This window comes from Ammospiza nelsoni, chromosome 10 (assembly GCF_027579445.1).
Source record: "Ammospiza nelsoni isolate bAmmNel1 chromosome 10, bAmmNel1.pri, whole genome shotgun sequence".
Classification (NCBI taxonomy): Eukaryota; Metazoa; Chordata; class Aves; order Passeriformes; family Passerellidae; genus Ammospiza; species Ammospiza nelsoni.
Genome location: NC_080642.1, coordinates 12,647,941 through 12,792,119, shown reverse-complemented (window position 1 = coordinate 12,792,119; position 144,179 = coordinate 12,647,941). Strand labels below are relative to the sequence as shown.

Here is a 144,179-nt window from a genome sequence, read left to right as displayed (position 1 = left end):
TGCCGACATTGTCCAGTTCTTTGTCTTTGAAGCTCTTAACCCCAGGAAGAGATACAGCATCCCAGTAATTGTTACTTGAATCCATCTTCTCGAAAGTAGCTTTCTATTTGCACCAAAATAAGAGTAAAGGCAACACAACCATTTGTACCCCACCAATCTTTTCCTATGAAGTTTACTTCAATAATTATGAGTCTTAATTGCTTACTCTGTCAGCCAAGCCTTTTGTAGAAAAGTATCGATTCATAATTCACTCTGCCTTCTAACTCAATTTAAACACAGGGTGTTTATTCTTCCCTTTTGTCACATGAAAACTTCATTTAAGCTGGATATAATTGTCTACGGCACTACAGGATCCAGTTCTGTTGTACAGAGCTACAGGCTATAGCAACCATCTATTATCACAGTGCAATTAAATAAACACTTCATCTACATCCAAATAACACAGCACGTTCCGTTCCTCTAGCACAGCAGAGTCCAGCAATCCCTGACACGTCTGAGTGTACTTTATTAAAAAAAAGAAACCTAAGTAACATTAATAATTACAACTATTTTCTTCATTCCACTTGCTCACAGAGGCAAAACATTACATTTGAAGAGCTAAATAAAGAAAAATATTGAAATATTTCCATACTTCCATAATTCAGGCACTAAAAGCTTCAATCTTGTTAGCATTAAGCATAGAATTTTTTGGAAACACTGTTCTTGAAATGTGTATTGAAATATGACCCTTATTTTTTCCTGCATTACTCTTTTCACTTGCCTTGCATAATTCATATAAATTTTGGAGAGGTCTGAATTACAGTCTTGGCACAAAGATGATATCTTCCCAGAATATGAGTGATGACCACATAAATTTTGAAACAATGACTATTTAACATCAATAAGACCAACAAGGGCTATTTAAATACCAAACATGAACAACTTATGCAGTCAGTCCTGCCCTAATTTCCACTTGACTTTCTAAATAACAATGATAATGAATAAAAATGCAGATTGTTTGTTAATGGTTATATCTGACTACATACATTATTTATTCAGGCCTTTTGTTAATATTTAAGTGATGGAAATTACTTTAAATTATACCTGTTACTGATGGGAACTTTTAAAGCAATACCCCATCTGAGCTGCACATTGTGAGGCAAAAGTTTCATTGCTTGGTTGGATAATGAGGCAAACAAACCAGCTGGCAGTCACCACACACTAACTATGTTCACACCTCCTGCTCTGCCAAAACCTCCTCTCCTGGCCACAGAGGCAGCCCTTCAGCACCTGGCAGACAGTGAATGGTCCTGTATGGCCACTTTTAAGCACTTACAAAATTAGATGCATCAAGTCATAAATGCTCACATTTCACACTGACATTGTAATACTGAGCTGCTATGGTAACATTTGGAAATGTGAAATAGATAGGCATATGGAATTAATTATTTTGTTTTTCAAATCATAGATATTCAAAAGCAAGCAATTTATGAGATTAGTGACAGGCAATCACAGTGACTTATTTAAGAGGACAACACTGAAATATACGTCTCCTTTGCATTCAGGGAGGAGTAGGTGTGGATAAATCACATAACTCTCAGATATCCTTGTTTCAAGAAGACAAGTCATGTTCATTTTTACCTAATCCAAATACAAAATTACAATACAATCTATCTTACTACTTCCCCTGTATCAAGTACTCATTTGAAAAATGCTCAGTTATGTCTGCTACACAGCTAACTTCAGGCGGAACAAATCAGAGTGTATCCCTTCCAGGAAAAGGGTAAGTTTAGACTCTATGAAATCTGCATCCTTGTTCATCCAAGAGGGTGCTGTCTGCAGTGTAATGCTAAGAAACTACAATTTGTTAGCATTAAATGGAAGGTTGTTACCTAACAGAAACCACAGCTAGAGTACAGAGAGAAGACATTTACCTCCCTGTGATCCCTTTCAGTGTCTGGTAATATCTAGGTTTTTCAAAGTTATTAAAAATAAATTATTTTTTCAGTCAATACATAAAAGTATTACTGTATGTGATGAACTCAGCTCTAGACTTAAAGTGATGAAAATAGAATAACTGAATTATAACATTTATGACATGCTTTTAACAAGAAAGAACTTGTTCAAGACCAAAGTTGTTCTTTGTATTATAAATAACTTTATAGAAGGCTATGGGTACATCATGCTACAGAATAAAAATCCAATATGTGCAGACATGCAATCTCAAAATGGTCCTCAAGACCAGAACAGGGCATTCACATAAAGAAACAAAGTCCCATAAATTTACCAGCCCTTGCCTGGTACCCTAGAGGCACAGCAGATTCCACAACTCAAAGGATAAATAGCAGACAACTGTGAGCAACATTCAGCTTTAGTGATGATCACAGGCTAAGAATAACAAAGAACATTGCATCTCTCAACAGTAATAAAATCTGCCCACCCAAGTGTCTGGCTTTAAAACCCCTTGTTCTTGGCTGGGACCAGCACTGCCCCATAAGTCAGGGCTCATATCTTGTCATTTATATGATCAGTCAAAGCAAGGAATGGATAGACAGAATAAAAATATAGTCAAATATTTACAAAAAGCAAACCTCTTTACTAATAATCAATTTCAGACGGATCAAAAAAGTATCAGGAACTATTTTGAGAACTCATTTCAAAAAGTCTAACGTCATGAAGGTATCAGAATTAGGGGTTTTGTTGAAATAACACAACTTAGTGTTCAGACAAAACTTAAATTTTATTCATAAGAAAAAAAAATTAAAACTGGAAACAAAAAGATTTTTAAAATTGGTCTTTCCTTCCAGACCTAATCTCCCCACTACTTTCAAATCTCTAGAGTTTGGGCCTAGTGTGAGAAAAACAGAGCCATCTTTCACTCTTCCAAGACATAGTACAAAACTTTATGCACAAAACATGGTTAAAGCCTTCTAAGCTAGTACAGATCTTTGTAGAGACCTTGTTTTTTTCATTCAAGATCAGCTCAGAGCATGCCAGCCCAGAGACAGGCCATTCTCCAACTACCAGCATTTGTGTCAAGTCATGGCTGGGCTGCATCCCCAGTTGTGCAGAGACCTGGGTGTCTGATGTGCTCCATCATTTGGCCTTCCCAGCAGCAAATCAAATAAAGATGCAATTTTGCTTCTTTTCAGAGCTGACATTTTAATTAATCTTCAGTCAGAAGTGTTAATCGAGCTATGAAGTGAGGCAATAATTCACAGCTAGTAAAATCCCCCACAACGGTTTTACAAGCATCAGTACACAGTTTATCTCATTAGTTGTTCTTTGGATAATTTTAATAAAAAAAAATAAATGCATCCAGAGTAGTATAAATCTTTTTTCAAAGAAAACCAACATCCAGGAACCCATTCCTAACAGAGGATTCTTCTTTTCATCTATAAGATTATCTAAATCCCTCGTGAGTTATTACAAAGGATTCAAATACAATAACAACTTTATTTACTACTTTCATTTTGATACATTCATAAAGATATAGCCCTAATATCCCTCCTCCCATGGAGCTTCACCCCACTGATAATATTATAGAAAAAAGTTTTGCCCTTCTATTTTTAAAATATTCTACAGATTCAAAGACTCTCACTCCAAAGATTTTCAGAAACAAAAGCTGGGCTTCTCTCAAACACAGAGCAAAAAACATGTTGAATGTGGTATGTATGTGCATCACTATTTCTTTTTTTAAGAATGGAAATCCTTCACAACAAATATTTTTAAATTAATAATTCATTTGTTTATTTATTTAGTGCATGCATTTTTGAAGGATTATTTATCTTTTACAAAGCTCAACAATCTGGCTATTGTGAAAGACTTAAAAAAATTATAGAAAAAAATGGCTAAGAAAATCCCTTGCTCTTCTAAGTATTATGGGTGTGGTGGGGCTGTTTTGGCAGTGTGTATGTGCATGGCTCCAGCAAAGGATGGCTGTACCATAGCATCATACTCTTGATTGACAAAGTTTTCCATTTCAGTAATTGTATACAATAATCCTAAAATATCCTCAACACTTACATCCAATGTTTTCAGAGAACAGGGGTAGAAAATTAATTTGAGAGGTATTTGAGAAGTTGAAAGTATTCCTGTACACAGATGCATCTCCAATTAGGAGAAGCATATTTAATAAAAATTCACCTATCAGAGGCAGACATTAGGATGACCTTCATCCTGTCACCATAGAAGTGCACAAAGAGCTCCCTAAGGTACCTTACACTTACCAGACACTAGAAACCCTCATATAGTGTTTTCTTGCAAAAAGTTTTGATTTGCAAGCCTAAATGAAGAATATGAGTGCCAGCATTTTTTCCTTTCCTTTCAGTGCTTTACAGGGCTCAACAAGTTCCTACATCAGTCAGCAGTAGCTGAAGATCAGCTCAGTGCAAGGGTAACACACCACCATCTGCAGCTCTGCAGAATTTTCCATCTTCAAGATTAATTTCTGACTCTGGAGATGAACTGAGCCACCATAGAAAGGTATCCTTACCCACTCACTAGTGTGGGTTGAGAGAGAAATTAGCCAAGTCATTTGAAAATATATACAAACAAGACACAGACAATTTCTTGCATTTTTTTCACATATAATTTTCAACTCTGGTTTTATAATAAAGGCTAGTTTTAGATGCAGCAGAATGAAACCAACTCAATACACAAATAATCTTTTCCATATCAAGTACCATTTTCTTGAAACTAGCACCTTCATCTTCATTTACAAAAGAATATAGTTGGCCATTTTGCCAATTTCCGACCATTATAACTTCTATTACTGCTTCAAGATATCATGTTAGGGGTTTTTACTAGATCATACTTCCCTTTTATACCCCAAGGTTACTGAACTTTTCACAGTTGACTGAGATTTACAAGGCAAGTGAGAAAGCTGCTTGCACGAGCAAGGCTTTGTAACTAAGCAAGAAGGAGGCAGCTCTAACCATGGAAATAAAGTACATTATTCCAAGAACTCCACTAGATAAGCCATGATGGGGCAGCAACAGTACAAGGGCAAAATACCAGGGAAAAAACAAGTCATAGGATCAACAGACTGATAAACTAACAAATAATGCAGCTGCATCTGAGGCAGCTTAGATTGTCCTTGTTTTAAAATTATTTGTCATCTATTTGTCATCTCAAAATAACAGACATTAATATAACACATAGTGTCTGTTAGTACACAGCCAGTGTTTATTTACTTCACCAAATTAATGAGAAAAAAAAGCATTGCAGTTATTCTTTGTAAGCTGACCCTGTAGGAGGATATTTTTACTATAAGTAAATCTAAAAGGATGCTTCACAATTCTTTTCCCTAGATGCATTTTCTCTTATTCAAAACAGCCCATAGGCATGTAGTAGAATTCTAATAACTAAGGTGAAAAATTTAAAAAAATATACATTTTTAATAGTTCTAATAGCTCATTTCATATATCTATATATATGTATACACATATAAACTGGAGCAATATATAAATATATATATAAATATATTATATAAAGTAATATATAAAAATAATATATAGTACTTTCTCTTATTGGCAAATTCAATGCATTTACCTTCTCCAATTCAATGACTTCTGTAAGTACTACAAGGAAAATCCTGTATCCTGATTTTTACATAAAGTATACACAAACAGAAGAAGACTTTCTGCTAATGAAATAATTTATAGATAGAAAATTCAAATACCTGTAAATTAACAAACAGAACAAGCTGAGAAAACCAACAGAGCTGCCACAGCCCTGACAAGCTTTTAATATTTCTTTCACATTTTCCTTGGAATTAATTTTCTGTCTGGATCAGACAGAATCAGTTCTCCAATCAGGTTTGCCCTTACCAGTGAGGTCTGACTGCATCTCCACAGTCTATCACACACAGATCAGTCCCAAACACAGAGACCCTGCAGAGCTGGAAGGGAACACAGACTGTGTGGGAACAGTGCTCTCCCAACATTGCAAAGGCAATCACCTCACTCTAGCAAAGAAAAGAACGGGGGCATGCTGTTAATGTGGTCACTCTAATGCCAAACAAGCCAGTGACATCAAGAAAGAGACATGCATGTAACTGCATCAAGTAAAGGGAGCTGCAGCACCATGGGACCCATCCTGTGCTCCTGCTTGCTTTTCCCAAGAGAAATTGAAAGACCTGGATTTTATCTCAGCACAAGTGTCCATACACTGAACACACCTGTCTTCCTTCACATCTATTACAGTTCTCAAAATCTCTGTTAACTTCTACTACATGCAACTCCCAGAAATGCTATTCAAGAACACAAAGTTTGAGTTTTTGTCATACCTCAACCATCCAGAGGGCTGAAACCTAACCTCCAGCCCAAGAGCAATCACAGCTCCTTCATAAGCAGGGGAAATCACTCAGAGCTGATACCCAAAGTAACAGCACCAAGTAGAGTTTACATTGCTGCAACCAACAGTGGAGCCCTTTAGGCAAGCAGACAAGGGCTGAGCTCAGTGCTGTAAGGTTAGAGAGCTCACACTGTGCTGCTCTCAGCACAGCATGAAAGATGCATAGAGTTGATTTTTCTTGCTCTCCTGTCACAAGCAGAAAAAGCAACACTTCCCCAGATCCCACGCCATGGGACAGATCTTCAACAGCTCAGAGTACACAGAATTACAAACTATCCCAGTTTTAAACCAGCTGAAAATCTTGACTACTCTGGAAATAGGATTTTTTCAAGAAAATATGAAAAAATCCTATCTTTGGTGGTTCAAATGTTCCTTGAAAGTAGTTATGAAGATATTATAGGATGCACTTTTAACAAAAAAGGCAGAAAGCTGTGTCTCATAGCACAGAACTCCTTTTCATTCACAGAACTCTCAACATTACGAGTGCTATGAAGAATATTTTCCCTCTAAGTCAAAAACAAGTTTGCCTTTTTTCCTTTCTCCACAAATGTCAACACTTGTTCCCTTTGGGAAAGTTTGCAACTCAAACAGCTTTTCACCAAAAAAGAGGCTTACAAAAGCGGTCTTGAACTATGCTTTGAAAAATATTATCCCATTTTTCCATTAATTTGCCCCTTGTGTATAACTAAATGAATGTTTTTTCTTGCAGTTATATGGTTGGCTTTTTTTTCCTTCAGTGTCTTTCCCCTATTGAATGTTTAAAACAGACTTCCCTTTACCCCCCAGATTTTATATAGGACTGTGTTCAGGAGTGTACAGAAGGCAGTGGCACATCTCTCAACACATGGTGTTCCACATGTAAGACTTTACACGTGTCCATATACTGGATGTACTAAAAGTCCTCTGACAGCAACAAATTAAATTGCTGCCAGTCACTACAGCATGGCTAAAAGAAGTCTTTTACCTTCTTCCAACAACCACTTTAAAATGTATTTGGTGTTCCTGAAGTACTGCAAATAAAGAAGAAAAAAACCTGCTCAGAAAAATAAATATTATACTTTTAAAATATGAAAATAAACAGCTGAAAGACCCAAATATGCTTTAAAGTTTTTTTTCTCCACAGAATCTGGTTAATTCACAGTTATTATTTTTCATGGCAGTATCTCGAGAGGGAAAGAAAGAAAAAGAATGAAAACTCTAAGTACAAAACTGGTGACACATACAGTAATCAGAGGTACACTACATGCCCTTCCTGATGGGATTACTGCTCCAGATTTGCTCATTAAATTGGGAAGAGCTGGCTGTTCATGCTCTGCTGTCAGGTGCTATCTGATGATAGGAAGATCATCCCAGCACATTACAGCAACCAAGTGTCTTGACAAATGTCCTGAAAAATTGGGATGCTGTATTTCAGCAGTATGCTATGGAGTTTTGACAAGTGTCTAACAGCCCTATTATTTCTCCCTGACAGGCTGTTTTACAGAGGTTATTATTTTCTGATTACAGCAAATTAAAGTATGGGTTGCTGGACAGAACAGAAGGATATTTACATTGGATCTCTGGCATCATTATAATGAGATAAAGGGCAAATATACACCAGAAATGCTTCACTTACAGTGACACTGCAACTTGTTGTACTGTATAGTTACAAATTTAATCCTTATTTTCAATACAGTCTTAGCAAAACAAGTCTATTGCAGTCACAGTGATTAACCCTCAAGAGGAAATAGCATATACCCCTTAATTGTGAAACAAATGTATGTCTCAAGTACAGAAAATACATTGATAACAAGACCCTCATTGATTTTCAATAAAATTCAGACTGAATTCTTTCTACAAGTGTTTTATGTTGAGGAGAATTATCTCCTACTCTTGCCATTTCTCTCACTTGGTAGGTACACAGCAGTAATTTGGGAGTATTGAAGTCCTAGGTAAAATAGCACCTTGATATACAAGCTATACAATTTTGTCTAACAACTCCCTTTCCTTTGGACTATGTGTGGAAAATGGCATGGAGTGGGCAGAGTCAGCCCTGCAGTCCCACAGGTGTATCATGCAACAAAGATAAGGATGCATCTAAGAGGGAATAATAGTAGAGCAAATGGAATTATTTCTCTTCCACAACAAAATAGCAGGAGCTTGTTTTTCTGCTTTGCATTCCTCCTGTAGGACCCACAAGTTCCACGTGTTCAGTACACAGCACTCTCTCCTCATATGTTGCTGTGCATAGCAAACAAGTATATATTGTTTTCTAATTTCAAAGAGAGCAGCCTAACGGTAAATGGTAATTAAGACATAATTTTTCTGGCCCCATATCTATTTGCATAAAAATTAAATCTTCATGACATTTGTAGTTTGCAACAATACAGTAAAATAATGCTGCATAGGAGAGAAACAGAGCATACATCTGTTGTATTAACCATGGGAAAAGAAGAATGGCACATATGTTAAAGATTATTACTGATCAAATTACATAGAAATCTAGGCTCATAGTAATAATAAAGAGCAAACTGAATAACCTATCAAGGGTCAGATCTAAAATCTAAGTCAAAATATAATAGCCTTTCCATGCTAGTCTGCAATTCATTGCTTCTGGCAGAGAACAGCACTGTGGACCAGAAACAGAACATAATGTTGTTGGTTCTGAGGCTGAACTTCCTGTTTAGGTGTTAATGGTTATAAAATTTATTTTATCTTGGCAAAGATATTTCTGATCTGCCCTAGAATAACACCTTTACTAATGCTTATAAAATTTATTTTATCTTGGCAAAGATATTTCTGATCTGCCCTACTTTTATGTAAGTTGCTGGTATTGTCCTTTCTCATAGGCAGATGTTACTACTCACAGCACAGAGAACAAGACTGAACATTCTTACCTGCAAGTTGATTTTTTTTCCTCTGTGCAATCCCCAACAACATATTTTTATTTCTAAATGTGTGCCTTTCCAGCTACATGCTTGCAGTATCTTGCAGAAAAGGATTTCAGTGTTGGATATAGTATTTCTGTACTATTTTAGTATAAATACTGGTGCAAAAATGTAACAAAAATAGTTTAAGCACTTAATAAATAAAGTAATGCAAGTGAAATGACTGCTTGTATATCCCCTGGGATCCCAGCCACAAATACCAGGAAAACAGTTTGAGAGGCAACCACAGAAATAGAAAGTTGGATATCAGATTTAAAATAACCCAGGACAAATGAACAGCAATCTTATTTAAAATCACATTTAAGAATAAGATTGTTTTATTCTGTAGTGTTAACCACATAAGTCAGATCTCACCATGAAAAGAGAACTGGCACCAGTAGCACATAAAAGCCATCAGAAGAAACACCAGTGGTAAGATTTCCATGAAAACTGAAAAAGAAAATAAAAGGTGCAAAAGCACAGACTTCTGTAGAGAAAGAAACTCATGGCAGTGTAATAAAATGGATGTTACTTTGAATATTGGTCACTGTAATATTGTGGGATTTTGTCACCACAATCTTTCTGTAAACTGAAAAGCAGACGCTTGACAGGGCCGCTAGCTATACTGAAAGTTGAAACTTTATTGAAAACAAAAATATGCGAAGGTGAGCAGCAGAAAAAGGAATAAATTAATAGTAAATTTTATCCACAAAAATACTGCAAAGTAACTCTAATAATAGACTGGCAAGGATGAGATCTAGTTACCATAAAAGTAACATTATTACATAAAACTGGACCTGCCATATTGGGCTGCAGCTGTAATTCAACATCACAAATGTTCTGCCTCTGACAGTGATTTCAAGCAGTTCTCTAGAGGCAGCCATAATCCCCAAATTTACAAGTACAGATTACTATGCCCATAGGTATTTTCACTTAGATCCCAATGCCTGTATTTTCACCACAAATTAAGATGTGCCCAACAACATTTTCAGCACTGGACACATTCTCCATGCATGTGGTTAACACAGAAGAGAAGAGAGCCATGAGAGGAGCCTTGGCCCCTCTTTCACACAGGGATTGTTTGCTCCAACCACATCATTTGTGTATCATAGGTGCAGCAATGAAATAGCTCTCAAGCAGGTGCCTCAGAAGACCTATGGAGCAGGACATCACCTCAGTAAGGAGCTCAAAGAAGGTTCATACTCATATCTGGACCAGCCAAGCACCTAAACCCTTTGTCCAGTCCCCAGTCCATCCTTTAACACAATGACAAATATTTAAGTACATCATATACAATCTATGTAAATTATCTTCACTTCTCAACAATGCTCAAGTAATGCTGTTGGAAAAGTGACCCAGGTAAACAATTTCAGCCATCCAACTGCACTGACAGGGTCAGATTCAACTTTTTTTCTTTTTTTCAAGTGCAAAGAGCTTCTGAGAAGGCAGAAAAAACTGATTAAGGCCAATCCCAGTAAAACTGGTGCCCAAAATATTTCTATCCATTCCATAAAAGCCTGTACACACTTCAAAACTCTTTCCTTAAAACCAGAACTGTGTATGTCTTGGGGGAAAGGGCTAAATCTCAATCTAAACAAACATGGCAGCACAGCAGGCAATCTACAGCAAAGTGGGAGCTAAAGACATTAGGGCTCATCCTAAGTCAGACCCTCAGTTAGTACAAACCAGCACTATCTTCATTAATTTCTTTGGCTCAGAATCATCTTCCAGGCTTACAGCACGCAGAGCACATGTGACTTCCTCCATCAAACTTTTCACAAGCCAAATCTCAGCCTCACCCACCTCCTTGTCCCACAACCCCTCAGCTGCATCCTGTTCCAGCACAACTGGGCTTCATTACTGCACCCTCCTCAGCTGTGAAAGCACGTCCTGCACATGGCTCAGCCCTCCTTTGCTCCTTTCTTCATGCTAGAGAAGCTTGAAAGCACCACCTAATGGCACAAGTAACATTCTGAATATTAACTTTTTACACAGTTTCTAGAAGTGTTCCATCACAGGGAGACACAGCTTCACATAAGTAATTTTAGTGGCCACTGCCCAGAGAATGCAAGGTAGAAAAATAGGAAACATTCTTTTATCCCACATCAAGGAAAAGGCCTTGAACTTTACCAAGACATATTTATGCAAAGACATATCTTTCTATATTGTATGTCAGAGTTCACAGATACCCTCAATTTGGCTCACATATGGAGTTCATTAGTGCAGTGACCACAATTCCACATCTGGATTTAGAAGGAACTGAGTGAACTGTATTGTAGAGAAATTAACAAGAACATTTCTACTGTCAACTGCATATGAAAAAAAAAAAATTGCTGAACAAAACATTTTAAGAGCTCAGCTGTGTGGTGCCTTATATCATTAATAATGACTAAACAGAAACTGGAACAACAGGAAGCTGTGTGATTGCTTACTTTACCCAGAGTTTACCACTTGGCTACTGTAATGTTCTCAGCTACTTTCAATAGAACAAACTAAATGAAAAACTGTGATTTCATTCACGTTTGGAGAGGATTTTGGCAGGACACTGCAGATTGCTGTGGTCAGCCTCTGACTGAAGCAATCTGCCTGTTACTCTATTCAATCCTGAGCAGAAGACAAACACCCTCCTGCACCCATCCACTCCATAAACAGCCAGAACAGGAGTCAGTGGCCTGTGCATGCCTATTTACATCCTTTAGATTTTATTATCCAAACATGCCTACACGTGGCACATCAGAATAGAACTGATATTGCTCCAGTACCATCCAATATCTTCATCTTTGTAAAAAGAAATTACACAAGAGGAACAGATGATATTCTATTGCTAGTTAGTAAGAACTATATCTTCCCATCTAGAGAGGTTTTTTTAATGCAAAAGACATCATATTATAATAATATAATTCTTCTGCAGGTAGAGAAATCAAGAAAAAAAGAAATTAAAGCATATAATCACATTCCACAGCAAGTCAGTAGCAGATCTAGAACAATTCAGTATCCCAGCACTGTTCCAAACCCTGGAGTTTACAATGAAATCTATTTCTGTTTGACTCCTCCATACTAACTATTTCTTAGTTTCATATTTGCTTTGTTTGACATTTTTATCCTGGTTGCACAGAAGAAACAGTAACTAAATTATTAGAGAAGCAATGTGAGCCTGGTATAATTCATGATCAATCAACAGGGAAGGAGGAGTCCAATCCCTTTGTTACAGATTGTAACATTTTTAAACATTTTTAAACATGTTTTGACTTTTCTATAGGATTTTCTGTTTATATGCACTAAACCACAACAATATTAATCGTACTGAGTACTGTTTATCTATCTTGTATTTAAGAAGAGAAAGTTTGTATTTAAGAAGAAAGCTTGCTGTGTTTATGTTTAAATCAGATAACACAGATGGCTTCCCCTCCACAGCTCTTCAATAAATCTAAATAGTAACTCCCCATTTATTTTTACTGTTTTGACAAGAATCCTTTGAAATTATCATGTATTTTATTTAAAGGATTTTTTTCCTGCTTTCCCATGTTTAAAGAAATCTCCTGGGAGGGGAAAAAAGGCACTTTCAAAATGAAGAAATTCCATTAATAGAAAAATATTTTAAAATGATAAAAAGGGAGTGGATTCAGAACTTACTATTTTTTGCATACAGATTGAGCATAAAGGTTTGTTCATTTTTTCTTGATTTTTATTATTTTAACTAATATAAATTGGGCTAGTAGGAACGAATTTTTTGCTCAGATTTTATAGAATGCATTTTAACTGAAGAATGAGCCTCCATTGAATGTTAAAGCCTGTTTTCGTTCCAGCTTTACCAGTTCTATGGTATGATTATCCATGACTTAGTAGACAGAGGACTGGAAACTGGAAAATCCATGCTCTACTTTGCTTCTGTCCCTGTCTGTTGCTTCATGCCAGTTTCTGTAAAATTCATTGACATTATAAAAGAAACACATTCATTTTTGCCTGTCCAAATTTCACGATAAAACACAAATACACAAGTTATTCAAACAAGTAAGACAAAGTCCTCAGCTCCATCATGGCACAGATCATGTCTCCATACAAGACAATTTCCACCCCGCGTGCCCCTAAAGCCACAAATTTCATGTGCAGCAGCCAAGAGCCAGGGCTTCCCAAGGCTTTGTAGGCCACCAAAAGAAGCAGCAGGCCTGAGAGAAACCAGCAGGTCAGATTGTTGTACTTTGGACCTGATTAACATAAAAGGTTTGATAATCGGGGTGCCTCGGTAAGAACAGAGCTTTGAAGATTGCAAGAATGTTGAATCAAGAAAGAAGATTGAGTCAACTTCTACAAGCAAGAGATGTTGCAAGTTTGTTTATGTGATGATTAACCCAATCATTGTAGTAAAACATTACTAGCCTTCCCAGGATAGTATGTAGGCACATGTGGCCCACAATAAATTGGGGTTCTGAGCAGCCCCACTCAGCCTCCCTGCTTCTCTCCATCACCAGTATCTCACCTCACAGGACAGCTCTGGTGTGGCCTCCTGTCCAGAGGCAGAAATGCAGCACCACATGAGGTAATGGAGGGAGGCCAAGCTTCATCAGGTTTATTGCTCAGAAAGCGCTCAGGTGCAGAAGAGAATCCACGAAAGAGATATCACACACATTGCAGACTTTTTATTGTTTGTATAGGTGCAGGGCAGGATGGCTGGTGGTAAGCAATTTCTTATCCTTTAAAGTATTTACTCAGCTCTTGCTACAATGAAAATGGGCATTACACTGGAAAGTGACCCAAGAACAGAAAATTTACAAAGCATATAGAGAGTATATAGAGCTCAGTGTCTGCGTGGGCATACGTGCCTGCCACCATTCATATTTCCATGTTGCCAGGAGCCAGAAAGACTGCCGGCAGGCCTGATTCCTTTTCCATAATACATTTTCCCCTCGTGAATCAATGCTTATGATTTCATTTTAGCCAGCTTTGAGGGGGTTAGAAGCAGCAACTGGTCTATAAAGTCTCCATTATTCTAAACATATAAAGGAACTAAATATCAATTTTTTTCTTCCCTGGTCTAAAAGGGTATTTTATTTAATAGTAAAGTAGTGTACCTGAGAGTCCATCCTTTCATATCACTCCATCTGATCAAATATATCCCGATTTTCCTGATTTAAACCAATATGAGAATTGAATCAAATTAATCTTGGCAAAACATACTTAAAGCTCCTCGGAGCTGAACAGATTACATATGGTGTGTAAGAAACAAAAATTATGACATCACGTCTAAAAAAGAGACAGAACAACTCCCAGGTTCTATCTCAGTTGAAATCTGCATGTTTGCTAAATGAGCAGAGTTCAGAGCATTGGCACAGACATCACAGTCTCCTAACGCTTTTACTTCTGAAGCCACCAGCATACATTTGCCCCAACCAGTGAGGGTAGTGAAGCTTCCCAGTGCAAGAAATAAAGTTTATTTCATTTTGCTAAAGATATTTTAAAAAAAAATTCAAAAACCAACAAAACTGTACAGGAATGCTAAAGCATTCTGACAATTCAAATAAGGAGCTAAATTATTAACTCTTTATATTCCTCCAGTTCTTGAAGGGAGAAGGGAGACTTTCTACTACCTCAAAGGAAAGCAGCCTTAACTCTCACAGAGTTTGGGTGAAGACCGGGCACTATAACCTCCAAATGGACATAGAAGTGAACAAATCCTTTGTGCTCAGACCAAATGCACTCCACAGAAACCACTGTGATGGCAAATTATAACACTAGACCCTTCACACATATATACAAAAACAACAACAACAAAACCCACACATTTTCATGGGAACTGAAACAAAATCATTAATTTGGTTCTAGTTTGCTAAATTTTCTCCAACAATAAGTTTTAATAATGTCATAAGATAGAAGAGTTCATGAGCCCATTGACTACACTTCAATGCATTGACAAATGCATTTTGGTTTGCACCCAATGTCTTAGAAGAAAACAATGCCTTAAAACAAGTGATAGCAGCTGTACCCATGCAAGGATTTGTACCTCGCTCTGGGAGCTCCAGCTCCCAGTTGAGTCTTTCATTCTGGGGTTCAAGATTGTCCTAACTACTGCCCTGCAATATTCCTGGATGGACACAATGAAAACAGATCTACGATTTCATGAAAACAGATCATCTAAATGGCACAAAATCTGTAGAAATTGGATATAGAGAAAAAAGAAATTACCTGGAAAAAACAGTGGTCACAGAAAGCTACCATTAACTCATGATAAAAAGAAAAACACTGGCTATAGTTATTCAGAGAATGTACCTCACCAAGAATAACTTTTCTAAATAGCTGAGATATCTTGTGCCAAGAAGTAAAGCTCATTATTTTCAAGTTGGCCAAGTCAGTGGAATACACGTTTGGAAAGATATCAGCTGTGTAGAAATAATTAAATCTTTCCATCCTCTTTAAAGGGGGATGGATATTTAATATCAGTATCTTTAATTCAGATAAATTTTGCAATGGAAAAACCTTCTCAGGTATTTTCTGGGTTGTTTCTATTGGTTGCCTCCTTTTTCTTTTATAATGTTTATGTCTCTCCCTTTCTCTGAGTGTTACAAATTCACTATAAAGATCAGGTATTGCTTAACAGTTAAATGATCCTATTCCAAATATTTTGACAAACTTCTGGAAGAAGCACTTGAAGACGTCCATGCAATTCAGTGCCAAACCCCCTCCTACTTCCATGCTCAGCAGAGTAGCTGGCAGGACACACCAAAATTACAGCCATGCCACAAAACTTCAAAAGAACTCCATCTTGAAGCCCCTTTTAGAATTATTGTGCATTGCTCCATCAGCCTGCAAAGCAAGCTGCTCTTAAATGAAAGATTGGGGTGGTGGTGGTGACAGTCTCCTTATAGATGTCATAAACTCTTTATGACACCTCCATGGATACCTCCTAGGTTATTTTATAGTTCTGCCACTAAAAGCAAAACTTGCACAAATAGACTTCAGTTGGTAATACAAGATAGTAAAGCACAAAGCCTAAGAGAACCAGATGCAATTTCATCTTTAAAGCATTCAGTTGACTTTATGGATTTTAGAATTTACTATTTGATTTTATTGCACAGCAACAAGGACTACATGTGAAGCAAGAACCCTTTAATAAAAGGCCACATACATCATACACATCCTTTTATACCATTTCTACAATGTCTTAATTTAGAACAGTTTAGTAAAAAAGGCAGATCACTACATGAAGATATGCATCATGGCAAATAGCTCTAATGATTCAGCACTGATAATGTCAGATTGTATGTTCAAAGGCCTCTCCAAAATTAAGCTCTGTTTTAAGCCTTGTAGAAGCTATTTTAGCACATGCAAACACCTCTTAAGAGGCCTCTTAGCCAGGAAACTACATTGGCTGTTCACTATTGAGTACAGCTCATGAGAACACAGGACTGCAGAACAGAGAGCACCTTCTTGTACCCTGAGTAGGGGTCTCATGTTTCCAGGGCTGGAATACATTTCACATGTGTGAACCACTTTGCCTTCCAAATAGAAGTACACTTAGGGCTCTCCTTTAGTTACATGGATTTTGGCCAATGGGATGCTTACAGAACCAAGCATTTGAGAAGTTTTAGTTTTCTGCAAATTCCCAGAAAGAGGGGAAACTTTAAACCATCTCTTATGCTAGTTGAAATGAAGGTAAAACACCGAAGTGCCTCTTTGCTTCCAGATATTTATTAGGCTGACTTTACAAAACCAGGCAAAATAACAGATGAAAGTGGTTGGACCCATTTTTAAACAACATTTGTTAGCAACAAGTTTCCACAACTTTTCCCCAGAAAATCTATCAATTTTTTTTTAATCATCACCACCAGCTTGCAGATGCATGCATAAGTAGGAGAAAAATAATTTCCTGCATCATACAACAAAGAACACAAAATTCACAGAGACAAGACTTGGGATTTGCAGATCTACACTGAAATCCCCATCACTCACAGCTGGCTGATGGTATCTGTGGCCTCCCTGCTCTCCTCACAAGGCATCAGAGCACACAGTCCCTGCCTTCAGCCCTAACAGAAGGGCCAGGTGTCAGCCATAAAGAGTTAGGAAAGTAGAAGTGGCTTTTTCTTTTTTCCTCAAAACAGCACATGCAGAAATTGACCAAGACTATGTTTCACACAGGAAGCTCCTGCTCTCCAAAGCATAGGGCCTCTAACATAAAAGTTCCCTGAAATACATCATCCTTTCTTAAAAAAAATTTATGAAAACAGATTCTCTCAGAATTTAATGCAAAGTTCTAATTAAAATCTTCCATGATTTTTTGGTTTCAGACAGGCAACCATCATGGAATACATCAGCACACTAGAGCACACCAAAATATGACAACATGGCAACCATCTGAATAGAGCCACAGGAATCAAACATCCAGCTCCGGATCCTGAGAGCAGCCCACAGCTCCAGCTCTCTAATCATCCATTTGGTACCTACAGTTAACTGGACCAAAACCTTGATCTTGTTCAAGTCAGTGGCATAGGTCCCAAGCCTCTGCTCTTCTGTAGCTCTCTGGGCCCAGTGTAGCTTGGGGATATTTCACTAAAAGCTCTGAATGTTCCAAATGTGCCTATCACTATCCATCAGCAGGACAAATTTATATTTCTCCTAAATGCCTGGTATTAATCACATGAAGAACAATTCACCCCATAAAGCTGTTCAGGAGCTAAGTGGTTTTCCCTGGAAACACCAGCTTTATTGTGTTTGGGGTGTGGGAGAAAGCCTTAAAACATCAGCTTCTGGATTGAATTTGGACACTTTGTGAAATAAAATCTCATCTCCCTCACTGAATTTAATAATTGATCCAAATGCTTTTCTGGAAAGCTATTTTTCTTCTGCCCCAGCCAAAAGTACCAAGAGTTCTGAATCACCCATTCACTTCTCCATTTTTCACACATTTAAACTTAAATCTCATAACAGTTTAGGTCTGACGCCAAGGGGAAATGACCACACAACTCTGATGAATTGTCAAAGAAAAAAGCATCAGTTTAAACTGTATAGTGCTTTCTGAGAATAAAGTCTTTCTTTTAAAGGTTTTAATAAAGGTTCCACTTAGAAAAAAGTATTTTTTTTAAATTTAAATTCTTAATTAAATGCTGTCAGTGTTCCTAGTAACAATGCAAGAAAAAAAATCCTATCATGCTGTCTTCAGTGGATGAATTAACAGCTCTCCCTCAATGAATCAAAGTTCCCTGATACCAACCAAGAAAAAAATCAGAAAACACACTGTTTTTTGCGTGATCAATGCCAAAAAAAATGTACTTTGCTTTACTATACAAGCACAAAATAGATGAGTTCTTTATCCAAATTAAAATGTCCACCCATACTGTAGCTGAAGTAAGTAATACTACTGGAAACAAGAATGTGGAATATGAGGAAGGTTAACAATTCTGTATTCCATTAACACACTATGTGTGTAAGGCAGTGCACAGACAGCTGCAGGGTCTTGCCAGCCACAGCACAGATGGGACATTCACAAGGACTTTAAATTGACTAAATTTCTGTGACTCTCAAATAACAAGAAAATTGCTAAAGGTTTTCTTTCCTCCTTAACATCTTGTGTGTGATATGCCACTGTTCTGCTCAGTTACACAGCACATGCAGAATTCCACTAACACATTCCCATACATGGGTAGAAGCTCTGCCATGCTTAGAGTACTGTAGGTACAACAAGAAATCCAAAGAATTTTAATTTCTTGCTCCGCTCCTAAAAATAAACATGCTTTGTACCTCTTTTAAAAGCAGACAATTTACATTACTCTTTTAATGCCACTGGTCCCATGACTCTAAATCTTTATCTGCATCACTACTCTCAAACATATTACTGACATTTAATACTTATGGGAAAGAGAAAAGCCTTGACCTCTTCCATGAGGAAGTTGTTCATCACTGGATTTTATCCAAGGAGAATGTTAACAATGATACAGAAAAGTGGTTAACCATTTTTCTTAAATATAGAAAGCATCTCCTCTTAAGGATATGCTTCCGTCTTTCTGTGGGAAATACACTAAAAGGCAACATATTAACCTTGGTTTGTTTGCATGAACTCTTATCTTCAAATGTGGACATACAGCTCTGAAATTATTCTACCTGACAGCTGAGGGATTGCTCCAATATGTCCACTCAAGAAAAAAGTAAGATTTAAACTGATTATGTGAGGAATGGAACCAGGCCCCCGTGCATAGGCTGCAAGCCTAGTGCACATGGCAGCACTGAGAGAAGCTCTTGGGAAGAGCACACAAACACTCTCTAGAGCCCCTCCATTAGGAATGCCAGAGGACACATCTCTGCCTATTCCCTCTAACATCCCAGCAGATACAGGCAGTAGCCTCTGTCTCCCTTCCAACAGCATTCCTGACGCTGTCTAGCATTTGGTTGGCTTTTTTGACCACCACACACTGACACGGCAATTTTAGGGAACAGTAAATTATGGTTTAATTACCTCTTTCCTGAGTTTTAACTGCCAGCCCCAAGTCCAAAATCATGCAGGTATGTGTGATTTACCTGTGCTGCTCTCCCTGAAGCTTTATTTCCTGCCTTTTTGCCCACTCACACAGTCATGAAGAGTTCCCTCCCCATGTGCTCTAAGAGTCAGCCAAGGCACTGTGGTCACAACACAGATGGGTTAAGAAATATCTGGTAACTGAGTGGAAAAATGGATAAAGGGAAATCCACAGGGTTGTTCTTGCTATAACTGAGAATTTAGTTCAGAGTGATAATAGGAAATTATTATTTCATTTTTAGATTGGTAAATTATGAATTTAATAAAGTAGTCATTCCTTTCATGCACTGACTGGGACTCACAGGTGAAGGAATTAATCAGGTTTGCTACATCTAGAAGACTTAGAAAAAATAAAAATCACTTATTTCTTTTTGTCTATGAAATCTCAGGAACGAGATGGTGGCATTAGTCTAGAAAAGGTGACGTAAGCCACCTGTAACTATTATCATACTCCTTCTTTGGCTAGTGTTGGGGAGAGAACAGGTCACTTTTGCAAACCTCATGGGCCTCTGTTAAAAAAAAGAACTCCAGCTCTGTCTCCACAGCTGCTCACACAGTGAGTACCTACCACAGGCAGGTTAACTTGGACAGCAGCTCATACACAGCACAACAGTGTCAAATACAGGTCCCATGATAGCGCCCCACAGAAACAATAAATAAAGCAGGAAAACGTGAGCCACAGTGTGAGGTTTGGCAGCCTTTTGCAGCTCCATCCCTGCAGTGCCCTGGCAAAGGCAGAGCCAGGCTGCCCGTGCAGAGCTGCAGGGGGGTCCCTCGGGAGGGAAGGTTCCTCTCCTCTGCTGCTCTCTCAGGACAGTAACCCTGCTCTCTCTCACACCCACGGTGCTGTAAAACACAGCAGAGCCACAGAAGACTCCCACTAGAATTTCAAAAGTTCATTTAATCCATTTTGGAATCTCTTTGTCTCTCTCCGTTACTTTGCCTTTACTATCCAACTCTGATTAAGAGGAAGGTGCTCTTTAAGAACTTTATAATAGGAAAAAAGAGCCAAAAGACAATTTCCTCTTTTACCATACTAGAAAGGAATTAATTTGCTCAGCTTCGAAACAAGTAATTGTATGTGTGTTAAATGAAGTTAAGTCCTTATTTACCAATAGAGATGTTTACACAAAAGAAGGCAGGTTACACAATAAAAATGTCCAGTTATACCCCTAAATAATGTCCAATTACAAGATTTTGCTCTTTGGGACCTATTTTGCAATATGTTTAATAACTGCTGTACTACAATATATTTAAAATCTTTTGCTTTCTAAAGCATTACTGGTACAATGTCTCCCATATTTTAGAATTGAATTATTCAACAATTCATTAAATAAATCAGACAAATCAGATTCTAGCACAGCATGTAGTAGAATAGACTCCAGTCCCTGGTATTTATGATGCTTTGCAATTGAAAGCAAACAGGCTTTTCCCAATTATATTTATGATCTTTTATTATTTTTAATCTCATTTATATACATAGCAGCTGTTTATACAAACAGTAGCTGTCAGGTCATGTTAGAAATCAATGTGTCAAAAGTATATAAAAAGGTTTTTATATAGGGCTGTATAAAATTACATATATACACAACTCACTTAAACATTTGCATTAGCAGTTGTTTTTCAACAGATTGTCAAGAGGAGTGAATCTATTAATTTAGGATTAAGTCTGTTAGTATAGCATGAAATCACTTCATCAGCCTCCTCAAATACACCAAATTATTTTATAGCTAATGTAAACCATTCACACTGAGATGTTCCGCAAATCTCCTTTGCCTGTAAATGAAAATATGATTAGACACAGCACCATGTAATACTTGGGAGGCGAGGACAAATATAAATGTGTGAAGTGTGAAATAAATGTAGCAGAACATGAATCTCCCATTCCCAGCAGCTGTTTGGTGGCAGCATTGTGTGTGTGACAGCAGGGACAGCACAGTGTCCTCAGAGGCAATGAGACATTTCCCAAAGCGCGGAAATGCGTCACAGCTCCCAGCCCCAGGACAGACACCGTGGGCACAGGATGCATCACTGGCTCAGGGAAACCAGGGAGCAGGGATTCCAACCAGCAACAGCCACTTCCACACCCAGGTGGAGAAGCAGTATTGGTCTGCATCACTACCAGAATTGTGTGATTCATCATTGGAGCTGATGTAGCAATGTATTATTTCTTGCTGTTTCTAGGTACTGAAATGGAGCACTGAAGCCCTTTCTTGTCTCCTTTAGAGCAATCTATAATTGACTATATTTTAGCAAGTAAAAATCCAAAAAAATTTAAAATAGAACTTCTTTTTTTTATCAGCCAGAAGCCACTCATTGCTGACAAGGGAATAAAGCAACACAACAAAAGCTGGGATGACTACAGCAGAGAATCCACCAAGAGCTTCTAGGGGAGCCTGAGAGAACAAGGCATACACATAAAACCTACTGCCAGAAAGCCCAAAAGACACACCCAGCACAGAAGGGGAGCAAATGTCAAGAAGCTTTTGTGAGAAGGGAAATGATGTGCAAGGTGCACCAAAACACATGTGATTCACACTGCCTAGAAAGATCACTGGGGAGTGACCTGACTCATCAAGCAGAGAGGAGCTGGTTCAGCTGCATCATCACCTGTTATTTAATGTACCATAGTACATAACTGGAAGGAAAACATCAATAATAACAGGGTTTGTGTTTGAAAGAGAAAATGGCATTTGTCCTGCATAACGGAGGGTATTTGTCAGCTCACCAGGTTTTACTTTTTGTTGGAAGCACAGGGAACAAAAAATAAAAACAGAATAATGCATACTTATCAGAAGACAAGCAACCTGGAAATCTCTGAAGGGTCAGCATTGGCAAGATACTTTCCTTATTAGCCATACACACATTCTGAATTTCATGCAAATGCAATCTTTGACTACATAGACCAGTCCCATATTTTCACTCATCAAAATAATGAATTAAAGCCCAGAATTATTCTAATAATAAAAATGTTATGCACTCTTCAACAGTAAAGTTAATAAAAGATGCAGAAAAAGCAACTGCGCATTTAACCAGGCCATGATCAAATGGCAGACAAAAGTAATTAGTATATTGTTTAAACACTTGTTCTGCTTTCCAAGAACAGTTTTAATGGGGCACCACGATGATTTTTGACACTTTGGGATATCATAAGCCTATATGGTATTCAGACATTTCAACTATTCTTATGGTCATGAGAATTTAGATAAGAGTTGTTCTTGGAAAATTTGGACCTCCTATTCTGTAGCTAGGAAATGTCAGCTTTTTTCTTCATTAATTCTCCAACAGCAGGCAAAAATAATAATAAATAATAAACTGCCGGTCAGCTGTGTTATTTCAGAGAGACTGAATGGATTCTTAAGAAAGGAACAGATATTGGTGAGAATAGATGCAAATTATCTCCAGTATACACACTCTTGAGGGTGTGAATGGGAAGAAGGAAAAAGTTACAGAGAATGCTGAAAGGATTGTTTTATGAGGGTTTTTTTAAAATATTTTTTTAAGGAGATGGAATCTTATAAACACTTTGCTCACGATCAGCCTGTTTCACTTTGAAGCCAAGTGACATACTTTAACCATTTTTAAAAATAATACCCTTAAAACTGGTATTTATTGACAGTAGTTATATGTGCATTGTGTTGTATTTGCATCATTCAGGACAACCATCCCTCAAGTCAGTGCAGAAAAATGTGTATAGGCTAACAAAAACAAACAAAATATATAGCTCACAGGATGTGGTGAGATTCAGTCAGGAGGGCATTTTTTATTTTTCTAGAAACTCACATAACACACTGATTTTCTGCAAGCTAATTCCTGACAGCAAGCACAGCCAAAGAAATGTCTTTTCAGGTCAGGATCTTCTCCATGTAGAACAGTAAACACTGCACTGCTCTAGCCTAGAGATACAACAGTATTTAATGATGCAAATAGAAACACTAAGAAATAGAAAAACAGGACAAAAGCATCACAAGAGAAAGAATGAAATGTAGACAAATTCTATTTAATGTATATTTCTATGATTCCTGTATATAAAAGAACCTAACTCCCTGAGTAAAACTAATTGAAAGGCCAAAGTCAAAGAGGTCTGCAGAGGGAACATCTATGTCAGGCAGTTCTTTGAGAAACCAAGCCCATACATTTTCCTACAGCCACCTTAATGCTAAACTTAATGGGAAATTCTGATTCCAAGGACTGTAAGGCTGCCTGGGCCATGTTAGCCTGGGCAAAGCCAGGACTCACAATGGTCAGGTTGTGCTTTGTGTGTCTATTTTTAAACCACACAAGCTGAAGGTCCACTGGCATAAGGATGGGATTGCATTGGCACTGAAGGAGGAAAACCATGGTTCAGTGTAAAGTTACAATGAGACAAGGTAGGACAGACAGACAATTAACCAAGGGAGTCACATCACAGACTGCAGCTGGAGTGCAGAAGGGAGCCCAGAGAGAGGGAAGGACCCTCAACTACACACTGAAAGTAACTGTGAGGCTCAGATGAACTCAGGTGACCTGGAGTGAAATTTTCACTGTTTAGAAGGCAACAAAACACTTGGCTGTTTGCTAACATGATGTACTCAGCCCTATATTTTAAAAACATTTTGTCTTTTATTTGCAGAAAAATTATTATCAAAACCAGCAAGCCATCAGCTAAGAGTGAGTCATCACAGCAGCTACAAAAAGGACAGATTAAAAAAATACATATGTATGTATCCACAGTTAACACCCAGGCATGGTAACTAACACAAAAGAACATTCACACATTGCAAGATGTTGCCTGTGCACTGGGCTGCAGAATAATGAAATATTAAGAAATTCCATGTGGAACAGATTTTCAAGAGAACATTGTGAAAGGTGCATCTTCCAAAAATTTGTTCCGTAAGTGAGAAGAGCTTTTGCCTAAAACTGATTTCACCATTCCACAGGACTCATTAGCAAAAGATTTAGCAATAGCCTGTGAGATGCCCCCTTACACAGAAGTGATTCAGTTTCACAGTGCATTCACACCCACATTCTGCATAGGAAATAGATTCACTGTAAAGAACCACATCCATTCTGTTACTGAGGTCAAGTATGAATTTTCTGAAGCTGAAGAACAGAGTACAGCAACCACTTTCTGTGCATTTCTAATCTTTAGTCAAGCTCTTACTTATCAGTGTTACTCCATCTGAATTTGGTAGTATTTGTAGAAGTGGATTATTTCGTTTGCCCTTGGCTCTTGCTGGTGCTGCCACTGACCACCTTGGCAAACCCATCTGACACTGTGGCTGTGACCACTGCACTGAATTAACTCAGTAAGAGAACAATGCAAAACACATGTCTTGACAAAACACTTGTGAATAAGAGGAATTTGCTACGTATTATCCAATAACACCACAATTAAAACCAGATATCTCCGTGCTCTTTACTCTTTTTAATTAGCAAACTGACAAATGCATACACTTTCTTGTAGAAACAAGAAAGATACAGACAAGGAATTTTTCCACTTGCTGTAAAATACACAAGTGTGCACTTTGCCATATTTGAGAATTTTTTCACATACAAAGCAAGACATGGCAAGACCATACCCCAGCCGGCCTCAAATCTCTTCAAAGTGTTAAGTAAAGCAGATGAACATTTTCTTAATCCTGAGCTAGGATATGAAGTTTACTTTGACCAAAACGCTGAAAACTGATCACTAGACAACTGAGGACAAGATTTTCTTTAAACATCCTGCATTTGTAATACTTCAGAATTTACCAAATTAGTTATTGGGTTTGTGCTTCCAGCCCTGCAGTAAATTCTGTCTCTTCCTCTCCTGCATGATAGAATATCGTGCTCAATTTCACAGTTATAACAAAAAGTGACAGAAAATACCAGACATTGTGCTTTATTCTGATCAGAGGCCATTTACACACATGCTTTGGGAGAGATGGCCACATGGGCATCTGCAGTCCTGTTTTCAATTTTACAGCCCTCACTGATGAGCAACATCAGATAAAACGCTGCTCACCCAAAGTCAACTGTGTGCCAGCAACTGAAAAACAACTTGAAGGTGTTAGATAAGTGACATTTCAATTAGAAATATCACCTTCTATTAATGGAAGGTGTGTTTTTGCATTATCTAATCTGAAACTTTAATTTTGGGAGGAACAGTCAAAGCCAGTAACTTCAGTACCTGGCTGTTCATATAAAGTCATTAATACAATATAGATTTTACACCGAACAATGACAAAAAGCCCCAGCTTTAACTGGGTTTCCCTAATAACATTTAGAAGTGTTGGGGAGAAAAAAGCATCATTTCTCTATTAGCCATATACAGGCTCCAAAGTGTTGTTCATCTTCCAGACAGCTGACTCATATCTGACACTGCTAACTACTTTGGAATTTTAGATCAAAAACTTTCACATTTTGCTTTAGAATACAAGAAAAAGCAATTTCACTTCATATCTTTTCATGGATGCAAATAAGTGTGCAACAATAAGAAATTAATTGCTTCACTTCAGGTCGAAGTGTAGAATCAGCACTGCCTACTGCAGGAGGCACCAGTGAGGTGAGGTCCTCAAGTAAAACATCAGAAATTCTGCAGCTTGCTACCACGTGGCTCTCAACTCCTAAGCATACAAAAGAGAAAAATCTCCCCAAATTGCCAGAATACTTAGCCGAGTCTGACATCAAAGTTACAAACCAACCCCTTCCCTTTGAACTCTCATTTAGCTTTTGCAGATTTTCCTCCTGGGTAATAATCTGATTTTGTACACATCATTAATTGCACATAGATTTTGAGTTCAGCTGGTCTAGGTAAAGGGGAATAGGATTTTCCAGTAAAATTGCTCTCTCTAAGAATGAAAAAAAAGAAACAAAAAGGTCAATAAATTAAAACAAGGCTAAAATATCTGCAATCCCAAATAAATACTCCAGTTCTTACTCAGTTTAAGTTTCATAAAGAGTAAAGGTGTAACAAAGTACAGAGATCTCAGAGAGAGATCTCAATTTCCCCATCCACTCTTGGACAAAGAACAATTTAGAATGGATCTCATCTTTACAGATGAGCCAAATCAAACTACAGAAATAGTTTTTAAATGTCACAATGCCTATTTTCTTACTAAAAAGCAGACAAGCAGTACACAACTCTCTGATAGAAACTGCATTTAAGAAAAATATGTATGTGCCCAACATTATCTCCTTCAAATCCGTTTCTATGAATGGTTAAAATGTTATTTCTCATTTTATTTCTGCTCCCTTGTTTTGCTGCACTTCTTGCCAGTGTCAGACAATGTTTTTTTCTCCTACTTGCCAGCACTGAGCTCAGTGTGAGCTCCCCAAGCAAGGCTAATCACAGTGGGCCTCGTTGCCTTTCTAAGGGCAGAGCCTCTTTCTTGCTGTTTAAAGGTCTTGGACAAGAGATTGTCAGTCAGGGATTTCTGGCTGGATGGACCAAGGGCTGTGAAGCCATCTCAACAAAACAGTTGGTCAGTACCAACATTTCTGCAAGCTGCTTTAATTTTATCATTCTCAGCCTACCAGCAGGCTGAAAGGGGCTCAGTACTGAGTCAATATCCATTCATTACCTACTGTCACTGGAATCCAAATGACACTAAAACCAAGTGAACCACCATACCAGGAAAAAGAAGTCACCACCACCAGTGGTGCTTGGCGTTTTCCACAAATGCAGGGCAGGCAGAAGCTGCCAGCATTCATAGCACCTCCCTAGTCCCCAGAGGGCTGTCATTATTTGAAAGCTGTTTCCAATATTCAAGTAGTTTTAATCATCTGCTCCCCCCATCAATCACAATCACTGGGAGTGCCTTGAAGTCCTTTCCAAACTGATGATGCCTTTCCAAGACCAACTTCTAACCCGTGCTAGAGCAAATGTGAAAAATCAGCCAAATGTGGCACCAGAAATCCCAGCTCAGGGAAAGAAGATAGTCATGCACATGTGCCAGCCAACTTGATACAAAATTAGTCCAATTCTGTATTCCTACATGCTTTAGGGAACTCTTAGGTTTCTTTTTACCTGGGAACACATTAGCCTTGAATAACTCTGTATGCTCAGATCCCCCTAAGGCAGATAATGCTTATAAATCTATGAAAAGACTGATTAGAATAACAGAATATACTTAAGTATCAGTTTCCACCCTTGTGGGCTCTACAATAAGACAACTGGCGGAAGCAACTTACACATGTTAAGCTGCAGGCATCAAAATTAATTATTTTACACCAAAGCTTGCCTCAAAAGGGACCACTGTAATTAGTATAATAAGCATTAGTGCAGATCATGAAATTTATGCGGGTTGGGCTTTTTTTAAAGTTTATAAATCCCCTTTGTATGCAATTGTTATGTTATTGCTATTTGAAATAAAAACACAAATTAGACATTTAAAATCTTATTAAAATGTATGCCATTAAACACTGACTAAAGTGCATATAACCCTCCCACAATTTCAGACTTTATGGACAATATCTATCATTCTAAGTCCATAAGTATATTAATTGCATGGATTTTAAGTGCCATTAACACTCAACCAATAGTGTTATTCCAGAAAGCTTCCAGCAAGGATTAGCACCTTTTGGAAATAAAATTTAATTTGCAGGGAAGGTAATAACATTTTAATCTATCTCAATGTATTAAAAATGAAAGGAAAAAAAATCAGCTAATATTGGCTTTGAACGCCGGAGGCCTGTCCCATGGCTGCCAGGAACTGAAACAAACCCATCGATTGGGGAGAGCAGAGGGGCTGAGTGACCTGGGCTGCTCTGTGCTGCTCTGGAGCTGGGAGCCCCTGCACCTTCTCCAGCTCTCAGCACCTCTGCTGCAGCCCAGAGACAGGAAACAGATGCTGAGGTGACAGCAGAAGGGGCATTGATTGCTTCTTTTAGGATTAGCATTAAAGTGTGTGCGATGTGTAACGCTTAGCGCCCAGCTCCTGCACCTCCCCACCAGCCACCAGCCCTGCACACGACAGAAAAGAAGGATTTTGCCTTGAGCCAACAAAGCATTTGACTTTGTAGGAGCAGCAAAGATCAATCTTGCTCCTGTTTTTTGAATGTGGCAGTTGTTTGCTTTCAAAAGTGCTACGAGGCAACATTAAGTTGCTGTTGCTGGATACCAGATTTATAATTACATCTCAGACTCAATTTATAAAGCAATTTTTTAGCATATCAAAATTGGTACTGGTACAAGGAAAAACTTTGAAGGGTAGTTCTGCATATAATCATTATGAAATTTGCGGTTCTTTCTCTGAAATTTAGATTTGTTACCTCCAGGCTCCCAGCAATTTTTGTCCAATTAATTAATTACTGCTTTCCTTTCTAATTTTCTCAAACATTTTGGCTGTCACTCTATGTGTGATATCCTCCCTCAGATTATTTCATAGCACCACAATTAGCATTAAAACAGGTATTGCTTTTCCACTCAGAACCTAATGTTTTTTATGTGAACCTAATAATTTTTCCTACTTTCTGTTCTATTGTGAAGCCTAAATAACACCTGTAAAGTGCTGCAATATATGGACAAAGTAAGACTAGGAAAGGAGTATTTATGGGAGGGATATTCTTGTACTGTTTTCCTTCCACATTTCCTTCTAATAGAAAGGGAGGCTTATTCTTATACTAATTTCCTTCTAATAAAAATATTACATAAAATTTGACAAAAGATCACTGTTTTGTTGCCAAGAACTCTAACATATTAATTGAAATAAACCCTTTAAAAGGGGGCCAAACATGCTTCAAGTGCTGCCTGAAAGAAGAAAGGAAAATTCCACTGAGATTTTAATCTGCCATTTACTATTGCTGAAATAATGGCTGATAACACAGATCCCAGTAGCTAATCACACTGTTAACATCCCTTTCACATTGGTTTACATGATTTCTGTGAGTCATTGCTCTATCCATCATAATTGTTTATGTTTCCTTTCAGGACACAAGGATTTATGTAATCCAAAGCTAAAGGAAACTTTTTTGTTAATGTCAGTGAATAAGACCTCAAACAAAATCTGCACCTTGGCTGTCTTGAGCCAGCAGTTACCAAACCCCCATGTATAAATTTAAACTCACAAAGTTTTCTGGACCAATATCATAATCATGTCATCTTGGGATGCTAAACCAAGCTCAAGTTTATGTGAAGATGATCTAGAAAATTTTAATTAAAGAAATGTTAAGCTTTTGGGGTTTTTTGGGTTTGTTTTGGGGATTTTTTGTTGTTATTGTTTTGGGTTTTTTAATAAAGTAGAAAAGACAGCAGTCTGAAGGCCAGAAGAGACTCATCCCGTGTGTGTGAGGGGAAACGGGGAGGCAAGCAAGCAAAGCAGGGTGATTACATAACAGTTATTGATGGGAGAGAATACAAGATAAACTTTGACTGCGTAAATGTTAGTCAGAAAAACAAGTGTGTTTAAAATGAAGGCACTGTTTGCAGGAGTTTCTGGCTTATAGCAAGCTTCACATCATTACTGTTTTGGAAATATTTCTATAGACCAAACCCTGACTTGTTCAGGGTTTTCCAGTAATTACTATAGATCAGACTTGCTTAGAAAGAAAGTGTAATGTATCAGCTCTGGTTTACTTTGGGATCTGTTTGTAGCAAATAAGGGATCCTGACAAACCAAAGACCAGTTGAACATTGTGATCCATGCCCACACCCACCTGAATGTGGATGACTGCCATTACCACACTGAGAAAAGCAGGCTCTAAAACAGGTGGGAAGCTTAAAAACATGAGGAGGCAACTCCTGGACCTGTCCAAGTTGTTGATAAATTTTAGGAAGCAGAATGGGACAGCAATTGAAGGAATAGTGACACTGCTATAGCAACAATGCCTATATTTTGTTCCAAGCAAGGAACAAATTGGGTGTGGGTAGGGTGAACTAGATGATCTTTAAGGTTCCTTCCAAACTAAGCTATTCTATGAAAACATTTTACAAATCATCAGTATGGCAACTCCTCCAGGCCCTTACAAATGAGTACAATTAGTTTGCATTAAAAACACACAACTCTGCTGCCTCTGATAGCAGGGTCTGGACTGGATATCAAGTTGTACTTTCTACATTCCCACATCTCAATACCTGACCCAGCTAACACTACACAAGTAGAGTGCAAGCTGTCTACAAAGGCTGATGGAAAATGTTTTTCCCTGTCACCTACCTAGTGCATTCTCAGGGCTCCTGACTAGTTATCAGTCCTTTTCCTGACATCACTGTCTTTCAGATGCATATCAATTTGTAAATCACCACAGCAAATTGGCTTTTTTCACTCTTTTTATGCCACTTTTTCTAAATACAACTGCAATTTACATCCTTAATCACTAGCTACATGTTAAGTTTCCAGGCACATAAAATTATTACAGCAACTACTTCTTAAATAAGCCACTGGGGTGACCACAATAGATTTCATTAATTTCCACATTTCTTAGCTGGATCACCATGATTTTTTTTCTACAAGTGCTTGTGCACCATATGAGAACTTCTCTTGTATTGACTGCATTTAAGAAAAGTGTTTCATTACATTTCTGCAGGTCAGCTACTAAACTTAATGACTGTATTCCTTGCTGAGGGAATGGTTTTTCACACATCCTACAAGCAGTATCAAAATTCTTCAAAGTCTATGTTTATATTTCCATCAGCCACCTACCTGTTTAACTTATTTATTCCCCCACTCTTGAACAGGCATTTCACCCTCACCTCTTATAAAGCCTGTTTCTTTTCAACAGATTGACCTCTAAGTCTCTGCTCCTCTCTATACCCAAGTTCTGCAGCTGTAGCTCCTGATCATCCAGCTGCAGCTCCACTCATTCAAGCCTCTCCTGAGAATTTAACCCTGAAGTGGTCTTTCCATTTTTCTGCAGCTGACAACAGTTACTCTCTTTAATGATTCCTAGTTATGACTAATTTCTGCTTCCTTGTATTTTCACTAGCAGAACTGGTGCCCACCAAGTTCTCTCTTGTTTTCCTTTCTGTCTTTCTCCTAAAGCAAGGCCCGTGGGTGCACCTTGGTGAGCTCATTGCAGCTCAGCTCCCTCCCCACCTATCCACAGCTATATGAGCTGCTTCACTGGGTCTCATCATTTCCATTCCCTATTCAACAAAACAACATGAACCAGTTTGCTCTGCTGCATTTTCATTTTCCAGAACACTCTTCTATCACTTGCAAAAGAAAATCATCCATCCAGAAGTTCCGCCAGCTGGGGCCATGTCATAAGAAAAAGAAACATGGAATAACAGTGTTCATATAAACCTTTGCATTTAAAGGCATGAGAATTACACACTGACAGAATTTGGGTGTCTGAACATGCAGTTATTCTTTCGAGAAATGTTCTGGGTTTATGATAAATTCTTTTTTCATTTATATTTTATTCCTGACCAATTCCACCACTTTTTAATAAAATAATGTTTTAAATAAAATACTGTTGCTATTTGTTTCTGCCAATTTTGTTCTCCTGAATTCAGTTTTGCCTGCAGCAGCACTTCAATTCTGACTTATAACTTTCACTAGTAAGGCCAATTAACTCTCATCATATCACTTTCCCTTAACTTAAACAGAATTAAGGGCTTCCCTCAAAGCAGATTGTTTTCTAAGCCATATTTTAGATGATAAAGGAATGTAATAAAAAAAAAAAAACAAAACAACACAACAACTCCACCAAAATAAAGCCAAACAAAACAAAAATCAAATAAACAAATCACAAGCATTTGCAAGAAAGACTCAAAGTGAATCTTGGAGATAATGGGGCTAGAAAACTGTAAGCATTGAGGCTCCAGCAAAGCTAAAAGAAAAAAATGGTTAAGGAGAGAAAAAATAAATCATAATAATTTCTGATTTGCTGAACCTCTGGATCAGGACTTTCTGGTCTGACTCAACAAGCAAAAAGACCTCCTAAACTCTTGAGTTCTTATTATAACATCCTCTCTGCTGTGGTGAACTCTTGCCTTTCCTATGAGCTTCCCTGCTACAAACAAGCTATAGACACCTATCCCTAATCCCAGGTATGATCAATAATCCCTCTGTCACTTAATTTTACAGACATCACCTCTTTGATCTCTTTAGAGCAAAGTCTGTATCTCCAAGAAAGGACATTGCCACCAAGCTAAAACTCTCCAAGCCATTTTCTTTTCATTGGTCTTGACTTAATACATCTGGAAACAAATACCTGACACAGGTAATTGCTACCAATTTTCAGCCTGACCCACCCTATAGTGGGCTTGAGGATTCAGCTATGCTCATTTCTGAGAAATAAGGCGAAGAAAATGCTGAGCACGTAATAAAGTAATTTAAGAGTCAACCTTAATGGTGCTTTAGGATACTGGTGCACTAAAATAAAAGAAATGAATAAAAAATAAATACATAAAAATTAAATTAATTAAAATAGAAAAATAAAAAATTAAAAAAGAAATAAAATATAAAAAATAAAAAATAAAAAGGCATCTTAAATTGAGAATGCAAAGAATCAGGCAAAATATCTGCTTCTAAATTGCTGTTCTTCCTTCTTCATTTCCTGATTATTGTGGGCTTTTCTACAATGCTAATGATTTTTCCAAATAGCTCTTAAAATAAACAAATAAACAAACTATGCTTTTACTTCATCCAGAGCACACAAGCAGGAGGGATACCAAAACAACACACAGAGATGGACAAATCCTGTAAGATCTCCCTCAGCAAAGAAAGGGTCACAGGTGCAAAGGCAGCAACATCATGAACTAAAAGCAGACAAACACAGATCACAGGAGAGAAAATGCAACACAAGAGATGTGATCACTGCTACAAAGTGGAATGTCCTTTTGAAAAGAGGCAAGCTGGTTGCACAAGGCCTCCTAATCAAGATGCTTAGGGATCAAAGTTCAAGGAATGCGCAACCAGGTCCTGCTTTGCCCTGGAGTGATGTTATCCTAACATCCAGAGGCTGACCACAGAGACTCCTGGGCCAACCTGCAGCCAGCACTACCATTCCTGTCCCACCCCTCCCTCAGACACAGCATAATGAACACAGAGAAGGTGGCAAGAGTCTTTCCCCAGCTATGAAAATCTCTCCTTGGGTGCTACTGGCACTCTGGTACACACACGCAGACAGACTGCCGCCCTGGATTGCAAAGTTTGAAACCCATTGTACACAATCCACGCAGTAAGGCAACAAATGTTCCTCTCATCTCTGTGACTTTCTTATATTCTGGATATTTTTATATCCAGAATATCTTATAATATTTCTAATATTCTGGATCCTGTGAACCATCCAAGCTTGCAGTGAGACCTGCCAGATGTGTCAGATAACTCTTGCCCTGCCAGCTTCTCCATGTGCAGCTCTGGAGAGCTCACTACAGTTGAAACTTCCAGGTAAACAAAACCCTAGTTTTTCCTCCTAGTACCACTTCACTCCAAATTAGAACTGCTTTTTTTTTTTTTTCAACAGCCTATAGAAATAAATAGGAAAACTAGAAAACAATGTATGTTCTGTGAGAGAAAGAATGCTGTGTTTTAGCTCTAAAATAAAGAATAAGAACAAAGTATAGTCTGCCATCTCACGTTGCTCAGATACAAGGCAAATTACCAAGAATGTTGCTGATTCTGCGACTTGATAAAGAGTTATTATGTCACACAGCTACATTTTCCTGTATGGATTCTCTTTTTTTGGCTTAATGTAATTAAGCCAGAACAGACATGGTTTCCAGTCGACTTTCCCTAACGCTGAAGTAAATCTTTCATGGTTATAGCCCTGTGCACAAAGACTCAAACACTGAAAACACAAAAGAAGCAGTTCTTGAAAAGCATGTGGAATCTTGATGCCTATAAACAGTTTGCTGAAATATGAACAAAGACATGTACCTGGCACTTCCAGAGAGAGGTTTATAAAGCAGTGTCTTCTCCCTATGATTTATATGTGCTTATGTTTTAGAGTTAACATGCCACAACAGGGAGGTAATAAGTATGTTCTTCACCAATTATTCAAAGCACTCTACATTCCTTCAGTGCTACAGCACTGCTCCAGCTGGGCTGTGTCAGCTCTTCCTTCAGAAAATGCATCCAAATACTTGCAGATAGGTCAGGAGAACATATTGTGGAATGAATATAAACTGGGAATGGCAGCAACAATACTCTGTTTCCCAGACTCTTCCAAAAATTGAGTTTACTGATTAAATATGTTCATAAATATAGCCTCACTTGCTGGTTACCTGTAAGAAACTCATGTATTTCAATCAGTACTTTTTTTGAAAAGATTTATATGTCCCTGCTAGTATTTTGATTTTAATAATGTTTCAGCACACTGAGATTGTGCATTAGATGACTCCAATATCAAATGACTGCTGACTACACCATCTGACTGGGTGATCCTGGCCCTTTTTGAGGAGAAAATGAAGAACATCAGTCATTATGACCAGCATTCCCCTCATAAGCCTAGTAGTCCAAGCTCCTGCTAATTAAGGATCACCACAAAAATGCAAAACTAGAGAATTTTTTTTAGAGAAAATAAAAATTTGAATGGCAGTTATAATACACAGCATGCTTTTTAACTTATATTTATGTAAGTGTACAGAGAATACAGGTAAGTTTATTATGGATATGCTTACATATCTATACATTTTTCTGTTTCTTTGTAGATACACTAAGAAAGGCTTTAGGAAACTGATTCACCTTATGTAGTTCATGCTTTCAAAAAAGCAAAGCATTCTAAATGTTACTCTGCTGCTAAAAGCTTCACTGTATAAACCTATCCAACAAAAAAACCTTAAATGATAAAAAAAACCCCTAATAACAATTCTGTGATCCTCTGGGGGTTTGTTGTTCTCATCCTCATATTTACACAGTTCACTGTCAATAAGCTAAACCAGACCCTTGCAATAAACCAAACATCCCAGTAAACAAGCTAAAGTCATCTCAATTATGAACAAACTAACATGTTCTTACTGTTCATTAAGGTTGCCTAGGAACTACTTTTACTTTTTTGAAAAACAGCCAGAGTCTGGATAAACAATTCAGCCCCCAAAATGAGCAGTGAAAACAGATAACATCCGAAAGCCATGAAATCTGAGTGCCAAAGGCACACCCTGGCCTGGCCAGGCTGTTTGAGAACACTGAGATAATGGCTTACAAGTAGGGATGACAGCATGGGCTGGCCAAGATAGAGACAAAAAAAACAGCCATTGAAATTAGACTGCTAAATGATATGTAATCATAGAGAGATGTCCTTAGCACCATTAAAACCAAAATTAGCATAAATAAGTAGGTTTTCAAGACATTCATTAATTGTGAAAGACAACAGCTCCAACCAGGCAGTTGGCATTACTAATTAGTGTCATTCCCGCACCGTGCCCCAGCAGCTTTCCCAGGTTTCTTATGCAGTCCCAACGTTCCTCTGTGACATGGAGTGAGACAAAGGACAGCCAGCAGTGTCACTTCACGCAGTGACAGCACCCAGAGCTGTGGCAGGGAGAGGGGAGCTCCTGTGTGTGCCAGTGCAGAGCTGGCAGCTCCTGCACAGCCTCATCACCCAGCTCCACACTGGAGGCGCTTCCAGAGGCACAATCCATGTGTGAAACTGAGAACCTCTGCGAGAACTCATGCTGTGAAATCTGGAGCAAAACCAGAGTTCTGGTTCCAATGCAAACACTCCAAACTGGTGGAGTGCCTGAAAATTGCAAACTGATCTAGATTCACAGGTTTGGAAAAAATTGTAAACACCAGTCTTACACACTGGGAATTTGGCTTTTGTGTTTCAGACAGAGCATGGATACTTTTGAGCTATCCAAAGGAGGCAGTAAAGGAGAAAATCCCTTTCAAAAACAGTGTTATAGATCCAAGGTGATTATTAAAAGTTCATATTTTTATGCCAGTCCTCTTCTATTTAAACAAGTATTTCACATGCACAGAAACACTGAAAGATAAATTCTCATTAATTTTGTTTGTACAACAATAGAATCATTCTGATCAGTTGCTTCCATCATGCAATGATGTCTTTATAACATATTCCTTAGTTTTCATGGTGTCCTGGTGACATAGCATGCATAAACACATAGCCACATACTACATTTACCACAACACGTACAAGATTTAAACTATCACCTTTCAAATCAACCCAGTATTCTAGGCATGTCTTTTCCAAACTTTTCCCTTCACAAGAGGGGCCAACTATTTGCTCCAGTTCAGAACAAACGTATGTTGAAATGTGAGGAATTCCTGAAAAATAGTAGCTCCCATTTTCCAGCTATTTATACATGTTTGCATTAGGTATTAATTGCCTCCCATTTTTCCTCTGCCAGGATCTTGTACTTTGTCCATCTAGAGGTGTGAACAGTGACATAAGACAATGAACAGTCAAGCTCTATGGTTCTGCAGCTCACACACACCCTTTCAGCAGCACACTGGCCACTTTGATTAGCTTTTGATGGAAGTGACAGATTTTCAAGGAAGAGTTATGTCTCCAGTAGATCAGATACTGCTCCTTATTGGAAACTTGCACCTGTTTTTAACATTATCAGCCTGGTGAGTACTGGCTTTTAGCTGCTTTTTCTCTTACTCTATAAAATGCTTGCTCTATTTATAATAATTTGACTAGAAAGTGCTGATTCTCAGAGCCCAGTGCTTCACAGACAGCACTGCTCTGGGGCTGAGGGAATGAGGAGACTGAATTTTCACTCTGCCATGAGCCCATGAGCATTCAGAGGATCTCCATCAAGTTACTGTGTGATTAAACAGCCTAATTCCCCTGTGAGGTGATAACAACACTTCTGCACTGTCTGTTCATCCCCCAGCACTGGGCAGGGCTAGGTTGATGAACAAAATGTGCCTGGAACCACTGGGTGCTCAACCATAGCTCCAACAATTATCATCCCACTCTGAACTGCTCTGATGAGAAGGGGTAGAAATTCTGGTTTTGTGTATCTCTGTGTAAAGAATATCATAATTTACTCTTCTGTTGGTTACATTTCTTTTTCAGAAAGAGCAAAACTCCCTGCCAACTAGAAAATAGTGTTTTCTCCAAACAATCTGCAGAGAGAAGAAAACTCATTTATTTATACTTCTGTTTAGCTCAAAGAACACAGTAAATAGTGTCAGGAGGGTCTTCTAGCAATAATTCTTGGTAAATTTAAAGAACTCCAGATGTAAGAACTGACCTCTAAATCTTTTCACAGTTAGGCTGGAGAAGAGAGTTTTTCCAATAGTAATTATTACTGACAGCACAATACACTCTCCATCAAATTTTAATTACAATTATTAGGGTCAACTAGAAATAGAGACCAGCTCAAACACCAATTTCTGTGTCTCTTCTGGTTCCAAAGTATAAATATGGGTTTATGAATACATACTGTATTTAAGTTTACCACAATGGGAAGTCTTGTTTGTCGTTTTGAGAAATGACTTTTCAAAAATTACTAATTACACATTAGTCCACACCCATCTTCAGAGGTGACTAATGCAAACATCTTGCTTTTCCATAACTGCAGCCTTTCCCAGAAACTGATAATTTTATGATCAGTTAAAAATCAAATGGATAATTCTTTTGACCTACAAGAGCCTTGCATCATTAACATGTCTAGAGGAAGTGCCTAAACTATCTTTTCCTGCTGCACAACAGAAGAACCACATAAAAACCAGTCTCCAATCTCATAACTTCAATTCTCTACTTCAGTATTTAATATGTTCCTTTCAAATTTTAATCCCATTCTACTCTGAACATAGTTTTTACGTAAAGGTTGCTTCAACTGAGCTGGATTTACTCAAAGGAAGGGTAAATGAAGGGCTACAATGTGTTCCCCACTAACAGCATCACCTATTGAGAACAAATCACATAGCCCATCCCAATGTACTTCACTGTCATCATCACTGCTTCCAGCTCTAAGGAATTTAAACATTATTCCTTTCTCAGGAGTAATTTGTTGGTTTAAATTCTGCTTTCATAAAACCTGACACATAAATTAAAAAATTTGTTTGGCATTGTGTGGTGATCAGAGCTGAATCTCAATCAGACAGGACTGCCAGTGCTAGAAATGGGAGCCAAACTTCACAGACTTTGGATCATGACCACACTCAGTGTTCACTGAATTTCATAAAAATAATCTTCTGAATGGCACAATCTGTGTAATATTATATTTAATGGCATGCATAATTTTAGAAAACACATTTTAAATGTGCCATTTTGCTGCCATTTCCCAGAAAGAACATGGCCATGATCATGCAGCAGGGGTGAAGATTCACAGGCCAGATTTAAGTGGCAAATACAAGTTAATTGGTATCTGTTTCTGGAATAAAACAAAACTATTAAAAACTAAAGCATATAAGTCTGAGGGAAAAGGGCTGATTTTCAAAACCACAGCAATATGTTTGATGAATAAAAGACCTCAAATACCTGCCTGCTTGTAAGTGGTTGACTTTTACTCCAGCCTGACATTTCTTGGAGGTATTGAAAAGATGGCTCTTCTTGGCTCTCCCTGCTCAAGCCAGGTGAAAGGCATCATGAGCAGAGGAAAATGTTCTTTATCAAGAAAACCTTTCATTCCCTTAAAAAACAGCAGGGTTTTGACAGAATAGAGAAATGAGCACGGTAAAGTCCAACCCACCTGTTGTTAAATAACATGTTGTTAATGATCAAGCACAATCAAGTCTACATATAAAAATAAGTACATAATTGCCCTGTTTTATAAACTTCGGAAAATTACGTCACAGACTTTTCATTCAGTTCAGCTTCCTACACAGTAGAAGCCAAACAGAAAAAGTCTACTATTTATCTATCAAAATCAAACCAGTTAAACTTTAAAGTGTTATGGAAAATGCTGAGATTTGAAACATTGGCTTCCTTAGAATCTTCATATTTTCCAGCCTCCCCTTTTGCTGTGTGCTATGATGATTATGAGGGATTCAATTAAGCATAGCAGCTGAGGAAGACTAGAAGTTAAAGCATATAGCTTCCTGGAAAGAGATTAAATACCTTAATTGTTCACAGACCTCATCGGAAAAAAATAATAATGTAAATTTCCATCACACTGGAGAGGCAGACCTTGTGGATATTAGCACCACTGCTGCTCCAAAGTCTGCAAATGACTTTGCTCACTTGTCCCAAACAGCATTTCACCCTCCCCTGCTCTCTTCTCCTCTCACACACACAAACACAGATCACTCTGCTGGCCCAGACAGAACGCACTGGACTCACACAGCAAGTGGATGACAACAGTAATACTTTCCTGTTCCTACAGCAGAAGCTAACATTTTTCCTGCAGCTAAAAAAGGTTTGAGAGAAGAATTAAAATGTGCCTTTTTTCAAAGTTTTCTTTCCTCAATGCTTCCCAGTAACTTTCATTTTACAGACCTGTTTGAAGGGAACACACAAAGAAAACAGTTCATCATAGAAAAAGTGGATAAAAATTTCTAAACCACAGATGCATTGGCCTGGGATCAATTCTAGGTCCCTTTTCTCAGAAAAAGTTTAGGGATATATAAACAGGATAGAACTAAAATACTCCTTATGGTAGCAAGAGAGTATTTTGACAAGAAGTGTTTTTAAAAAATAACTTTGGAAGTTGTCTTCAGGAAAATCATCAGCTTTACTCACACCAGATTGCTACCAGGACATATCCAGGTTTCCAGTAATTCTACATCTGAATTATTCATTCGCTTCTAAGCAAATGCACAGATATATTCTATGTGCAACAGTCCAGTCTATTTCCTGAAAGAATCAACAGTGGGAAAATGCATCAGAAATGAACATAAAAGGGTACAATGAAGAGAACCAGAATGCCACAATTCTCACAACCTGTGGTACTTTCCTCAAGCCTGGCTCTTGAGATGCAGAAGCAGGGGGATATATGTAAGAAGCAGTTTTCAACAAAGAAAATAACTTTGTTCTTCTTGTTTCAACAAAAAGAAATAAAATATCTTAAAAATGTAAAAAAAACAACAGCTAAAATGTTCAGATGTGGATCATTGCAAACATTTTACTAAAGTATAAAGACTTTTAAAGGCAATATAATTTTGAGTTCCCAATAAAGAATTTGTTTTGAACTATTTATTCTCACTAGACCACTAGTGACTTTAATAAATATTGCTATTAGAAGAGCTATTTATTTGATTTTATAGCAATCGAATTTCCCAGTCCAGTCACCTTCCTAACGACAGCTCTTTGCTCTAACACAAGCAATAGAATGAAACCTGCTCCCTGAAACCCTTTCCACATTACAGACACCTCAATCAATTCTGGTGGGAAGAAGCCTCTTTATTTACAGCAGCTCAATGAAAACAGAATTCTAGTCATCAAGTCTATTATTCACTGGATGTTCCTGTAAATTACATTTCTATAGTGAGTACATGTTGCAGTGCTCATCATGTTACAATTCTGTTATTGGAATTCCAGACACAAATTCACTGGAAGTGAAGAGATTTTCCCAAAATTACATTAAATTACATCTCTCTCTTAGATATCCCAGAGATGGACTGAACTCAGCAGAGAGATGCAGACCCAAATTCAATTCCACATGCACCTTTTCAGAAAGAACCCAATTGAAAAAGAAGTTACTGCGGTGTTTTTCATTCTATTCTGGTTAAAAATACAGTTATCATCTACTTTCTTCATCCTTTCCTGAAGAGAAGAGATGATGGAATGCATTAAAGGGCACAACTGCTCCTAGGCAGTGATTCACACATCCAGAGGCATTGTAAGCAGCCAGCATTGCGATTTGGTTACAGCTCCTTCAGCTCTGTGAGAACTGAAAGCCTGCAGATGTCACCTCATGGAGGTGTCCTGCCCAGCAGCTCCACCCAGCAGGTTCTGCCATAGAACAAACTGAGGCAGAGGTGGGCAACAGCTGCCAAGTCCATTGTCACTCAGCAGAGTTTGGGAACCAGGCACACGTGTATAAAAAATGGTTTGGATAGGAAAAATACGTCTCATATGTCAAGAGCTCCGTGTAATAAAACCAACAACATAAATGGGGATAGCACAGCCCAGTGCTGTAGCCAGCTTTAGGTGTTGTACAGGCTGAACAGCACTTACAGCAAGTGGTTTTTAGTCCCTGTCATGATAAACCTGTGAACATGCACATGGTTCATCACCAAAGATCTCAGCACCAACTCCTTAGAGAGGAAGCCAATTACAAAGTCCCCAAGTGGCAGGAGGGCAGCGTGCTGCCAACACAGACTGCTTCAGTCCTGGCTGCTGTTCTGGTGAAAATGCAGATGATTTTTCTTGTCACGACATAAATAAGATCAGGGTAAAAGATTATGTCACAGGTCAATTAGTGCTTCCATGTGACACACTCGTGGCCCATCAGACACAGCTGGGACAATTGAATTTGTGCAATGTGCTGCAGTTCATTTCTATCTGAACCTCTGATTAAGCTAACAGATTTTCATAAACAAATTATAACCAGGCAAGACCTTACTGATTGTGCATGTGCAGATATTGAAAAACTAGTTGTTATCACTGCAGAATCCAAATGTTTCCTCTTGATTTACCTCTCCTACCACTATGACCAAATAGACTGTAATTATTCTTAGCCACAATAAAGTTATACTGCCAACCCTTGGAGGGTGCTGCCATCCTAGATCACATCTTTCTTAAGAGGTCCTTCAAAAACACACTAGGTGTATAAAAAGATTAGGAAGCAATCCACAGTTGTGCAGCTCCCATTGGAATCTTTAGCTCTGTCCATAACTGAGGTGTGATAGCCCTAATATGAAAAATAACTTCTGAAATCTTGTTCTTGATGGGCACAACAGCATCACAAATTCTGCCTGAAAAGTTGTTCCCAGTCCTGTTTAGCAGAATATGAGAGAGACACAAATTAGCAAAATCCCTTCTTTAAATTATGGTATCAGTGACATGAAAAGCCCTCCTAGAACATGTATTCCCAGGGGGTTGCCTCTGTGTCTGCTCCCCTCCACTCCCAGAGAATGAAGTTTGCCAGATTTATCACGGCAAGTACACATTTAACGCCATTAGTGACGATCAGAACACTTCAGTTGTGCTCACTGGCGGTGCGGGGGAGTCCAGAGAACCTGGCAATGTTTATACACCACTCTCGACCCTTCCCCTGACAGCTGGAGGCAAGGGCGAGCGAGGGGCCCCTCAGAGCATCCCTCGCCCCATCCCCGCATCCGCAACTCCCCGCGCTGGCTCTGCCCCGTCCTGCCCGGCCCCTCCGGCTGCCGGGGAAGGAGGGAAGTGGGCGGGAGCGGGGTCAGCGGGATCCGTCCCGGGAGATGGGTGGGGAGAGGCAGGGGCGAGCCGGGCTGTGCCGCAACGCCCCTCGCTATAAACGGAGCGGCCGCGCTCGGAGCGGGAGGAGCGGCGCGGCCGGCACGGAGCGCGCCCGGGGCTCAGCCCAGCCCGACTGAGCCCAGGCCAGCCCAGCCCGACTGAGCCCAGGCCAGCCCGGGGCGCTCCCGGTGCCGCCGGCGCTCAGCCCGCCCGCCTGGAGCCAGGTAAGCGCGGCCCGGCCGGGGACAGCCCGAGCGTTTGCGGGCGCGGCACCGCCCCGCACGGAATTTCTGCTTGGCTTAGATAGAACTGGCCCTGGAAGGCTCAGCCCCGGACGAAGAGCAGCCGCTTAATCCTCCGTGCTCTGGCTCGCCCTGCGAGGCCCTTTCCACAGGATTATTTAGAGAGGACTAAGTGTCCCCCGGGCTCCCAGCCCTGAGAGCTCTGGAGTCTCGGCAGCAGTTTGGAGAAAGCAGGGCACCCTTGGCAGGAGGCACAGCCCTCGGAGCCCTCCATCGAGGCTCATCCCAGCATCCTGCAGGATGCAGCCCTGGCACCTCGGCTCAGGATCAGATGAGCAATTAAATTTTTAGCGCTGTGCTAAGCTCAAGATAGAAATTAATCAAACACCAAAAGTGATGCTCATGTCTCCTGGGAGTTGTGCAAACAGTTCAGTTTCTCAGTCTGGCAGGCAATGCCACTTCCAGCAGTTAGCAGCAAGTATTTGTTTAATCAGAATTTTGTATCATATGCTCTCCATAACCAGATCTATCCTTTTTCTACAGAGAAAAAATTGGAGTGCTCTACAACCGGAGATTAATTTTAATTAGTAAAGTTAAAATGCCTCTCTGCCTTTTTTTCCCCAGCCAGTTTCTAAACTTCTCCTAGACTCACACTGGACTAGAGTTCTTCAACAAGTTCAGATGAAATCCCTTAGTATATTTACTGTTCTTCCCCTCTCCATGCAACAAAACACTGTTACCAGTTACTTACAAGTTCAAGCCCTATGTTCTTCTAAGCCAACTGGGGTATCAGTAACTCAGTCAGGCACAAGCAGTAAAATTGCAGTATTCACCTACACCTATTTCTATATTTCTGCAAAACTCCTTGAATTAATGAGATGTATGGCAATAAGGGACAGCAGGATTCTGCCCAGAGCATGCTACAGATCAGAGTAAATTTCCATCACTTCCAAAAGTAGCAGCACTCATTGGATTGTGTTTTGCAGCATAGCAAGGGAGAAGGTAGTAAATTGGCTCAGTAAAATCACAGGTTGAGTGTATAAAGAGGGAATATTTTTTTACAGGGAAGCCTCTTCTCTTGTCACTTGCACAACCCACAGCACTAATATGATTAGATTTTTGTCTGAATAGGAGGATTAAGTATGGCCTGAAGCAGGTAATTACCATGATGATGTAGAAAGGCTTTTTTAGGTCTATTTTAGTGTCAGAAAAATGTTCCATACTCCTGACTATGGCAGTTCATTTTGCCTGTTGCCACCATAATCTTTAAATTACAGCCTCTTTCAAAATATTAAGTGCCTACAAATTCAGCTTTTGCTCATGTATTAAGAGTTTAAAATACATACCTTTCCAGCAGGAATGTGGTATTTCTGTTCCTCTCTTCAACTTGAGCTACATAGCAGAGAAAAATCATTTGTGATTATTGTGTGCTTCCTAGTTTATCTTGTTGAACTGACAAAGCAAAGTGGCCCTGTCCAATTAAGAAGTCACATTTATCATTAAATTTGAATATAGCTGGTTTCATTCTCCTCTTTCTTTTGTCTTAGTAATAGATGGAAACAGAGATAATTTTTGCACTGGGGGAGAGCAGAAGTGTGCTCATTTTCTATGGGGTAAGGTGTCTGCCTTCCTGCTTTGAAACAGCATCTTCTGGGCTGGCCAGCATGTGCAAACTGCAATTAGAAGTTACTGATTTAAAATACCAGCCTGAAGTGTCAGTACCCACAGCAGGGCAGAAGTGAAGAGAGTGCTGCTTTTAACTTGCAAATATCACAACTCAACAACCTGCATTTTACAGTCCTCTTAGAACAGGAAAGTGAATGATGGTATTTGTGTTTCCTGAATAATATTAATTGTATTAAATATTGGAAAACATATTTAATTTCACTCTGTGTCATACTATAAAAACAGAGGCAGATGCAGAACATAAACATGGTGATTTATTTACACTTTCTAGAAATGTATGGACTGACATGGAAGTAAGTGTCAGAGTTAATGCCCTTTTTAAAAACTTCTATTTTGGATTATGGGCACTGACTACATTTTTCTACTCCTAAGTTTTCTTCTCTGTGGTAATTTTATCCTCCATGTTTGTTAAAGGAGCATATTTAAGTAGTTCTTTTCTCTGGCACTGCCTATTGTTGAACACAGTAATTAATGTGGTAATTTAAAGTTACATAAACTACAAACTCTCATTCCACTGTCCTAGTTAAAATCTTGTTTATACAAAGGCATTACTTTAAACCCTTTTAAGCAGTCACAAATTACTCCTATTTGCTCATTATCTCTCTTTTTTCTCTGGATCTTCCTGTGTTCCAGAAGTTATTATAGTGTCACCAGTAGTATTCATAAGCTCACCTGTGCTTTAACTGCACAATTTTAGGGGTCTTAATCACAGTCTAAGAACCATGCAATTGTTTGAGTTGTTGACATGTTCTCTGCACCTTAAGTATCCTATTCTGCCTTGGTGACTTCATAAAAGGTCATATTTGTCTTGATGTGGATACAGAACATGGATATTTATGCATTGCTTTAATCAAATACTGTATCTGACTTACATGGTTAGTATTGTGCATTTTTTAAACTGAATTTAGTGGTTTTCTGCTAGGAGACTACCTCAATGAGAGGAAATATCAACTAAAATTGAATTTGGATATGTTGTGTCTAAAGTTGAGCAGGAGAGATGGATTATCAGGATTCATTGGCCTGCAGATAGATCTGCCTGGGCTTTACATTGGACTCATGAAAAAAAGAGGAAAATGACCAGCTGGGAAGGGTGGTGGACAGCAGAGCAAAGTATTGCCCTCAGCTGTTTCTGACAGTAGTGCTGGCAGCACAGCAACATCTCTGCAGAAGGAGAAGCATAAACTGAGAATCTTTTCAGAGCTGCCAGCGTGGTGAGATGGGAGCTCACAGCTGGGAGGGTTGGGTGAAGCTGCAGCCTGGCCACCACAGACCCACAGCAGCCTGCTTGTCCTGGAGGCTCTGTGGCATGTTTAGCTCAGTCTCCAGCCTCTGGGTAATCTTGGCTCAGTTTTCAAGCCTTATCTAGTTAATTGCTGCTGTTTGTTCCTCCTGCTCTCAGCTGCACAACAATTCCACCAGAAATGCAGTGACACAGATGTTGTGTTTTACCCTGTGTTCCTCTCAAAAAATAATTAGGAATTTTTCAGTATTATTGGATAGAAGTTCACATTTTTGGACAGCTAGTCCTAAAGGTGACTGTGGTGTTTTTAAGTCAGCCTCTGCATTTTAGGATCAGGTTTGAGAAGATAAAATGGCAGAATGTTACAAAGAAACATACTTCGAAGTCTCATGGAATTCTGAAAACAGAGTAAAAAACATGGATCACTTTTGAAGAGAGAGAGAAAGAGAGAAGTGGAGGAAAACATTACATCATTCTTTTCACAATTGTAGGGTCAGTTTCCACAACACCAACAGGAATAAAGACATTGCTATGGCTGAGTATTTAACCTCACCTACTTACATGGAATTAACTTTTCATAAAAGATAAAATTTTTGCATGTGAGCACAAGGTGAGTTCAAATGCATTTGAGAGTTTGAGTAGGTGGCAGCCTCATGTATGCTTTGAGTCTCAAGATGCACAGAGCACATTCATGAAGCTGAAACACTGCAGCCTGAAAACAGAGAACAGAAAGGCTCCAGGAGAACTATTTCAGTGCAATTGTGGCTGTATGTAGGAAAGTTACCAATCACAGTATCATTTTCTGTCTCTTCTTGCTGATCCCAAACACCCTAGCAGTGAAGAGCAAGCCAGCAATCTCTTGCTAATGACAGTATTTCTTTCCATTCCCTTTCCATTAACAAATTTGTCTCTTAAGATCACTTTCACCAATAGACAGTCTACTCAGAACACTCATTCCATGTTCTGTACCATTTTCTAAAATTCATCCTTTGCCAACATAAGAAAACAAAATAACCCTAAAATTGCCAGATGTACCCTGGAAGGATCTTTGTCACTTTGGAACATTTTGGGGAATTTAACAAATTTGACCAACAAGGGGAGTTGGGATATTCATACTTAACATTTTTTTACCACAGCTGTAACAAAAGAAAGGAGGTTATCTTGGCTGTAAGTCCTGTAACAGCTGATTGTTTGTGACAAAGTACATATGAAATAAAATTGCTGGTCTAATAATTTTTGGTCTTATGTTCAGATAAATGACGGATTATACTAAAATTACTCTGAGCTTTCAAGTGAATTGCAACAAAGAACAGGAAACTATCATGTTCCAAATGACATGCTGTTAGTATTCTCTGCTGCACCATCATGTGAAAGAGCTATGCATTTTGGCCTTTGCTCAGGTGTCTTTTAAAATTTTTATTCCATTTGCGTTCTGTTTGATAGCAAAAGTGTCCAGGTATTCAGTACATAACAAGGCCAGCTAGAAGGGTTGGTTACTGTGTGTGGTGTTTATCTCCTTTCATTGCAGCTGAGCAGCATTTCTCTTGCAGGCACAGGGAACGGGTAATAACCGAAGACACCTCACAGCAGGAAAGCGAGATCAGATTGGCAGTGCAGCAGTGAGTGGCATGATTGAAGACAAGGTAAAAAGCAGGCTACAGCAAAAGGTAACTGGCAATATCTGAAGAAACTTGTGCTGAATTTGGGCAAGGTCAATATTTAGACAGTATTTCACTGCTTGAGGTGAAAGCTATAATTAGGGTTAGAACCAGAACAAAGAATGATTTAGCTAAACTCCTAATTTCAGCTAATTCACCTATTCCTTTCTTTACTTCTAGACCATTCAACTTTGTGAGTTACTGATAGATCCTTGGCTAGTACAATCTAATAATCAGTAGATGAAGTATAGGAACAGAAATAGAAATTAAAATTCAGTGGGTTCTTGAATCCACTCAGTTTTCAGAAAACAGAGAGGCGAACACTGAAGAGGAGTGGTGTGCCTCAGCATTTCTAGCTGAGAGGGACACATGCAAATAAGTGAAAAATTCCAGAAAACCACTGAACAGCTGTACTTTCATGATGGGGGGCTTACGCAAGGAGAAAAATGCACAAGTTGACTTCTCTAAAAAATGTTCTGTTGGCAGCCTGCCTCCATTTAACTCTGCTTTAGCACCAGCACAGCCTGGCCAGAGCCTTTCCTTGAAGCAGGCAGCACATGATGTACAAAGATGCAGCCTGGGCTTGTTTACTGAGAAACCATTGGTTTGTTGAGAAACCACACATGCCCTTCCCAGTCTACATTTATAAGAGGTACATTGCCCTTTCATCTTTTTCTTTATAAACTCCTATTGGTTTTCATCTTTTCTCCTTTCTCCACTCATTTGTGTTGCCCAAGCCTATGTATTTATATAGTTTTAATTTCTTCCCCTGCCAAGGGGTAAGTCTGCTACTACTGGAGTGGCTCAGGGTTTGTTTTCTTCATCCTCAGGCTATTTGATGTGGAGAAATGGAAGGCATGGGACAAGAATCAACATGTGTTGTCAAACTGGGACTCTAGTTGTGCTGCCTTTATTGTTTTCCTCTTGGTTTTGTTATTAGCATATTAGATTAGATAATTACAGTTTTTCTCAAATCAGGTAAAACAATTTTTCACATGATCTTCCTAAAAAGCACTTTAAAGAAAAAGGGTTCAAAATCATTTTACCTTCAAATAAATTTTATGATGCCATTCCATGTTCTTAAACATAACATTAAAAAAAAAAAGCCATGTCAGTGAGGGACAGCCAAACACCCAAGGAATTGCACAGTAATTTCCTAGCACTAAAGTGAAGCTCATTCAGCATCTCTGGGAGGGCACAGAACTACCCCTTCTGGGCTTCTCTGCACTTTTGTTTGCTTGAGAACTGAGACTGCACCTGCTTGAGGATGCAGTGATTCACAGCATCATGGATTAGCTCACTCCAGCTGTAACAGCTGTCTTTGTTTTGCTGTCTCTGGCTGGTCCTCAGTACCCACAAGGAACATCTCAGGACAGCAAAGAGTTCACCAATTAATTTTATTTTCAAAATACAGCAATAAATTTTACTTTGGGGGGGAAAAAACAGGAAACAAGCTGTACAAATTTGTCAGAACATCTATTTTGGGATCATTCTATTAAGTGCGCTGCCTCCAAACAAAGCACTAAGGATCATAGTAACTTGTTTTTCCATGGGTGATAATACCTTTCACACTGACATGGATTAAGGTGTCTATGTTTGACCTTTCTTTCTCTTTGATTAACCCCTTAGAAACTCACTAGTTCAATTGACTCATATATTCTCAAATTTTCTTCTAGTCCTCATAATGATCTGCCCTTAACAGGAGTTTTGTGCAACTGAAAGCACAATTGGGCCTCTATGCTTTCAGTGTTATACCTACCAACAGTTACAATGATACTAACTTCTCTTGGGCTTAGCTACATTACCATTTTAAAAGATTTTTTTTGTCTGAATAAACTCTTGTACTTTGCCAGTTACTCATACTGTTTTCTTTCCTTTCTGCCTTTGGTTCCCTTTTTCTGACCCTAATGAGCGATTCATTAAGAAGCCTCCATGCTGATCTTTTGCTTTTAATCTTTTAACTTTTCCCTCCAGGCTGTTCCTAACATTCTCATTTAGGGAAGAAAAGTCTTTTCTGAGGGGTATTGCCGTTGTGTGATATTTTCCCACTGTAAGGATGTCTAAATTAATTATATAATAAGAAAAGTAATCAAGTGTCTCAGTCAGACACAGTGAACCAAATTCTATTACGGATGGCTGAATTACAAGACAAAGCTTCCTCTGAACTAAGGTGTTGAAACCTAACATCCATTTCCTTGCCCAGAAATCCACAATACATTGCCTTTGCTGCTTCAGTAAGACAAACACTGTTTTTCAAAATCAAAAAAGAAAAAAGTGTTCAATGCAAGGTTTGCTTTCCTCAGAGCTGTAGCACTGACTGGTGGGAAGTTACATGGAAATCACTAGCCATGACACTGGAAATTTAGTGATAAAGCTTTCACATTAGCTAGTTTAGTTACCATGACAGACACTTAAGTGATTCTGGTTTGTCTGTGCCCACATAGAAATGCTGCATCTGCACACATGTTTGTATGGCAATTCGTGTCTTCATTACTCAAGCAAAAGATTCTGTTTCTAACTTTAACCACGTTGGTGAAAGGTAACAGGAATGGGATTTGTTAGAGGGAAACTCTTTTTAGGTAGCAATATGCAACATGAGTTACTCTCAGTCAACTCATCTAATTTCCATTAGATTAGAAAGTGGAACACCTCTGTATGGAGGGGATCTCTCCATTTCTGGAGTAGAAGCAGAGAATTTTCAGTGTTTCTTTTCCCTCCTGCTTTTTGATTAACCATCCTTAGAGATGAAGGTAATTGCTCTGCACAAAGCATTTCTAAAGCCTGTCATTCATTAATTTACATTTGTCTTCTGTAGCTGGGGGGGAAGCAGGGGGTTGGATGGGGAGTGGGATGTAAAAATAAAAAGCCCATCCTGCATATTGAGCCTGTAAAGCTCATAGGTGCATCATAACCCAACCTGGTGATTTAGCTCAGTGGCGGAAAATGTTCTTTTGAGGATTAACATACCAGGTAAGGCTTCAACACACATCAGAATGTTGCCATGCACATCAAAATGTTACTGGTCTGCTTTACAGCTTGAAGCAAATCTATGTAAGCTCTCTGGTGGCACCTTTCTTGCTAGTTTACAGGAAGGTACAGAAAAGCAGTTCCTTGTACCAGAAAAGTAGAAGTTATTTTCAGAGTTTGTTGCCGATGGCATTAGTATCTCACCTTTAGCTAAGACATGTTGTTCAGGAGTGCAAATAAACTGCATACATGGTCATTTTTGCCTCTATCTTCTTGCTCAGCAGCAGAGCTACATGACTCAGAGAGGGGCAAATGACACTGTGGTCTCTGAATAAAATAAACTACTGGAAAAAACAAGGAAGCCTCCATTTGGACTTACTATAAATTCCACAAAGTCCTATAACCTCCCAACTCTGTCTACAAAACTATTAGCTGTGTCCCCTACCCTTCTTCCTAGAAATATGCTTGCCTAGAGGGAGCAACAGAAACCTAATTAAAACATTACTTTTGGTACATTTATACTAGTAACACCACTGATTGAGTTGTGTCTTTCACAGTAAAGCTGTAAGGCAAAAAGAACAAAGATCAAGAAAAATCCTTTTCTCCCAGAAGCAGGGAATTTGGTTGTTGAGGAAATAGTTGAAGTTTTGGCCTTTCCATTCCATTTCCTGTTGTAATCTCTGCCAGGAACAGAAAAGGTTCTGACAGTGATTGCATATTGCTGTGGGCACGTAACTCATGCAGTAACCATTTTATGATTTAGATGCATAATTTATGATTTATATGCATGAAACACCTTTCTCTGCTTAATTATTAACAACCACTAATACAAGCCAGAGTTTAAGCTTATGTAAATCTTGGTTGTTTTTACCTAGAGGCTGGTAAGCAAGCTCTGTCTGGCAGTTATAGCAGTTTAAGAAAGTAACCTTTTCCCCCCCATAAGGCCACTCTCGCCCTGACAGCTCCCTTCTGCTGGACAAGTGCAACCACTAAGACTGAGATCCGGACAATGAAACTTCAACTCTTCCAGTGCTGGATGCATTCCAGCCAACATTCCTTCCAGCAAGAAGAGGATCAGAGACCAGTGGTACTCAAAACAGCACATAAAATGTATTATTAAGCTCTACTTGCTTGAAATGACACTAATATAATAACATTTCTCCCACAAGCTGGGCAGGAGGAATAGTTGTTACTGCTATTTTTTGCACATTGAAGAAGGAACCCTCAAGCTTCAGGGAAGAAGACAATGTAACTTAGGGCAGACTCAGAGCTGTAGGGAATGTCCTGTAAGCTAATTGTGATTTATATAGGATCTGAAAGGAGGTGAGATACCCCACTCCTTGTACCTGACCTCTGCCCTTAGAACTGGCCATGATAAGCTGTGCTCACAGCAGTGCTTTTTATTTCTGTATGGTTCTTTCTTTCTTGACTCTCCACAGCATTTTTAATATCAGACAAATACAGATCTGGATCAAGGCCAAAATTAATGTAAATTCCCTTACTTCTCAGATTGGAGGCATTCACAATAGAATCTTATGGTGCATTGCATATGGAAGCAATGGAGATATTTCAGATGTGAGGTTAGGTATCCATTTGTGTAGGATGTGCCATGCAATGTAATGCAAAAACTAAGAAAAAAAGCCCATACAAAAACTTTAAAACTTCTTAGTCATGGAACTAAGCTATGAAAAAAGAAACTTAAAATTCATCAAACTATTTCACTTGCACTTAATAAACCTGAATTTGATTTCTGTCTTTTATTAAAAACAATCACATGGGACTCACTGTATTTTATATAGGCAATTCCAACTGCAATAAAGGAAATGTGTTAATGCATTCATTTACTATCACTCATAGAAAGCAACCATGCAGCATGTAACCTTTCACAGCTCAAACTCATCTCTTTTTTATTCATTCTGGGATTGATGGCTTAATTCTGGTTAATTATTGATTTTTACAGGTACTTCCAAATACCCTTAAGATACTTCATAACCCAGCATCAAATTTGAAGTTATAAACCTGCAGTAAAATGTGTATTAATACTAAAATATTACATTGTTCTGCTATTCAAAAAACTTCTCATGTCAGTGCAGAAAACCTTAGAAATTCCAGTCCTACATTGTTCTGAAATATCTTTATCTTTCATTTACTTGCATCTAATGTGCAGCAAATGACATTGTGAGCAGTATGAGGCAACAACATGGTCCTGAGGAGCAGACCTTCGGTTAGCCTGCTGATTATTGATCATTTTTATCTCCTAGAAGGGTACCAATCTTCCTTTTTGGTAAAGCTAATGGCCAGAGCAGAGGTGCAAAATCCTATGCTGGATGGTAGCTGATGCACTCATTTCAAAGTGTTAATATGCTGCCTACATGTCTTCAGCCTCTTCTGCAGAAAGAGACAATTCTTTCCCTTGTGTTACAAGCAAGAGCAGTGACTGCTTGCTGCTATAACAACTAATTCTCATATTTAAAAACTAATTGGGCTATAGGTTTAATAAACCAGATGAGGAAAAGATGATATTCATTTCTGTCAAGACAGACCAACCAAGGTGACAGGACACCATGGGAATCCCCTCTCAAACACCATCTTTTCTGAAGCGTAGCATTGTGATGTTTAGTTTCAGAAATACTGAAATAGAACTATTAATCTAGAAATCTATTTTACTTTGTTTATTTAATTATCTTTTCAATTCTAACTTACTGCTCTGAGGAGAAATTTATATTCATATCCTTAAGGTTGTATGATACCTAAAACATATTAGACACCAGAGCGTTTGCAACACATTCATGCAGCCTTGATCAAAGAAAGAAAACAGAGATTGTTCTGATGATTAAAGGAGAAAAAAGAGACCAGAAAATTAAGCAGAAAAGTCTAAAATATCTGGCATACACTGTCAATCCGGGGCCAGCAGTGTCTAAAACCACCACCCCAGTGATCCTCCACAAGAGATTAAACACACTGCATGCTGACAGTGCTTAATCTTTCAGTGTTTTGGAGTCCAGTTCTACATGGATTGAACCCAAGAATGTTTTCCTTACCCTTTAACAGCAGAGAAAACAAATATGTGCATATAAGAGGAAATCAATGTTTACTTTGAAACTAAAATCTAGAGAATCCTAATAATGAAACCTATAAACTAAAAGAATTCTATTTACTATCTGCTTTGTCTGGCACTAACGAGTGCCCTGTTGATCTTTCAGTCCACAAATTTTGTAAAAAAAAAAAATCCCCATAATCATTGCTATGGTTTGTATATGCATTATATATGCATTAATGCATTAGCAATCACTAAGTTCTGGTGAGGTTGAGAAACCCTAGCAAAGTTGAGCAATCCTTTCTTGGCATTAACTTCTACAAGTAAAATTTTATAGAGGTATGTACATCAGGGCTTCCCAGATTCTGGGGAAAAAAAAAAAAAAAAAAAAAAACAACAAACACATTCACAATCTGGGGATTGATAGTTAGCTTTGTCCAAAGAGCTAAGTAGTAGGAAGAGATTTCCAGTGTTCCTGGACTCTGCCTGTACAGGGAGAGTATATGGAAACAACAGTCCAAACTTCCCCTGCTACTGCAGCTGCTCTCATTACAGCTGTGACATCGTTACACTGTGGATTGCTAAAAAGAGCAGGAAAATGTCATATCTTACATTGTAGTATTTTAGCATTTAATGTCCAAAAAACATGTTTCAAAGATTTTGTTCATCACTCCACAGCCCCGTAAATTAGTGTTTCAAAATGACCTTTCACTTATGCCAATTTTTGCCACATAGATTTCTAACACAAAGTGTAAGTGTGCAAATAATAATTAGATTTCTTTATTCCTCATTTTAAATCTAGCCAACTGCTTGCTAGTTTTCTATCTCTAGATATCACTTCCATTCTCTCTAAATGCTCCTATTTTTAGCAACCTAAAGATATACACACTGTATGCTTGTACCCAAACATCCCTTAAGTGCACAGAGATAGACTGACACTGAATGACCCATTGGACATAAATACAGGACAAGATACTCATTAGTCCAACTCATCTGGCACAGGACACTAGAGTTTGTAATTTTTTTGGTCCTAGTTTGCTTGCTTACTATTTTCAATGAAATAAATCTCATTGTGACACTAACAGCCCTTCTGCTCCATCTGAATTAAAAGCTCTTTGCCCTTTCCAGCATTAGGGAACTATTTAGGTAAACACATAATTTGAAAGAGAATAGCAGTATCATGCACTGACATTGTCCAAAGAGGTAATGACAAATCCAAGTATATTAGTAAAAGTGGGGTATGTTGGTAGTATAAAAACTATTAAATGTTTCTATTTTCAAAGTATTAAATTGCTTAAAATTCATAAAATGTACACACCATTTGGATAACACTGTGTAGGCTTGTGTTACCTTTCAATTTCTAAAACTCCCTTAATTGCTTTAAAAAAGAGTAATTATAAAGAGTCATTTTCAGCAGTAAAAAGATCTTCATTCAAAATTGGCAGATATTTGGATTAATAACATGCCTAGTTAGATCTAAAATAATCTTAGGTGAATAAGTAGGTGTCACTAATTTTTCATCTGCATTGCTAAAGTGAAGTTTCTTTAAAATATTCTTCTTAATTTGTGTAACAGAGACAATAAACTGCATATATCTTTGAAAACATAAAATATCATAATCTTATTCTAAGTCTTAAAAGTGCAAGAACTGAACTGAAGGTTAGCAAAACCAGGAACGTGCCAGAATATAGGAAATTAGATAGAAGCTGCTAGATGCTAAAATAAAGTAGTTACCTCTGATACATTAAATTTAAATAAGTACGGGTACAATGGTATATATTTTGCCTTATGTTTTCATCTTAAATAATCTTGAACGAAGGGGATGTTTTGAAAAGTGATAGTACTTGATAGGAAATACAGACCTCTAGTGGTCAAAGTCTACATTATAGGAGTTAAACTTGAAAGCGATTTAAATGTCACTCTGCTTAACTGTGTTACTTTCTTTTGCATTTTTCTCCCCTATAATCATGCAAAATCATACACACCCCCAATTTCACTGTTCAGACATTCCACAAGCATTGATTTTTCCCAGAGGAAAAAGTCCCTTCATCTGTCCTTTTTCACATAAATTTTATGACTGAAACTGAGTAGTTGAAAGATACTTGTGAAGTGAAGAGAAAATTAATGAGAGTAGTCCACGAGAACAAACAGAAGATTGATGTTAATGCTTCTCAGAATAAGCTATAAAGCCATCCTACAGAAGGACAGGCTCTTTTGAAGTATGGCAGAGGAAATAAATACAGAGAAATTCTTACAGAGAAGGTCAGAGTACATAAACAGTTCACATTTGCAAGGTAACAGGAACTTTGGTAACAGGAACTTTTGTTCTGCTAGCACAGAAAAAGTAATAACCAATTTAGATTTTGAAGTTATAGAGAACCAGATCCTGAGAGGACCACAGGCAAATTATTTTCTAGCTATGTGAAGCCAGCACAAGTAAAGCAGACCAGCTTGAACTCTTGCAAGGGAAAGGCACAAAGAATTCAAAAATAGGTTAGAGCATTAAAAAGACACATACTTTTAAATAAATAAAGCAAACATCAAAAAATTAACAGCAATTTCAACAGACTGACAGCTGCCCCAGCTGCACAGTTGTTAAAAGAAAATGCTACAGTACAAGGTCCTGCAAGTTCTGTTTGTTCTTATGTCAGACCACCTCCTGATCCAAAACTGCAGAGCAGCTTGACAGCTGCTGACAAAGGTCTGCTGAGGTTTGCTTTGTGCTCTTGGTGTTTGTGAGCTGATGTACAGCCACTGTCTGGTGCTGTACTGCCTATCACAGCTCCTTTCCAGTAGTATTTTGATTTATTGGCATTTGTCACAAAGTCAGATGCTGTCCTCAGGGGAAGGTACAAGCAGTGATGACAAGAACCCACTGTAATGGCCCCACAGTTGGAATCATGTACCCTTGTTTGTATTTCTCTTTCCCTTCACAATTCAGCTATCAAGTCTGGATTAAAGATATTTAAGGAAAGCCATCAGTGGGAAATACAGACTGTTAGAACTAGCTGAAGAAATAAGAGCCGGGAGAAAGGTAAATCTATGCCTTCACAATGGTACTGCTCAGGAACTCCAGGAAAGCACAGAAGGTGCTGAAGTGTGGGTGTAAAATAGAAGTTGCTCTATTCATTAAGAACATGAGGAGAGAAAGGGTTACTCTATGGGATAGAAAAAGACCCCAAAAGCCTTTGCAATAAAGCATGTGTAAGTGTCATTACTTTCTCAGCAGTTAGAATAAATTAGGAAAGGGGGGCACTGAATTCTTAAGATAAAGAAAAGTTTATGCCACCAGAAAGAAATAAATATAGCTAATAAACTGAACATATTGCGCCAAACATTTTACATTCTCTTTTCTTCTCATGCAAAAATTTTGCATAAAAACAAAACACAGTATCCTCCTAAATAAGGAACTATCTTCTCATTTGTAAGAAAAGCAAATAACCCACCCACTGTCAGAAGGAAAGTGCACATTATCTAGTGATAAGGTGGATGAGCTGTAGCAGGATTGGTCAGCCTGTATTTATTTAGTCTTTGTCAAAGCAAATATTAAATACATTTTTGTTCAAAATCTGACTTGTGACACCTGCTTACCTGTTTTTAGCTGACAAAGTTCTCACAGAAAGCCACAGCCACTGCTATCTTATCTTTCAGTGCTGTTTACCTTGCATGAGCCCAGCATTCCTTGTTTCCACAGGCAGTTTAATTAGGATGCATGTTCTCCCAACAGAAGCAATAAATGGAATGGTAAATAATAGTTGGTTGAGCAGTCTGAAGAATTTCATTATCAGTGACTTATGTAATCATTGTAATTTAAAAAGATAAAAGGTCAAGCAGGACAGTACCTCAGAACAGGTACTTACTGCTCACCAGATAATTTGTTGGAAGTTGATGCCCACCGCACCATTCACAGTCACAATTCAATCCTGTTAGAAAAAGCACCTTGTGTCAGCCTTAAAGTGATCCAATTATCATTATGTTAACACAGGTCATTTGAGATGCTTTACATGGAATGATCAATGTGCACAACCTAATGTACACATTTAACTGGCCAGCATCTGCTTTGCATGTGTGCAACCCTGATCCTGGAACAAGCAGATGAACTGTGGCAAGTGAGAACAGGAGAAACTGAAGGTGGTATGAGAATGAAATCACTGCCTGTGAGTTCTTGCACTCTGTGAGTTCACTGCTGCAGTGGCCCTCACACTACTCATGTCTTCCAAAAAAAAAATTACCTTCTCCAACTTTGAAGTTCCCCTAATGCTCTGTAGTTACAGTTGTGCTCAAGGAAGAAGATCCACCTGAGGCTAGCTCTGAAAGTTTAGAATTTCCAGGAAATTTAAAAATTCCATTTGGGATTAGCAGTGCCTTCCTTAGTGTGCTTCATTTGTACAGCTCCTATAAGGTTCATTCTCACAGTTCAATTCATTCAGACAGTTTTCAGATACCCAGATGGCAATCCATATGTGTTTACCCAAAAGCAACCACATTACATATTTCTGATTCCTTGTCATTTACTGAAAATATTGATAGATTTATTTTAATTATTGATTGTAATTCCTTAGTATAATTTAAAAGTGGTAGCACATCAGACACATCATTTGCACAATTTCACTGATGTCAGTGTTACATCAAAACCTTTTACCTCCAGAAGGATTATACAGTCTCACAAAGGAAGATTGAGTATAATACTATTTCTTGACAAAATTCCTGATTCTTCATGGGAATTGTTCTTTTTTTTTTATTTCCCAAGCACTCCATAATATGCTCAGAGTGCCAGACAATCATTCCCAAGTGAATTATTTTTTATTTTAACACATTTCTAAAACTGTAATAGAATTACTGTTACTTTTTCTCGAAAGAACATATGCTATTAATTAGTATCAGCTAAAGCTGCTACAGACATGAAACAGTACAGGTCACCATATGGGTAGAAAAGGGAAATAAGAAGCAAAACAACACAATGCAGTACACTGAAGGGGTGTGTGAGGAGACCATGGGAAAATTGCCTTGGCATCTACCACTGCCCAGAATCAAGCCCACCAAAAGGGAATATTCACTACAGCTGTATTTGCCTTAAAGACTGAATCTGTCACTCAGTTCACACAGAGCTAAATTGTACCAAATGGTACCAGGGACTGGTGACTCTTGTCTCTGGGAAAGGTCTTGCCCAGGGCCTGACCCATATTATTGCCAGTCAACTTGCACAGGTGATCTCCTGAGCAGAAACTTCACTCCAGATTCCTACTGCAAAGTTCTGGGCTGTAATTTTAGTGGGTATATAAAGGAGCAAAGACTAAGTGACCATGCTGCACCAGCCTGTAGCTGGGACAGGGCAAATGTTGCCAGACCTTGATGTTGCAGAACACATCAGTTACTGTCAAAGTTACTTTCATAACCATAGATGAGATAAAAGGATTTATCTTGAAATCTTTCTATTGTGGTTTCCCTGTCCCAGGGATAGGCTGACCTTCCACAGAGCCAACACCTTGTATTTGAGATTTGGCACAGCTTAAAAGCCAGGTTTTGCTCAGGGTGTACTAGAGTGCCACGTGTGATCAGAATAGCAAATTTTTCTTTCTGGTAGCTGTTTGCTTGGCTTGTTAATTTCTCAAACATGGCAAAAGTAGTTGATGTCACTTTGAGACATGTATACCAACTGAAGCAACAAGACTAATACACAGAATGAATTGAAGGGACTGCGAAGCGTTGCATGGCACATCTTGACAAAGTGTCTATTAGTTGCATTTTACTAGATGCTCTCAACTTCATAGAATTATTACCTATCAAAAACCTAAATCTTGACATCACCCTGCTAGCTTTGCAGAAATGAATCAGGTTATGAATGCAAACATATGCTACAACATAAGCTAAGATAGAGAAATAACAAGTCTTCAAAAGGCTAAGAGCCAAAGGGTGACCTTGCTCACAAGATGCTTCCTGCAACCCATATTCTGGGTTCAGTTCCTGGCTCCTTCAGACTTCCTGTGTGGGTTTTGATGAAACAAATCTGTGCCTCACTTCCCTATTATAAATACAGTCATTTGTAAAAAGATTCGGCTTCCAACAAGAGCCAGTCCAACACTAAGAGCCAGTCAAACTCAGCGGCATTTTGAACTTAAAAGGAACATCAGTGCAGAAGCACTCAAATAAGGAGCAGCTGCATCTGTGACATCACTGCTATGTCTGTAAGGATGGCACCTTTGCTTTCTGAGTGCATCTGTACTGCCCAGGGACTTAGGGTGGGTCTTCCATTTATAAAGGGTTTCTTTGCTGTTTGAGGTTTGCTTTGTTTTGGTTTAGAAGCCAAAGTATTTCAGTTAATCTTTGTTTTAAGCAGCACAAGTTAGGTTTGGCTTATAGCTGGATCCTGCAAGCAGCAATAAATAAATACTCTGCCATAATAACTATAATTTTTTTTTAAACATCCATTATTATTCAGGGAAGACTATTTGTTTTTAGACTCTGGAAAGTAATGAATATTAGAGTCACACTTACTTTCTAAAGTAATCAGTCATTAATAAAGAAATGATTCTTACAAAACACACAGGCCTTGGCAAACCTAGCAGGTGCCCTTTAAAGGAGATTTCATACCCTTGCTGAACACTAATGTGATCCAGAAATACACCTTCAACTCGGTTACATAAATTTTGTCAGCAACTGAAAAAGTAATATGCTCCCCCTTGCACCCTTCTTAAACTCTTTGTACAGTAAATTAATGTACAACAGATCTGGACATGTCTGGATTTTCAGATTCTTTTTTCCCCTCACTAGTAGTTAAATGCCATCTTTCCAAGCCAGATGGGGAGCTAAGTAACCTCTGAATATTTAAGGTATTTTTGGTACAACAGAATACTAGACTGTGTGTTTTGATCTTTCTCCATGATGTAAAATTTTTCTCAAAGAATTAAGTTCAATGTATAAATAAATTTCTAGTGATTAATCTCAGAGATACAAATGAGTACCTAATCTAAAGTCGCTTATTTTCTTAATTCATTGCAGTTTGTATTTACATACTTAATTAGTATTCAGAGTGCTTAAGTTTAGTTTCTGAGATAGCTGAATAACTTACGTCTTTAAATGTGTCACCTATTTATGGAAAGAAAATAATCTAAATACTCTGCTGAATTTATAGTTATCTGCTATTTTCATTCTCTCTTATGATTTTTGACATATGCTCACTATCAGTATTATTTTAATTTGGAAGAGGTTTATGTTAAAAATAATCTAAAAATGTTCAGCCTACTCCTAACATTCTTACCTCTGTTTTACTCTGCAAAGTCTGTATTAAAATAGAAATTGGTTGTTAAAACACTTGAAGATGTCTTATTTTCAAATTCAAAAACATTGATACATTGTGTTAGACTTGAAAAAAACTTGACATTTAGTTGAGAATTGGTAAAAATTAAATTCCTGTCACAAATACTGTTTTCTTTCTCTTTTCCCCTCCTAGGTGTGAGCTTCATCTTTTCTTCCTGAAGCTAGGTTACAGCTGAGGAGTTCAAGATGATTCCAAATTACTCTACTGAAGAAACTGTTAAAAGAATCCACGTGGACTGCCCTGTTTCAGGACGGCACAGCTACATCTACATTATGGTTCCAACTGTTTACAGCATCATCTTTATCATAGGCATATTCGGGAACAGCCTGGTCGTCATTGTCATTTACTGCTACATGAAATTAAAAACCGTAGCCAGCATCTTTCTGCTCAACCTGGCCCTGGCTGACTTGTGCTTTCTGATAACTCTGCCCCTCTGGGCAGCCTACACAGCCATGGAGTACCAGTGGCCTTTTGGCAACTGTTTGTGCAAGCTGGCCTCGGCGGGAATCAGCTTCAACCTGTACGCCAGCGTGTTCCTGCTGACGTGCCTGAGCATCGACCGCTACCTGGCCATCGTGCACCCGGTGCAGTCGCGCATCCGCCGCACGGTGTCCGTGGCCCGCGGCACCTGCGTGGCCATCTGGCTGCTGGCCGGCGTGGCCAGCCTGCCCGTCATCATCCACCGCAACATCTTCTTCGCCGAGAACCTCAACATGACGGTCTGCGGCTTCCGCTACGAGAGCAACAGCACCACGCTCCGCGTCGGGCTGGGCTTATCCAAAAATCTGCTGGGCTTTTTAGTTCCTTTTCTGATCATCTTAACGAGCTACACCTTAATTTGGAAGACGCTGAAGAAGGCATATCAAATTCAAAAAAATAAGACTAGAAATGATGATATCTTCAAGATGATTGTAGCAATTGTGTTTTTCTTTTTCTTTTCCTGGATTCCTCATCAAGTGTTCACTTTTCTGGATGTGTTGATTCAATTACATGTAATAACAGATTGCAAAATCACTGATATAGTGGATACAGCTATGCCCTTCACCATTTGTATCGCTTACTTTAACAACTGTCTGAATCCCTTTTTTTATGTGTTTTTTGGAAAAAACTTTAAAAAATACTTCCTTCAGCTAATTAAATACATCCCACCAAATGTCAGCACACATCCAAGCCTCACAACCAAAATGAGCTCCCTCTCCTATCGGCCACCAGAAAATATCCGCTTGCACACCAAAAAGACTGCTGGGCCTTTCGACACCAATTGAGGCATTGCACAAAGTTCTCCTTTGGAACAGCCTTGTGTGTGAAGCACCAAGAACAACGAGATTCATCTGCGGTCCTGAACATCACAGCTCATTACAGCAACACTGGATCACCTCAGAGAAATCATACTGTAAAGAGTCAGCAGTGGCCTTACAGCTTTCGTTGTAAAGAGGACTGCTTCGTTTTCATTTCACTTTACTGAAAGCAGCCTAAGTGTTGGACAGGTGTGTCACAGCTCCTGCCACATCCCACCGTTTGCTTGGAACTACGAAAGAAGGGGAGGGAAAACTCCTAAGTGAAGTTCACAGGTGTTTCAAAAGGAAGCACTTGTATAAATAACATTAAATCCAAAGAACCTGACTTGCATATATGTGAGCTGTTCTGTTGAAGAAGTGGAGCTTTTTTTTTGTTTTGTTGGTTTATTTTTAATTACATAAATGTCCTATAATCATATTTATAATATATTTTCAAATATATGATATATATAGAGGCCCAATTTTAAACTCAAATGGAAATTTAAGGTTCTTGAAATTGGTCTTATTCTGATTTATGCTACTATTTTTTTAATGGCAATTTTTTCATAATAATATATGCAATAAAATGCAGATTTATTTATTAAATATAGAATAAATATATTTTTAGATTTATATTCCTACTCATACATTTCAAACATTGCTTCATAAATGTACATTTATATGTCAGTGGGTATTTTTGTAGTAGTTAACAAAATAACTGTGTATGTGCACAGAATTGGGGCTCACTCAGCCTTTCTTCATAATAAGCCACCCTGACTTTGAAGAACTTTATATACAGAGGGAGTTGACTCCATACTCTGTATGACTAAAATTTAAAAATTTCAAATTCCTGCACATTTAGTAAACTCATATACTGATAAGCAAAAATATGACAATGCTTATGCATCAGTTTATCTAATAAAACTTTTAGTCCCATCGCGAAACATCCGAGATCAAACTTTACTCTTGGCTTTTATGGAATTTCTCTCCATTTATTTAAAATTACGCCCAGAGTATTTTCTCCCTGTAAAACATTATTTATTTGTATGGAACAAATTCAGATTTATACTAGCATAAATCAGAACTAAAGTCTGGCTCAAATTCTCAGTACAAATCAAGAGGAAGGAAGACAAGCACTGTGGGAAGTTTCCACCAATGATATCCTCATATGTGTCCTTTTTACCTCAAATAATGAGCTTCAGATAATATTTATGCTTGATTCACACCCATTTATTGTCTTCAAAGATAAAGGAGATCATAAGTACTTTTTGAGATTACAGAACTTTAAAAAATCCAAAACTTTACATATATCATCTAGAAAATTATATGCCCCTTGAGGATTTACAGTATTTATTATCTTCAAAATCATACATATAATGTGGCTTTGTCTCAAGTAGCAAGTGGTTGGATAATCCATATTTTCTGATTATCAAAATCAAAACAGTTATTCCTGTAGTTTAATACTTTTTAAGGAAAAAATGGGACTACAGCCAGGTCTAGAAATCTTCCTACTCTTTCATTCACCTATACTAAGGGACTTGTTTTCAGTTTTGCCTTTGTTCATCCAGCTGCAAAAATGGGAACAATGCATCTACTCATACATTGCAAGGCACTCTGAGGAGTCACAACTTCTAAAGCTGTTTGATAAAAAAATTCACCTTCATTAAAACTTTAAGTTAATTTAATTGCAAGCCAGCATCTTGACATTTGAAGCCTGAACGTCATTTAACTATGGCATTTAAAGACATTTAAATTGTTATACTGAATACTTTGTGTTTATCTCATATGCTTACATGTGAGACAGCCATTTGCTTAAATTGGCAATAACCTCATGCATTATCAATAACACCCAGAAGAGGACTGGTGCCCCAGCCCACTCTGAGCTGACAAAAGGCTGGCAGAGATTGCCATTTATCTGTATTTTGTTCATGGACACACATGCACATGCTGAGCAGCATCAGGAGCTTCCCTTGGCAGAAGCATCTCTGTCCAGCCATAATTCTGCACACTGTGTTTGCCACCTGCTGGATGCAGCCACAAATTTGCTTTACATTTCAAATTTGTTACAGGAAGAAACAGCAACACTTCCCTGCCACCTGAAGGATCTGAAGATCCTCGTTTGTGGCAAAACTCCTCTATAAATAAAACACAAACTTGTCCATCTGGGAGGCCAGTAATCTCCTTCTCAGAGTCTAAGCAAGCATTTTCTCATCACCTGCTCATCCCTTTGGTCACTGAAACCCAGTGTCCCCAGTGACCACAACAGGGAGCTCATTTCAGAACATTGATTGCGTTACTACAAGAGCCGTCTCAAAGAGAAGACGTAAAAATCAAAGCCATTGGTTACTCATCTTGATCATTTCATGCCAGATCCTGCAGTTTTAAGAGGCTGTGTATCCTAAGCTACTGGTGCCACCTGCATCTGTCTGTGCCATGTGAAAGAGCAGGAGCATGCACATTCAGCTGTGCTACTGGAGGAAAGGTAGGAAGGGATTGCACCTGGTGTGCTCTGAGGGCAGCACAGACCTTGAATCGATAGGCAAAGAAAGTGGAGGGGAAAGCTTTCCTAAATAAAGCAGGGAAATTTTTGTTCTCCTAAGCAGTAAGGAAACAATCATCAGCTGCCAAATATGCTAGCTCCTTAAAAGAAAAAAAAAAAAAAAAAAACAACAAATCAGCAGATACTGAAAAGAGCCCAGAGATAAAACTTTCCAGCAAGTCTAACTGGGTAGCAGCAGAAAGTAAACTCCTTGGAGCACAGAGTTATTGTGTACAACCAGATGCTGCTGTTTCACAACACCCCAAACTGACAGCTAAGGGAAGAGCCCACAGGATGGACATCCACACCACTTCCATCATGTATCTGCAACCGAGGCAGGTGCTGGGAAATGTGTTATTGCTGAGCCTTACACTCCCCTGCCCACCTGTGCATGGGGCAGGCACAGGAGACAGTCTGGCCTTTGCTGGGGACCCTTGGCTCTGTGCTCCCTACTGAGGGGCAGAAAATTCTTTGGTGCAAGGACCTACCCAATGCCAGCAAAGAAGGGGGTAAGATTTGGCTCTGTATGACTTCGCCATCTTTGGTGAACTTTGCATTGAGTCTTCTTAATATCAAAAGAAAAACTGGCTGTAGATGTTTAAGAGCAAACTCCCATTAGCTTAAAAAACACAAGGTTAAAACTATTAATATGCAATAGTATGCAGTTAGTTTTAAAAGGAATATCCACAGTGCTTTTCATTCCTGTGATGACCAAAGTAAAATACTACAAACTCTGAGTCCGTCCTTGTACCCTGCTGTTGTGAGGAACCCAAGTCAGTTCTAATGGGAACAGCATATAACCCTAAATGCAGGCATTACAGCCCTCATTCCACCACAATTTGATTTATTTGAACGAACACCTTTTATTTCTGCTGAATAATTACTAAATTACATATTTGACATGTACATGCATAACATCTATTTTTATTTATTGTGCAATAGTACTTTCTATGACTCATGTTTTGTGCTCTACTCCCTGCTTGCTTGCTCATTGTACACCCATCCTAAATCATACTGTATAATCTACACTTGTTAGCCCAAATTCCAACAAAACCATTACAGATAGAGCAGGAATTCATCTGGCTTCTTGGCCTAACAATTTCCTCATGTTTACATTGTTAATCAAGAGTTTGCAGAGTAAGCACAAGACTAAAAGTCCTTTACTTTGCCAGCATTACTATTTCTATTGTCTACGTGAAACTGTGACAGCAGCAGAGAATAGAGTAAGTTTTCTAGTTTTGCTTGAATAGCTTCAGCAAAGGTTTCTTTTGATAAACCTGACCTCCTTTTAAGTATACTAAAGTGCAGGTATTCCCAGGGAAATATTTGCCACTGAAAGAAGAAACAAATCCTTGGGAGAGGGTGATTGAAGGCCTAAAACAGGGACTTGCTGAATTTGTAAATATTAAGTGTTAAGTGTAAATATTTATTTTTGGTTTTGCAACAGACTGGGGGGAAAAACACACACAGACAAAAAGAATAAATCTTTCAGCTTAGTGCAAAGTGAGGGCTGTTCCATCAATCACTGAGTGCACCTCCACAGCAACCTCCCAGCCAAGGCTGAACTAACAAGCCCTCAATGCTACAGCCCAGCTCAAGCTCAGTGTCACCAGCGAGCTCGGCAGATGTGGCAGGACACTCAAGGGATGGGGACAGAGCAGATCATGTCTGAAAACAGCATTGTGTGATTTTTTTGCTGAACTAGTGCCATGGGCACCAGCTTTGTAGTTGGCAAGTTAGATAACAAAATCTAGGTATTATTTTTTTTTCAATATTTTCGTGCAATTGTAATGTGTAACTCGTGGATGTTAAATGTTTTCTATTTCAATAGCCATAGTTTTATATCATAGAAGCTTACCTTGATTATATAAAAATGTTCACTGTCTGAAGTATTACTAAAACCACACAGGTCATCAATAAATGCCTTTGTGAAAGTCATCTCCACTTCTGTGTTAAGCACCCAAAGCAAAGAGATCTGTTTCTGTGTTGTTGTAAGTACTATACTGTTATCTGTGTAACTACTGCTATATATATGTATATATAAATATTTTTTAGGCAATATCATCCTCAAAGTATTTCTGTGTAATGCTGTAACATTTTATACCACTATTCCTCATTACTTTTACCCCTGATCCTAACCCAGCTCTCCCTCAAATCTTTGAGATGAACAGGTTGTGTCTGCAATTCTTATTGGAGAAGATACCCAGCCAGCTCCAAAATCACTTGTAGAACAGCAGTTCAGTAATTCATGTCTGTACCCCAGAACACACTAAGCTAATGAAGTTTACTGAGAGGAGACTTAGCAAATTGCTAATTTTCCTACATACAAGTTGGAGTTTGAAGCCAACTTTAGGCTAAACCTTTTAGAAACTGAATTTAATTGTACGGACAGATTTATTTAGAACACTGTGTTAAATACAGGATCACATTACATTATGAATGATGGCCTTGAACAGCCTGACTCAGGCTGCCTGCAGCTGAGTACTCAATGTAAATAGATCCACTTAGAATATAAGCAGTGCCAGATTGTACTGTGGCTGCAGTGGAAACAGCATCAGGTTCCAGAAGGGAACCTGGTGATAATAAGATATGACAATATGATGATAAGAAGGGATTGGGAAGGGGAGGAGGGGTTGACAGTGAAAAGAATGGTAGATTGGATTTTGCCATTTCCAATTTGTATGAAAATAAAATAGGACTTAGTATTTAGCACATCCCTAGTAAACCCCACTTTGTACTGTGGGGTTTACAGTGTCACATACTGGAAAAAAGTGAAAAACAGTTAAAGGTTGGGCCTGTGACATTGTTATGGAGTATCTACTGTATACCTTATTTTCCATGTATCTAAGTTATTCCTCAGCTTTGTGTATTGGCAGCTTTGTGTACTGGTAGTGTTATTAGGCTACAATTAAGCAAAGGCAGGACAGACAGAACCATATCTTGGAGCTTTATCATGAGTGATGAGAGGTGAAGAATTGTTAGAACAGGATGGAAAGCAAGGACAGTTGCTGAACAAATACAAAACTGTAAAGATAATTAACCCCATTAAGTAGCATATTCAAAAAAATTTTTTTGAACCAAAGTCAGCCAAATAACTTAAAATAATAAAGCAAAAAAGAATAGAAAATGCTGAAAGAATTTCAATTCCACTTAGAATTACAAAGAATTTCAAACATCTCCAACTCGTATGCTCAAGCAAATACAAACCTGACCATTTTTGTGAAATTGAATGAATAAACAGAAAAGTTGTAGTTAACAGATATGTGTAAGATACAAGCAGCCACTTTGCTACTATTGGCTTTTCTTTCAGAAAAAAAGTTGAATTATGTACTTGAAATCCATCAGATAAATATATTCCCAGGAAAGGGAAACAACATACTGCCTATGGGCTTAGATGAGCTTTGCATACCTATCCTGAATCCTCCTCATGCTTAGTTTATCACATGGTACACAACTACACCAAAAAAAGGAAAAAAAAACGAAAAGAAATTAAAAAAATAAAGAAACCCAAAACAGCTAAACCAGAAAACAAAATGGAAATAAATTAGTGAAAATATGTATTACAGTAGTGCTATTTAACTTTTAAATCACCTATGAAACACTAAAGGATCTAAAATTACAACAAGTTTATAGTAATTTAAGTAATTTTTAAGCTTCTATAATGATTATGTTTTGCACTGTAAAAAAATCTCCAGGCATGAGAAGCGAGATTGCAGACCCAAAGCCCTCTCTCTGCACAGCAGCACCTATAAAGTGAGGCCACATGTATGATTTGCAGGATGCCTTTCAAAGGCAGGACATAAATAAGTGCACCTGAGATGGAATGTCACCTGCCAGAGCATTGTTAGTGTTGAACCTGATTTTTGTGATGTGATTATCCTAGATACAAATGGAAAGAAGCAGAAGAAAGGCCCACTCTGTATACTAGACTGTACAATACAGTGCCATTTTTTGCATGTTAAATTCTGAATAATTATATTTGTTATTTTTTTATTTTCTCTGCTCATCTATGATGGCTCTCTATACTGTGATCTGTCATTTTTACATGAGAGTACACAGCAGATATGGACTGTTCTGTTTAAAAAGAAACTAACACATTCTCAACAGCTCTTTGTCTAACACAGCTGCAAAACCAGTAGCCTTTTTCACAGAGCCATCTACACCAGACTGGTTGTATTTTGAAATACTGAAAATATTAAAACAGTACAAAATAACATTAAATAAGTGTCAGTTTAACTTATTCTTCATACTGTATGTTTAGACTGTTTCTCTCAAGTTTTGCCTCTCCTTAACCCTACAAGGAGAACCATGAGAGTCTGACATGAACACTCAATTCTAGAAAATGTACATTGTCTCTACAGCTTATATCCTAGAAATTCTATAGATGCGCATAATTTTTTTCTTTAATCAGCAATGTTTGTGATTTAATATCCTGTTAATTAAAGAAGACTTTAAACATTTATTGGAAAAAATACACTGTACTTACTGCTTTCTACCAAGGGGTGTGTTCCTACAATTCTTTTCACGAGGGATTCATCACTAATGTGTACATCAAATATGTTTTAAATGCTTGACAGATCAGTACTAAAATGTCAACATTCATTACCTATGACCCAGAAATATGCATTTGATTTAAATGTGGAACTGAACCACAATACTGTCAAGACACTAGAAAGTATATGCTACATTAAAAAAAACTAAAGGCATATTCCAATTTTTATCTCAGTTCCAGCCCAAAAGTCAAGTGCAAACTTTTCATGCAAGATAAAGTTTTCCTTACGCTTCACTGCTTATCTTGGAGCTGTTTAAAGGCTAAATTTTCTGCCAAGTTAGTTCAATTATTTTGACAAGGTTATCCCACGACAGAACATGCCTTTATCTCTCCTGACATAGCATTTGATTGGAGAAGCTGATCAACACTGCAAAGCTCCAGAACTCCCAGCTCCAAGGAGATCATCCAAACCTGCACAGGAGATCAGTGTGCACAGAGCACAGCAGTGCAATCCAGTTTCACTTATTGCAAAATAAAACTTTCTCCCCTGTCCCCACACAGCCACGGAGGCAATGACATCCTGAACAAAAATTATTGTGGGTAGAGATATCCCTGAAATCCAACTCCTATGCAAGACCTACAATATTTCACTTACTGATAACTGACTGTCAGCCAGCACATACCAACACACCACTGCTGCACTGGAAGTATGGACTAGAACAAACACCAGGGCTTGTTTTTGTTTGGCAAAGCCTTGCATTTAATTTATCATCTCTACACCTAAATTTTGGGCTTTCCACCCTATGTTTTTCTCCTAACAGCTATGCATGAAATACTCTCTAGGGGTTAAGTTCATTATAACAAAGGAGAAAAACTCATGGGCAATACTAACAATTTGCTCCAACACACACTGTGTTAATCCCACATTGTTTTTAAATATGTGTTTTCACAGAAAAACAAAGGAATCTAAGACTTTCCCTATATGTTTTTAATTTGGGAAATGTTTGATTTCCCAAAAGCACAGAGCAACTCTCAGGAGGTCTCTAACAAATTTGAAAGCAAACAAACATTCTTTTGCACAAGCTTTGAATCATAATGTAGACAGTATTTTAGATGCAAACTGCTGACTGCACATTTGACAGGATTTCGCTGGCAGTCATTCCAGTATTTCTTTCTCCTTCAGAGGGCTTCTGAGTAACAGGACATAAAATGTTCTTTTAACAGAGGGTAAAAATTAAAATACACGCTGAACAATAAATACTGGAAGACAGGTCAAAGCAGCTGTGGCTCCTAGAGCTGTGTTACCCACTATTAATTTCCTTATGTTGAAATTGGTACAATTTCAAACTAAGAGCCTCTCTAACAGGCAGAAGTGGTCTGAAGGCTCATTATTATTTCAGACTCTTGTAAAGATATAAATCTTCAGGAATTATAGGACTTGAAGTTACAAACATGCATTTAAGTGTACTTTAAATCCCTTGGTATTCTACATTTCAACTTTCAAATACAGCTTGCAATAGCAAGCATTGACACTGATGTAGAGAAGCAAAGCAGGTCTGTAAACATTGGCCATAAACCTGTCACAGCTGTTCCTGTGTGCAGACTGTGCAAGCCTTGGGAGGTTTCCGTTGGGCAGAGCCAAAATCTGTTTCTTTCCCATCTAAAATGGTATTGCTCAGTGGACAAGATTACAATTGCTAGTTTGGTAAATGAGACTGCATTTTTAAGATTATGAAAAAAAGGAGAAAACTATGCAATCACCTAAGTGCACAATATTGAAGAGTTTTAAGAATATGCTGAGTGGTACTGGTGTGAAAAAGAAGTTTGTCAAAACCACAAAACACATCCTGAATCCTGTTGACACTGATATCAGCTGGTATTTTGTTACTGCCTTCAATGAAGAGAAAACACTAGGTTGAAAAACATATCCTGTACTACTGCTCACTTTAGAAATGGAAAAAAAATAGCATCTGAAAAATTATTTTATCTTCTGCAAGACAGATATGAAAATATAACATGTGTTGTGCCATCATCTGAGAGGATGAATACAGAACAGATCAAGGCAAAATGATGGAGCCAAGCATTTGATCCAGCTGCTTATAAAGGTTGCTTTAAACATAGCCAAGCCAATCTAGAAAACACTAAAAAATCAACAATCTATTTCTATATGCTGTGAAGCATCTTCCTAGCCATCTTCTTTGGTTTGTGCAGGACCCAGCATTTTTTGTAGCACATACTAATCAGGCTATTAACCTGATGTGGTTCTGCCTCACTAGCAGAGAGTTTGAAGTAATTTGCATTAAAACTATGTAAAGTGTCACTTAATAACAGAGACAGTTGAATAAAACCTTAAGTTGAGAGGAGGAAGGCAGGAGGAAACCCTAGCAGCATAAAAACTTTTATTAGCACTTATGAGTATTTTTCTCTGATTAAAGCAGAATTCATACAACAACTAATCCCATAACAAAGATCTGTAACTAGCCCTTAAGAACTATTGTTATTTTCTGACCATTCAAAAACTTCTTTTGTTTATTTTGGGAAATGAAACACCAAATTTAGTTTAGACTAGCCAAAACTAAACACCTTGGTTAGCATCAGCTAATCTCCCAGTGCCTGTATTTTGCTGAAGGTTCCACTGTCAGATAGGAGACTTATACGCTAATTTATAATTGTAATTAATTCTTGCCACCCAATCAGGGTTTTTAAGGTAGCAATACACACTTCAGTACCCGATATTTAGATCATGCTAGGCAACAATAGAAAATATACAATCAAATATGGTGAAGGAATTATTGGAAATAAGTGGAGATAAATTACTATTAAATAATTTTAACAAATTCAATCTGAATTATTGTCAGTGAGATGTATGCTATAAAAAGAAAAATCAGTATTGCAATAAAGTCACATCTACACACATCACAGCATAGGACACAACATAGGTCACAGTCAATAGGGCCGTGACACAGAGAGTGCCACCACACAATATCAGAAAGCTCCAACCCATACACAGTAACACCTTACCTCATCAGAAGGCTTCAGGTGTCTGCCCACACAGAGTAACACCAGATCACCTCAGAAGGCTGCAAGCAACTGCTCTGCTTGTGCTGTAGCCCAGCCTTTTACCCCCTCCTGTTGATGCCCTGCACCTGTGTGCCCTCTGCTCCCTTGGGTGGTTGCTCAGTGCCCCTGGGCACTCCATGGCTCGTTCCCTTCAGTGCTGCTCACCTGCTGCTCACAGCTGAAACCAACTGGGGATGGGGCTCAGCCCAGCCCCATCCCAATCACCACAAACTGGGCGCCTACCTACACAAAGACATCCAGGCACTTCAACAATATTTGTATCGTGATACACCTTTGTCTTAGTAGCTAAAAAATTACTTCTATGATGTCATGAAATGTAAAATGTTTTTCTTTATCAAGTTCACACAACAAGGCTTGGATGGAACGGAGAACTTCTACAATTCTTCATTGCAGGGACCATATTCAGACCCATCATCACATTCTTTTCTGGTCACTTATTCAAAAATCAGAAAATATCCCTGCAGCAAGTGTATTACAATATTGCCTTAGCTGATTGATGCAGAACAGCAATACTGAGAAATTGTCAGTGAAATGGTAGCGGGGGAATGTGTATGCCTGTGTGTCCTGTTGATTTTTCCACATCTGTTTGGTTTGGGGGCAGGAGTTATGCATGTGAGGGTGCATTTACTAAAATTTACTCATTTAGAAAAAGGACATATCTCAGGGCTTGTTTGTCTTTGTTTCACATACTCTTCTCTTTATATAGGTATCGCCCTTTTTATTTTGTTTTCTTTTGTTTCCCAAACAAGGTTCTCTGTCTTGGTATTCTCTAATGTTATTTGAATCTTGTCTTTCACCTAATCACATTATTTCAATAAACTTGGAAAGGTCCAATCCTAACCCTATAACCCCAAAAGAGGCTCAAAACTTGAGACACACAACAGGTCACTCCAAACACCACTGCAGAGCTCACCATCAGCTTGGAACCATAAAGGAAGGTAAAAATACAGCAGTCCCCATCCCAACCAAGCAAGCAGATGTATCTGTCAAACACATAATTGTTACAGACCAATTCCTCTCTCCAGAAGAGGTGAACACCTTCCTGTGCTTATGCCACCAGCTTTTAGAAGAAGTGGGATTTTCCTGTTCTGATTTTCCAAGTGAGAGCACAGGGCTGACAGAGAGGGAGCCCCTCCATAGCAGAGAGCTCAGACTTCCCACTTCCATTTCACATGTATGCTGTTTCCCCTGCTTTGTTGTTGACCTCCTCATTATATTGAACCTTAAAATTAAAATTATACAGACAAGAAAGACAAAAAAGCATTAGAGAAATAGTAAAACTAGATTTTAGGCTAGCCCTGCTTCTGTTCATACATGTAGTCTGCCATTTGCTAGAACACATTTCCTCTCAGAAAGCCATTTAGGAATGAAAAATATATAATATAATCTTTTGAACATGTCCCTTTAAAATATCTACTTGGTTTACCACATCACACTCGTTATATGTATCCACAAAGTTGCAACAAATTTCATTTAAAGTTTCATTGTCAAATTATTAAATACTCCACAGTTTGCCAAATTTTCCAAGGAATACAAATCTTCATGTAAAAATGCTGCTGTGAAAGACAATTCTGTGCAAACTTAGACATACAAATAAAAATAAATCACACTAAGACATCACCCCATGTGATTTCCTGAGGGAGAAAACCCCGTAAGATTTACTGAGTTAGGAAAAACATAATAAGAAACAATCTGTGAATTAATACTCAAATCAAAGCATAAGGACTTTATATACTAGAAGATTTACTTTTATCTCCACTAAATTTTTTTTCTACATGTAAGCACTGTTATTTATCAACTCCCTAGTGAAAAATATTTGTGGTCTTCTTCTAAAAAATGATGAAGCAAAACAGATGCTGCAGAGCAGAGCACAGCGACACGGGGAACTGTTGTTTGCTCGCTCTCCAGTGTGCCACGCACATTATTGGCAATCATGCAAGCCCTCATTAGGCCAAGTGCTGAGCCACAATGAAGCCTTGCTGCCTTGGGAGCTGTGCACGTGCAACTGAAATCAGGATTTGGCCACATCTGTGCTTTCCTGGCCCAACAAGCACAATCCTTGCTATGTAAATTCTTACAGATGCACAGACAATAACCTCCCTGCTGGCAGGCAGCTCACAGAGCTCACGTTTGCCTTTCACCAGGACACTGCCCAGCAGAACACCAAGTAAGAGCCTGCTCACTTCATTTATCAGCTGCCCAAGCACAGGGAGACTGTTGTGATTCATGTCAAAGCCCACTCAAGCACCAGCTTGCCCCAGAGAGCAGAGCCATCCTCTCACTGTGGGGTGCCCAGTGGCTGCTGAGGCTGTGCCTTGGTCCTGCTGAAGGGGCAGCATTTTCATCGGTCTCTCTCAGCACAAAGACTTTGTTCCCCATCCAGTACAGGACTTACAGAGACCCCAGCCCAAATTGGGGGGCTCTGTCACTCAAGAGAGGGGTCCTGGGTGCTGCCCTTTCCACCTGGCGCCTGGCAGGGCACACACATTCTGCTGCTACATTCCTCCAGACCCATAATCAGCCTCTGAGGACACTTCTGTGCCTCAATGAGCCCGACCAGCAGCACCTGGGGGCTTCCCAGCCTGCCCTGGCCCAGCAGCCCAGCCTGGGCTGTGTCCCAGCCCCAGTGATGCTGATGGACACCAAGCTCTGTCCCAGCCCATCTCTACTTCCATGGCCCTGCCTGGCCCTCCCATCCATGCTGTGCCCCTCACCAAGCCCAAAAGAAGAGCACTGAGAGGTTGGAGGTTACTCTGGCAGTGGTCTCTGGGGCCAAGAGGGGGCTGTAGCAGAGATCAGGATGTAGAAGTTTTCCATTCAAGCTTACTCAATGGCATACTCCACAAATCCCTCATCAGAATTCATAATGACTGGTTAGGATTGTCAAAAAAATTTCAGTCTCATCTTAGCTTCTATCTGTTTTTTAAGACTCAGTCTCACCTGGGGACAAGTTTGAGTTTTGTTAGATATTTAAGGTGATGTAAAGGTTTTTACCAAACCTAGGCAGTCCACCTGACAAGCATTAAAAACCAGGTAGGGAAAAAATGTGCACTGCAGACAGGTCTGGCCTAGTGATAAAACCCCTTAGAGGAGGAATGTCAAATGAGGTATTGTATTGGCAGCCTGAACTTGCAGTTACACCCCTTCACTATTTTCTTCTTGGCTCATTGGATGAGAAATCAGACATGGGTTCCACATTTCAAAGTTCAACCTGTTTAATCCATTCATAAACAGCTTTTTCCAAATACAACCACTTCATTTTGCAACACAGAAAAGGAGAAATTTTGGCACCTCAGCACTGTAAACTTTTAAGAACAGATAGTTTGGATGCCTATCAGGAATGACACAGATTATCCAGCTTTGTGACAAAGCCATGGACTAACTAATTGGTCAGAACTTTCTATGGGTTCTGACACTTCTCAGAGACATTTCTGAGGCAGAGGAGGAACTGATGAAATAATTCAGTTGTTAGACATCAGCTTCTTCAGTTCTTGCTGCAGTTCAAACCAGCAGGCAAAACCCCTGCTTTTCACTACAAACAGTGCTGGCCTTGTGCTAAGGCTACAGTTCATGATACTGACTTTAATTTATAGCAGACAAATACAGCCTGTAATAAGCTTGGAAGAACTAGAAAAGGCCTTGGCAGAGCTTCAGCACAATCCCAGCACAATGTTCTTTGGCTTTTTGTCCCTTGGGATGGTATTCCTCTACACAGGTGGTGTTTCACAGGAAATCATTCAAAATCTATGCTCTTTAATTACTTTTGAGTCTTGCAGAACTTGCAGTCTCTCCCACCAAACCGGCTTCCAACACTGATGTCAGGATATGCAGTTCAAAGATGGCAGGAGGATCTGGTTTATTTGTAAATGCTGTTATTTGTAAATTCTGAAAGAGCCATGAGTGCCTTATATTTATGATGAACCATTTGTCCTGTGAATGTATTGTTTTACAAAGTTCATCACTTTCCCCTTTTGTCAGCACTGGGCTACTTCATAACAAATTATTACTTTTTTTCTAAAAGATCATAATCCTTAAACAGCTTTTTAATGAATATGCAATTTTTTACAAACGGAAAAAAAAAATTAATAAGTACCTGAAATAATATCAATGCAACCTAAAAAAACCCCAAACTTGTAACATTGCACAGTTCCCAGTAATGATCTGCAAAGAGCTCCATATATTTGTATCCATGTGGCCGTATTGGAGTGTGGCCTCACTTTGAGCACTTCTCAAAAAGGAGTCTCCAGGAAGCAGATGCTTTCCTGGCAGTAAAAGAAGCATAACCTACATTTAAACCCCTTTTCCATGTAAGTAATTGGAAAATTACCATTTCTGTAATGCTAGAAAATTATGAAGGGAATGAAGGTCGGCACAAATTCTGAGTGGATGGATATGGACTACAAGAGGCAGTCTTCCTCTAACCATGTGGCCTTAGCCACAAGCTTAAGGACTCATGGTGCCAGCCTATTTGAAATGCAGATTTTTATTGGAGTTTTTTAATACTTTGTGCGTGTGAGGTTGTTTATATTTGTTTCCATATATAAGCTTCAATTCTTGCAGTCTCTTAGTCTTCTGCCTGACTACAGTTCCTCAGGGCAAAGAAAAATTTTATAAATCAAAATTTTTTTCTGGATTACACCGCAGGGAAAAAAAAAAGACAGAAACACAATGCTCTTACTGCCTAAGTCTCAATTATAGAAAAATAACATCAGTGAGAAAATTACTACTTTCATAATTACTCTTTTCAAGAATTGTTTTTCAAAATTCCATGAAAAGCTCTGAGTGCATTTCAAACTTTGAAGCAATGAAGCAGATCAAAGTATGTGTATGTTTATTCTCTCTTACTAAGGAAGATGCACGGTATTTGACAGCTACAAGAAATGTTTTTGTGGAACTTGTAGGATCAAAATGGCAATAAACTTAAAGCAGTATGTGTCTTTACAGATTTAAATACAAAATATGCATGTAATGTTGCCAGTTAAATGGATGGTGGTGTTTTTCTCTCCTTCTCAGGACAAGCATGGAATGTTTTAGACAAGAATCAAAAGAAAGGAAAATTATATTTCTTTTAGTCATTAAAAGCATAGCTTTCCTGTATTTTAACTAAACTGTGTTTGAAGGGGGGAAAAAAGGTTAGGGAAAAAAAAGTCTGAATCAAACAGGCAATAGGACACAGTTAAATGGATTAGATTGCCTCAGGAACAGAGGTATGTGTATTGCACATACATCATTGCCAGATCTTCAATACAAAGTACTTCTATGGTTAGGAATAAATCAGAGGCAGTATTAAAAAATGACAGTATCTTCTTTAACAGAGAGAACAATTCCAGAGAGATTAACAACAGGTTTCCTCTGTCATTCAGTACCTTGACCAAAGAGTCCACCAGGATCTCTGTTTCTTCTTTCTTTGCTACATTTCCTAGAGCTGTATCTGGAAAGAAAAAGTGTCACTGGGCCAGCCTTTGTAATGAAAAACTCATAGAGAAGCAAAATATTGAAGAAGATGTTTTGCCTGGAAGCAAAGTTCATCCTCCCAAGCAACATCTACCCTTGGCTTTGTCCATTTTCCAACAGCAGCTGCTGGTCATCTGTCATATGGATATGCTTTCAACATACTGGGCTTGAAGCAGCTGCACCAACTTGAAACTCATTTGAAAAACATGTTTATAGAGAAAGACAAAGGAAATGACCTGTAACATCGTAGACACAATATGTTCCACATGAGAGCTCCATCAGTTGGGTTTTTACCAACTCGGTTATTTTATTGTTATTCAAGGTCTTCAGTTTTCATTATGCTGCTTTTGTTAGTAGGTCTGGAATACCTCCTGCTTCCAATGTGTGTTCCCATTAATTTCTGTGGTTCTTTGGTTCCAAAGGAAAAGTAGAACAGTCATTTAAGTGGAAGGCTCCACTAGACACTCCTGTGTGACTACGGCAAAATGCCCAAAGTGGCACCAATGACTAAAGCAGGATTTGCTTTCCTAGCAGGTGTGTGAGGAGAAGATACAAGCAGGTTCTTCCTTTCTTTTGTGGCTATCAAGAGACAAGAATATGTGTCAAAGGAGAAGTGACACAAAAGGGTATAAAATTAATGGTTTTTCTTCCAAGAAATTCCCATGCAAAATCTGCCTTGAACAAAGTGATCCACTTCCACCCACCCACCCACCATTCAAGCCATTAGAATTTAGTGAAATGTAAGTTAGACCACATATCTAACTATTGTGGATGTTAGGGTCACATCTTAGAGCATAATGAAGAGAAAGTTGATGAAGAGAGTATCCTCTCATCTTTTATTCTGCATAAATCCTTGTCTTGATCCAGAATTATTTCCAGTAAGCCAAAGTAGTAATTTTTGTTTCATGACAAAAATCTCTTAGTCCAAGTTTCAGAAGCTTGTTTTTCAGTGACAGGGAGATATTGAACATCATGACCTGTTCTCATTTTCCTCATTGATAACAAATACCAGTTTCTTCAAACGTGAGAGAAGTTTCAGCAATTTACCTAATTCAGAAAGTACACTGGGACAAAAACAGCATTAATTAAAAATTGTATGAATCAAAACCAAGCAAAATCCCAAACTTCACATATTCTGTTCTAAGCCTTCCAGTGAGAAAACAAAGTCAAATGTGAGCAACATACTGAACAAACCAAGAGGCAGCTTTGCTAAGGTAGGAAAATCTTTGGCAGCAAACCAAGAGGAAAATATTCCCCAACCCTTCTAGAAGCTGCATAGTAGTAAAAGTCAGCTAACCACAACAGGGAAGGAACATCACCTTTCACTATGAAACTTCTCAGGGTGAGGTAGGAGTACTATGGAGCTTTAAAGGGGAGAAAATAGTAATTTTATACCTATATTTAAAGACTCTATATTCCATGTTTTAATTATTATTTTATCTGGCCAGGCTCTTGGACCAGATTTCCTGATGACATTTGCACACAAGCAGCAGCTGAGCTGCTCCATGGCTGGAGTCCTTAGTCACAGCACATCATGGGTGTGACATACAGGCTGCAGAATACAGCACTGGCCTTGGGATGGCTTTTCTACCTTTCTATGAAGCACTACTACAGCAACATTTCCACATCAAAATACTTTTCTTTTTTTTCCCCAGAAAATGTTTTAAATAATTCACAGAAAATGTAAGGAATTCAGGTAGCTGTGATGTTTCAGAAGGAAGTGGATCAAAGCATGGTCTCTCCTTTACTCCTCCTTCACCCCTTCCTAGCAGATCTGATTTCTGGGTTGGAAACTGAAAAGTACACTAAAATATAACCAAGAGGCAGAGAAAAATTAGTAGCAAAAAGCCTGTGTCCAAAACTGGACCTGCTCAGTCCCAGTATTTGTGTATTACAAACTAGTTTTACAAATTGTTTCAAATCAAGTTGGTATAAGGAATATTTTCTTTCTATTGTGCTTTTCTAAGCAAAAAAATGAAATCATTTAAACATCTGGAGTTGCCTGGGTGTAATACAGAAGAATATGGATACTGAATTTAAAACAGTTATCTTATCTGTTGCCTATCTGATGCCTAATATTTCTGTGTGTGCAGGCAAAAGTACTTCCCAAGAATGGTGCACTTTATGCTCTGAAGCTTGCTTCTCTTTTGCTTCATTGAGGCTCCTTTCATACAAGTTTAACAGACATTTGTTTTACTTAATTTATTTTCAGATGAATTCATGGAAATAAAATTTGTCTATGGTGACAGGATTAAATTGTTTGCACTCTGTTTTCCTTTGTTCCATGAAACCTACTGTTTACTAAAAATAGCAAATTATTGATTTTTTAAAAAGTCCACTGTTACCTTTTGTAGTTGAACTCCTTCTTTGAATAAAAGGAACCTAGGAAAAAATCCTCAGTAAGATTTGGTTCCACACCCCTCAGTAGCATGGATTTGATTTGTTGTTCATTTTTTCCCAGTGGTATCTCACAAATAATTAATACACTTGCTTAAGTGAGACAGGTTCTCTGCTCAGTTTGAGTTTTGTTTACTTACATGTTCACAGAGGAGCAAAGAGTGCCAAGATTAATTCATTCAACTTAATCTGCTACCCCATACTCTTGTAATGAGTGAGCTCTCACTAGTTTTTGCAATTAGTATGTTTTAATAAGGCTGTCCAAGTAGAGATTATTAGTCCAATTAATTGCTTTGAGAAGAGTTTTATGAATACTCTTGATCAATTAATAACAGTTTAATAACTGTTTAAGTCTGTTTAAGAAGGAATATATTTTTACATGAACAAATTGATGTGCAGAATTTATTTGAACTTTTTTGTTTGGTATTTTAACATGCTTCTTTTGGTGTGGCTTTTTTTCTGCTTGTTTTCTTTTTTAGTATGTTTTCTGAAGTCTAACTCCAAACTCCTCTAGAAAGTAAAAAGACAAATAATTGCATTGATCTTTTCATGTATGTTTTGTTGGGAAGGAAGCCAGAGAATTAGCCAAAGTTTTATTTGATTATAGTAGAGTTCTACTTCCATCTGTAGCTTGTGAATTTGGGTTATTTCAGTAGACGTGAACAGAAAACTTTATTAGTTTCCAAATAGTCTTGTTTTTCTGAAATCGTAGGACTCCCTGACCTTTGCTCAGGTATAACACCAGTTGATATAACTTGTCTCTCAGCAAAGAGCACTGGATTTCAAAATCATCCAGAGCTGAAGGGATCTGTTTAAGCACTAGGCTTCAGATTTATCAAGCATGCAGATGAAATACAAGCTATGCAGGAGAAAAATGTTCATAATTTATATCACCCATGAGGGCCACCACATACAAAAAGCAAAACCAGAACAGTAAATTACCTACCAATCTGTAGAAAGACATTTCAGTTAGGCCCAAGGGTGGAATCAAGCTGCTCAGTCCACTCTTTTCCTTGAACATTTCCTGTTGATGTTTTTGATGCATCCTGGACTCTCCTGATAATTCTCATCTGCCTTTGCTCCCACTTGTGGTGATCCTGCTGTGCTTGGTTAACACCACCAGAGCATCACTATCTGGATCATATTTAGTGGGATGAAATGGAGATCCATCTGTCTGTCTAAATCCTTCTGTTAAAACTGGAGGTTGATGAGTGCACACTTGACAGTCTGATTTACCTTCAGCCCCTGCAGAGCCCAGGATGGGAATCAGGGGAATACTGAGGAAGACAACATGCTAATACTCTGAATTACACACCCTGGAGAGGACTCAGCAGTGGGCAGACACTCCTGGGTCTTGTTACAGAATAATTCAAGAATAATTCTAATGGTTCTGGCATTGTTGGAGGTATTTGTAGGTGAGAATGATGTGCTGATCTACCCCAGAAGAGAAACTCCTAAACAGACGGAACCTGCACAAAGATGGGATATGAAACTGGCTTCTAATAGTAAGAGCACCGAGTGTCTACTCACTCCTCTACTTTCCTGGAGCAGGAACTTTTTGCTGCAGTTATGATCTCACTTCACACCACATATCGATCCCAGTGCCTTGAATTTGTAAGGAGGAGAGCCTTATCCTTCTGAGTGCCTTTGAACTGTCACTGAGTCCTGCCACGGCCCTGCCAGCCTCCCAGAGATCATGGCATAGGAATGATCTCAAGAATGAGAACTGGTCACAGTCTTGTACACGACAGAAAGCTCAGCCCAAGGACCAGCTGATGGAGCACATGTCCATAACCAATGGCTGTGAGGTCAGTCCTTCTCATTGCTTTATTAAACATCTTCTCCCTATTTGGCACTAAATAGATTCTCAGGGCTTGGTTTCTGGGAATTCTGGTACTGCAAATACCTTTGTTCACTGCTTCTATTTTAGTATATTTCACACATTTTTTTCAATTTGAAAACATATTATATATTCAACTTCTAGTTAGGGTAATAAAACACTTTCTAAACCCTAAGCAAGCTGTGCACGGATCATACAATGAAGCTGCAATACTACAGTCAATCCTGATTCCTAGAAGCCAATAGTAAAAATGTGATACTTATTTCTCAGGAGATACATTGGCAAGAATTCACTGACTCTACAAAAGAACAAGTTACAAGTTCATATATTTCTCCCCTGACAAGTCAATAACAAAAGTACAAACATATCCCAAAGTCATGAGTGCTCCCTCTTTTTTTGCTCCATACCCTTGATCTCATCACTTCCATTCTTTTATCTTCTTATCCAGTACCTGCTCGCCTATTAAGTAGCATCTGCAAATGTGAAAAAAAAATTTAAAGAGAAGATACCTACACATAGCTACCACAACAGTAGGATATGAGCATGTCCCAGGGCCCTAAAGTTGAAAAAGCCTTTGATGAATTAAAAGAATATTAATAATATATAAATAAAGTACCAAGAAAGCTTGGATCATATGCTGGGTAGCAGCTTCTGCTGATCCTGGCCTCTTCAAAGTACTCTCAAAGGTCTTCAGAATATATTCAATAGTTTTACTCTTCAAAACTAAGGTTAGAATATATTACCCTAACAAATAAATGATCATAAGAGGGTGCCATACGTCAAATACATGTGCCTGGTCTGGGGCACATGCTAGGACTTTGCTACATAACACACATAAGCAGTGTTAAGATTTGCACACTGCTTATCTTTTGGAACATATTAAATATTAACGAATATTAAGAAGATAAATTTGTCAATCAGGGATTGTAAGAACTGACTATATTTTGTGACTAAAAAATGGTAGACTTTTTAAAAATGTAGACCAACAAACTACTGGATTCAGGAAATCTCTTATCTACAGAAAATCCTATGAAAACAGACCTTATTTATCCTCAGACTTTTGGACTCAGTTTGATAAAAATGGGATGAAAGGCTTTGTAGGATAAAGGATGCTTCTGAAATACTAACATTGATATGTATTTTTTCCTTTTATCAATCTGTGGTTAGCCTTCATATGCTTTTCAAAGTGGACTACCAGAGTAATTCTATTCCAAAAACTGAAATAAGAAATTACTACAAAGATGAATTTCACTGGAATGTAGCCAGTTATTTAGAGGGAATATTCTTTGTGAGTGAAAGCATCACAGGAGGCTGTATTTTTAATCATCTAAAAAACAAACAACTACAACAAAATTGCAATTGCTGACTGTTTTTAGCCTCAGTTATGGTAAGTATAAGACAAAATGCCTGTCCTGAAGGAAGTTACCACACATTCTCCTTTTGGATTTTATTTCCTTGATTACAAAAAATTTAATTTTTCCTTCTGAATCTATTCAGAGATATAGGTAATGCTCTGCTCTCTGTGATAGGCCAAGGCTCACTCAACCATGGCCAACTGATGATGTTGGCTTGTAATCAGAGGCTAAAAAGAACAGATGGCTTAACCAAATCTGATTTGCTCTTTTATTTATCCTTATGCTGCCCCTTTATCCAGTATATATGCAAGTATTAAACATTTATACTATACAGTTAGAAGAACATGACAATGTTTAGAGCTAATTTATGAACTAACCTGACAAATATCCATCCTGAGATGCAAAATAAATCACTTAAGTAGGATTCCAGGTCAGTGTTTGTTTCTGATGTAGTCTGGGATGGAAACTGCAAAAACTGCTACTACAAATTCTGGTTTTCAGTGATGCTTGCCAACTCAGTAGTCAATGCTGCATCACTAATTGTTTGGAGATAAAAACCCCAAACATAAAACCAAAACACTCCCCATCATCTCCAACTGCATGAATAAGGAAGCAATTTATTAAAAGTAAACTCAGACTTTGAAATCTGGCAATTTCTATTTCCAAAATGCTTCTCAACAGGGAATGGTGACATCTGCAAATTGCTTGATTATTTTTCATGATCATTTATTCATTGCAAGTTCTGTGCTTGATCATCTCCACATTATTGTGTTTGCATTTGTCTTTATGGGATCAGACCCTATTATTTGATATCTGTAGTGATGATCTCATCATCATAAAATTAAAACTTCTGGAGACTGTGCAATATTGTTTTGACACTGTCAGAACAGCTCCTGGTGCCATCTGTCTTCAGAGGCTTGTCTCTCAGTAAGATTATTACTGGGCAAGAGCTTGCAGTGCTACAAATAAGGCCATTAATTGCAATCTAAGTTAAATCCTATGGTTTGGCAAAGACAGTTTTCAATAAGTAGGCCCAGTAGACTTTTTGACTCTCCTTTTAGGCAAGCATTAATAATGGGTCTTATTTATATGCATGAACATTGATTTAAAATTATATTTCTACCTATTCTGTATCTATGCTTTAGTGAACTGACTCCAGAGAACCTTATAAAAAATTAGGTGTCAAGCCTGATGCCACATTCATTCTTAAAATGCTCAATGACAATTAAATTTTCTGTACCTTGAAACTGTAACTACATCTTTTAATCTGAGATGAATGATAATATTTTTCTTAATAAATTTTCACATATGTGTAATACACAGTAGAATTTATTTGTGTCTGAACTCCTTTAATTTGCCTGGTTACTTAGGCATAACAGGAGACAGAACTGAGTTTGTAATTTCCATTTTTTATTTATTTGTTCACTGATTCATTTAGAGGCTCCCTGTCAAAAACGTCAGTCACATCAGGACACAGCAGCAATAGACAATTAATGTTGCATTCAATGCCAAGTACTCATTAATGAAAACTAAACAGATGCAAGTGCACTGCTGCAAACACATCACTGTTCTTCAGAGTAGGGACAACATGAAAGTTAAAAATGCTTTAGTATGAATACATTTCATTTGATCTTCTTAGTAAATTCCAGAGTATTGCTTAATCTGTAAGATATTTACCTCTGATCCACACATGATGAGATTAGAGAATGCACAAGAATCAACAGCTGTATCACATGCAGTACAGGTACAACCCTACTGCTACTAGAAATTTCTGCTCTTTCAGTTCTGCAGATGCCTGACAAATTTCTGTGAAGTGAGCACAGAACCAGTTCAGTGCTTTCCTTCTCTGTTGGGGGGGAAAAAAAAGCTTATTGGTATTTCCCAATTGGTAGATTCCTCTTTGACAATAATGTGTCAAAGTCAAACGTATATTATTAATGAAGAGGAACATTGTGATTAAGACCAGACACACTGCAACAACATCTGATGGACATCTACCATTACACAAAGCAACAATAAAATATTATAAAGTTTATAATTCAGCAACCACCTTATTAAAAATATCTAAATTCATATAAAAGAGAAAATAAAATAGTAAATTAAATTCACTTTCTCATATCAAGAGCTTTTCCAGCTCAAATAGTAAGATTCTTTAGCCAGGCCTCTGTGAGACTTTCAGCTATTTTCACAGGTGTAGAGAAAAACACACGATATAAATAGTATGCAAATAAAGCAAGGCCAAAAAAGTAAACTATCCATTGATCAGTGGGTTGTTCTTTGTATAACTGATAAAAAGAAGGACAAAACAAGTTATAAAACCAGCACAAAAAGAACAGAAGGCTGGTTTGAGAAAATGTGGGCACTCTTGGTTCTCATAGGTGTTGCATCTGTTTCTGCTCACCTGCAGGATCTTTCCTTTGATGGGTAAGAACAGACATCAAGTTTCATATCTGTGATTTCTTCTGCATGATCAAAAGGCTTTCAACTGTTTCAAATTGAATCTTTTTCTCCCCTTACAGGCAGAAGGTGTTCCGTGTGATTCCACAGAATGATGAGCAGGTGGAAATCCTCAATTTCCTTGCCAGAATCATGGAGGTAAAGGACTTGGGGAAGTAGTTATATTGTAGTTGAAATAAATATTTCTCCATTTGCTCAAATAACAGATTTTTTTAAATTATGCTACTGAATTAAAGACTCAATCTTGATTTCATTCAAGTCAGCTGTATTGTTTCTTTGGAAGGAATAGGACAAGGTGATAAAACTAGAGCTCTACAAAACATTCAAATACCTTCCAACAAAGTCTGGCTTACCCAATCTGAATGTCAAAGTGCCCACCAGAATTTTTTAATAGAAAAAATAATTCTTAAATGCTGTATTCAGTGTGAGGTGCTTTCAAGAATGTGTTAGATAAATCATAAAAATTCCAAATACCAGAACTTGTACTATTACAGGCGAAACATTTTCCTCATGTAAATAATCTAAAAATTTATACTGCCAGCAAAATGAATTTTCCTTTTGCCTCTAGTCTCTCATGTTATCTTTTCTTCTGTTGACTTTCCTTTAAAGCTTCCTTTCTCTCTAAGCTGCAAGTTTCTCACTGACCTTGATGTAGATATATGATGACACAATGACACGATGAAAAACTACAAAGACAGCAAATGTGTTTTCAATATTTCTCTTCAGCTTTGATGTTGTAAAATAGCTGTTGGTGAAAAAGACACCATTAGCTGTAGGATGAAAGGATGGTATTTTTAATGAAGTACAGATGTGGAGACCTATCATCAGCAGGCTACTACAGCATGCTGGAACAGTTTTCTGTAGAACAACATACTATTGAAATGGTGCTGCCAATATTAAGGAAATTAATATATACCACGCTTTCTTTTAAGTGTGAGGTATCAAAGGATTGTTTATTTTCTTTTTCTTTTAAGAAAAGATCCCTGAACTACCATTGTTATACAAAGCAGTCAGTCAGGACTGATGTAATTGTATATTCTGGAACAATCACCTAATTTGATGACACATAATTCATGAATAACCAACCCAAATTTCTTTTACCTTTGTGAGATGAAAGGGTGAAAAGGCATCAGGCTGGCAAATCATCTCTGTTTCCATTGGCCTTCAACAGAGCACTAAATCCAGAGGCCTGGATGCTTACTTCAGCAAAAATAACTGAAGTAGTAATAACACTATTGTTTGTCTACTTGGAATGAAACATCTTCAAAGGCACAGGTTCCTCATATCAACTTCAGTGATCTCTTTTAAAAGCCCTCTTACAGACAACAGTTTTTTTCAGATGATTTATGTAAAATATTCATGCAGTTCACACCTAATGTTGAGTTAATTTCTCTCTAACATTCGTAGGCAAAAAACTGAGAAAAAAAATGAAAGAAACTGTAAAAATGAAAGAAAATATAAATATAGTTATTAATATAATATAGTTATTATATAAATTTATATAGTAATAAATAATATATATTGTTATACATTTATAAATAATATATAATAAATGTAGATATAGTTGTGTAAAATAACTATATATTAAACATATATGAAAATTTAAATATAGTTATAATATTCACAATTCTGTATGAATGCAGAGGCTGTAGACAATTTACGGAATTGTTGCTGTCATCTCCAGAATTCTGCCATATAAATTGCAAGGCCTTTAGAAAATCTTAATCAATTTCCAGTTAAAATTTAGCTTGCTACTTGTGGGAAGCAATGCTGAATCAGTGTAATAGGATAGGCATGAAATTCAGTATATTAATCACAACCTCACCAGCATGCATACACCAATCTAAAAAATCACAACCACATGTATGTATTTATTTGTTTATGTCTTCATTTGCTCTTTCAGGTTGACTTTTGGCAGCCAGACTCTGTCACACTGGTAAGGCCAAAAATGCAAGTTGATTTCCGAGTTGAGGCTGAGAAGACTTTTAAGGTTGAAGATCTTCTGAAAGAAAGTGGAATGGAATATCAGTAAGTTTGTTCTAACTACTGTACTTTGAATAGAAGGGGACTAAATACCATGAAGGATGTGTTTGAGCTTTTCATAATGGTCAACTGATTTTCCTGTTACAAACTTCATCCCTCCTATGGACACCTCTACTGGCTTCAGCTTTCCTATGACAGTTCAAATGGACTGTAACTACTCTGCACTGATGGGGTGAGATGAAATGTTGATAGAGGCAAGAGATAGGAAACAGAGATACAGCAACAGAAATTTCCCTGAGGTGAAAGCTCACTGCAATAAACAAGGCTGGAGTATGGATGGGCATAGAAATATTTCCTACTGCAGACAAAATGCAGCAAAGGTCTAGAAAGAGCCAGAAAATACACCAGATGAGGGAAATGGACAGGGAACTGAAGCCAGAAAATAAAATGATGAGCCCCAAGGCTACCATGAGCAGGTCCCCAGTGAGTTGCAGAACAATAGCTAGAGGGACAAAAAACCCCAACAGGTGACAGACAGAAGACAGCTGCCAGATGAAAGGCCAAGGAAGCATGGAAAACAGATTCCCAGGATAGCTTTGGGCTGACAGAAGTCACATAGCAGATCCATGGCAAGGGTGTCTCCTAAGAGAGAGCTGACTGACTAGAACAGAGCACACTACCACATTACACACCACTGGGAACAAAAGCTCTGTAGTGAGGAGCACTAATGGAAGAATAAGGAGAATGAGGAGTTGCCTGACCCCATTCTTCACTTCATATCTTCCAATCACTGTGCAAGCATGAACTGAGGATGAGAAATTGACTTTGAGCTGGAGTGGAGTGGGGTTGTCTGTCTTCATTTCTCCTTTCACTCCACTTAAGCACTGCAGAATGGATCTGCCCAACTTCATTATCAGGCTTCTTTGATGTGTAAAGTATAGTCTGTCAACACCATGTACTCAGACACTGAAAGTCAGTAGTATTTGATCAAGTTTTCATTATTTCATTTGGCTGAGAGTAGAGTTTTTGTCTCTCAGCCCCACTGTTGAATCTAAAAACACTCTAGAATAAATGGTTTCCAATAATCCCACAGTGCACATACAGCACAGGAATCCCACTTCAGTGGAATTTCATCTTTAGCAAAGGACTTACTCTACATGTGTTAGTTTTCCTGTAATATTCATTAACTGCTCCAGGTCTGTGCACAAATCTTTTGATTGCAATCAAAGGCCAGAATGTCTGGAAGCTGTCCCTGACAAACCAGTGGATTGTCCTTGTGACAAACCAAGCTGTTATAATCCTTTTGAAGTGCAGCTGCAGTACCATGACATGATGTCACTTGCATTGTTTGTTCTGAAGGCTGCTGGTGCCTCACAAACTGGCCTCCTGTTCCTCTATCCAAATCACAAATGATCAAGGACGTATCCTGGATGAATAAGATTTGTAAAAGTTTTAAGACAGGTGCTGGAAAAACAAGAGGACTTCAATTTTTGATATCCAAGGTTGAAATATAAGCAAAAGGTGCTCAAGAGTATAAGTGATAAGTTGTACCTCTGTATCAGCCCCAGGAAAAAATGGACTGGAGAGATCCAACCAATCCAGACTGGATGTTGAGGTTTTTTCGCAATTCTGTGTTGTATTTAATAGCTCACGTCACATGCAATGAAGTAGTTTGGAGGACAGATAATGCCACCTGAACAGAGCTGTCAAACCACATCTAACATTTGGAAGCTTGGTTTTACAGGGAATTTCATCAGGGAAACATCTCTGGGTTGCTGCCTGGTTTGCCTGGAATTCCATCTGGCAAACATCTCTGGGTTGCTGGCAACATAAGATCAGCCTAGAGCTCATTTTGAAACACGCTCTGTCTCAGCATTGCCATTGTTCTGAAACCAAACTGTTGCCACCCTGGAGGTTTGTTAGTGTGGGGGTGAGGCAGCTGCTAATTGGCAGGAGCCTGTTGCTCCCTGGTCCTTTTGAGGCAAGGTTGAGGCAGGAGGCAGAAACTTGATACTAATATATCTTATTTCCAACCTGCCCACCTTTCCTTTCACAATCTGGGCAGCTCAAATGCTGGGCAGACCCTGAAATGTCTTACTTTCCTGCTGGATTGGTGTATGTTTCTCTTCACACTTTTCATGGTGCCTTCTTGCAGGGTTCTGATTGACAACCTGCAGGCTGCACTGGATGCCCAGTTTGACAGCCAAGCTCGTACTTCCAGCCACAGCTATGTGAAGTACAACAACTGGGACACGGTAAAGTCTAGAATTTACCACATTATCAGCTTGGTACCTTAGCTTCTGTAGTTTAAGTGCTTCCAGCCTTCCTCCCTTTTCCTCTTCTGCTCCATCCATTGACATGATAATGCCTCCAAACTCTCCTTCCTCTTCATTACTGAGCTAGTTTGTGTAACCTACTTTTATTTCCTCTACTTTGCTCCAAACGCTGCAAAGAAACTCTGGCAGAAATCCACTGGACCAGGCTGAGATGCTTCACTATTTATTTCCTTTCCGTTTCACTACTTCTCCCATCTCCTCTGCTAAACAACTCTATTCCATTCCCTGTTTCAGTTCTAGCTCTTCATAAGACCCCTATCCTCCTTTTTTTCACAGCCATGCTCATTTTTCCTGACATGTAATCATGGTCGTGTTACTCTTCACATCTTTGCAGCGGCTCTGTGGACATCTACAAATTGTATTAACTATTAGACCACATTAGATGCTCAGAAAGACTGTTCTGGCTTGAAATCTGCAAATTAATCAGTCTGGACCTAAGGAACAGAGATTTAGACTTAACCTCTTTATTAAACAGATAGCTGATTGGACTGCTGATATTGCTGCTCAGAACCCAGACCTTGTCTCTCGTAGTGTAATAGGGAACACATATGAAGGCCGGCCAATGTACCTTCTCAAAGTAAGTGCCTTGATTTCTTCTCTTCCTTTATTGACAGTAATGTATCATTCAAACATACAAGATAAACTTTTAGAGACACTACAGGAAATAATTCAACCATACAGAGTAATCAAATAATTGGGGGAAGCTTATCAACATTAATAAAAATGAAATTATTAAGAGTATTTTTGTAACTTGATTATCATGCTCAGGTACAGTTGGGAGCACTCCACAGATTTCCATTTAAACAAGGAATGCCATATTTGTATAAATAGGTCAGCAAGCTGACTGACTTGTTCTGCATACAATTTATTTTGTTCAAGCCCTGGGGTATTGTTTTGCTTTTTGTTTTTTTTCTTAGCTGGGAAAAAGCGGTGCAAATAAGAAGGCCATCTTTATGGACTGTGGTTTCCATGCAAGAGAGTGGATCAGCCCTGCTTTCTGCCAGTGGTTTGTGAAAGAGGTCAGTAAGTGTAATGATGAAAAAATATTTTGCAAAACCTATGTTTAAGAAAACCTTAAATGAGCAGCAAGAACTCAGGTCACTGCCTTTCTCCCTCTAAATACATGTCTGCTTATGCCTTCTTCTCACCTCAGAGGGTTAAGGTGTAACTACTTAAACCAGATCATTGTGCTTGGACCTGCAATCTTTCAGCAGCTTAAGACAATCTGAAAAGTGTCTAAGAGATACTGGCAACTACAATGGTTGCTTAGTTTGTAAATTCTTTTTGCACCTGTAATCAGAGAAAGGTGAGAGAAAAGCAAATAGCTCTAGTAACACTATAAACATAGCCATGTTCTGCACACAGATATAAGGAATAAGAAAATTCAAGGGCACACCAGAAGGCACCTGAATGTACTCCAGAACAGCTGACTTGCCAGGTGGAAGGTTCCTTGCTACCAGCTTAATTCAGTAAGGCAACAGGGAGGATTGAAACCTACCCTGGGCTCAGCAATGAGGAAAGGTACCCAAAAAAGGAGGAAGACTATAAATGAAGCTCCCTAAGCTCCACTCAGGAAGAGGGAAATGCATATACATCCTTTTGAGCTACCACCTCAGGCTGTACAGAAAGGCACTAAAATATGAAACCATATTCAAGGGAGAGCTGCATAGGTGAAATTAGCTTTACTTCAGTCTAGGATACTTTAGGTCTTGAATTAAACAATTTTATGTCCTTTATATTTTCTTTCTCACTACCAGTATAAAGCAGGTGGAGATTATTAAATGCTGCACAGACATCTACACAGAGACAGGTATATTACCCCTCAGATGGAGGAGATAAATCAATTTAGCAGAGCAATTTACTGACTGAATCTCAAATTTTGTAATAACTTCTGTTGGAAGTTTAAGAAAAAAACACCAACAAAACCAACCAACCAATAAATAAAACCACACCAGAAGCAGCAGCTGGAATCTAAAACCCAAGAAAAGGAAAGCCAATCTACATAAGCCAGCCATGCTGGCAGAGGCCTTGGTGGCAAGTAGAATCTCAGTGTTATCAGACAGGCATGCAGTTCTGTGTAGGGAGCAGTGGAAATTGGAAGTGACATTTTGGTGGAGTCAATGGGAATATGATTTCATTAGTGCCTAATAAGGCTGCAGACAGTATGTGGTACCATTTTTCTCTCAGCAATTCACGTCACTGCAGCTGTCATTTTCACTGTCTGGTCACTTAATTCATGGATGTACCTGACACCAGCAGTGCCTCTGCTCAGTGTGTCCACAGGCAGAAGTGCTTTAAAAGAGCAGACCTCTGAGTATCATCAGAATTTCACTTGGGATTGCATCTAGAAATACAATTTTAAAAAAATAGAGAAAAACGTGAGCAAGGTGGATTGTTATAGGTATCTCAAAAGAGAAACCCACCCAGACATCAACAACAAAAAAACAAAACAAGCATAAAATAAAACCCAGGAAAAATTATTTCAAGTGATCTGAAACTGCTTTTCTAGATTTTATATCCCACCCTCCCACTTGTCAGTTACAGGACAAAAAATGCCTTTTTCCATTGCATTGCCCTGTGTTGCCCTTTATAGCTGTGTAAACAAAACATGGGTACAACACACTTAAAGCAAATTTCCATGATCATTGTATGGTCTCTCAACACTCATATGAACCTGTGAACAAGCATTGCAAGTGCCAGACCATGAACAATCCAGATATAGAGGATTTTGCAGGAGTTCCTGTTTGTTATTCAATATCTGTGTCTGGAAAAGTGCAGGAAAAAAATCTGTCTTCCTATGAATAAATGCATCCACAAATTTATGATTGGAAATGTGTTAGAGTGTTACTTAGAAATATTCTCTATAATTCTGGTCATTAAAAAAATTTCTGCACAACAGATACAAAAAATGGAAATAATGATTTCTCATTCCCACATAAATTAAACTCAACCTTTAAGGTGCCAGGACACAGGAATATATGTGGACAGCAGTATTGTTCTGCCTGTAACCAAGAAGCTTGTAGATGGAAATCTCTTTCCAGTGATTTATTATTCTGTTCAAAATCAACATTCCTTCACCTTATAATTTATCTAGCAGTATAAGGTAGTTTTCTAACAGCAGTGTGGTTTAAGTCAGTGCAAATCTAAGCACATGTCAGAACATAGGGCTGCCATCTCCTGTGCTGGAGGGGCCTGGATGAGTTTTTCTACCACATTCATTAACTCCTGACCCAGACCCAGGCCTTCACATGCACACAGGAGATGCACATCAATGAAGACATCATCAGCTTTTCCTACTTTTCTCCAAGTAGGCTGTGGAGACCTATGGAAAAGACTCTGTCATGACCACACTCCTGGACAATCTGGACTTCTACGTTCTCCCTGTTGTTAACATTGATGGTTACGTTTACACTTGGACAAATGTAAGTACATTTTTCTTTCTTATTGTTGGAAAAGTCGACTGTCAGAACTGACTCCAAGTTTTCACCTGGGATTCTGTTACAGGACCGCATGTGGAGAAAGACGCGCTCTAAAAATTCCGGGACCTCTTGCATTGGGACAGATCCCAACAGGAATTTTGATGCTGGCTGGTGCAGTAAGTATCTTCTAACAAGAGCTGCAAGTAATTACACATGAGTGCAATAGCCAATACACTTAACTATTGGATTTCCCCTACCTGATGCTCCAGCTTCAGCTTGAGTGAAGCATTGTGTGTGATGTAGCTTGTTTAATTTTTAAAGCAGTTTTGGGAAAAAAAAGCCAAACTTTGGCTACTAGCATCATCAGCATAGTCACTTCTATGAACATATCTGCACACACATGTGCATGTATATGCATATACACATATAGACAGACACACAGCTATGAGTTCAGAACAGAAAGGAAAGGAGCTTGCTTTCATTAAAAGCAGTCTCTTTTGAATGGTTTCCACTTTGTTCCACAGAAGTGCCTTAGAAATGGAGAATATATGCAAGGAGAGGACTGTTAACTATTGAAGCAAATCAATATCCCAAAAAATTCCCATAATATAGGTCTTTACATCCATATTCATGTTCTTCCAACTATGTACACTGTAAAGGCCATATTTATTCATTCCTACAGGATGTTTCCCAGCATCTGAACTATGCCATAAAATATTCCTTCCTCTGATATGGCATGTGTATTAGCAGGATTTCCAAGGCTTACCTACAAACGTGGTGTAACATGACTCTCCTAACAATCTACTTCTTCATTAAGTACTCATTATATTCACCTTTCTTCTCAGCTCTTGGGGCCTCAGATTACGCCTGTTCTTCCACATACTGTGGCTCTGCACCTGAATCTGAAAAGGAGACCAAGGCTTTGGCTGATTTTATTCGTGAACATCTTTCTACAATCAAGGCATACTTGACAATTCACTCCTATTCCCAGCTGCTACTGTTTCCTTATTCATACACTTACAATTTGCCATCAAATTACCAGGAACTGGTAAGTCACTTTGTCATTTTGACTTTATGAAAAGAATAAGCAAAAATCATCAATTGCTATTTAGGTACCTTTAACTCCAAGCAGTTTCTTTAACATCTGGAAAGAATCCATATTGCCAGTTTTTGAAAATATTTTAGTCTTAGCAAGAACAAGGGAAACTAATATGGTTTCAAGATAGCTGAAGCATCAGATGAACTTCATAACCTTATTTAATTTCCATGTGCACAATGAATTTGACACAAAAGCAGTTCTGTCACCCAGTCATGCCATCCAGAAATCCACTCTGCTGTGCAGCACTGCCTCCAGAGGCTGCTGTGTGTGTACCTCTAATACTTTACATAAAAACACTACGGTCTGTAAACCAAGGTAGCAGCTTGGCAGATTGTAATAACTATGAAATAACTCAACTGGTATCAACAGCAAGCGAGACTCTCACTCTACCACTTTCTACTGAACCTAAGCTCTCACTAACGTAAAGTCAATGAGGCAGTTCTTGACTAAAGTATAATTGAAAACAGATACAAAAAAAAGACATAAGTTTCAGTTTGGAGGCCTTTTCCAAGGGGCCTGGATTTAAACACAGACATTTTATTTAGAAGAGGAGAGGATGAATGTGGTATTTTAAAGGACAATTCCTCTTTTATCAATTCCAGAAAAAAGCCACTCTAATGCCATTTAAGAGAGATTTTTTTTGATCCTTAAAACCAGATAGAGAGGTTAAAACTATTAAATGTGTGTAAAAGCCGTAAACACTTCATAGGCCAAGAATCAACAATCATGAATAACAAAATTACTTCAGTTCTCTGGCATATTAGCAATTAGAATCTGTTGGCAGGGAAAACAACACAGCAAGACAAAACAAACACATTTTGATTCCCCCTCTTTCCTCGATGCTGCCAAAAGTCCAAGGCAACAACAATGTGTGTTGCTGTGCAGGTTTGACAGATTTATGAATACTCCCAAATACATGTCTTGGTTCTGAACAGAAATACAAACTGGGGCCAAGAGTGAAGTTTCTTGATAGGCTTTTTTGAAAGCCTAAAAGAGAAGACTAAATTAAAATGAAGATTTTGTTTTCTTAATTTATATCCCAGGAATTTTGTAATTGAAATTATTTTGGGAGTGGTAGCAATATCTTGCCTTCATATTTTACAAAAGCTTCATAATTCACATATTACTGCTCAGTCTAAAGTAATAAACAGCACTAAACAGTTTAGTGCTGTTGAATCTGCTTTGTTGTCAAGATCACAAATTTCTTATTTGTGAAAAATTTGCATGAAGTTCTGCCCCATTTTTTGAATGAAGAGCACATGTGATGAAATGTAACTAAAAGTACAGTGTGTTTCTCACAGTATTAAACAGAGAAAGTACACTGACAACTCATTACTAAAGTAATGTCTAGCAGAAAGAAAGAACCTATCTGCTTTGCTAGGTTTTAAAATTCTTAAATTAAAATTTTATATTGTTCTATTCTAATACATGTCTAAAAGTTCTGTCTAAATTTAGAATTTGGAGAAATGCTGAAGAATGAAAATCTGAACTTTTAATAGCTATTGTTTGGGCAAATAAAATAATCATAAATCTTTTCTTAAATGAAGAAGCAAAATTTATAGTGCCATTATCTTATCTTAGATGTTATTTTTACCCTGACAGATCTAATAAATTAAAGGAAATATAGCTGCAATTTCTTATCTCTTTTGGTGAGCAACTGGACATGTGTTTAAACAAAACCTCGCATGTCTGCTGCTCATTAATAACATTTTGTTCCATTATATTTAATTAAAGGTAACATAATACCACAGGGCTTATGTTGCATTCCAGTGTCCGAGATACAGAAAGGTAAAAAATTGAGTAATTTGAGATTAAGGACACTAAATCTGCAGAAGAGAAAGGCCCAGAGAATGCCTGGACCTTCCTTCCCTGAATATGTAGTGAACAGTGTGTCCTTGGGGCTCAAAAGACTTTTTCTGTTTACAGCCCCAAGAAATCAGCAGAAGGTCTAAAACTGCTTTGGTTTGTCAGATAGAACAGGGCACTCAGAGAACCTCTTCATGTTCCCTGCACTGCTCAGCAAATCAGAACAACACAAAGTTATTGTAACTGACTTAAAGCCAAGGATTAGAACTATCCTTCAACCATGCCTGGTGTAAAATGTGATGAAAGTCATGTATATCCATTCCTTCCCACAACCTCCCACTCTTCCCCTGAGATGCAAGAGGTTAAAAATCCCACAGCTCTCAAGGATTTTCCCCAAATTTGTCTCCCTTTATTCTGGGTTGTTGTTTTGTGCCCCTAACCTAGGAGTTGCACAAAGTTTCCACTGTTATCCAAACAACAAAAATAAAAACAACCAAGACAGGAAAATCTAGGTCAGGAATTTCTCAGAAGTTACACAATACTCTTGTGATGACACCCTTAAAGAAATATGTCCTCCTTTTGGAGAACCACATTTTGTCTGCTTCGCAATCCTCTTGGCTCATTCTTTACCATACCCTGACGTATTGCCCTGAACACAGAATACAACTTGAATCCCTCTCCTACAGGGAACAGAAGCATTAGCTTTTCACAATAACAAAATATGCTTAGCAAGACCACTATCTCTCCACACCCCAAAAAGACTTCTTTCATCTTTATTTTACTATTCACATTTTGTCCTCTTGCAATAAAGAACTATGTATTTAATCAGACTTTTCATAAACAGTTCAGCCCATATTTTTTAATCACTTCATATATTTGCCTTAGCCTCCCATTAGGCTTTCCTCATTTTCAGCAGACAAATCTAGCTTTATCAGTTCTTGTTTGTATTTGAATTGGCTCTGAACTGTAGGTTGAGAGAGGAGAGGAATGTGTATCGTGCCCTTCCTTCCTTTCCAGTTCAATCCCATATCTCAGTTAAAGTCAGCACCAAATACATGTGTGCAGCCAGCTCATATCCAGATTAATGTAGGTGTGTTATTACAGTTTCACAGGCTGCAGAATATTACATTAATTTACAACCCAAGATAATTCCAGTCTGTATTACTTGAATGCACACTGGCTGCATGGGTTGTTGTTTCAACTCACCAAAATTAACCTTCCATATTGGTTTGGTCTAGCATTTTACTTCTTCTTGAGTGCTTAAAATAGGACATATTAGAAAGTATTAAAGAGATATGCCCAGAGTCTGTGCAGTCTGCAAGAGTGAATATATAGCATGACTGTATCAGTCTGACTATTTAACTTAGTGCTTAGTTGCGAGGTCCTGGACATGCTTTAGACATATGAAGACCTGCGAGTAAGAACTGTTGGATAGCAAAAATCCTACATCTAAGAGATTCAGACAAGCCCACGAGGAGTTGCAATCTGCTGCTGATGTATCTGTGTTATTGCACAGATTGTATTACTATGATTGTACTACTTGTTACATTAAATATTGTTAAAGTCAACTGGGAAGCACAACAAACAGGAATGTGGGCAGCAAAGCAGTATTTGAAATTTGCCTCACAGCTCTTCCACAAGAGTTTACCACAACAGAACTGTTCTGTACTGGCAGTCTTAAAATTGTGAAAAGGATGTGTTTAGTAGCAGCATCTTCCAGATGAAGCTGATGTGTGAATCTGGCTGATAGACAAGAGCCTCCAACAGGTGTAGGGCCCAAATGATTAGCACTGGAAACCCTCTCACCAGGGACTAATTTCTTAAACACTGTAGAAACTATCACAGAAAAACAGGCTTGTAAAGGAAAAGAATCATTCCACTGAAGTGGTCACTGGCTGGATTTCCTTGGCTTTTGGAGCATATGAGACACAATAGAACAGTCAACTAAATGACACATCATCATGGACCTTTGAGGGGGGAGTCTGTTTTTACTGGCAAAACAAAAAGGCTCAGAAGTTTCAATTCACTTGGCTAAAGCTAACAGCAAATCCATATTTTCAGCCTTTCATTACAAAGGAAGTTGAGGGTCCCTTTAGTTAAAAAGTAAAGCATGAAAGATCGATGTGAAGGGAAAATACCTTGGGCAGATCAGCCTTGGGCAAATCAGTTGGCAGTCCAGTGAGGGAAGAGAGCAAGAGGTCCAGTCAAGCAGTGAAAAGGCTTCTCCAGACCACTTTCAGATTGAGAAGGCAAAGGGAGTTGTCCACAAACAGCAGCTGCATATCAACATCTGTGGAGTGTTTCTAAATGGTCACAGTTTGCTGGCAAATCCTCCCTGACGATACAAGAGTAAAATGAAGGAGATGAGATGCTCCCATAAAAATTACCTATTAACACAAAAAATATGCTTAGCACGATAATTTATCTTGTTAGTTCAAACTTCCAACGTGGTGAGAAAGAGACACCAGTACCACATCTTTCATTAAAAGCTAATAACTGAAAAAACCTAGGTTTGAAAGTTGTTAATTATGTCAGATAATGACAACTGAGAACACAGCTCTGCTGTCTCCCTGGCTCACGCGCTCTGTACACAGATAAGCGAAATATTGGTAATTGCAGTGTAAACACAGATGGGTGATGAGCACAGGAACTGCTGCCTTCTGCTGAAATGACCAGCTCTGAGAGTTCAGCTGGGAGTCAGAAGCTGAAAAGCCGTTTCTGCTCCCAGTTACAAGGTATTACCCTGGAGTTATTTCTTCGACTGCAGGGCGCCACTTGTTTCTCTGCTACTATAAATCTCAGCAACATTTTCCTCGCAAAAGAGGAATTCTTAACAGTACAAAACCCCAAACAAACAAACTCCAAACAAACCACAACAATTTAGTTAAGCCCATTACGTCAAGAGATGTAGAAAATTACTGAAAAACAAAGAGTATCGTCAAAGGTCAAAAGGAAAACAATATTTCACCTTGCTGGTGGTCCAAATAATTTACAAGCTTGAAAATCCAAACTAGTACCCAAAGTTTTCCAAAAGGGTGAAAAGTATTTATACACCTCTGCATTGACTTCCCTATTATTTCCTTCTTATGGATTGCTTTGAGTAATTGAGCTATTTTGAAAAACAACCAAACACATTTTCCTCATATTTTGTATTTATACTCACAAGTATTTATTTAATACATATTACTCCTGCTGATTTATATTATATTATTAACAAAAGACATTAGTTCTTATAAAGTTGAAATTTATTTTTCTACCTTTAGGTTTTGGACTGCAAATCCATTAAGAAAGTAAATGTTAGAGTCACTTAAAGGAAAAAAAAAAGATATCAAAAATTCTGATATGCATGATGAAGTCATAAATGCTTAGGCACATTTTTTACTTAGACAGGGTCATTTAAAATACCACCTTTATCTCCAACCTGGAGAGCTTGAGGAAGCTGTTTATTTGGATTCTAGGCTCTAAACAGCTGGAAATCTCAACTGCTCTTTCTACAAATTTCTGGTTTTTACAACTTCCAGGCCAACAATAAAAAATCCCTCAGGTAAAAAGATTTCCTGACATACTTTTTTCCGGTATGTGTTCTGGTATGATTTAAAGCCATCATTTGTCTGCTGGGTGGAACAAATGCCCTGGGTCAAACAGCCCCACAGAGCAGCTCTGCTGCTCTATTGTCCCTGCTTTAGTTAACTAAAGAGAGCAAATACCAGTTACCAACAGGTCTGCATATTGAACCAGACAACCCTTCCAAATTTTACTTCCACTTTGCATATATTTGAAGAGAGGAAGAATCAGTTTACATTTAAAAATTCATTTGCTATTGAGAGATTTGACTCAATCTCTGCTGCTGATTAAATGTGTACATTATAAACAACAGATGGCTGAAGAAAACATGGCATCGCTAGCAGATAGCAGACTCCAACTTCTACAATTCCCTCAGCATGTGTTAAAAATTATTATGGATTTTAGAAAAATCAATTTATTGAGGGATTAAAAAAGAGAGGAAAAAACCCAAACCAAACAAAAAAGAAGATCACAGGACAGAGCTTAGCTACTCCAATTGCCCTGGATCCAAGATTGTGAAATGCAGAGCAACAACATACTTCCTTGCAATTGCTTGTCTTTGTGTGATAGAGAGGCCAGAAACCAAACCCCACATTCAGGCAGTCAATGTTATAGCTGGAAAGACAAGCTTCAAGTATGCTTTAGTTTTTTTTGTTTAAATATCCTTTATATGCTAAAGGACCACAGATTTCTAGAGCAAACTCTCATTATTCTAAAATGCTCATAACCAAATATTTGGGAATGGGGAAACACATGCAATTCTGCTTGACAGTAGGCTGCCAGTGAAAATGCAAACATGTTGTGATGTCTTTTAGCAGCTGAGAAAGTTCTCTCAGTTAACTAAAATTTTCTAAATCCTTGGTCCAATATGTCTTTTTGAGTAAATCAGGAGAACACTTAAGCATAAGGATGAACAGAGAATATTTTACAATATATCTTCCACTGGGATGTAAGCCAGAGTGTAACCTACAGAGAAGGAAAGAGCTTGAGGAAATTCCTGGAATAGTATACCATTCAGCTGCAAGCTATAAAGAAATATATGGCAATCCATTGCTTATACTGAACATATGCTTTCAAAAATCACTCATATTTATCATCTGTTAGTAATAGTTTTCATGTTTTATTACCAACATGTTGTATAATGAAGAATTGGAAAAGCCACACGTTCCAAAGAAAAGTCTGTAATTTTCCTTAATGCAAACATACAAAACTTCATAGTACTATTGATGGGCCTGATCCAACCCTCACTGAATCAGTGGGAGTTGAATGAGTCCCTCTGTGCACAGGAAATGAATTGAAATTAATGAGACTACATATGGTTTCAGGGTAATTTATGCCTTTTTTGGCTGTTAATATTTATAAGACCTTAATCTGCTTCCACTTGTATCAATGTTCAACTCCCCTGACTGAGCCAACTCTACTCTGAATGTATAGCTGCATGAAGAGAAGGAAAAGGGTATTGTATGTTTGCAATTTACTGTACCATGTCATTACTTTTCTCTAAGATTCTCTTATCTCTAAGTAAGGTTCCTTATTTAGTTTTAACCTTGTACAAGTTTCTTCCTAATCTAGAAAGTGCTGTTACCTCTTGTCCCCTTATCTGTCCAAAACTCCCTAGAATGTACACCAGGCTGCAACAGACCATACACAGACTGGATCACACTACATTAAACCTTTGAGAATAAGTTCTTTGCTGACAAACTCTTTTCAAAGCACCAGGACAAGCTGGGCCTTAGCTACTGACAGCTAGTCACACTGAGAGGTCAACAACAGTTTTCTAATAAAGCTTCTCCAGCATGGCTTTTGAGTTTATGCAACAGTGTAATTGCTTAGATTCACTCAGAAAGCTTCTGAAAATCTGCATTTATCATTCTTCTTTTCTTACAGAATTCCATAGCTAAAGCTGCTTCCAAAGAGCTGGCCAGTTTGTACAACACCGACTATACATATGGTCCAGGAGCAACAACAATCTGTAAGTACTGACAATCTATATTAAGTACTACTACGCAGTTTTCTAGTGATTCTTGTTCCTCCTTCTAAGTAGTCGTCTTCTTCCTTCACATGCTTATATGAAGAGGAATATATGGGACCTGTCATTTCTAAATTATGGGATAATTTATTCCCCAGGGATCCCAGGAAGTGTGTGACCCCCTAGAAAGTCAAGTGATGTAGTAAAATGTTTATGAATCCACATGCACAGCATGAGTTCCTAAATCATATACAACTTAGATTTAAACATAAAAACTTTGACCTGAGATTTTCTGCATTTCCAGTATCTCCAAGTCAAGGATGATGTGAATCCTTCAACCACCCTAGTGACACCAATTTCTTTTACTTTGCATTACATTCTGAGACACATACTAATTACAATCCTATTTGTAATTTATAAAGACTAATTATTCTACCCTTCTTGGGAACTCAGCTGTGGATATGGCCTCTGCAGTGCCAAAAGCCAAGTTGAGGTTATCTCAATATCTCCCATATTTAAGATCTCTTAATTACTTAAATATGGAAGCTAATTTCTCTTGCCTGTTTCTCCTTCCTCAAATAGTTAACCACCCTCTCCCAAACATTTTAAAAACCAGTTTCTTCCAATTTTTACAATATTTTTGGAGACTCTTTAGAAATGGCAATTTTGGAGGCTTCTTCCTTAGCAAGATAGACTGTTTTTATTGTACCAGCTACTGAAAAGGGAGGGTACTATTTGTCCAGCAGAAAATGATGGAGCCAAAATCCCAGATATACAATTGTTTCTCATCTCTGTGAACCTCAAAAAGCCACTCAGTGAGAGGGCATTTGCTTCCTATACCAAGTGCTTCTAAACACCACATGCCATTCTTCTGTTCCTTAGACATTTCTCCCATGGTTTCCCCACAATAACAACAAGGAGGGAGCAGTTTAGCTTGTTTACATTTGCTTGCACAAATAGCTGTAACAAAGCTCATAAAAGGCCTAAAATCACAGCAGCTTTCCCATGAGCAGGATAAATCTATCAAATCACTGAATATTTCTTTTTATCTGTCCTTTCTGCATCCCTGGCTATGTGACTTGACTCCAAAGTATTTCCCATTTAATGTGTAGCCACTCTTTCCCAGTTAAGCTTTGTTTAATTTCTTTACCCACAGACCCTGCTGCAGGGGGCTCTGATGACTGGGCTTATGACCAAGGCATCAAATACTCTTTCACTTTCGAGCTCCGGGACACCGGGAGACACGGTTTCCTTCTCCCTGAATCTCAGATAAAGCCAACCTGTGAAGAGACTTTCCTTGCTGTCAAATATATTGCCAACTATGTCCTTGAGCACTTGTATTAGAATGGAGTTCTAAAAATTATTAAAGTAGGCTTTATGCAAAGATGCCTTCCCTTTTTTCTTCCCTAAAAATGACTTTTTTATTTCTCTATACTTAATGCTCTTAAGTCATGTTCTTAGTCCATTACAGGTCACTAGAACTACAAGTTTTTCAAGAGAAATTTTAGAAATTCAAGAGAAATAAAATATTTTTATTGAAGCAACTGGCATAGTTGGGGGGGTTGAAAAAGAAGGAGCACAAGATTAATCAACCTAAGGTTAAGGTCATCTTATTGATTAAAATTATCTTTACACAAAGGAGATGGGCTGAGCATTAGAGCTTATACAGCCTAACTGTTAATCAGAATGAAAAGAACCAAGTGATTTACATATATGAACTTTCACCCAAGCATTCATTGCCTCAATGGCAACAATAGCAAGGAGAAGCTCACATCACATACTTTTAAAATTATTTATCTGTGATGTGCTCTTGTGAATCTTCTCAAAACCCACCTTGGATCTGGCCCATCATTGAAAAATAATTTGGATTTTCAGTCACTGCTAGTCCAATCTGGATTCAGTTATGAAAATTATAATTAATGGCAAAAACTTGATATAAATCATGCTACCCTGCATTTAAGGCTCTCATTCTCACTACAGTAGCATCTCCCAAAGTGTTCTCAGAGGCCTGGTACTTCCTGGGGCCCCTCATGTTCCTACTGTCATGGGCAGAAGAATCATAAAGAGCCCTAAAGACTAAGTCTGGTGATAAATGAGTAACTGTTTCTTTCATAGAAAGCTGTAGAGAATTATTCCCTCCCAATCAATTTTCTGTACAGGTAATGTAGATCTGATTGGGTCAGTGAGTGAAAGTGATAAATTGCCACTCGAAATCTTTCCCACAGAGCTGCAGAAAATGCGTTTGGCATCTATTAATACTGTTTGGAGCTTGGCTAATATGGGACACACTCAGCACAATCATAGGGAAAAACCTTATGTCAACACAGAATCTGGCTGATCTCACTGCCACTGCCAGAAGCTCTGAACAGAGACTTCCACTGCCCACTGATGGTCCTGGAATAACCCCATTTCTGGTAGGTCCTTAGCCAATCCACTCAACACAGCCCCAGAAATGCATTTTACAGAAAATGCTTCTCCAAAAAAACCATCAAATTCAAGACTGTCAAAAACTACATGTTCTGCCTTTTTGTCCCTTTTCAGAGGAAGGAAACAGGAAGACAGGGTCCAATTTAAAATTACACTTTCATTTGCATGTATAAGAGAAAGAAAGGCCACACATCCACTAGCCCACTCCAATTAGCTCAGCAGCACTCAGATTAAACTATTCCTCACACATGACTGATCCATCTGGTTCTGATCACTGGTGAAACTGAAGCCACGTGTGAAAGTAACACGTACCAATAAAAAGACATCTCATTCTGTTTTGCAGAAGAAGTGGGGGGAAGAAATATCAACGTTACTAAAAACAGCACAGGATGTGAACAGAACATACTGGCCAGAACCAAACATGCCACAAAGGGCAGGAAAATAAATTTATCGGAATATGAAATATTTTGCTAATTTTAACTAAGTGTTAACAACTGTCCAGGGACTATTCTGACTGTAACTATGTTATTTGGGATGATGTCACAGGTTTTACACCAACTGCAATGTGAACTCTTGATACTCAGCACTTGGTAGTACTATGGTGCAGTTGACAAGTTCCATCAGCTTGATGAACTTGGAGATCTTTTGCAACCTTAATGCTTCTATGATTCCATTCTGTGATTCTGTGATCCAGTACCAGGCAGGCACTGTGTAAGACTGCAGGCAGCAAATGCACAGCTTCAAATGCAGTTGAGAGCCAGGTCACAGCACCTAGCAGTTCCAACATTAAAGTTACCCCAGTTAACTTAAATGTGTGACTCTGAGGCAGAATATAGCACACATTTGGTGGCTCTGACATTCACAAATCAAGTCACAGCAAGGCAAGTCACAGCAAGCTTTTCTGTGCCTTCTCCCCAGAAGTTCATATTTTGGCCTTAGCTTCCCATTAGGTCACCTTATGCTTTGCTCATTTTCAGCAGACAAATCTGGTTTTATCAATTAAATTCTCACCAGAAGGCACTCACTAGCACTGCTGATCAAATTGCACAGATGTAGAGAAGAGCAATCAAATGTGGTAGTATCATCCATGCAGCTTGGAATATAAACCAAAGAATACATGGGAGAATTTTAAGCAGGAAAGGACATTGTGCTAGCAGGTAAGCTTCTAGTCCAGAGACACTGAAAGAAAACATGGAGAGGATGCAAAAGTTCATCAAGAAGTCACATTGCTTCAAACTCTAGCATCACTTTCAAAAAACATGGAAATTTCACATGCAAAAACTGATTGGTAACCTATTCTCAAATTAAAGAACATGAAACTCCATGTGTACCCAAGAAAATGCCTTCTTATCACACATGCCCAAAAACCAGAACATATTGCCCAGAACTTTTGTGGAGTCTCCCTCCTTGGAGATGCTGTTCAAAACTTGGCTGGACAAGGCCCTGGGCAACCTGCTTTGTGCTATCTTGTTAATGTCTGCCTGATACAGGTCAACCAACGACTGAGATAAATAATTTCAGCTTTTCCTCTTTGATTTATACTGCTGCTTTAATCAAGAACATTCTGTTTTCTTGATTAAGAATCACTTCAAAAAGTTGCCATCTTTTTCATATGAAGCTATTGTTTAGTCAAATGCATTCAAACAGCCAATTCATTTCAGTATTCCCAAACTCAAAAGACCTGATGAAGTGCTTTAAAGACAATGTACTGCCCCTCTGCCAGGTCTCCCAGGAGTGACATTGGAGACACCAGACAACTCACAGAGGAAATGTCCCTCAGTACAGATCACAGCTGCAAAGGCCCTTAACAAAGGCAACACTTAGAAATTATTGATTCTTTAACACATAAAAAGGTAGCTCACACACAAAAATGAATGAAATGCAGTTAAGTCCCAACAGTTGTGTGAGTTAAACATGAGCTTCTGGGGAAGGTATTTCCAAGTTGGCTCAAAGTTGTCAAACAACTGCTGACACATAATGGTAATTCAGAGAAGGCAACTTTTGCTCTTAATGATCCAGACACAACTGCCTCAAAATTGTGCTAGAAATTGAACCTGTGCTTACAGTGCAGCCTGCTCTGAACTCTGTTTTGCTGACATATGGCCTCAGCATGCTTCCTGTCACTGAATTCTTCCAAGGACAGATGTGGGCTGTGCATTGAAGCAGGTTGTCTCTGTGTTCCCTGCTGCACTCAGAACAGCTGCATTACAGCTGCATACAGCATTTACTGCAGGAGGAGAGGAAACAGTCAAATGCTTTTGATAATGGGACTGGGTCCCTGTCTTTTACAGGAAGGATGCCAGGCTACTTGTGGTAAACTTTGCAACCACAGAAAATAGAAAATTTGCTATCAGTAAGTAAATATCTACAGCTTAGCCAAGAAACAGGGAAATAGGGAATTCAACAGTTGGCAAGCACTAAAATCTTTTCTTTCTGCATTTAGCAGAAGACCTAAGATGCTTAACTAGAATGCTTCAAGGAAAGTATGAATCACACTGCTTTAATAAAAAAAATCAACTTGCAATTTCCTGGCTTCATGGGGAAAAATAAAATTCAGGTTTCTTTTTAATACATTTGATATGTTAGGGCATAATGGGGAAAAAAAAAAAAGATAACAGTTCAGGAATAACAGCTGTCATTCCCACAGATCCCTGTGTTGTAGCTGCTGACTTGAGAGAGTGAAGCCACTGAGTACAGCTCCATAACACAGTGACCCACCAGCTCATGTCCAGAAGTGACACGGCTCAGAGCATCTCTGTTCCTACCAGTTAGCCCAGAACTTAATCAGCCTTCCACACAAATCAAGAGATGCTAGTGAATGCTATAAATGGCAAACAGAACTCAAAAGACAGATGTGTTGTTATGCAGCACAGCAGTGATGTCATTGCTGACACGTATGTTGCATGAGCACTCATCAATATGGGGCCTTTTTCCCCATTGCAAAGGTGCAACATACTCAGATTATGCAACTGCAAATACAGCAGTAGATGCAAAAAGCTTTTCACTTCTAGGTTTATGTCCCTGTTCATTGGATGTGGTTTTTTTATAAAGAAAATAACCTCGCATATGTGAAGTTTCCGAAGTTCAAGTTCTCAGCACACTTAGAGAAAATATTCTAATGTCACTCACATCTAGAAACCAAGATCCTTTTCTCTTAAAAAGCTGTCCCCACATATGACAGCAAAAACTATGTCTCCTGTTCTCTTCCCTGGCCTATACACAGTAATGCCATGAAGGTCTCTGAATTAATTCGTCACACTCCCTAAAAAAACAAAAATCAAAGGAAAAGTGGGTCCTCCCTGTGCTATATTTTCAAGCCCACTGAAAACAGCTATTTCATTCAAAAACTAAGCTGTGAATATTCTAAAATACACTGGAATTTCACAGAGGGTGTTTTATGTAATTTTACACATAGCTTTTATTAATTCTTCAATGATTTTTTTAAATGTGCCCAGAAACTGAATTAATAAAGGGTTCGAAAGGATCATTCATTTTATACAGACTTTCAGGAAACTATTCTGACATTTTTCTCAACAAATGGAAATACTGTTCATGACCTGAGGGCTTTCTTTAAGGATCATAAATAGAACATTTCCTATTTGAATGGAACTAGAATTCCTAATAACATAACGACATTTTATACTTTCCCTCTTTCAATATCCATCTTTGAATCATTTCTGAAAAGCAACAATGTAATCCTTACAAATGCAGAACACCTTTCCTCCATTTAAAAGGAAGGATGAATAGAAATTTATGCTTTACCTCTAGCTTTTGTCACCACTATTCCTTTGCACTTTCAGTCTCTCACATCTCTACTGTAAGTTGTACTGTCACTGAGAGAAGTTCTGGCAACAACATGTTCAGCAATAAAAAATTGTTTAAAAATAATTATTTTAAAATTTTAACAAAAAATGCATTTTTATTATATGCTTTCTAAACTAGAAAATCAATTACATCTTAGAATTTAAAAAAAATTAAAACTTGCTTTTTAAAAAGCCTTATTACACTATACTTGCACTTGACTTTGTTCAGGTATTATGTATTTGGAAATCATAAAGCTCATTTCCTAGGACTGCAATGATATGCAGTTAAGAGAGGAGAACTTCCTTGTTAATTGCATAGCCCAGTATAAACTCCTGGCTAATACTGGAAAAACAATTCTTGAGAGGCAATTCTGCATTTTATGTGCACTAACATATCCACTTAATATCTATTAAAATGTAAAATATTAAAAATCTGAAATACAGACTCCAGTACTCTCACATGAAGTTCAATCCAGACTAAACTTCATGTGGACCTATCTGTAAAGCTCCAGTGCAAACCAGCTCTCTGCAGGGCTGCACAAAAACTCCACTGTCAGGGCCCATCACAGCCCTGAGCACCTGAAAGCTTTGGTACTGGCAACCCTCAGCTTTGCAAAGGTTTTTTCTTCTCTCAGGACAACTCTGAGTCTGGGGATCATTAATTACCCTCAATTTGTCTGAAGCCCTGGCTCATTCTCAGTTCCACAGTGTCACCAAGGAGGGAGTTGTGCCACTGCTTAGGGAGAGCTCCAGCCTGCCCAGCACTTGGCCCAGGCAGGAGGACAATTCTCAGAGCAGAGGAGCAGCACCACTCCTCCACAGACATCAGAGGGAGTTGTTTTCTAACAGGGAATGAGTCACTCTCATGCCTGTTAAAGTTCAATTAAACATCTTTAGGGGAAAATTTATGATTAAACACAGAATCAACACTGTTGATGGATACCACATATTTATCCAGGCTTCTGAACCTCTTTTAATATTTAATTTTGCTTTAATGACCATTATGTGTCTAGAACCTGAAGTACTGACAAATTAGTTAGAATCTTCCCTCACTTTTCATATCCTTCCAGGTTTCTGCACTCTTCTGAAACAATGTCTTTCCTGTGAAACTCTGTAAGCCAAGTAATATTTGCTGGCCATCATGGCCTTGGATTTTGAGAAAAATTCTGTCCTGCACATGATTATGGACAATTATCTTGAGGAACATTTGGAATCCCTTTCAAAATACTCTCACTATTTTGTGACACTGTTTTGCTCAGCTTCCCTAACTCACTTTGAGGTGCAACTCAGGATTCAGTGCTGGCATTTCAAGAATTCTCCTGGTATGCCACCATGTTACATGTTTAGTTTATGGAGAAATAAGTACATAAAGTTCATTAAAACACATTGAGTACTTTAGCACTATGCACACAGAACTCAATGAACTCCTTGGAGGATAAAACTAGGTTCCTGATAAGACTGCACCCTATAAAACAATTGAACAAAATATCCACCATGACTTGCAGAGTGAGTGTGAGTGACCTGAGTAACTTTAAAAAATGTCTGCTAAATCTCCCACTGGCAAGCTCAGACACCAGCACACATCTACCTGCTCCTGGGATCTGTGCAGGATGGACTTTGTAAGATTGCTACTTGAAGGCTTTTTCACATTAATATGTAGATTCCAAACAGCAAATTCAGCTGGGAATTTAAAGTGGAAGCAAAAGTGCAGATTTAATGGGAAGAAGCTCTTTCCAGTTCATGGAAACGTACTCCTCCTCTTAAAGGAGTAAATTCAGAGAGGGGAAAAAAGCCCTACAAACCTCAAACCACAAGCCAGTCTCTTGCCAGTCTGCACAATCTCTCAGTTCTACAGTGCTTGGTGTTGTGAGGCATCCTACACATCAACAACCTTAAGGTTCTCCTAACTCTACTGCTTCAGGTCAGGTAGAAGACCATTTAATCAGTCACCAGACACTTTTGTTTCAAGCAGAATTCTAAGATGTAGGAGGTTCTTCAAGAAAGGCACTGCCTTAGCTGCACAGTGAAATGAGACATTTTCAGAACACATCATTCCTTCCACAACAGCTCCTCAGCTAACTGAGAATCTCGGCAGCCCCACCCATCCTGGAGCCAGACACAGACACGGCTTCTCACGACACCTTGTGGCAGCAGCACCAGCTGACAGGGCTTTGGTCTTCAAAAAAGTTACTTAAGATGTGAAACAATGATATTGCAGAAAATCAAACACAAACCAAAAAGCACCAGCTTATAATCACTTAATCTGAAGAATAGCAACAATTTTCCAAACAGGAATATTGCCCATAAAGACATAAAGCATAAAATAATAGAAGCATTATTTTAAAGTAATAAAGTCAGAAAACTGAAACAATCTAATGCAATTTGAAGTGCATGTGAGTGATAGATGTACAACTATAAAAATAATGCAATTATGAACTATTAACACTTAACATATTATTACATATTATAACTATTTCTTACCTCTTTCTAACTGGAAAATTAGAATTTTCTTCACACTTCCAGGAAATGCTTCAGGAAGAGACAGTTGAGAAGGGACAAGCTTCATTGTCCAGAAACATAAGGACAAACTGACTCAATTAGGCTAATTTATTCTGATATTTATGTTGCATGCAACTGGATAAACAGCCAAATAGTGAATCTTACTTCCCATTTGTTTTCAAATTGTTTTGAGAAAATGCCTTTTAACTATACCTGAAAAAACAAAAATTGTGGTTCAATACTGTTCTACTGCAAACACATCAGTCCCAGAAGAATTAATAGATGGCCCACCTTGAAAAGGAAATCAGAGATAGCTCTAATTAAATAAATTAAATCCAAAAAAATTACTTAAATATAGTCTTATTTTCCCAAACACCTTCATCAAGGCACACAAGAAGGATGTTTTCTCAGTCATTAACTGAGTAAACACACTGGTTTTTGACAGAAGGTATTTCACTTTCTCTCTATGCAACTTGGTGCCTGAAATCTCTACTCAGCCCCTCACACAGCTTCTGGAAGAGTGGCAGTTTTTCCTGTCAGGGCAGAAACAACTGGCTTTGCCTTGACTTGGTTGGAGGTTAACAGAATAAAATACAAACAGATTTTATGTAGTCAGAGATGAGCACTGGAGGACAAAAAGAAAGCTTCTTGGAGGAATATTTAAACAGACCTGTAACTCCTACTGAACAGTTTTTCAAAAAGGGTTTTCAAAAGCATTGACTGTAGCATCCTCCAAGCAATAAAACCCTACACCAGGAATAACTCATATTTGTTCTTCAGATGTAAAAAATAATAATCTATATTTTGCTCATGTAATCTACACGGAGATTACTGCACCTACTTGTGTGTCTGCCTTACTCTCACCTGTTACTGTGTTGGGAAACACACTAGAGTTAGCAAAGACAGCCCTGCCAGCAGCAGGACTGAGGACACCAAGCACCTCATCCACCACAGGATCACACACAGCATCAGCACCCTATGAAGCAGACAAAAAATTCCTAACATTAAAAAAAGGGCATTTTCCCAAAGGGATACTCAGAAGCAACACACAGTTTAAGTCTGCAAAGTTCCTGAAGGATTACTATGCCTCCAGAGAAACAAACCAGACATTTTAAGCCCTGCCTAACCTCTTGTCAAGCTGCAGACATTTACATTGTTTGCAATACAGAACTTTAATTTATAACCTGCTAGAGACCAAAAACCAGAATTTTGGCCCAAGATTTGCTGGCACAGTTAACACAAACTACAATTTATGTGAAGTTGTGAAGGGTGGATTGGCCAGCTGAAGCATGAACGGAGTCAAACTCTCCTCCAGTATTATGGGTGTGCTTTGGCAAGACCAAAGAGGCTGCTGGGAGCAGGGAGAGAAGGTACCACAGACACTGCAAATGGCAATATCCGGTGGAAAAGGTAACCAAGCTAAATAGAGAAACAGCCATAGGCTACAAACCTGCAAATCCTGACCTCCATTTGCCTCCACTCTGAGAAATGCTCTATAGACTTCTCTTGGATGAAAATCAGGTTTTTGGTAATTTCTCCAACCAATTGAGGCAAAGTCTCCACAGCACAACCGCAGCCCCCACCGGTGGCAGAGTCACCACGAGGGGCCATGGACACCTCACCTGCGCTGCCTCTGGGGGCTCCACGCTGAACTTCATCCTCCTGCTGCAGGAAACATTCACTACATCTCACCTCACCTGCTACTCCGAGCTGCAAAAAAGAATTAGGCTTCCCTTTTTTTTTTTTTTTTTTTTAAGAACCCAAATAGACACTCAAGTGGCCTTTAGGTGAAAACTAGAATAACCCTGGAGAATGATATTACCTCAGTGAAGTAAAGCACATCTTTGTCTCAGAAAGCAGGTTTGGAGGCAGAGTGGCAGGAAGGTCATCCTCATAAATTGTGGAACCCTGACACAAGAAGTGATCTCTCCTGCCTTCAGAAAGGAGTTTCTCAAGATCAGCAAACTTTCTTCTCATGTAAGCATCCTCTACTGGCAGGGGTGAAATATACTTTGTATCTTTGTGCAGCTACGCAGTCTTAAATACAAATACTATTATTTCATGGATTCAAAACCACAATGTTTTGAAGCCCAGGACCCTTCTCTCCATCTCCACCAATTTTTTGATATACCACCTACAGTGGTAAGGCCCTAGACTTACCTGAAAGTGCCAAATACACTAAGTTAGGAGAGAGTGCAAAGAAAAATGCACACCCTAATTTGTCTTCATTTATATGCTCTGGCATAAGGTACAAGCTGTGCTTTAGAAACTCAAACACACAAGAGTTTTTGAGCAGGTCAGTCCCTGTGGCCTGCATTCCTTTAACTAAGATTGTCTTTCCTATACAGATGAAACCATGTATAAACCATGCCAATTTTAGTAGTTTTCACAATTTTTTTCTTCACAAGAAGCCTAATCTGACAAGATGTGGAATATGAGGTGCTGGATATTAGCTTAAATAGTTCCAGTATTTTTTTTTAATTCTCTGTGTAGAAAGGACTGTTAACACCAACCTGAGCAGGAATTTGTCTGTGGCACAGGGCAATGTAGTAACACATAGACCACCTTGGAATGAGCCTGCCCTAGACACTGCTAACAGGATTATTGTGTCAATCATTGAAAACAAATGTCTCTAATGCTTTTACACTCCACTGATTTTACCCTGTAATTCCCAGATTCAAATGTTATAAATATAATCTTATTTGCAGCCATTGCTGCCTAAGAGAGGTATGTAAATCACCCCATGAGCCTGCACCAGTGTGAGGGAGTGACTGAAGCTGTCACTGCTCTAATTTCTAACAGCCTCCCTTCCATCAAGGCATATCTAAGTTTCCACTCATATTCTTAGCTGCTGGGTTTTTAATGGATACAATTCCATAAAAGTAGCTAATTATGATGAACAAGTACTTAGAAACGCTAACACAGAACTCAAACTTCCATGAAAGTGTTTGTAATTGTGATGAAGTAGCTTGTCCAAGAAGCATGGGAGATTCTGTCCTTCCAAGACAACCTAATCACAATGCACCAGCGTGCCAGAAAGCTGAACAAGTCCCCAGAGAACTTTCGAAGATTTGATTTGGTTCCTTTCATTAAGCACTATGCTCAGCAGACCAGATGCAATTTCAATTAGAGAAGGTAACAGTCAAACCATGTTCAATTTCCTCTATACGGAGCTTTTGAGACTCTAAGAGTTCACATTACATACCATGTGGTTTTAAATCCCATTGTGATTGGTATCTCTCAAAACAGAAAATCTTACTTCAAAATTAAAAAATACTCTTTCCAGACCCATTGCACATAAACAGCAAAGAACAGTGATTGTTGTGACAGACAATGTTATTACCATCTCCATCCCATTTGAGAATGACTCTTTGAGAAGTACTGGCAGTACTTACAATAAAAAAACAATTTTAGACCTCATCTTTATAAGGAAGATCACCTTGAAAATTACTTCTTACACAGCAAAGTCTTTCAGATTTACTTCACTATCAAGAAACAATTTCTGTCCTGTAATCCAAAGAAATTCAAACCAGAATTAAGAGCATTAACCAAACACCTTTCAAAATCCAGGTAAGAACAGAACAAGCCTAAAAATCCAGCCAAAAGGAAAGAATATTCATTCTTTCCATCTTAAGAGACCAAAACAAAGGACCAAGAGTCTGAACACAGCTACTTTAGTTCACTGATTCTGTTTAAAAAAAAAAAAGTAACAAACTGTTTTAATGTTGCAGCTTTATTTAAAAGAAAGTGACTTTAGAATTTCTGGTAACATATTTTTTTATACAAAATTGATACAATGAAAAATAAACTTCAGCAGTGTTCTAGAGCAGATCACAGGCTGTAAACTCATAGTCAAATGTACTATATTGGAAAAGGTAATTTTGTTCAAAGCTTATTTGCAGACCAGCACCAAGTGATCCCAAAAGTTTTACTCAACATGCCAAGAAACCCTCAAACTCACACTTCCTAAGTAAGGAGTTGCTCAATCTCACTTGTCTTCCAATTTACAGTAACGGTTGTGATTAACTGTATGCAAGAAACACATCGAAATTTCCTACAATACCTTCAGTGAGTAAAGTTCAACATTTGCACACCTTTGGAAGTTTATAAGGAGTCATGGGCAATAAGGTATTTGCACAAAACTTTAGTAATTGTCATTTACATGGAACTCAGAAGTCCATTAAGAAATTTCAAAGCCCTGTAACAGTTCTTTTGAAACTATTTCATTTCAGCAGGTCAATTTCCTTGATCTTGGGATCACATTTTTTTAAACCTACATCTGCAGTACATCAAAATTCCAACATATGAACAAGCAGTATGAATAAGAGCCAGCAGGAAAAGAGAAAAACCAAAACATAACATGCTACACAATCCTGAAATCCTTTTACCATTCTTAGCACATGCTCAGTAGAAAGCAAAACTCCTCCCAAAACTCTTTTATTTCTATTTTTAAGTTGTCTGAAATCAAGTTTCTCAGACAGAAAGTTTCTTCCCAATACAGGTTTTCTCATTATAAACTCAGTTCCTCAAACATCCTATTTTGGGAGTAACCTGGCTTCATGCAACCCTTACAGGCACAGGGAAGATACTGCCCTCAAATATTAAAGCTGTGGAGATCTAATACTCAAACTGTGAAACAATAGTACTGCATATCTTGTATTTGCTCTTCTCTGTCATGCAATCATAACTGTAATTTGTAGAAGACAGCAGAGGTCTGTTTCCTCTCTCTGCTCAGCTGCTTCTCACTTCTGGATTCCTGAACTCAATCTAATCTGTTTTATTACGGCTGCTCATGTAAACCTTCTAGGAACAGCATCAATGGAAAAGGATGCTAATCCAGTAATGCCAGAAAATCTGCAACTTAAAAGTCTTCTCTAGAAATTGAAAAAATTCCTAATAAATTCCACTTCTTTTTCAGGCTCTTTGCCTTTTGCTTTCCTCTGTGAAACACCCGCCAATCATCCTTTATCACTGCTCTCCACTCTGTGATCCCAATGTAAACAAAACCCAGTAGAATAATCAAGTTTTGCCAGAGAAGTAAAAAAGCACCATAACATTACATCTTTGCTCCTTTCAGTAAGTTATAGCAGCATTTGAGACCAAAGCCTCAGCATTCTAATGCTTAAAGCCTTGCTCCCAGGTCCTCTGCAACGCTTTGGATCCTGGTATTAAAACAAAGAGGTATTGAACATAGGATGTGCCCACAGGAACGTGGATAGGAGTTTCTGTGAACTGTGTGTAACAGACCTGCTCTGTGCCTGGGGATATTTACTATGCAGATTTGGTTCTCTGGTGAGGCTGAGAAGTCACTGGCACTGAAGATTTTTGCCATAGCCACCTCTTCCAGCATCATAGTCTTGCCGATACTCATCTCGGACCTAACGGAGGAGGGGGAAAGGGAAGTCCAGAAAAGACAAGGAAAAACAATTTCTCAAAAACTGTTGCAGCATTAGAATACAGTCACACTGACATCACAACATGTAATTGGCTACATGGAGCTGTCTGACTAAACAGGCGGTGAAGTGCATCATGCAGAACATCAGAACACATAAACCAACTTCCTCTTTCATCATGTCTGGGGACTGTCTAATCACCACAGCCCAAGCAAGGATGGTCAGCCTTGTCCTTTGGCAGTACAAGCCACTGCCATCTGCTCCACTTGGGGCAAGCCAACTGCTCTCCCGTGTGTTCCTAACAGCCTCTTATATTTCCTGAGCTTACCTAAAAGCATTATCTCTCTAGGCATCCAAGAGCTGTTTCTGCAAGTACTTCTAGTGAAATTTAGGAAGGAGTTATTTCTTCCTAGTGGATTATACTGCCATTGATCAGATATCTTCCAGTGTTATCTCTAACAATGACTCCTAAGCTGCTATTTCTGAAATTTTTCTGTGTTCATTCAAAATCAAGAAGTTTGGCAAAGTAACCATTCCCTTAAGAGCCCAGGCTGTACAGCAACCTACCTGCCCCCCTGATCGTCCACGACCATACTGCCTGCCCTCCTTAAACCCTGCATCCCAGTCTGTCCTGATGATCCTGTCATCCAGCCTGGTCCCGTTGATGTAGCGCATCGCGTTTTCAGCATCTCCTCTGGCATAATATCTTGGGAATATGTTAATGAAAGAGATAAACTTCTATTTTCACCACGGGGGAAAATGAACACTATCAAATGGGCTACAAAACCAAGTCTTTGCTTGAACCACTTTTATGAAGCTACACCATCAAAGAAAACTGTAGTGAAAGGTTAAAACATGCGACAATTCAAGCATTAAAAAGTTTGTCAATCATGCCGACATTTAACAGAACCAAGCTCTATTGGTAAAGAGTGGGAAGCCCCAGACATGCTCTGTTCATATTGCAAACTTTCACCAGTCTGGTGAGTTCACTGGAAGCAGTAGCAAAATGATCTTCAGAAACGTGCACATAATGAAGTCATACAACAGGGATGAAAGATACCAACGGAAACTTTACATATGTGTTTGTATGAAAAGAAAGACCTTTTTACCTCGGCACTGAGAATATGAATTTCCTACAGAGGTCAACTACCCAAGAGGTGTCTGGGTTAAAATATCAAAGTGAAAGCAATCTGCAAACCCCACTCGACACGCAGTGTATGCTCGAATACAGAATCACGGTTAGAAAAGACCTGTAAGACCATCATGTCCAATCGTGAGCCCAGCATTGTTCTCTCTCACCAGGGTCTCCCACAGCCGCTTTAGCAAATGATTAATTTTATCCTCCGAGAACTCCCCGTAACTCAGAGCCTGCAGTGCAGAGCAGTTCACCCACACCCTGACGGCTCCTGCCGCGCTATACAAGGATACTCCACGAAGCAGAAGCCGCAGGCGGTTTTCTTCACTTTGTCCAGCCCCATGATGACCTTCTTAATGTCGCCGCTTTTGCCGAAGAGCTCGTGGATCTGCTCCTCCGTGGTGTAGAAGGAGAGGTTCCCCACGTACAGTGTGCAGCTCTTCCTAAGCAGCCGCTCCTGGTCGTACCGCGTCCCCTGGGCCGCAAGGACACAGCGTTACCTCCCGGCCCGGCCGGACGGGACCGCGCGGCGCCCGCCCCCGGCCGCGGCTCACCCGGAAATGCTGGTCCCGGTACTGGCTGAGTTCGGCATAGGAATCGCTGCGTAGGATGCTCAGGGTGCCGCCGGAGCTCATGGCGGCGCCGCTCGAGGCGAGGCCAGGCCAGCCCAACCCCGCACGGCTCAGCCCCGCCGTGCCCAGCACAGGACCACCCGACGCGGCTTGGCCGCTCCCCGCCGCCTTACCACGCGCGCGCGGCCGCCGGGCGCGCAGCCAATGGCGAGGCGGTGCGCGGCTCTCGCGAGCGCGGCTGGGCGGGGCGTGCGCCACTTCTCGCGAGACCCGCGGCGCGCCCAGCGGGCGGGAGCGCTCGGGCGCGGGATCTCGCGAGAGCGGCGGCCATGGCGCTGCTGCGGGCGCTGCTGCTGCTGCTCTCCAGCCCGCGGTTCGTGGAGCGGCTCTCGGAGTCGCGGCCCATCCGCGCCGCCGCCCGGGTCACCGCCAGCGCCCTCATCCGCGGCCAGCGCGACCTGGCCCCGCGCCTGCTTCGCCTGCGCGACGCCTTCCTCGCCGAGCTCAAGGACGGCGCCCGCGCGCGGGGGTGGCCGTGGCCGCGCGGGCCGGGCCGCGGCGGCCGCCCCGGGTCAGCGCCGTGATCGCCGCTGGGAGCGGGAGGCAGCTGCGGACAGCGCCGGGAGGAGACGGGAACCGCCGCCGCTTCCCTGCGCCGAGCGCACGGAGCGCGCTGCAACCGACGGGTGAAGGGCCCCGGGAGCAGGTGACAGCGGGGCCCCGCGGCCGCTGCGGAGCCCGACGGTGGCCGGGCTGCGGATGGCGAGCTGCGGACTGGACGGTGCGTTCCTCATCGCGCGGCCTGGAGCGACTCCTCGGGAGAGCATGAACACGGGAAGCTGCTCCGCATCGGTTTCATGGATTTCCATTTCAAAGACAGTATACGCGTCCCACGGTTCTCAGGAACAAGCAGACTCACTTTCTAATCAACCACAGTGCTGTGAAGATTGTCACTTTAAGCGCTTGATGAGAAACTTGAAATAAAATAACAGTTCTCACAGGAGTACCTGTAACAATGTCTGTGTATACAGCAGTAATACTCTATATTTGATACAGTTTTGTTACAAAAGGGTTTTCAGTGATAATGACGGACAGGATAACAGACATCTTACAGGAAAGTAAAAAATTCAGTAGCTATCCTAAAAGCACACCTCAGGTCTGTTGTAGCAGGAAGGGTTTACAAAGGGAAAAATGACCAATAGAGGCACCCTGCATATAAATGGCAATACAGCTATATATGGAAAATGATACATCCATCACGTACAATGCCTAGGGCAGGTTTGCTTAAGATACTGTATCTGGTGACGTCTCTGACACTACAGCAGTTAACCTTCCTTCAGAGCATGTCTCACTGTTTGATTCAGCTGAGTAGAGGCTCAGTTAACTGGGGAGGGCCATTTCCACTCCTTGTATTATCACAGGTGAGAAGAACCTTGTACTTTGTCCAAGATACAGTTTTCTGCCTTGCTAGTAAAGTTAAACCTCCAGCACGGATGGAGAACCTGCATCTACAGCGTAAATTCAAAGGTCTGGTTGGCAAGACAAAAACAATATATTGTTAATCTGAGCTGTATTTGCAGTCCAGGTTCTGTTGCTTGCTCTCTGCAGGTTACCTGTGCAGTGGTAGTGGAGTCATCATCTCGTGGGAATGGTGCTCCGTTGCATCCCCCAAGAGTTTCAAGATATACCCCACTCAGACTGCCAGAATTCCTAAGTTTTATGAAAATAATTTTCAAGATCTAAGTTGTTTAAGAAAGCTGAAAATGGGAAGCAGGACAGGGAGTAACAGCTGTGGCACATGGTTATGTCATCCCAGTGTAAGAGCAAAAAGAAAATTAACTTGGAAAATACATTTGCTGACACAATGCTTTCACAACTACTTACGACTTTGTGAGTCACCAGTACAAAGACAGGCACCTTCTCTCCCCTGCCTCCCCCCAGACACACCCCTTTAATTTACAGGCAGGCCAGCAGTGAAGAGTGAAGGATGTGGGATGAACACACAGGCAACACGAGACAAAATGCTTTACAAGAGAGCAAGAGCTATGTTCCCTAAACATCTAGGTCATACCTATAGCTTGGAAAATACAGGCAAATCACTCAAACATTCATTTTTCCTAGATTCTCCTGAGAGCCTGGCATCAACGTGTATTATTCTTGTCTCTGTTGAAAGCCTGGCTTTCAAGACCTTATGTAAGGTTGTGTGGGTGAAGAACTGCCAAAAGCATTACCACCTCTGGGAGTGGAAATAATTCAAGTGTCAGATTTGTTTCAGAGAGAGAGGCTTGATCTACAATGCATGTGCCAAGTCAGGATGTTTTGGAAGTTCATGTAGGCAAAACCAAATATTGTAGGTCATGCTGTGTTATTGAGCACATACATCATTGTCAGCCCAGTTGTTGGTGTCCAGTTGAAAAAGAGGCAGCTCTCCAGTGGAAAGCCAGGATAGGAGCTGTCCTTCCCACTGAGCTGATTTGGTGCACGGGGAGGGGGCGCAGGGGATGCGGCTACTCCCTCGAGGCTGCGCTCCCTCCGCGGCGGCAGAACCGGGGATCTCTGACCGCGTTCAGAGACGCATCTGGTGAACCAAATCCCCCCCAGTTACCGCCTTGTGCCCGCGCAGCTCCCTGATCCACTCCCGCAGGACCTGCCGCGCGCTCTGCCGGGGTGACAGTGGTGACAGAGCAGCGACAGCCGCGAGAGGAGCGGCGGGAGCGCGCCAGGGAAGGAGAGCCCGAGCTGCAGCCGCGGAACACCCGCACGCTGGATGCCATGGCGGGGCTGCCCTCCCGAGCTGCCCGGGGCGGTTCACGAGGATGGAACTGTGGCAAGGAAGGCTAAACAGGCAAAGCTTGGATTTTAGGATTTAGCACAAGCACTTAGCCTGAAGCATCCTCCTGTTCTAAATCAGATTCTGCCAGATCAGTGCTGGGGATTTTTCAAGACGGACCCACCCAAGGCAGTGGTGACTGCAGTCTGGTCTAATGAATTTTTAAAAACATAAAAGAAAAGATTACTGAGTCAGACCAGCTTTTATCTAAGCCTGTAACCTCTCTCCAGCAGCTGAATTAATGCCTATTATCAGTAAACACCCCACAGTCCCCAAACCCTGTCAGATTATTAGAGCTTTCAAAAATAAATCTCGCAGGGAAACAGCTAAGCTTCAATCACAGTTTTGGTGGGCTCTGATTTCATCCTCTCTCATCAGGAGAAGTACAAAAGTTCACATGAAATACCACAGGGCTGAGTAAGTCAAATTTTAAGCAGGTTCTATCCAGAACTGGCTACCCTAAGAGTGTGAGGAATGGGAATAAAGAGATGTGGGAGAGCTCCCAGTGCCATTGCTGATGCTGAAAGGGGGGGGTGTATAAAAAAGAAAGGTTTCACACCACCATCAAATAGCACCCAAATGAAGTAAAAGACTAAAACTTTGTTCTCCTAAAATCTAAAGGCTCTGATGATCTCTGTTTAGCTCAAGGATGTAAAGTCCTAACTGACTCCTCCAATTTCCACTGGATAGGACAGGTATTTGTGGTGGGTCTTCCATTGATAAGTGAGGAAATATCAAAGTCTCGTTCTTGAATGAGACACCACATTTCGTAATTGTGGCTCTGACAGTCCCAGGGATTATAATAAAGATGTGACAGTTGCTGCAGGTAAAATTGCTTGCTCGCTGCTCTACTGTCTGGCAGAGGGTTTCTTCTCCAGCCCCAGCCATGTCAATGACTTCCACGTGCACATCTGTCTTCTTGATATTGAGCAGAGACCTCGGAGGCATGTAGGTGTGTGCAAAGAGCAGAGTGTAGTGCTGCGGGTGGCTTGAGGATGCTGGAGAATGGATGAGCTGCTCCAAGTGAAACAAACAGGGAATGAGCCCTCCCTGGTGTAAGCACCCAAACAGAAGTGCCCCCAGAAGGTTGAACAGAACAATGAGGAGCTTCCATCTCACAGCTCTGCTTGGTGACGCGCTGAACAGGACCAACGGCAGGATGAGAGGGATGAGAAACCGGGGCTCCTGGTGACTGAACAGGGAGAGAAATGCCAAAGGAACAAAATAAAACAGCAGCAAAATTGGACTGCCCTCAGAATGCACCAAGAGCCCAGGCAGCCCACGGTAACACCATCTGACCAGCATTAACTGATGGACATATTTCTTTAGCATTTTAAAGCCTGCGCCGATGGCCAGAATGTGTAAGATACCAAACAGCATCACTCCATTGACTGTAAAATGTGTAACTCGTGGGTGACTTCCATGCAGTGCAAGATTATGAGGATTAAGATTATAGCTGAGAAAATTGAAGGGGGTTACTACCATTTTGTCATGTAATTGAACAATTACATCAATTAGGCTGCTCTTGTTAGTGCTGTAGAGGTTGTCTAAGCTCACGGAGGTAAAATAGAAGGTATCAGCAGTTATGAAAACAAAAGCGGTAAAACATGCACATAGGATAAACTTCAAAAAGTCATTTATAAGAGTTTTAATGTTCTTTTGAGAGTCAACAATTAAACTGGCCCAGTATAGCAGAGGCATTAGAGCAAATGCCAGAAAGGTTGGCCTGTTGAAAAACCCAGCAGTTGTTATGACACCTAAGAGAGAGCTGCTTGTAGGCTCTGCTGAGCGGCCACTGGACTTCCTTGAAGAAACCAGTACCATGAGAAGAGCAAAGAGAAGTCCTTCGAGTGTGTTGGTAAACGTCCTTGTATAAAACACCAGCGTGACATAGGATCCAGCAAGAAGCATCAGCGCTTTCCACGGATCTGCTCCCCAGAGAGGGGCCAAGCGATAAACGCTATAGTCGAGAATGAAAGAAAAGATTGTAAAGAGCAGGCGAGGAGATACAAGGAGAGTGTAGCTGTTGATGCAACTTGAACATATGTCCAACTGCTGCAAAGACTTGATCACCCAGTATGTAACTCCTGATGTCATTAATGGGAAAACAACTGTTCTGCAGGGAGAGTTGGAAAGGAACTCCCATGGATAATAGACCTGTAGATTTAAAATATCTCCTACAAAGGAAGAGAAAAATACATATAGATAATAAAAAATTACATATAGATAATATATTTTATTCAGTAATTCAGCATTAGGGATACTACTTGGTACAAGAAGTAGCACAATACAGAGCAGCTCCCAAACTTTTGAAACTGGTGTCAACCTTTACATTTTTCGGAGTGTACCATTAATTTTTACAAAACATTGCAGTCCCAGCAATGTGGTTCGAGGAGCCACTCGCTGTGGGCAGCACAGAGCAGGAACCCACCCACGGGGCCAGCGCTGCGGATCCTCTCCTGCCCGGCTTGCGGGACTCGCTGAGGGACAGAGCGGGATCCCTCGGCACCACCCGCCTGGCCGGCGATGCCCGTGGCCGCGGAGCTTCACGTTCCCGCCAGCCCGCAAAGGGCCACTCGGTCCCGGGCGCATCCCTTACCTGCCATGACCTCGGGCGCCTGGAAGAACTCATCTGGGTGCAGGTACCCGCTCTGCGGCAGGAGGCACCAGCCCGCCCGCAGCGCCGCCAGCAGCGCCCACAGCGCCCGCGCCACCATGGCGGCCCCGGCCCCTCACGCCGCACCGCCAGGGGGCGCACGGCGCACAGGCGAGGCGCCGCAGCGGGAGCCCGGCGCGCATGCGCAGCGCCCCCCCCCCCCCCCCCCCCCCCGCAATTGTCGGGCTCCCGGGATCAATGGGGCTGGAAAAGGCCCCGGGATCAATGGGGCTGGAAAGCGCCCCGGGAGCACCGAGCCCGGGCCACGGCCCAGCCCACCGTGAGAGCCGCACGGACCGCCGCACAGAGCGGCACGGCTGGTCCTCCCTTCAATACCTCCAGGGACGGTCACTCCACCACCTCCCGGGCAATCCATTCCAGTGTCTAAACACCCTTTCTGTGAATTCCTCCTGCTGTCCATCCTGACAGTTTGACAGTATGAGTTCTATGAGTGTGCTTTCTCGTCCTGTCACGGCCTGGGAAAACAGCCCGAGCCCCGCCAGGCTGCACCCTCCTGTGAGGGAGCTGCAGATGGGATAAGGTCACCCTGGAGCCTCCTCCAGGCTAAACACCCGCAGCCCCCTCAGCTCCTTACAGGACCTGTGCTCCAGACCCTTCTCGGGTACATCCCGGCACTTCAATGTCCTTCCTGAACCGAGGGACCCAGAATGGCACACAGCACTCAAGGTGTGGCCTCACCAGTGCCAAGTGCAGGGGACAATCACTGCCCTGATCCTGCTGGCCACACTATTCCTGATGCAGGCCAGACAGAATGTCACTGGCCACCTGGGCACACGGCGGCTCCCTTTCAGCTGCTGTTTCATAACTGACCAAAAGCACAAGGAGAAGAAACACAGTGGGGTTGCAGCTGGGCACAGCTTGCCCACAGCCATGGGTTTGAGTGCTGGGCACAGCATCACAGCTCCCTGCACACACACTCACCCCACAGCGCACAGCCGGGGCTGGGATCAGTCTGTGTCCCACTCCAGCCCCAGGAACTGGGAGCAACAGAACAGTGGGCAGGGAAAGGGAAAGGCAAATGTTCATATCCCAGAAAAGCAGAAGTTTAGCTACCAGGCTGGTTAAAGTGTGATTAAAGTTTTCATGTTTATTTGCTATTTTCACTTATTTATGTGATTGCTATCTGGCATTACCAGGTTTTTATTATACTACATGTCTGTTCATCCCAGGATCATGAGGTGGTCTCTACAATCAGGAGGGCAGTGCCTGCCAGCAGCACAGCAACATCTGTGAATAGTGCAGCTATGGATAAAAATAAAACCTGAATACTACAGCCAGTAGAAATGGCTACTCAGAAGTGAAGTACTTAGTTTCAGCTACAGCAAATACAAATGCACAAGGCACTCAGGAATGGCCCCTGTGGAAGGAGGACAGTCATGAGGTTCTTGATGGAGGCTGCATCAAACAAAGATCACAGGACATCTCTGGCCAGCCATGAGAGCACTGGGTGTGGAAAGTCAGTAAGCTCAGTGGATGCTCACGTTTGGCTTTGTTCTTTTATCTGTCAAAGGGTAGTAGTCCCCCTTCCAGTCTCTCTGGGCTTCTTTTTCATCCAGTGATTTTTGACATTTCCTGTACTTTCTTCTGCTGGAAGGTAGAAGACTGTCCATGGCAGAATCTGGACTGGTTTCTGTTCACAGCCTGTCCATTCTCTGTCACTCACCTCTGTGGCAGCAGAGCTCAGGAGAAACAGAGTGGGGGATGGGTAAAGCAGGGATGTGGAGTCTGAGCATAGCCAGCCAGGAGGCCACTAGAGAGAGAATTCACTAGACAAGAGTTTTGATATTGCCTTCCAAGAAATTCTTCTACAGGTCAGAAACCCAGAATCCATCTAACAGTTCTTGGGAATCCTGGGTGGTTCAATGTCAGCAACAATGGCAGAGATGCTCCAGTTTTAGACTGATCTTGTAAACCACGTTGATACTGTATTGCTGGTTTCTGCCCCAAATTCCACCCCATCCACACAGACAGGGGCAGCTTCCAGCCCTACCCCACTCCCTGAGGAGCAGATGCTGTTGGCACTTGCCCTGCAAAGAGGCAGGAAGAGGCATTCACATGGTAGCACAGCATGTTATCCAGACAGCAGCTTTTCTGAAGAGAAGGTGGCAGGGCAGAAGTGGCCTGGAAGTTCCCACTTGGACTGTGCTAGTCCAAGCCCTGTATCTGACACAGGGCAAGCAGGGGAATGACAGTAGCCATGAGTGAGTATTGTGTTATCTTATTACCTGCCCCAGAGCACTGGGATGTTTGCATCCCTTCAAGGGACTCAATATATTCACTCCCCAGCCATTCTGTGTATGTTCTCCTCTCTTTCACTGGCACAATCTCAACAGTAGAATCCTTAAAAATCAAGTCTTTTCCTTGAAAAGCTGAAGAATCAAACATTTTGAATCCATTTCCATTGCTGCTATTTCCAAAGTAGACCTGAAAATAATGAAAAATTCTCAGCATTTTGCAAGATGAAGTGCCATGTTCCTGTCATCCAACATGAAAGATGACAGGAACCATTTTGTAGATGAAAAATTCATACACAATTGCAGAATCTCTCTTACACGTCTGCTTTTAGATGCTCCAGTAGATCAGATACAGAATTCTGCCACTGGCAATTACATGAACAGCATTTGTGATTTTGTGTTTTTAGTTACTATCTGGAAAAGAGCTGTAGTTTTTTTAAAATTCTCTTGCCTCAATATTGTTATGCAATATAGGGTTTGGCTGCCCAGGAGTTACAGACATGACTGAAGCCTAATTGCTCAGTCTTGATTTTGAATTAATTAACTTCAGGATGGAGAAGGAACCTCACTGTGGCAGCCAGGCACACTCTGCCTGCATGGTTTATCATGGACATGGCTGCAGCATAAACAAACCCAGCAAAGTCCTACTGCATTCCAAGGAAAATTCCAGAATGGAAAAGCGTTAGCACAACGCAGAAATGGGGGGCAGCCATGGGAAAACACCTTAAACTCCAGGGAATTTATTACTGCACCCAGTGGCTGGGCAAAAGGTTGAAATCCCTTGAGCACCAGGGTGGTTTTACTGGGTGAGTCCCATGGGTTGTATTTCACCTTCTCTGTCACACTCCCAACAGGGCTGTGCACTGTGCACATGCTGCCAGTACATGAGGCAGGATATGGCAGTGTGGTCCTGTTGCCTTTATCCTTGGACTGTGTTAGACCATTTATAAATGCCCCCAAAAATAAATGGATTATTAGTACCTGGGCTCTGTCCAGTAGTCCATATAGAGCAAAAACATTGACATCTGGGTGAACCATAACAGCCTGAGCTGGCACCTGAGCCAGGTGACAATTGGCAAACTGGGTGACTTCAGCACGGGCACCATTTGGACACAGTAACTGGAAATCACTGGACTTCAACTTTTGGGCCCAACTAGCAGTGTTTTTACCTGAAAAAAAGAAACAGATCATTGTCAAGCAATGATTGCTTTAAAGCAAGAAAAAATAATTGAATTATAATAAAGAGACATGTAAAACTAAGTACCATCTGTGTTCTCAAACACTGTAGAGTGCTTCACAAAGGCCACATCCCCAGCATCCTCTACCAGGCACCTAAAGGAAGTCAAAGATATAAATGCTTTCAATTCAAAGCATCTTTAGGTGAACCACATTTTTTTAATAACTCATAGGTTTAGAATGAATTTTTTTACAGGCATTCCTGCAAGCAAATGTACTGGACCCAAAGTTAGTAAGAAAAAGCAGAGAAATCTTGGATGGAGAGAAAAGCAAAAAAATATTAAAAAAAATATTCTGAATTACAAATTTCAAGAGTGAAATAGAGTAGAAAAAATTTATTAAAAGCAATGTGAAAAACAACAAGAAAGACCAATATTAAATGAGTAAAGAAACAGGAGATCTATTATGTGATATTCAGCGCAGCATTTGCAGCCCTGGATTCTGGAGATCTCCAGTTAATCTAACTTCAATTTCCAAGGGTATTGCTCCAGAACAAAGTAAAGTTTCTTCTAATTTTCTGAAGCAGAAGTAGCCCAACATGCTAAGAGGCCCTAAACCACCTCCTTTCCTATGTAGCTTATTCTGTAAGTGTTTTCAAGAAGCATTTCCTAAAACAAAGTAATGAAACCAATGAAATGGATGTAAAGCATGCCTTATGCTGTACAAAATACAAGGGAAAGTCATGACTGATAACAGTTACCCAAAATACATGTATTTCAATTGCACCTAGTTTAACATCAACAGTTCTAATCCAAGGTGATAAGGGACAACGTGGCTGACACTGTCACACAGAGAACAAGAACTCAAGTGGGGCTCTTCAGTGCATTTCCCCATCAGAAAAAACTTTCCTAACAGATTTTTCAGTACCCTGTGCAGTTTGCTTTGCCCCAGACAGTGGGATACACACAAACTGAATGGCCTCTCACACCTCTATCAAATTAGTCTGAAGACAGCCAGAGTTGAAGGAATCTGGAAATCTGAATTTCAAGTCCATCTCAATCACCTTCCATAATTCATTCTTATTTTAGAGGGGATCACCTAAGTGTCACAGATAGATCTACCCCTACCTTGTATTAGACTGCAGTCCTCCATTTTTCACCCAAATTCTACCCTTTTAAATACTTACAACTTCCTACATCTCTCAATGAATTAAGCACCTTCTCCCCTAAAAATAAAAAGTGATCTCCATATAAAGTTTAACTGTAAGAGCACTTTTATCAACAGCAGAATCTTAGAATTATGAGGAAGGCTCATGCAGCCTGTAACAGCATTTATTGCTCATCCATCTCCTGACTGGGAGCTGGCTCCATCCATGAAGTACAGCAGAGGATCTGGAGTTTGCCTGCAAGGCTTGTACCCAGCAGAGCAGCTGGACTCAACTAAATAGATTTGCAAAAAGTAGTTATCCAAATCTAACACTTCATTATTTACCAGGCAGCTGCTGTTGAAGTCTCCTCCCTGCAGGGAAAAGGTGGCTTTCTGCCAGCTGTTCCATGCACCATCACCTTCTGAGGTGAAGGTCAGGAAAAGGAAGTGCTCCTTCCATATCCAAGAGTTTCACAGTCTTTGGGTACAGCCCCATCTGTACATGTACACTATTGCACAAAGTATTTGTTCCATTTTATATTATTTTCTCCCCTCTATTTTTAACATACTTTGTTTTGAAGAGGATTTGGTAATTCAACACTGGCCACAGCTGTTTGTGCTGTACAGAAATCTACCTTCATCAACAGCCACCAATGAATCAGAGTAGTGAAGACACACTCCAGGCTCCCTGTCACGAGCCTGTCACTCTCTGCAGGGACTTACAGCAGCCAGATCCTGGCTACTGTGTGCCTGCTTCCCTGCTTTCCCACCTGGCTGTGTGCAAGGCAGCTGGCAAAGGCTGTGACCCGAGCCAGTGCAATGCCTTACACCATACCTGCACTGGTGAGGACATCTGGGGACACACATCCCACCTCATTGATGGCACCTGCTGCAGCAGCAGTAACCTCTGCCTGCTGCCTGGGATGGAAAGCAGGCACTGCCTGCATTTTGGCAGGCTGACACACTGAGTCACAGCTGTGGCTATCAGTTACCTGAAGGCTCCACTGTAGCTGTAGTAACGTTCTTGGCTACTTGCACTGCATTTGTTGTTTCCACTCTCATCTCCAATACACAGCTGACAGAGCTTTGCTGGGTAATTGTCCTGCTCAGCTGAAGGGACACAGCTGGCAGAGAAAAACTCACTCACAGCTGGGGAAAGACAAAGCCAACATAAGGAATGAAAAGTGTGGGCTCTTCACAAAAAAAGGCAGACACCAAGAAGTTATAACCAATGCAGGTTTCAGTAGAACACTAGAAATTCAAGTTATAGCTGCCTTACTAGAATTCATGAACTAGAACTTCTAAAATATTTTTAGAGCACTATTTAGCTGACTACATAATGAAACCAAAGAGCTTCCTAGGTGATAGATAAGAAGGCAAGCAAAATTAGAAGGTGGGTTTACAGATCTTTTTCTGATTGTGCTACATGTTTCATTACCTAATGCAACTTGAAAATAAATGCAATAAAATCCTGGACAGAGGCACCAGGATGCATCACCATGCTCAGGATAACAGGGTGTGCTGGGGGAGCAGTCAGGGAAGTGAAGGCTCTCCTCTGACATCTGTGACAAACTCTGAGCTCCCAATATTAAAAGGACATGGATAGTCTAGAGCTGACACAGTGGAAGGACAGTAGGATGCTCAGAGGGCTGAAACACAACTTGCATTTACCAGGCTGAGAGCTGGACTTGGTCAGCCTGGAGATAAGACAACTGGCAGTGTATTGTTATCTTAATCTACATGGTGGGTTTCTCAGGAAGACAGAGCTGGATCCTTCTCAGGGGTGCAGAGCAAAAAGATGAGAAGGAAAATTCTGATTAGATATAAGAAAAGAAATTCTTTGTACCAAGGATGGTCAAGTAGGACAGGGTCCAGAGAGGTTGTGCGTAATCTCTGTCCTAGGAGTTACTCAGAACCGGCCTGGACACAGCCCTGAGCAATATGAACTACCAGACCTTTTATGCAGTTTCTTGGAATAGATGACCTTAAACTGTCCCTTCCAACCTAAATTTGCCAATTATTTTGTGATAAAGGAAAGAAATACTTTTGTGTTAGATGTAACATTCTCAGACCCCTCCACTAGTCCACATTGGTGGCAAAATTAAAATTTCAAATCATTATATTAAAAACACAACACCCCTTCACAAACAGATATGATTAATATAGATCAATGAAATATCAAAACCACTTCCTTAATTCAAGTTTATCATTAGACTATTACTATATTTTTGAAATGTATTAATGTTGTCTTACCTTGAGGAATATTACAGTCTCTGTTCTTAATTATGCCTCTCTTAATTAGTACACCAATGGGAATATTCCATCCAGCATTTCTCCCCAGGCCTGTGTGGCAGGACTTCTTCCCTCTCAGGTCACTGATGGTGAATGCATTGGACAGATTTCGTTTCACTAACACCACAGCATAGTATGCATTGCTGCTGTCATCAGCTTGTAAAATAAACAGAAAAAAACACAGAACACATTACAGCTTCCCTTATGCATTCCCACAGGTTAGTGATCATCTGTGCATCCATTACACTTATATGGTGGCAACTTCAATTGCACCAACAATCTGCTAGTCAGGCAGCAGGGATGTACATGGAATTACTCTTCACTTCTACTGCCTCACACTGCTGCATTCACCTCTGGTCTGTAAGCTGCTGCTGCTTACACCTGAGCTGAAGATGATGAAAGTGTTCTGGTTCCCACCAGCCCTTATAAACACATCACTCTGAAAAATAACATTCAGGGCATAAGTAACTCAGCAAATCTGCTTCAAGAAGTTATTTTTATGTGAAAACTTCAAACCTACATTAAAAGTTCTATGAATTTTGCAGCAAATTTGAATTCTGCCTTAGTGACACTGTGGACACAAGCCCTCTTTCAATCAGTGACTGAAGCAGCCGCACTGACAGGAAGAATTTGCTTCTAACTAGAATCTACTGTGGAATTTCTGTATTTGTTCTTCTCTTAAAAATATTTTGACTTTGTGAATACTAATTTTTTCCACTGAAAATATTTTTTTTTCAGAATTCAAAAAACAAATGAAGAGGTACAAGACTCAAAATTGCCAGACTCAACGTAGTCCTGCAGCAGTACAGATGAAAGTAGCCTCACTGTAGAAGCTCATCTCATATACTCCTCTATCTATAATGTGAGGGTAATAATTCTTATTTCCTTTGAAAACAGCTTTCCCAGCAGGGCTGGGAACAAAAGACTGTGTTTTTAGTGCTGTTTTCAAACAACCTGGAAAATATTTATGAAACAATATTTATATTTCTGGATCTTCTTACCAGAGTAACTTTCTCCAGCAGCTGGTACAAGGCCATATGTCTTCCCAGCTGTGTAAATATCAGCTCCACCCAGAACTACAGCATCACTTTCCTTTTTCTGAAAAATAAAACATAGGATTTCTGTGAAAAAACACAGCACATACTTTCCCGGCTACAATGATGACACCTTTCTGGTCACACCTGTGGCACCCTGAAGGGCAAGGCTTACAGCAGAAGAGCATCACACTGCTAAAGAAAATGTCCCAAATGTGGATAAAGCATCAGTGAAACAGGGACAGGAGATTTCACACACACAGGCTTGAGTTAGCTGGGGAACAGTGCCCTCATCACAGCCAAAGATCATCAGGGTTCAGGCTCGTCCAGAGCATCTGAGCTACAGAATCTCCCCTTCAAATCCAGTGTTCCTGCCTGTCACCAAAGTGAGTGCACATATCTAACCTCACCTACCCAGCAGAGAGCAGCTTCTGCTCATTTGGTTTATGGCACAAGGATTGTAGCAGCCTACCTGGATCAGCTCCATGCACTCTTCCTTTGTCTTGGCTGAAATACACTGAATTGCTGGCTTCAAATTCTTTTTTCTAAAGGCAACAGCCATTTCACCACATTTCCAAATCTCCTCAGTGGACACAACACACCAGTTCAGGCTTTCTGGCATTGCTGCACAAAATTGAAAAGCAAATGCTACATTCACTTTCTCTGCAATACACAACAAGGATTCACACTGCCCACTGTCACATGTGTCCCATACATGTTACTGAAAATATTTGCTTCTGTGCTGCTCCCTATCCCTCCAGCTCAGACTTACACCTGACCAGGAACCAGGGCACTCCCTGATGAGAGTCATGTCCACATTGCAAACCTCTTCACAGCAAAGGAACCTCTTCACAGCAAAATACAATTACTGACCATTAAAGCCAGCTGTAATATATTGGTGGAGTGCAGCAAAAAGCCACCCTGAATATACAAGCTTCCTCACATCTGACAGTCACAGAGTAATGCCCAGAAGAGACAAATCAGAAAGGTGAGGGGCTTTGCCACAGCACAGATCACATCTGGGTTGCTGAGTGGCCAGGATTTTTAAGGTTCTTAAGGCAAAGATTCTTGCAACTTGTGTTTCTGACTTTCCCAGTACGTGTATCAAGTAATTTCTACTTTCTTCTGATAGCAGGAAAGACCATAATGCTTCAATAAAGAGCAACTGAGGGGTTCCTTCAGCTTAGGGAGGAAACCCTCTGCTAGGAATCCATTCATCCATTTTTATAGACTACCTGGGGATTTGTGCAGCAGCACATTATTATTTCCCCTTGTCAGCAGCTAAGAAATTAAGTACCAGGCAGCAGTAGCAGCTTACCAGATTAATGCCTCTCATACACCAAGAAAGGGTAGAAAATGCCTGCATCTTATGACAAAGTTGGACAATTTGGACAGCAAAATGTTAATACAGTATTGTTTCTAGGTCAAAAAACGACCTTTGCCCATGCTCAAAGATCAGACTGGCATCTTTCCATAACGCTCCAAGACTGAGAAGAAAATAAACCAGAATAAAGATGATCTGTGTTATCAGCTATCTTTTTGCTTGGTTATAAAGAGGAATCTACAGACAACTTACTTTTGGGGTTGCAGTTCAGAGCTTGCATAGCGTGAAGGTACTCATCACCCAGCCATGCCTGGTAATTCTGAGCTGTGATTGCCACAAGCTCTGTGGTGGCATCTCGGAACAGAAGATTCTGGGCACCGTAGACGGCAGAGTCGAACATCTGAAACTTGGCACCCACCCCATTAAATCTTTGCTGCAAAGTTAAACAAGAAAGAACCTGTCACACATTGCTCTGTGTGGGATGTGTGACATCCCATACAACTCCAAACCCCACAGAGCCAAAGGAGCTCAGATACCCCATTTTCAGTCTGCTTAGACAGCTGGGAGAGCCCTTCTAGAACACAAGGGAGCAATGAAGAAATGGTCTCCTACTTGTCCCTGGTTGAGGAGCTGGAAGAGAACTGTCCCGTCTGTGTCAGGGCGCACAACCACGGCCCGAGCAGGGACTCTGGCCAGGTGGCAGCTCCTCCACTCTGTGACATCAGCCCTGCTGCCATCCCTACACAGCAGCTGGAAGTCCCGGGAGCGCAGCCGCTGGGCCCAGGAGGAAAGGCTTCTCCCTGAAACCACAGGAGGGGGACACTCATCAGCTGGGGCTCTAATCTCACTTGCACATGTGGAGCAGAACACACATCTCCTGAGCATCTCTGAACTATTCCTGACTGCACAGTCTATCCTGTGCATCCTTGTGGTCCTGTAGTCCCATAACATTTGTGAGACTGCACTGAGCTGTGCTGGGGTCTGCAGCAGTATCAAGAGCATCCCGAGTTTAGGATCATGTACAACATTTTTTGGGGTTTTTTCGCCCCTAGGTCAGACATATTAAAGCAATGTTATGCTCAAGGTAGTTTTCACATAGTGCCAGATAAGGCAGGTTAATGCTCTCCTAGTCTCCACCGAATCCCTTTAAGGCTGGAGCAATGTAACAGTCCAGGTCTATATAAAAAGAGGTTTCTGCTCTTGAAGGTCTCTTTCCAGAAGCAGTTTAAGATTCCACGTATCACCTTATACTGAAACTATGAAGCATTTTTAAAAAATTCTCTATCTCCTGGTGCACACTTCAGAAGCTACATCTGTTTTCAGATTTCATCTGTATTATAGCATTTTTCTGCTGATTCCTCAATTCAAAATACATCAAAGATTTGATATTACAATGTCATTACAAACACTGTATTTCAGACCTTGCAGCCATTATTCAACAAGCTTCAGGATTACTCACCATCTGTATATTCAGGCACTGTGCTGTGCTTCACAAAAGCAACCTCTCCAGCATTTTCAGCCAAACACCTAATAAATATAAATGCAACCACAAAGAGGCATTACAAAACCCCTGTGCTCTGGCCACTGCCAGCTGACAGCCCGAGGGCTCTGTGCTCCGTTCCATCAGCCACAGACACTGACCTAGTTCCTTGTGCTCAGAGTTTTGCTCAAGGCAGAGACTAGAGGCTGTTGGAGCATGAAGAAAACTATCATTGTCATCTGGTGAATATGAACAACATGTTCAGTGCTGCCTGGGACAAACAACATGACCTTCTTTGTCCAGGACAGCTCTGTGTCTGAGGCAGTCACACAGTCCTTTGGGGAATACACAGGGAGCAGCAAGTGCTTCTCATAAGCAAATTCTGCCCTTGTTAATGCTATGACTCAGGGCCTGAGAGCTGTAACGCAGCACACAGATAGGAAGGACGAAAATCAAGATTGGTGTGCAAAAATGGAGGGCAGAGCAACTCACTAATTCAGAACAGCGAGGTGGGATAACTGAAACAGCCAAGGAGGGCAGCAGCTCAGCTCTCAGGCTCCAAGGATCATCAGGTTTCACTGGGAAAGGTAAGCCAGCAAAGCTTGCTGAAACACTCAGATTGTGCCAAACAGCTGCTGGACAAAGCAAACAGCAGTGGGCTTTTCCTGCCCTGTATATGTGCTAAATATCCATTTGGTTTTAACATTCAGGTATTAATACCTGAAATAGTGGGTTAAAAATTACTTTTGATCAGTCAGGTTAAAAGCATGGCTATCCTAACAAAACTATAGATTTTCTAACAAGATCAGCTGGAAGCTCTGTAGGTTCAATTTCTTGTCACTGAGGCCTGAACATGATGACTGTGGAGAGGGTACAGCAATAAAAAAATTGACAGACATGATTTTTACCTGAAAGCCCCACTGTAGTCATAGTATTGCTCTTGGGAATTTAGTTCACATTTGTTCTGTCCTTCTGAGTCCCCTTTGCAGAGCTGACAGAGGGATTTGGGATAGTTCACACCATTTGCTCCAGGAACACAGCTTGCATTGAAATAGTCACTTACAGCTAAACACAAAATTAGAATTAGGCATTTTTAGCAATGAATAAACAAGATCAATTTCATTTTAACACATCCACACAGTACATCTCTAAAAAGATCCAGAAGGCACAAGTTATTTTCTTCTTAAAAGATAGTTTCCAAGTTTAAAACAACCAAAAACCCTGCAGTCTTCATCAGACCTACATTAGAATCCTACCAGGAGCATCCAAGTCAAAGAACAAAGCAGCAGCTGAGTCACATTTCTGTACACACACAGAGGGTGCCAAGGCCATTGGGAGAGCACAGCTGAAGGGATGTTTGCCCTGCAAGCCTTGCCTTGAGGAAGGTCACAGCCCATTGGTGCCAGGTGCCCGGTGGCAGTGAGGTGCCCCACGGGCACGTCCCAGCCCGCAGTCCTGTTGATGCCGGTGTGACACGAGCGCGCTCCCTTCAGGCTCCCCATGCTGATGTTGGAGCTCTTCTTTACCACAGCCACAGCATAATAGGAAGTTCCAATCTCTGCAGCATGGGAAGAAAGAAGCAACCTGAGTAGCCCCACAGCAGCATCAGAGTGACATACACTGATTTTTGGACTCCTGTGCCTGCCCTACCCACTATGTTCACACCCTTGCTGAGACCCTGCTGACTGTGAATCAATGAACCCCGTAACTTTTTCTGTGTGAATTGTCTTAGTCCACAGGCAATCTGCTCTAACTTTGGAGGTCACTCAGCTTTAAAAGTGGGGTTCCTTTCAGAAAGAAATTTTCTATTACTCTAAATATATTTGGATTAAATTGATACCAATACAATTTATTCCACAGTGGATCCTAATTTTGTTACAGCAGAGTCAACTGATGTCTCTGGAGCATCCCAGCTGATTTCATTACCTTTGTTTTACAGTTTAATATAACTCAGAGTCAAGAGCTGAGGGTTTGAAGCGATCATAAGGTCATTCAATCTGACTTTATTTAGATCAGAAATCACTAAATTTCTTCCACTTTTGTCTGATTTGAGCTCACAGCCTGACTAATGGAGATAGTCAGCCTCTGGATCCTGAGGCCCATTTGGTTTTGAGAAGCCAAAGTACAGGTCCCTCACCAGTCATGATGTGTTTAACAGGGTGGAGGCTGCTGCAGATGATCCAAGATCCTATGGACTGACCCCAACAGCCACTTCTGAAGATGCCTTAGGCCAGTTAACACCAAGACCCAGCGACAAAACAAATCCAGCTCCATCTCACAATAGAATGATGGGACAGCACTCCCAGCAAACTGCTTCAGAGCTCTCCCCTCCCTTGCATCTTAAAGCTAGGGGGAGGAACTACACAAATGTGTTGATACTGAGCTCTTGGTCAGGATGACAAGTCACCACTGAGTTATTGTCTCTGCCTTGAAAGGAAATCAAAGCTTAAGGTCACCCAGGCAAGAAGCAGAATCTGGTACTTCCTTTTTTCCAGAAGGTTATCATACATTAGCAAAAACAAAATCTAATTATTCCAATGTATAGGACTGAGAGATAAAGCCAGTGATTTATGCTTAGCAATTCATTTATCTATAAAGTATGGAACAGAGAACATAGAAAGCAGAGACAGTAAACAACAAACAAAAACCAACCCAACAAATTTATTACAGGAACAGCTACTGTGACCTAAATGCTTCAGGACAGACTCAGCCACAGCCCTGTGTCCCCTCTGTCCTGTTTCCCCAAACAGTCTGTTAGAGGCAGGAGCAACCAAGAGGGGACCTGACCACTACCCACTGCTTAGAGTCTTCAAGAAGACTCCAAATAAAATGCAAGAAGGATACAAGCCCTTTCTTATGCATTTTAAGTAAAATAAAAGGTACTTAGAATATACCTTGATCATACACTTCCCCAACCACAGGTTTCAGACCATGCTCCCTTCCAGCCTGGAAAATCCAACGGCCATCCAGGGTCACTGCATCTGCCAAGTCATCCTGTGCAGAAACAAGGGCAGAATAAATGTTAAAGCTTAATTATCAGTAGTTATCAACAACCAGAGTGCTCATGCATTTAGAAGAGGCCCTTAGTTAATATGCATTTGTGTTTTCTTTTTCCAAATATTTAAAGGGCATACAAATTTCCGAACAACTCTTATCAAGAGGGAATTTAGACCTTCAAAACTGCCTCCCTGCAGAAGTAATGCAGAAACCAGCCCTGCACAATGATGGCTTCACCAGTCTTAATAATGCAAAGGAAACTTAGAATGGATGCTGTAGCACTCTGCTGGATCTTAAAGCCCAGCAATTTTAAATTTAATTCTACAGCTAGTGCCTCAAAGCTTGAAGATTTAAATAAAGTAGATACATTTTTAGATCATACACAGATAGTTCAAAATAATATTTTTTGGGGCTACAAAACCTGAATGCCAAAGTGCACTCCAAAGCACCCTTAGAGCCTGCTGGCCTGCAGCTCAGCACAAGGCAGACATGTAGTTTGTGAGTGGGGGAGCAGGTGGCTTCCTGAGAAGGAGGAAAGTAAAAAGACTTCAAAATGGGAGGATACAAATCTGAGGCACCCACTTTTGGGAAGGTGCCCAGTTCAGCAGGTATTTTCTGGTGACTGTAACACCGGGCTTGCTGGGATGCTGCTACAGCTGCAGGATGCTCTGGAGAGCACAGGATGGGGTACCCAACAGCAGGGCCAGAACTGGGCACACACCCCTGGCAGCAGAATCAGCTCCCTCTGGGTACTGAGCCCATGGGACCAGGAGAGGGCATTTCACACCCAGACAAGATACTGCTGAGAAAATGATCAGCAGGGTGACATTTTGCATTTCTAAGCTAATTCCAAGTTTCTTATCAGTTTGCTTAACCTCTGGTTTGGCCCTGGAGGGGGTCATTTAGTTTCTCCATGCCTTGGGAGCTTGCAAAGCATGGGCAGGGCAGGGCTAGCACTGCCTAGCACATCACAGCAGCTTCCCACAGGCTGAACCACATAAAAAACTTGAACATTTTTTAAGGCATTGTGTGAGAGCACAGGTAATACATCAATGTTGACATCTAAACCAGATTTGAAGTTGCCGTGTAATTTGAAATCTTTTAATTGTTTGGCTTGAAAAAGAAAAAAAAATTATATTCATTAATCAGCTGAAACAATAGATGTTCTCATGAATGAGAACTGAACAAATCCAAGGGAACCTAATGTGGGCTTGGGGTTGGGAGATATTTGCATCTTAAAGAACAGACACAATCCTTCTGAATAACTAGATGTGATGTTCCACTGGTGAGGGTCAGAGCACAGGACAGTGCAGGAATCAAATACAATCTGTGGTTTAGGAGGAACATGACAGCAGAGGAGGTGGGAGTCAGAAGGCTCTCACCCTCAGGGAGAACAAAATGAGCTTCTAGAATTGGCGGTGGAGCAAAAGTAGAGCAGATAAAACGGAAAGGGCTGGCCTCATAAACCATGAGGTATGTTGTATGATCATATTTTCATAGGAAATAGCACTTTTTTTCTGACTGCAAAGCAGAAATTTTGAGCTCAGTTTAGACACAGAGCCTCTGATAAATAGCTTTTGTAAAAATAGCACAACAAGACAGGTCTGTTGTTGTTTTTAACATGAAGTAGTTTTCAGGCTACAGATCTCCCCTTTAAATAACACACAATTACTGCTGAGGTGACATATCAACAGCAGCATGGGCATTTTTTTTTTTCAGCAAGCATTTACCAATAAATTTAGCAAAAGCATGAGACTCACCTACAATTTTTTAGTAAGTATACCTGTGATGGTAATCCTCTCTTAATTATTTCCAGAGGAAGTTTATTTATGTGTGTCACAACATTTGAGAATTACCTACATAAGTGTTTTAAAGACCTGCTGAAAATCAGCTCACATTAAATATTGTCAGGTTCTCTAGTTAAATATTTAAGTATTTCTTAATTTTTACACACCTTCAATCAAAAAGGTCTTTTCCTTTATCCATGTGCTAACACATACACAGGTCTAAGTCCAAGTTATGCAGTGTTACAAAACAGCATCTGCCCCTTCAGCCTCTGTGTCTTGCTCCCTTCTTGGCCTCAAGGATCAGAGTTCAGTGCAGATGCCAACTCAGGGATTCCACACCGTCCTACACAGAGTAGGCCAGCTTGAATATTTAGTAGATTATCAGCACAAGGGGGAAAAAGCAAAAAAGGAGATCTAAAGGACAAAGTCTTGTCTGAAGCCTTACAGTGAAAATTCATTTTATCAGAAAGCAACTTACTCATGCTGTCTGCCTGCCTGCTATTTCCAATGGCTTGGAAATGTAATTCTGTGAGCTCTGTATTTCAGAATCAGACACTCATCAGCCCTTTATATAATCTGCTTTGCAGAATCTAACAGCTCCCTCTGTGCAATGCAGCGATCAGCCAAGTGGTTTGGGGAAGATCTGACATTACAATGCCCTGTCTATTCCCAAGGTGAGATCCACATCTGTATCAGTGTCTGCTCTCAGCATTCTTCAATACAGTCTGACACCCCTGCTCAGGAACAGTACTTATCAAGAGGCAATGAGGTAGTTTTAGGAGTCAGACAACCATTCTGCTTCACTGACAAAAATTACAAGGTATCAGTTCTTGAAATCTGCTCCTTTTTTTCTAGCCACATAATCATCAGCCTCATCTCCCTTCAGACTGTTCTTTCAGATCTCCTTTCCTTCCTCTGAATCTCTTGTCCTTGAGAGGCTGCATCTCCACAGAAACCTGGTTCCTGGGTTTCTACAAAGAACATTCTCTATTAGCACAGCCAGCCTTCCCTTCCCCCACACCCTGCCAGTGATGACAACCGTGATTACCTGCCTCCACACTTCTTCCAGCATCCACTTTTTACCTCCTACCCCCTCCAAAGGAGGGAATTGTTTTGCATACATCATTTTGCAAATTCACATGTTCACAGTCTTTAAAGCCTTCCCCAGAGGCAGACTCTTTTTGAAAGCTGAGCACACTCTGGGCAGCTGAATTAATACAGCTTAATACAGAGGTCTGCCCTTTGCTCACCCCACTTGCTGCTTTGCCTTTCTCTTGTACTCAGTATTGGGAGATTTGATTTGATTACACTCAGCTCATCTGTTTATACAGCAATTTCCATAACAGGACCCTGAAATGGGAGTTTGATCCAGAGTTTATTGAAATACAATCTACTTAGAGGCTAAGCAGCACAGCTTTAACTACTGTCTGCATCTTGTAGCTCCATCCCTTCTTAAATATCTGCTAAATAAATCTGACACAAGTCCCAAATCAAAGATTACTATTTGGGAGGAAATATTTAAGACCTTAGCTGTGTTCCTAATGACTGGCAACATGTGAGCAGCCAAACAGATGACATGGGGTCACTCTGACATTCTAGTTCATATGTATACTTCTGTGCTTTTTAAAAAAAAAGATTTGCCTTGATTTGTCAGAGCCATGAATGCCAGGAAGCAGAGGCTCAGCTGCCTGGAGGGCCACACACTCACCACAGAACACTGCACCTTGCCAGGGGATTATTATTAGGCACATGGAGAAATTAAACTAATGACCCTGGTGTCACTCACAGCTCACCTTGATCATCTGGGTACAGTTAGCAGCTGACCCCCCTGCTGCACACTCCAGAGGGGGAAGGATGCCAGCCTCACTGAAGGCCTTGCTCATGTCATTACACTTGGAAAGCTCTGGTTCAGACACCGTGCACCACCGGACTCGCTCCAGGCCGAGAGCTGCAAACACAGCACCAAAAGAAAGTATTACAAAACCCATCTGAGCTTTTGGAACAGAGCTTACCATGCAGAGACAAACTTTCCTTCTGCTTCTCCCCCCAAACAGAAAAAAATCAGGGCTCACTTCACTGTGAGTCCTTAGAGGTGATTCCCACTTTCATTCCAATTAACATGAATACTGAAGCTTTTTTGGACTGACCAGAAGATTAGACTCAGATACTGAAATCCAATGACATTTGTTTCTGACATAAGAAATACAGGTACCATGGAACTGGTCAGGGCATCCAGACTATTTTAAACACCTTGCAGAATACACCATCATAATCAAGTTAAAACCATGTGAAACTATTACTAAAAATGACATGCTACAAAACCAAAGGGACTGTCCAAAGACAACTCATGTCTTGAGTATTGCTAGTTAGTATCTGGAGTCCTGCACCAGCCCTTATTGGTCTGAATTAAAAAAGCAACCTTAGGTGCTCAAAAGCCTTGCCACTTAGGCCTATTATGAAAACTAGAAAAGTAAACTTGGCCCTTCAAAACAGTCTTTCATAACAGATCGTAACCACAGTCAGGAAAAGGGGAGGGCAGAGCCATGAATGAAAAGACTGAAGTTGAGTAGTGGAGATTTCCATTAATTAGCAAAGAAAGGTGCCTTTCAGCAGCCCCAAACCTCACCCTCCTGAGTGCCAAAGCTACAAACACTTGGTTGCTTTTGTGGGGAGAGGTCACCGTGCGCAGACAGTGCGGTGAAATGGAAACGCAGGCGTGGGACAAACAGGCACGGTCATTTTCGTCAGCAGGGACACAATATTCCACCGCTTGTCTACAATTTCCATTTTTAAGCTGGAGTCTGCTGTAAACCATTTATCATGTGGTTTTCTAATACCTCCAAGTGGCCCTCTACTTCCCCCCCAGTGCCATGGAGCTGAGATGCCACATCTGACTGTGCAAGCTAAAAACAGTGTCTGACAGTGCTCCCTGTACATCTTCTGACTTCCTGGCTGCAGACTAAACAAGATTGTTGATCCAAAAGATCCAATAGTGAAACACTGGGTTTGGCTTGCTGCTCCTCTGTGACACAGAGCCAACACTACTGCTGTCAACAAATACTAAGTCAGACTTGGAAAGCTTACAGGAAGTTTTCATGGCAGCATATGCTAGCAAAAGGAAAAACAACTGCCCACCTCTGAGCTGCAGGAATTCTGAGAACCAGGAGGGTTGGGAGAAAGCTACAACAGGTCATGGTAAAAATACACCTCACAAAAACTTAATGTTTGTACTACCTCATCTGTCGGGGTGAAATTTTCATAATTAATTCCTTGAGAGTGGAAGAAAAATCCTGTTTTTCATTTTGGGGTTTTCTTTTTATAAACATAAGCAAAGAGAAATTAAACTGGGGACTCAGCCTCTCAGTGTGTATGTATGCTAAGTGCCATTTTTCAGCCTCAGCTTTCTGATTTTATATACAGACACACAGGGGGTAAAGCACAAAAGTATAAAAAATCATCAGCCATACACCTGAAACATAAAGTCCTTTAGCTCTGTAATTCAGCCAAAATAGTGAAACAGCATGAATCCACTGGTTTTTTCTCACTCATCAAAACCAAGGCTGTATTGGTCCCTTTCCAAATTGCTGAATTTTGTTGTTAGAGGAAAGTCAGATCTGGGCAATATCCTAGCTCCTTCCTTACAAGTTAGCCCATCTGAAATGGGCTTGAACACAGACAAGGCCTGCAGTTAGCCTCTCTTCCTACTGCAAGGGAAAATCAGCTTAAAACATCAGGTCAGTGTCTGAACCCAAGTTTATTCTCAATTTTGGCCCTTCTGTATATCAGTAGATATATATATAAAGCTTAAAATGATAGAAGCTGGCAACTTCCATTTGAAATATGCTCAGAATCCTAACACAGCCAGAACTATCACTGACCAACATCCCAATAACTCCTCAAAGTAATGGCACTACATTGTGTAACATCAAACGGCTACTTATACAGCTACTACTACAGTGTCAAGGGCTTTCAACAGAAAAAAATGGGGGGAAAAATAATTAACTAGGATCATTTGTTTTCTGAAGAACTGAAGAGTGCTTCAGAAACAGTGCCTACACCTCTGGTGAAACTGAAAGCACTCACCAATACAATTTGGGAGTGACAGGAAAAAGCCAACATGTTGCACAGAGCATGAGAAGTGAAATTAAGCAATTATTTCTGTTTTTAAAAAGTGTCATAGAACTGCTCATTGTTGTGAAAAACAGACACCACTGAACCAGAAATTGATTCAGTGCTGAGGAAATACAACATTTGACACCAATGAGTCAAGATATATGCATGGTGTTCAATACAGCCTTTTCTACTGCTTTTCTATTACTTCCTTCTATTTTCCTAGCCATGTGAGATTGGCTCTGAAGTGGTTCAGAGTGGTTCCTTCTGCTCTCTCACATCATACAGAGTTCCCATGGCACAGCAAAAGCTTTTGGATGACACTTACCAGCGTGAAAGAAGAGGAGATAGAAAACACTTCTGGAGCTCTTCATGGTGAAAATTTTGTGATCTGTGATTTTTTCAGCCTTCAGAACTCCCAGAGATCAAGGCTCCTGCAAGAGTGCTCTCTCCAGCCTGGTCTTAGGTGAAAATCAGCTGCATGCACTCGCTGATGCACTCTGTTCAACAACAAGGCCTGCTCACCTTGGCAGGCGTCACCTCGTAATGAGCACAGGAAAAGAAAGCATTCCTCTCCTCACACTGCCTGTACACTTGGAAAAAAACATCAGACCTGGAAATTGCAACATATCTGAGGCACCAATGAGGCGGCTACTGCCTTGGCACCACCCACAGAGTTCATTCAATAAACGGCTACACACCAGCACGCGGGGGTGGGGCAGGGTTGTGGAACCACATCCTCACTGAGATTTCTGCATTCCCTATAGCTGAGGCTCAGAGAGCAGGAACAGACTCAAGCAAAGCAGTTTATCTGGCAGAGTAGACAGTCACATTCTCAACATTGTCACAAATTGCTTAAAGCCATCATCAGAAGCCCAGGCTCTTACAACAGCAAAGCCTGTACACTCTACAGGTGGTACAGCACATGCTAAGTGCACATTTCCTGAAATTTAATAGCAATTGCTATAAAACAGCTAAATCATTCTGACTTATTTTAAGGTTTAAGAAAAGGCCCAGGAAGGATTCTGTCCTAGAAAATCAAAACTGCTGACAGTAACTCTGTTAAAAGCTGCTGAGAATTTTAGTGCAACCTTCACAGACCAACCCTCATTTGTGCTGCCCTTTTATTAATTTTTTATTATTCAATGAAGTGCAGCTG

At 39.8% G+C, this 144,179-nt stretch overlaps 6 protein-coding genes and 1 long non-coding RNA gene across 9 annotated transcripts; 3 read left to right on the top strand and 4 right to left on the bottom strand.

Annotated features, from left to right (window-relative positions):
* Positions 1-42,259: 42,259 nt before the first annotated feature.
* On the bottom strand, positions 42,260-72,421 carry LOC132077654 (uncharacterized). The gene is made up of 3 exons (XR_009419088.1): positions 72,366-72,421; positions 44,477-44,522; positions 42,260-42,442 (listed from the first exon to the last, which is right to left on the bottom strand). It is a non-coding gene; the product is annotated as an uncharacterized LOC132077654 (long non-coding RNA).
* Positions 47,652-66,927, top strand: AGTR1 (angiotensin II receptor type 1). Of its 2 annotated transcripts, none has more exons than XM_059479480.1 (2): positions 47,652-47,699; positions 61,169-66,927. In XM_059479480.1, the coding sequence occupies exon 2, from the start codon at positions 61,222-61,224 to the stop codon at positions 62,299-62,301; it is 1,080 nt and encodes a 359-aa protein (XP_059335463.1). In that variant the 5' UTR covers positions 47,652-47,699; positions 61,169-61,221; the 3' UTR covers positions 62,302-66,927. The 2 variants fall into 2 exon arrangements, with proteins under 2 accessions (XP_059335463.1, XP_059335462.1); XM_059479479.1 differs by having other exon boundaries at positions 47,683-47,723.
* Positions 72,422-85,824: 13,403 nt separating the features above from the next.
* On the top strand, positions 85,825-103,448 carry CPB1 (carboxypeptidase B1). Its single transcript, XM_059479397.1, has 11 exons — positions 85,825-85,895; positions 85,991-86,066; positions 87,832-87,956; positions 90,067-90,166; positions 90,723-90,824; positions 91,165-91,266; positions 93,559-93,669; positions 93,752-93,842; positions 94,512-94,714; positions 102,023-102,107; positions 103,261-103,448. Exons 1-11 carry the CDS (start codon positions 85,825-85,827, stop codon positions 103,446-103,448), a joined length of 1,254 nt encoding a protein of 417 aa, XP_059335380.1.
* Positions 103,449-114,550: 11,102 nt separating this feature from the next.
* Positions 114,551-118,111, bottom strand: NCBP2 (nuclear cap binding protein subunit 2). Of its 2 annotated transcripts, XM_059479607.1 has the most exons (4): positions 117,916-118,111; positions 117,655-117,836; positions 116,794-116,932; positions 114,551-116,211 (listed from the first exon to the last, which is right to left on the bottom strand). In XM_059479607.1, the coding sequence occupies exons 1-4, from the start codon at positions 117,994-117,996 to the stop codon at positions 116,140-116,142; spliced, it is 474 nt and encodes a 157-aa protein (XP_059335590.1). In that variant the 5' UTR covers positions 117,997-118,111; the 3' UTR covers positions 114,551-116,139. The 2 variants fall into 2 exon arrangements, with proteins under 2 accessions (XP_059335590.1, XP_059335589.1); XM_059479606.1 differs by having other exon boundaries at positions 114,551-116,932.
* Positions 118,112-118,262: 151 nt separating this feature from the next.
* On the top strand, positions 118,263-118,936 carry NCBP2AS2 (NCBP2 antisense 2 (head to head)). Its single transcript, XM_059479485.1, has one exon. The coding sequence runs from the start codon at positions 118,263-118,265 to the stop codon at positions 118,515-118,517; it is 255 nt and encodes an 84-aa protein (XP_059335468.1). The 3' UTR covers positions 118,518-118,936.
* A 2,442-nt stretch (positions 118,937-121,378) lies between these two features.
* Positions 121,379-123,480, bottom strand: PIGZ (phosphatidylinositol glycan anchor biosynthesis class Z). Its single transcript, XM_059479634.1, has 2 exons — positions 123,363-123,480; positions 121,379-122,940 (listed from the first exon to the last, which is right to left on the bottom strand). The coding sequence occupies exons 1-2, from the start codon at positions 123,478-123,480 to the stop codon at positions 121,379-121,381; spliced, it is 1,680 nt and encodes a 559-aa protein (XP_059335617.1).
* A 1,033-nt stretch (positions 123,481-124,513) lies between these two features.
* MELTF (melanotransferrin) lies at positions 124,514-143,582 on the bottom strand. The gene is made up of 15 exons (XM_059479210.1): positions 143,349-143,582; positions 140,704-140,858; positions 137,021-137,120; positions 135,502-135,684; positions 135,035-135,191; positions 134,106-134,173; positions 133,259-133,446; positions 132,899-133,079; positions 131,795-131,946; positions 131,290-131,386; positions 130,250-130,444; positions 128,989-129,145; positions 126,939-127,006; positions 126,656-126,843; positions 124,514-125,864 (listed from the first exon to the last, which is right to left on the bottom strand). The coding sequence occupies exons 1-15, from the start codon at positions 143,392-143,394 to the stop codon at positions 125,586-125,588; spliced, it is 2,214 nt and encodes a 737-aa protein (XP_059335193.1). The 5' UTR covers positions 143,395-143,582; the 3' UTR covers positions 124,514-125,585.
* Between the last annotated feature and the right edge of the window lie 597 nt (positions 143,583-144,179).

Excerpts from the sequence above, each read along its gene's own strand:
- MELTF (XM_059479210.1), bottom strand. The coding sequence starts at position 143,394 with ATGAAGAGCTCCAGAAGTGTTTTCTATCTCCTCTTCTTTCACGCTG. Across the intron at positions 135,685-137,020 it reads TGGGGAAGTGTATGATCAAG|AGATTGGAACTTCCTATTAT; the intron begins GTATATTCTAAG and ends CCCATGCTGCAG. Across the intron at positions 133,080-133,258 it reads AGCTCCTCAACCAGGGACAA|CAAAGATTTAATGGGGTGGG; the intron begins GTAGGAGACCAT and ends TTAACTTTGCAG.
- NCBP2AS2 (XM_059479485.1), top strand. The coding sequence starts at position 118,263 with ATGGCGCTGCTGCGGGCGCTGCTGCTGCTGCTCTCCAGCCCGCGGTTC.
- PIGZ (XM_059479634.1), bottom strand. The coding sequence starts at position 123,480 with ATGGTGGCGCGGGCGCTGTGGGCGCTGCTGGCGGCGCTGCGGGCGGGC. Across the intron at positions 122,941-123,362 it reads GGCGCCCGAGGTCATGGCAG|GAGATATTTTAAATCTACAG; the intron begins GTAAGGGATGCG and ends CTTCCTTTGTAG.
- NCBP2 (XM_059479606.1), bottom strand. The coding sequence starts at position 117,996 with ATGAGCTCCGGCGGCACCCTGAGCATCCTACGCAGCGATTCCTATGCC. Across the intron at positions 117,837-117,915 it reads ACCGGGACCAGCATTTCCGG|GGGACGCGGTACGACCAGGA; the intron begins GTGAGCCGCGGC and ends CTTGCGGCCCAG. Across the intron at positions 116,933-117,654 it reads TGCGGCTTCTGCTTCGTGGA|ATATTATGCCAGAGGAGATG; the intron begins GTATCCTTGTAT and ends CATATTCCCAAG.
- CPB1 (XM_059479397.1), top strand. The coding sequence starts at position 85,825 with ATGTGGGCACTCTTGGTTCTCATAGGTGTTGCATCTGTTTCTGCTCAC. Across the intron at positions 90,825-91,164 it reads GGCCAATGTACCTTCTCAAA|CTGGGAAAAAGCGGTGCAAA; the intron begins GTAAGTGCCTTG and ends TTTTTTTCTTAG. Across the intron at positions 91,267-93,558 it reads GCCAGTGGTTTGTGAAAGAG|GCTGTGGAGACCTATGGAAA; the intron begins GTCAGTAAGTGT and ends TTCTCCAAGTAG.
- AGTR1 (XM_059479480.1), top strand. The coding sequence starts at position 61,222 with ATGATTCCAAATTACTCTACTGAAGAAACTGTTAAAAGAATCCACGTG.